The 127,674-nt window shown below is 42.9% G+C and overlaps 1 protein-coding gene across 2 annotated transcripts; it reads left to right on the top strand.

Annotated features, from left to right (window-relative positions):
• The first annotated feature begins 57,853 nt into the window (after positions 1 to 57,853).
• CD96 (CD96 molecule) lies at positions 57,854 to 107,710 on the top strand. 2 transcript variants are annotated; one of them, XM_090057904.1, is made up of 16 exons: positions 57,854 to 57,970; positions 64,071 to 64,496; positions 70,627 to 70,727; positions 72,234 to 72,456; positions 77,585 to 77,640; positions 80,785 to 80,875; positions 81,237 to 81,419; positions 84,981 to 85,031; positions 87,813 to 87,830; positions 91,145 to 91,219; positions 91,336 to 91,410; positions 96,899 to 96,973; positions 101,252 to 101,332; positions 101,952 to 102,041; positions 103,632 to 103,755; positions 104,966 to 107,710. In XM_090057904.1, the coding sequence occupies exons 1-16, from the start codon at positions 57,883 to 57,885 to the stop codon at positions 105,072 to 105,074; spliced, it is 1,866 nt and encodes a 621-aa protein (XP_089914030.1). In that variant the 5' UTR covers positions 57,854 to 57,882; the 3' UTR covers positions 105,075 to 107,710. The 2 variants fall into 2 exon arrangements, with proteins under 2 accessions (XP_089914030.1, XP_089914036.1); XM_090057910.1 differs by lacking the exon at positions 87,813 to 87,830.
• The last annotated feature ends 19,964 nt before the right edge of the window (positions 107,711 to 127,674 follow it).

The following is a 127,674-nucleotide window of genomic DNA, read 5'->3' as shown; positions in this document are numbered from 1 at the left end:
TTCAGGAGACCAGAAGCAGAGGGGACAGGAGAATAGTCCCTTATATTAAGGGAGAGAGTGGAGTGGAGCCACTGTTCCTCACTGCAGAGCCCCACTGACGGCTCCTACCTTGTGAAGGAAGGGGGAATAGAACTGCAGGTTGCATAGCTTCCTTTTTTCTGGTTGTAGTGCTCCAGCCAGGTGGTGCAACAGGGGGTCTGTATGTCTGTCTGTAGCTGAAACAGTCTTTTTGAAACATTTCCATTATACTTTGAAATGTTTCAAATGTTATGTTTGTTAGAACCGTGCATTAACTCAGTCTTTGCTTTAGTTTTACAGTCCCAGTGATTTGAGGTCATGGTCTTGGGACCAAATACTTAAGTCTAGTTTCAGCAGTCTCTCCCATTATACCAGGCTGAAGACATCAGTGGTATGCCTGTGCTTATGGGAGAAATTAGGTGTTTCCTCTGTTGGGAACACAATGACTTTTTGGTTAATCTAAAAGTCCCCTTCATGATCCCTCTTGTGCATCCCTGTAAGTAAAGGGAAACTAGTTGAGTATGAGATGTGGAATATGGACCATAACTAGTGCTGATCTGAAAAGGGGAGGTTTGTTTAAATATGGTCTGTCTATGCATTGCTCATTTCACATTCATATGTCTAATTGTGGTGTATTCCTCCTAAGTGATATGCTTGTATAGTACTATACACTTTCTATATTACTGTATATAGTTATGAGAAGAGCTAATTAGAATTAAGAGGTATTTGTGGCCATTTGTACCCACTGCTTTCTAAACCATGTTAACTGATTTGCATCACAGAGTTTGAATCAAATTTCAATTAGAATTTAAGGGTTCATAGATGATCATTGACCATCAGGGAGGTTATTGTGCATTTCTGTTCTTCTGCAGTAGAGACAGCAGGGGGTGCTAGACACTGCCCACCACTCACAATCAGGGCCACAAAACTGTGTTTACTTGCTACACTTGGTGGTGGGCACAAGCAACAGCAAGCCCTAGATATCTGCCATATATACATGATGGTTAATACAATTTAAATTGCCTAGCACAGACTGCACTAGTTTGCATTAACTTTAATCCTCATTCAATGAGGATTAATTAATTTGGACTGGAGCCAATTTTAATTCAGACTACAGATGCCCACGTGACAGCTGTAGTCCAGATTAAACCTAGAAAAACATAACATCTAGTGCCATAGCAATGAAGTTATACATGACTTGAGAACAATTATGGCAATATAGAAATTTTAAGGCTGTAAAATGGGGGCAAAATAGATAGTTATTTAATGTGCAAAATTGGTAGTGACCAATAATATTTCCCTCTATAAGCTTCTGGGTAGTCTTAACCATATTAATGCAGGAGCTAATGAATATGCTTTTAATTTTCATTTTTATTGGCTTTCTTTGGATTGCTCCATAGAACAGAATATAAAGAATATATCAAGTAGATCAATAAACTAATTTGCAAAATTAAGATAAATGCATATATGCATCCCACATATTGAACTTCATTTTAAGATAAAATTACTGGGTTTAAAATTTAATGAACTACTTGGAAATGACTGCCAAACAACTGTGTGCATTTGTTATTGAAAATTAATCTAGCTTACTTCAACAAATTGTTTCTTAGATCCAGCTGACACTCACCTTTATGCCACATTTACAATGGGAAAATAATTTTTATGGGGAATGTAGTTTTCTCTGGATTCCAAAAGGAAGTTCTACTTCACTGTGGTCATTAAATGCCTATTTGTTAGACAGATAGGAACTGGTGAATTAACTGCAGAGGAAGTGATTTCAGGAGTTAAAATATTTGGTATCTAAAATTATAGCTGCCAGGTTGATATTGTAATGGATGGATCTCCAGATGAGGAAATGTTATTTCCATGAAAAAATACTTTCAAAGTATTCTAAGAGTACAACACTTAAGAAAAAAATCAGTCTATGATTTTATTTATATTCTGTACTTGGTAACTTGGTTTTCTTCAGTACCAGTGACGGCTGAGTATATCTGAGTTTTCTGATATTCTACAGATGTGAAAGGGAGTCAAGAAGAGAAGAAAAGGGGTGAAGTGTGCTCCTTGACTAGCTTGTGCTTCCCTCCTTAGACTTGCTTGTATAGCAATTCCCAGTCTCCTTTTGGTATGCCCCAACACAGCATTATTGGACTCAGGATTAATCTGACCTTTCCAAACATGGTAAAAATTACTTGTTTTGCCTTACTACAATGTATTTTTCTTTTGTAGCATGTACACATGTGTATAAGACTGGGGTGGTGCAATTTATTGTTTTCATCCACAGAAGTGGGAAGCCCAAAACAGATAAATACAACACAACCTAAACAAATGCCAGTGATACATAACTTCAGGCTATCCTCCCATCACATTCAACATACACTTGGTTATAATTTGTAACCAGTATTTCCACTGAAGCTTTTACCCATAAGTGGTGACTGGCTGACTGCCTCTAAACCCTGCACAGCATATGTCCAATCACTTAAGACTCCAAATAAAACAAATCTGCCAATTAACCATTTTGAAGCCTCCCTTGAAAAACCTTAATTCATTTACCAGTGGGTTCTTAGGTTTAACTGCCATCCTGAGGTCCCTAAGCAGAACGCTCCAGCATGCCTCTCAGCCGCATCCATTAAGCACATTTCAAAGAAGCCACAGGGGTGCTTTAACTAAAGTATGTTGAATAAGCTTTAGTTAAATCTCCCCCACAGCCATTTTGAAATGCAGAATGCTTTAATACATGTGATGAGGTGTTTTAATTAGAGCAGCTCTCTGAGAATTGCTCTGATTAATTTCCTCCTCCCCTCATCCCCAAACACATATATAGGCACCCCCTCTTCTCAACTCTTTGGGAAAATGAGACTGAAGCCCTGAAGGGCTTTGGAGGCCCTGGTCATAGTGTTGCCTGGGGATCTTTCTACATTTAGTAAGGTGATAGTTTTTGCAGCGAGCAGGCTGGAGTATGCATGTGAACACATTCAGCATTTTGCGTAACTGTTTGAATTTGGTATGTTTATGTGCTCATGCTTTGACTGCGCTTTTTCCAGGCAACCAGTAATTTATTACCAAAATTCCTACAGTCCTATCTTTCTGTGATTGCAGGATGGCGCAATGCTACTCAAATACAGAATCTATCCAAGCTAGATGTAAAGAGCACTTTGAGGCACTCCAGATCTCTGAGTTAACTGTGATGGATACTATCATCTAGTTTATTCCCCAATACCCTGAAAGGGGATCCCTCACCAACCCTTCTATCCTAGAAGAAGTCTGGCATGCCATCAAAGAAACCAAGAACAAAAAGGCTATTGGACCAGATGTCACACCTGCTGACTGCTGGAGGTGAAGAACTGGTACTGAGACTCCACAGATTTGTTCCTTGAATTTGGAACAACAAAGAGATCCCTGGAGATCTGAGGAATGCCAACATCATGACTATCTTCAAGAAAGGAGATAAATCTGAGTGGGGGAACTATCAAGGTATCACCCTCCTTTCCACAACAGGAAAAATCTTCTCCCGCATCCTCCTGAACTGTCTTCTGCCTCTTGCTGAAGAAGCCCTGCTGGAATTTCATTGTGGTTTCAGACCATCCTATGGAGCAATTGATATGATCTTTGTTGCCCACGAGGTCCAAGGAGAGTGTCAGGAACAACATCAAGACTTATATATGGCCTTCACTGACCTCATTAAGCCTTCTATTACATCAGTTGGCAAGACTTGGGGAAAGTACTAGCCAGCTTTGGATGTCCCAGAAAGTACATTGAGGTCCTGAGGTTTCTCTGTGACCAGATGATTGTGACTGTGAAGATCCATTTGTCATCCAGATGGAGATCAAATAGGGTGCATAATCACCCTAACTCAGTTCTCCATTTTTTTTACAGTCACCTGGTTCACATTAAGGACTGCCTTCCTTTTGGAATTGATGTTGAATGCCAAATGGATGGATTCTCTTCCATCTAGGATGTTTTTCTTCAAAGATTGAAGTACTCACAACAACCGTCCTTGACCTTCAGTATGCTGACAACTGTGCCATTCTTGTGTACAACAAGGGAAAACCTCTAGACTACACAGGATCTCCTTGCAGAAGCCTACCAAACTTTGGGCCTCTCTCTCAACATTGAGAAGACTAAAGTGCTCTATAAGCTGCTCCAGGCCATGAATGTGACCCCTCTTCCAATATACCCATTGAGAAAAAAGACCCTGGAAGTAGTTGAGCACTTTCCCTACCTCGGTAGCCACCTCTCTCAGAGGGTGAATGTTAATGAAAGGTACAGCACAGGTTCTGGTGCGCAAGTGCCTCCCTTTGTAAATTGCTTCAGTGTATCTTTATTCATCATGATCTCTGGAAAGACACCAAGATCCAGGTCATCATCCCTGCTTCCTGTATAGATGTGAAATGTGCATGACCTATCACTGTAATTTCAAAAGTCTGAAGACATAGCACCAACTATGCCTCTGGAAAATCCTTTGCAGACGGGAAGATTGCCACACAAACACCAGCATCCTTGCTGAAGCAAATGTTACTAACATTGAGTCAGTGATCCTCAAGCACCAACTATGCTGGACTAGACATTGTGTGTTGATGCCCGACTCTGGACTCTCAAAACAAAGGCTCCACTCCTGGCTTAGTTGCCTCCTGAAATCTTATGCCACAAAGAAAATGCCACACGGATACAATAAAGGCATATCTCAAAAAAACAAAAACAGATGCTGACGTCAAGAGCTGGGAGGAGCTGCTGGCAATCAATTCCAATGGTGCTGGAACCTCAATCAAGCAGCAGTCTGTTTTGAGGTAAAGTATCTTGCCCTTGACGCACAGATGAGAGAGTGGAACAAGGAAACAGAGAGGAATCTCAGCCTACAGCCTACTCTCCCCTGCAGAAAGACCTGCAATTTTTGTGGATGAATCTGAGATTCAGGGATTGGTCTCTTAAGTCACCTAAAACCAGTCAATGATCATCCTCTAAGCAAGGGATTGCTACCAATGATGCTTTGATTCTCTTCCTTTTGAGACTCTGAACATTTACACCATATGTGAAGCATATTGCTCATGCCTTGTTTTGACCACTACTGGTAGGTTTTTAGGGTCCTTTCAAACATGGGAGCCCAGAGCCCTGGACCTCTGTGGGTCCATGCCTTCAAATGGATCTGTCCCTTGCTTCTCCTCATCCACCTAAAAAAAAAACAAAACAGCTACTCATCTCCTGCTTTTACCTCTCCCACTCTTCCTTGCTGGCAACAGACCCTTTCATGTTGCTTTCTTGAAATCCCAAACTAGCTGCTCCCCATTCCCCCCTGCCCTTGTCTCATTTGGACTTGGTGTTCCAGAGGTGTGAGAGTAGTTCAGACTCTAGGCAACTTGGGATTTTGAAAAGAAAAAGTTGTAGCAACTTGGGATTTTGAAAAGAAAAAGATGTAGCTCATAACCCCTGGAACCTGCTGGTCCTATCGGCTCTTCCCCCCTGGAATTAACACTGTAGAGTTGCACTGACAAAGGTGAAGCCCTGTCCCTCTCTTCACTCCTTGCAACTTATGAAGAGGAGGAGAAGACATTTGCCACCTGGAAGATTTCTTATTGATTTGGGTGGCTTTGTAAAGCCAGGATTCATTTAGTCCACTTACTTCTAACTAGAAAGAGGAGGAAAATAATAATGATAAAAAGAAAAAGGAATAGGTGGAGCTATAGCAGGTACTTCTGTGTTTATCAGTTTAACCTAGTGGTTTTCAAAACTGCTGAAGTCATGGAACCCTTTCATATCACTTCTGCTACGAAACCACTACTCCTATCCTGTGAGCTAACACGGAGCCAGGTAACCTGGTTCAGCAATGACCCACACACCACCTCCCAGCCCACTGTGACATTGTTAACCCCCAGTCTCTTTTAGCAGCCCCTGATAATGCATCCCAAAACTCCACAGTTGTGTGGAACAGAGTTGGAAAAACACTGGTCTAATCCATGCGTTACTTGATCATCTCTTTTGATCACTGAGATCTGAAGACACAACCCCCCAAGTGGGGACTGCAGTCAACCATGCACCTTGATGTAGCTTTCTTTTTGTAAAAGAGTCCCAGACTGGATCAGTAGCTTGTCAGCCAAATTAACAGGGAACTCAAGCCTTTAGTGTGTGCACTCATCCTTAGCTGCTTAGACACTGAGAAGGAAAATTGAAATTGAAATTATTGCTGAGTTTTTAGAAACTGCATACTAAATTTCATTAGGAATGAAATGCAACCACCATAATTTTCTAGGCCATTTACCTATTAAACTTTACCTTTTCATTTAGTGGTTGCTTGTAATCTTTACCACATGGTTCTGCATAATTTGTAATTATTTAGTTATTATAAAACCCAATAAGAATAAATGAATAAGGCATCCTCTGATGAAATATTAAAAGGTACCTCTCTTCAATTTAAAGCCTCCAAATGGAAGATATCATACAAATGAGGGGAAAGGCTGGGTTTTTTTAAACTCTTGCAACAAGAATATAAAGAAACATCCAGGCAAAGAGGCTTTCAGCAAACCAAACTGAATGTGTAGAAATCACACCTAATTAAAGCTGCCTTCTTTACTAGCAGTCAGCCCTGTTATCTTTATGAATTGGAAAATATGTATGGTATAAACAAATATAATGTTGTATAGTGTCTGATGTGGGTTGCATACCTGGAATTGATTGAAGTATTCACCGTGAATAATATTTCCTGCAAACTTATCCTGATTTGCTTTTCAATAATCAAAAGGTTTTTGTAACTCAGAAGTGGTGGCTTGAGGTAAATTCATTAAGCAGCAGAAGAGTTAAGGCTTTCTTGTACAGTAAGTCTAGGCAGCTTCTGGAGCTGTTCACCCCTGCACTGGATGCACATTAACACCTTTTAAGTGGCTTAAAAGTACTCATTATTGGGTTTAAAGTGACATGACTTCACCTAATTTTGCTCCTGTTCTATTACCATGTGGCCACTCTTAACACAACAGTTATTATGCACAAGTTGAAGCCCTCCAGTATCCCAAGAGAGACAGTGGGATTGGGCATGGTGCCTCACACCCTGGGGCAGCCCCGGTGTGACTGTCAGCCATGGTACCTCCCACCGCTGCTTGGACCAACTCTGTTCCCTCCAGCAGCTGTGTGGCGGCCAGGCTCTCGAGAAAAGAAGGATCAGGCCCCTAAGAGCTCAGGCAGCACGTGGCCAGCTGGGAGCCTGACCAGCAACCATTCAGGGGCTGAGCTACCAGGTGTGACTAGTTGCCACTTGAACTCTGAGGGGCCTGATCCTTTTAATCTTCTCTGGTGCCCTCGCCCAACACCCATGCCTCCAGCACTGGGCAAAGCAAGAACTTCCTGTCCCATCCTTTCCCCAAAAGTTCAGGAAGCCAGGGATACCCTGCCTGGCCACAGCACGGCCCCAGTGCAGCCTCAGTCTGCCACAAAGTAGCAACCACAAGAGGAGTCCTCCCTCCACCTCTGCTTGCTGCTGCCTAGGAGAGCTGGCCTGTCTGTGACAAGGCAGCATGTCCCTGGCTCTCTGCACATGTGGAGGGGAAGGATGGGGCCTTTTGCCTGGTGTCGGGGGGTGAGTGGGCTCTGGAGGAGAAAAGAAAGTCTTGGGCCCTTCAGAGCTCAAGTAATGCCTGGCTGGCTGGCAGCTTACCCTCTGTGCTGCTTCCAGCTGGGGTCTTGAGCTACAGACAGAAGTTACACATAAACTGTTTTAAGTTATCAGAAACTGGTTTAATTCTGTAACAGAACAGAAGTTCAGTGCACATTATCAACTTTCAAACTGGTTTAAGATAAACCTGGTTGAATGTAATATCAGCTGGTGGGAGCAGCGAGTGGGGCCTGCTCCTGCTCACTAAGCCTCTAGTGGAAAGTCACAGCTGTGAAGGTTTCATAGTTTCTAGGGTCGAAAGGGACCTGAGCAGATCATCTAGTCCGACCCCCTGCCATGGCAGGAAAGAGTACTGGAGTCAAACGACCCCAGCAAGGTGTTCATCTAACCTCCTCTTAAACACCCCCAGGGTTGGAGCCTGCACCACTTCTCTTGGAAGTTGGTTCCAGACCCTAGCCGCCCTGACCGTGAAGTAGCGCCTCCTGATATCTACCCTAAACCTACCCTCTGCCAGCTTGTGACCGTTATTCCTGGTCACTCCTGGCACTGCTCAGGGGAACAGTGACTTCCCCAGTGCCTGCTGGTCCCCTCTGACCAGTTTGTAACAGGCCACTAGATCCCCCCTCAGCCTTCTCTTGTGGAGGCTGAACAGGTTCAGGTCCCTTAGCCTCTCCTCGTAGGTCCTGCCCTGCTGCCCCCTGATCATGCGAGTGGCCCTCCTCTGGACCCTCTCCATGCTGTCCGCATCCCTCTTGAAGTGCGGCGCCCAGAACGGGACGCAGTACTCCAGCTGCGGCCTGACCAGTGCCGCGTAGAGGGGGAGGATCACCTCTTTGGACCTGCTCGAGGTGCATCTGTGGATGCATGACAAGGTACGGTTGGCCTTCCTGACTGCCTCCCCACACTGTCGGCCCATGTTCATCTTGGCATCAATGATGACTCCAAGATCCTTTTCTGCCTCTGTACTGACAAGAATGGAGTTCTCCAACCTGTAGGTATGGTGCCAGTTGTTCCTCCCCAGTGTCTTAAATGTATGCTGACAACACAGAAGAGCTGGAACTGACATGCATGTTTAACTCTGTGAATGGAAAGTTCCAAGGCTGACCCAGCACGTGCCCCCTGGGTTTTGACCTGAGGACCTGTCAGTCATTACTGACCTACTTTCCACACAGACGCATGCTCAGTTACAGCAGTGGCATGAGGTAATCTGACCAGAAATTTCTATTGAGAAAGCATTTTGATTGGCCACTAAATTGGTATAAAAGACTACTGAGCCCCTCCCTCAGGGGGAGACCCGACCCAGTGTGAGTGCAGAGACTGCTTTTAGCAGAGACTGTCTCATAACTAGGGAGACCCGTGCAACTGAGAACAGAGGCTGTTCATCAGGGACTGTTTCTCAGTTAGGCTCTGCGGCCTATCGGTCTCCTCCGGCGTAGGCTCTCGCTGCATTTCTGTGCTTGATCTCACTTCGTCTGTGTTATATAGACCTGTTTTGACATCTACTACCGACCACGATTCTGGATCATCCCTGCTGGCTTTGCTTCATCTCATTGCATCTCGGCTTCTGACCTCGGCTTCTATCTCCGACCATTCGTTTGTCCATCACTGGACTGGCGTCACGCGTTACAGTTCTTGTCTGTTTGTTGTCCCTTACATGAGCTGTTGACCAGCCGTGGGACTAGCTAGCAGGCAGCCACCCCTATCCCTCACGGGGTAGAAAGCAAGGGCTCGCTAGTGAACCCCGTGGGCCAACAGACCCCTTTGTTGTTGTTGACCATTCGTTCACTGTAACTGAAGAAGCAGCTGTGCCTACACCTCAACGCATAAGTTGAATAAATCCATCTTTAATTTGAAACCATACGCTTCCGGGCCACTCAGACTCCGCCACAAATCCCACCTGTTTGTGTTGCAATTGCCACCCCGGCCCACCGTGACCTTGGGGCCCGATTCATTTGGTTACCCCGACACCCAGGTGCATCATTTTGCACTTGTCGGTGTTGAATCCCATCCTATTCTCATCCGCCCACCACAGTAACCTGTCTAGGTCCCATTGCAGCCTATTCCTCCCTTCTAGCATGCCCACATCCCCCCACATCTTAGTGTCATCAGCAAATTTGAACAGGGTGCTTTATACCCCCTCATTCAAGTCACTGATGAAGATGTTGGACAGTGCAGGCCCAAGGACCGAGCCCTGGGGAACCCCACTGCCCACATCCCTCCAGGTCAAAAATGACCCATCCACCACCACTCTCTGGGTGCGGCCCTCCAGCCAGTTGGTGACCCAATTGACTGTGTGGATGTTGACACCACAGTCCCCCAGTTTCTTAATGAGAACAGGGTGAGAGATAGTGTCGAAGGCCTTCCGGAAGTTCAGGAAGACTATGTCCACTGCTACCCCTGTATCTAATGATTTGGTGATCTGATCATAGAAGGCCACCAGGTTGGTCTGACAGGACCTGCCACTAATGAACCCGTGTTGGTTGCCCCTAAGCATGATCTCCCCTGCTGGCCCCTCGTGGATATGCACCACAATAATTTTATCAAAAAGCTTGCCCAGGATTGAGGTAAGACTAACTGGCCTATAGTTTCCCGGGTCCTCCTTCTTCCCCTTTTGAAGATGGGAACCACGTTGGCCCTCTTCCAGTCCTCTGGCACCACACCAGAGCACCATGAGTGCTCATAAAGCTGTGCCGGGGTCCTGCAGTGACCTCAGCCAATTCCCTTAGTACTCTGGGGTGGAGATCGTCCGAACCAGCTGACCTGAATACATCCAGTTCCTCCAGAAGTTCCCTGACTAGTTCCTCACTACCCCTTGGCCTAGGTGTGCCTCCCCTGGGGCCTGAGGGGAGCCCAGCGGGGGGGGTGACTGTTCCAGTCCCTGCTTAGGAAAATGGAGGCAAAGAAATCGTTAAATATGTTGGCTTTGTCATCTGGTGTGACAACCAAATTTCCTAATGTGTCCTGCAGGGGCCCCACATTACCCGGAACCTTCTTTTTACCCGCTATGTATTTAAAGAAGGACTTCTTGTTGTCCTTAATCCAGGAAGCTAGTTCCAGTTCCATCTCTGCCTTGGCCTTCCTGACTGCCCCTCTACATCCCTGAGCAACTGCAGTATAGTCATCCCTGGTGATGGCCCCTCCTTTCCATTGGGTGTGCGCCTCCCTTTTAGCAAGGAGACATTCCCAGATGCTTTTGCTGAGCCATGGGGGCTTGTGTGCCCTCCTGCTCCCTTTGATCTGTGTTGAGATTACCTCCCTTTGGGCTTGGAGGATTATCTCCTTAAGGAGCGACCACTCTCTTGGACACCTGGCTCCCGTCCCCTCCCCTCCAGGACCTCAGTGCTTCCCCGACTATTCTCCTTAGCTCATTGAAGTCCACCCTCCTGAAATCTAGGGCTGCTGCCTTGCTGCAGGCCTTTGCCACCTTGCACTGGATGGTGAATTCCAGAAGGCAATGATCACTGTTGCCCAGGTGGTCGAGCACCTGCAGCCCCCTCACCAGGTCATCTCCCATGGCCAGCACCAGGTCCAACAAGGCGTCTCCCTTGGTGGGGCTGTGCACCTCCTGGGTTAGATGGAGGTCCTGCATTCTAGCTAAGAACCTGCATGAGCAGCCAGACCTGGCTGACTGCTCTTCCCAGCAGATGTCCGGGAAGTTCAGGTCCCCCATGACTACCACATCCTTTGACTTCACTACCTGTGTGAGCTGATCTAAGAATTCCTGGTCGAGCTCTTCCCCTTGGTTGGGAGGTCTGTAGTAGACCCCCACTGTTAAGTCTCTTTCCCCTCGACTGCCTTGTATTCTAACCCAAAGCACTTCAGAGTGTCCCTCCTCTGATTCTTTGTTAATTGACAGGGATGGGTATTCCTCCTTAATGTAGAGTGCCATGCCCCCACCTTTCCTTCCTATCCTGTCCCTCCTGTACAGCCTATAGCCCTTGACATTCTCCGCCCAGTCATGCGTTGAGTCACACCACGTTTCAGTGATTCCCCACTATGTCCAGGTTGGTGTCAGCTAACAGGAGGGTGAGTGGGCTGGATCACGGTTTGGATCATCCCCTTCACATCCTGAATCTTTGCTCCAGGTAGGCACTAGACCTCGCATGCCGAGGGGTCCTGGCGACAGATGGGGCCCTCTGTACCTCTTAGGATGGAGTTGCCTATGATGATCACACGATGCTTTCTCTTCCTGGCCTGCTTATCTCCTTTGGCCTGCTCGGGATGTGGAGAGCATGGAGTTTCCTCCTCCTTCCTTCTCCTCCAGAGTTGCCAGGGCCTTGTACCTGTTCTCCAGCCAGACTGGAGGAACTGGTACTGCTATGTTACGAGCAGCCCTGGTTTTGGAGGTGACCGTCTGCCACTCAGCAGTGGAGGGCACTTCCTGAGGTGCTTCTTCCTTGGGTGCATAACCCTGCAGGGAAAGAAAATAACTGTCAATTTCTTCCTCTGCCTCTCTGATTCCCCTCAGCCTGCTAACCTCCTCCTGGAGCTCCCTCATCTGTGCCTCCAGGGCCCTAAGGCGGGCACCTGCAGGACAGGTGTGGGGGTCCCCAATCCCTGCCCCCCCAGGCCTTGCTGGGCAACTCCCGCAGGCCAGGGGATAGGGGGATGCCAGCCCCTCTGTGGGTTCTGTCTGGGTGGAGGCCTCAGACAAGCCCCAGGAAGGCTGTGCCCCCTGGGCAGGGGCCCTGGCAGCACTCCATGTCAACACCATCTTAGGAGTTACTGCCTGTTTCTGGCTGAGTGTGGTGCCTTCGCCTGCGCTAGCAGGAGTCTGCCTCCTGGCCCTTCCTGCTTGCCCACTGGCGCGAACCCCGAGGCAAACGCCGGCACGCTCTTACAGAACACGCCTGTTGGCGCAGCTCGGGAGCATGGCTCCCTACTGGCTCAGTTAAGAAGGATCCGGGGGGGCTTCCCCTCCGGATCCAGCTCAGCTGCATCGGTCCCTCTGCCCCACTTACCTTAGGGGGTTCAGCTGCTGCTGCCCCCGCTGCTGCTGCGTTCTCCTCTGCTGCTGCTGCTGCTGCTGCGTTAGCCTCTGCTCCGGGTCCGGTAAGGGGGCACACGTGCATGCAGGACACACGTGTGCCTGGATCCCTCCTCTCCCCGCTGCTCCTGGCTCCCGTGAAGGTGAAGGACAGTCAGAGCAGGTTTTTTATCTAACTGTGTAGCTGTTTCACTAAAATGAACAACACTAAGCTGATTAACATTTGTTCAGTTTTTAGCATTTTCCATGAGGGCATATAGTGCACTGGATGAGATATTGCATTTCTAGAGGAGCAGGTGTAAGTTCCAGGAATGGTGATGGTTCTGTTGTGAGATGTACTTATTGTTGGGGTGGTGGAGAGGTACTGGCCCCTCCCCACTCTGCTTTACCTTTTGTCTTTCTAATTTCTACCTATTTACATTCTCACTGATGTCCTGTCACACTTTTAGCTTCTCTCATTTCTTGGACTCTCAGACCAGCAAAGACTCCCTATGCCTGAAGAGAGGTGACTGCACCCAAAAGCTTGCCAAGAACTTTCTTCCAACTACTCAATTGGTCTAATAAAAAAAAAGGTATATCACATCTATCCAAAGAACCTTGCCTGCCTATGTCCTTAAACTAACTTGGCTACAACCAAAATCCTTCCAATTATAATGGTCATTTAAAAGCATAGATATGATACTAATAATCTAATAACAATAGGATAGTCAACCTTTTGAGTCTATGCGTTAATTATACTGCTACTTCAGTATGACATTTATCTCATGGTGCTGAACTGGTAACTGATTTTAAAAGGTCGGATTAGCCATCTGATCAATGTGCAGGGAAAAATAATCAGAGAAAATGTGAGCTAATTAGCTATTGGCTCATAACTAATAATACAGTTGCAATATTAAATTTACTCTATTGCATTTCTCAAACACTTTTCTTCAAAACAGCAGTAACAGGGCTCATGAATGGCCATGAATTTCAGTTTTGGCTTTAATTTTCACACCATTCCCAAACAGCATTTATTTTACCAGCTACATTTTAACTGATTCAGAACTTCCTTTTTAATGTGGAAGAAAAGTAATTTCAGCTAGTGAAGTTAATGTTAATTGTCAAAGGTTTGCCTCCTTCCTTGCTTATGGTTATAAGTATATTTTGATTTGTTTTATATAGGACAGTAAATTGTTTTACAGGGGCCCACGCATGGGAGACAACTAAGGAGAAAACTATTTGTGGAAACCTCCCATAAAAATAGTAGCAGTGCCTCCCTGATTGCTATGTCCAACTGCACACCAGCTAACCAAACTACCAGTTACACTCTCTGAAGTAATGACTCATCTGAAGTCAAGCTTCTCTAAATGTTTTAACTGCGCTTAATAAAAATTTAAGCTAAATACAGACATTCAAAAAGCCCGAGGAGAAATCAATGTAACTTATGCAGTTGCCTGTAAATGGCCTAGGTTTGACTGATAGTGAACACTATGGCTGTGTGAAACTTCAAGTGCTGATTCGATTTGGAGGAGATTTGGCCTGATTCGGTGGCTGAATCTCCAAACCCGAACTTGAATCAAATCAGGGGATGAATAAAAAGGTCCAAATCAATTCCAAGCTCTCTGAATTTATTCAGAAAAGATTTGGAGAGCTTCAATGATTTGGCAGTCCCCAGTGGCTGCAGCAGGGAGCTGGAGGCAGATGAAGTTGGTAAGTAGGGGTGGGGGAGTGGGGCTGGAGGAACAGGGAGGGAACCATGATGGGACCCTTGCCAGACCCCATCCACTGCCTGCTCTCCCAGGTCCCCATAGCACCTACCCAACCCCTGCCCGCTCCCCCAGTCTCCCCTCCCATGGCTGCCCGCCTGCCCCAGTTCTCGGTGTTTTAAAAAAAAGCCCCCCCTTGCCAGGTGCTGCCAGGCAAGGGGGGCAATCCCTGCTGCTCCCCACTGCCCCATGCTGCATGGGGGGCTCTGTACAAGCCCCTGACCCCTTCCCCAGCTGCCCTGCCCACCCCAGCTGCAGCCCTTTAAGGAAAAAAATGAAAAACCCCTGAACTCACCAGCTTCTGCAGGGGCTTTGCAGGGCTCGTGGAAGAGCTCCCCACATGGCACAGGTCGGCGGGGATTGCCTCCAGGCAGGCAGGAACCAGTGAGCCCAGGGTTTGGGGTTTTTTTTTCCCTTAGAGGGCCAAAACTGGGGCAGGTGGGGCAGCCATGGGCAGCACCCAGTGAGTCAGGGCTTCTTTTTCAAAGAGCTGGGGTGGGCAGGCAGCCATTGCCAGTCTGGGGGAGAGGACAGGGGATGGGCCTGGCTGACTTGGAGCTTCAGAGATTCAGCAGAAGCCAAATCTCTAAATCAGATTTGGCCAAATCAATTTGGGACAGTGATTTGAAGCGCCAAATTGAATTACTGTCCCCCAAATCAGCCGAATCCAAATCCAAAGTGAATACTAGCTGCTTCACACAGGCCTAGCAAACACTATACATATTCATACTTGCCAGGGAGGGAGGGCAGACAGGTTGCCTGCACTGGCTGAGGTCAGCAGTTTGGAGGTACTCCTTCATACCTTCCAGTATGGCCCACAGTTTCCTGGGTTGCCAGAGGCTGCCAAGCACAGGTAAGTGCCTGGGCTACACCTGATTGGCTGCTGGCCACAGGCAAACATGCTCCCACCCCTGTGCCATGTCACTGCAGACACTCCCTCACACCCAGCCATAGGTTTCCAGAAAAGCCATGGAGTGAGCACCCTCCACTGTGAGTTCCATGTGCCTCCACACCCCAGCCTGCCTGCACCCTGCCATGCATCCTGCTATCCTGCTGTCTCCCAAGCAGGGAGACCCAAAAGCTGTGGTGTGTCCTGCTTGTCACCCTGCAAGACTTTCACCGCAGGCTGTAGGACATTGCCAGGGACCCTGGTTTTCTCTGTTTAGAAATGGGAAATTCTCTGATAAAAATGACTAATTCTCTGATTAGTAAACCCAAAATCAGTGATTAAAATGAAATGCCTAGATAGATAAATAGATAGATATAGCTATCAGTTGAACACAATGTTTTATTGATACAGGCAACCCCCGCTTAATGCTATTCCACTTAGCGCTACTTTGCTATAACGCTCATTTGAAATTGATACCTGATTTCACTTCATGCTCAGTAAGTTTCATTATAACAATCACTGTCTCCATTTTGGGTCATTAAAAACAATTGTGGTTGCCATCTTGGGCCATCAAATACTTTCAGTTTTGCTTAACAGTCATTTCGCTTAATGTTCATTTTTTTTCAGGAACTAATTAGGAGCACTGTGTGGGGCTTGCCTGTATATTTACAATTTAAAGCAATTTGGAAGCCTGCCAGTGCCTCAATCATTATAATAAAATAAATTTCAAGTACCTATACATTTTGGTATTTGATTTTGTGCTTTTTATCATGGTAAATGAGCTTCCCCTTCCCGCTTTGCTTACCAGGACACAGGTCCAGGCCCCTTACTCCCAAGCTATGCCCCCCCGACACTGCTGGTGTTCCTCACTCTGAACCACAGCTCCTCACCCCACCAACCCTGCTGCAGGGTGTCCCCAATTGCCAGGGCTATGGGACCAGGGACCTGGGTCTGCAGTCCCCTTCCCCCCACAGTCCCTGAGCCCCAGTTGCCACCTGCAGGAGGCATTGGCTGCTGCAGTGGAGCAGAGCAGAGCGTGGAGTCCAGCTTCTACTTCCACATGGGCAGCATGGCTGGAGCAGAGCCTGTGGGAGGGTGGGGGTGGATGCTGACTGCCTGCTGCAGGCTTGGGCTCCCCACCGTGCTGCCCTTCCCCTGGGGCCTTCGCAGTCCAGTGGATAGGACTTGGTGTGGCAGGACAGAGAGGGGCCAGGCAGGGAATCTTGGTGCTGTTACTGGGAGCTCTGCATTGCCACAGCAAAGTCCCCCCCACTGCCTACCCAGCAGCAGCAACAAGGGGCACAACTCTGCGCTGCCAGTCCCCCTGCTGCCAGGTGAGCATGGGGTGCTTTGCCAGGGCACTGCAGCTGCAAGATGCTTCCCAACCCAGCCCTGTGCTGCCCTGCTGCACCAGGGTAGGGCAGCAAGATGGGAAGCCCAAGCCCACAGCAGGCAACCTTCACCTGCCCCACGCACAGATCTGGGGGCCACATACCTCGCATGCCTACCTGGGAGTGTGCACAGTGGCTAGGAATCAGCCCCCTCCACCCCCTAGACAAGCTGCCTGTGACTCTATCCTGCTCCCCACCAGGGCTCTGCTGCTCTACATTCCAGCCCTGGGCCCCAAGCTCCATGCACCACCCAGACTGGGCAGTGGCAGCAGCCCCAGCCCTGCCCAACTCCCTCCCTCCCTCCATCCCTATGGAGGCCTGAATCTTCCCTCTCCCAGACCCACTTGTGGGAGCTGCTCTCCAGACTGACTAGCAGCCATGCACATGTGTGAGCATGCACATGGTCATGGTGCCCCTTGCCTGACCAACCTCTTCTGGCTCCCCCCAGCCCCTTAGAGGCTGAAACTGCCAGTTTGCAGACAGCTCTTTGCACAAGTGGAAAATCAGTGTGTTTTTCTGTTAAAATGAAAAATCTGTGTTTTTATCAGCTAAAAGGGAAAAGCTGCATTTTTTTCCTTTTTTTCCATGAGAAACAAAAACCTGGATCCCTGGACATCACATAAACCCACCTGGACATGATACACCAGCTGGCCACCCTATCACATGGCTTTGTGCCCCAGAGCCAGTAACCAGATGCACCACCACACCCAAGCATTCTGGCCTGGGCCACCAACTTTCATGGGGTTGATGAGGACAAGGCCACCCAGCAGTCCATGGATACTGTGGTGTTCTGGCTCCACCTCCAGACCACTGAGTGCAAGTTCTGGCACCACCAGCACTGATTGGTGAGAGTAGGTCATCCTGGGCACCTGGGATGACAAACAGTGGATCCAGATTTTTCACATGCATCGGACCACCTTTATGGATACCGTTGCCCAGCGGGTTCCCCACAGTGCATGCCAAGATGTTGGCATATGGCCACGTCTCACTTTGGAGTAGCAGGTGGCCATTGCTGTCATGAAGCTGGCCACCCCCAGCAGTTTACCACTACATCACCAACTAGTTCAGCATGGGCAAGAACACAACTGGAGAGGCCATCCAAGAGGTGAGCCTTCATCTGCAGGAGGTGGTCATCAGCTTCCATTGCATGGGCTTTCCCAACTGCATGGGGGCTGTGGATGGCACCCACAACCCCATCCCTAGGCATTCATCAACTTCAAGGGCTTCTCAGTCATCCTGCAGTCTGTTGTCAGCCACCAGGGCTGCTTCACCCACACCTTCACTGGCTGGGCAGGCAGTACCCACAGTGCTCCCATTTTCTGTAACTCCCCACTCCCTGGGCTGATAGAGAGTGAGTACTATGTTCCTGGGGACCCCAATTTCATCATAGGTGACATCAGTGTTCCTCCCCTCATCATTGGAGACTTCGCTTACCCCATCCTGTTCTGCCTGATAGAGCACTGGAAGGAGCACTTTCTACTACTGTCTGAACAGTTGTGGCATGGCAGTGGAGTGTGGTTATGGCTGCCCCAGGCACACTTGTGGGCTCTCAGCATGTGCTTTGAGGTGAATGAGGAGAACCTGCCTCAAATCTTCATTGCTACATTTGTACTTCACAACACCTGTGAGACCAGAGGGGAGGTCTTCCATGAAGCCTGGGCAGAGGAGGCATGGTGTGCAATCCAGGCACAGCAGGCCATGCATGTATAGTGCAGGAATGAGAACTCTGCTGATGTTGGGGGCACTGGCATCATGCCATCCAGATCTGCAAAGCCCTGGCGACTACCTCCTCAGCCTTGAGGACTGTGAGCCCTCCCTGGATGAGTAAGTCTAGAGAGCTTTTGAGTGCCTGCCCCATGGATCTTCCACCCCAGGCTTCTCTGACCCTGCATCCCAGGCAACACTGCCCACAATCTAGGCTGCCTGGATGCTGTACCCCTTCTCCTTCTCCCCCACTCCCAACTTACTCCCCTGGGGCATACACCAGGACATGGGGAAATGCGGTGCAAGGAGAAGACATGTTTCAGTTTAAATGTTGCAGCTGCCAAGCTTTTCTTGTTTTTAATAAAGAAAACCTGTTGAATCTTGCCCATGTCTCAGCTTGGTTCCTTGGACAGAAACCAGCAAACCTCTGGAGGCAGAGGAAGATTTGTGAAAGGAGTCAAATAACATGGAAGCAGCGGTTAGGATGGGGAAGCGGAGGAGGTTGAGGTCATGGGGAATGCTTCAGGGCCTGCACTCAACACAGAACCTTGGAAGGGAGGTACAGGGTGGGGGTTTTTGACATGGCAGACTAACTCCAGGACTTGGAAGTGAAGACTAGAGACATCTCCATGTAAGAGTTGGACAGGTGGGTGATCCCAGACCCAATGGCCACCTGGCAGAGCTGCAGGATGGGAATGGACAGTGGCTGTGGGGATGTGCTGGAGTGTGGAGGGATTGGGGTCCCTGACTGAGTGTATGGGAGTCAGGGTCAGGGTCAGTGGGGCCATACCCTAGCACAAGGGCATGGGGGTCCCTGGCTTGGTGTGCAGGAGTCAGGGTCAGGCTCTGTGGGGCTGTCTGAGCACGGGGGTTCTCCTGGGTTGTACATCATGGGGTGTTTCATGACAGACTGCGGGGCCATGGCCTGGGGACTTTGGTGCCTAGGTTCTTGGGCTGGTGCACAGATGCCTCCCTTCCCTACCTCCTGCTGCCTGCCAGTGGCTGACAGATGGTCAGAGGCAGGAGGTGGGCTGGGGAGAGAGGCTCTGCTGGCTCTGCTCTGGGAGAGCTCACAGACAGGATCTATTAGGTACTCAGCAGGATCAACTGAGCTCAGGCTCAGTGATAGGGGTAGGAGAGGGCTGCAAAGGAGGCTGGGATGCCAGAAGATAGCAATCTAACTTGAATCAATAGGGGAACTAGTACAGAAATTTGATTCACTGGTCTAACTTAGACCAATCTGATTTGAGTTCACAACTATCTTGGACCTGGCTCCACCATTTTTAAACCAGTCCATGTGCACTGAACTTCTGCATGGTTATGGGTTTAGATGGATTTCCAATCACTTAGACCAATGTAAATATAATGTCTGTACCTGGCCTTAGAATAAAAAGTGGGCTGTACTTTTTTTTGTGTATAAACAACCTACTGTCAATCAATCGTTGTTGGGGAATAAGTCAAACTCTTTCTGGACACGATCTCAGGGCAAAATCAAAATAGAACATTAATTTACCTCATTTGGGGCTTAAACGTAAGGTTTATTCCTATCTTGTCTTAACCTGCTGCGACTCTTAAATAGCCCTACTGTAGTCAGTAAGTTTACTCCTGACTCTTCTGACTGTAACAATGAGAAGAGTCTAGCCCATAAACTTTAGTGATTCTTATGCATGGCTATTTTTGTAAAGATCATAACTGAGGCTGTGAACTCCTGCTCCTTATTATTTAAAATCTTATTTTATTTGTCTTTTGACTGTCTTAGGAAAGATGTTTCTTGGGTTGTGTTCTCTTCATGCAAAAATATCTTGAGAATCCTGGAATAAAGCATCTAAAAAGGATTTGATCTGTGGAGTGGGCTGTCAGTTGTCATCTCTTAACGTGAGGACATCAGATTTCCTAAGGGAAATACTTTTTATTCTTCTGACTACTTGGGTGAATTGAATTGGAAAAGGTCAGACAATGATATTGACTGTTTGGGGTTTTTTATTTTAATCTATTTAGGAAAATTTATCTAGATTTTAATCACTTAAAGATTGGTTTTGCTTATATAACAAAATCTTTTGAGTAAGGAGGAAGACACACACACAAAAACATTCCTTTGTCTCAAGTATCTCTCTTTAGGACTTGACTATTATATTCCTACCAGGTTCTGTATTTCCTGCTGCTTCCATATATTTTTCTTTGCTTGACATTATGGTTTCATAAATATATTATGAGGCACTATTTTTCCTTAAGTCACAAGCTAAAAATTGTGTAGTTGTTCACCATATCCACTAGTAATGAAACTGATACATAAAGGGTGTCAGAATTTGGAAAAAAAAGATACAGGATTTAATAAAATAGATAAGAAAAGGTAAAGCAGAAAAGTACGTTTTGTATGCTATAGATTTTTTTTTTTTACCAATAGTGGGAGAAAATTGGATGAGTATCTTATTCATTGAATGACACAGTTTTAGAATAACTGCAGTTACTTTGCAAATTAGACCATATTGAGTTTATATATTTGTTTGAAAAAATGAGGCGAAAATGGGGGGGAATGAAATGCTGGATGTGAACATTTTTTATTTCATATTTCAAAATTATCTTGGTTTACCATAATTTTGGAAAGGTAATAACAATCAGAAAATGCAATAAAATATATATTTTTGGATGTGGTATGTGTATATTTATATATAAGATGCCACCCTGCCCTGCCTTCTGCCTAACTTCAGACTAACACAGCTAACTCTCTCTATATCATTTCTTCAGTTTTCTGTTTCAGTGTTTTTCAGAAAAAAGCATTTGTTTGGGGTTTATCTTTCAAACCAAGTTTTAAATCTAGTTTGTTTACCTAATCAAATGTATGCATGAACTTTATCCAGAAACATTGGTATAAGAAACATGATTTGGGAGTTCCTGTGGTGACTTACTAGTTAGTGTCCTCTCATAAGCATAAGCACCAAAGGAAATAACACCTGCTTATAGCATCGTAGGGTTTTAGCTGTTGTCAAAGACATTGAGTGACAACTTTGGACACTGTTCTCCTTTATTCACAGAAAAGTATGAATAGTATCTTCTTTGGACTTGCCTGCCAGTTTGCCAGTAATATCCCAGGAGGACTGTTCAGGTATGAGGGCAGTTCATTTTTTCACAGTAAGCTTCCCTTCTCTAAGGGCATACAATTTGGTGTCGACAATTGCAAATTCTGTAATGCACATAGACCTGAGGCCTGGACTGAGATCAACAACTATTAATGCATTATTCTTCTTTCATGTTGAGCTATGGAGTTTGCTCCTTAGACATTTTTACAGGTGAACATGAAGTTAAACATGAAAGGGAATGTAAAACACTGAAATGAAATCGCTGGCATTTGCTCCAAGTAGTGGAAACTAAAATATGGAAATTTTGGACATGATAAAATCTAGGAATGGATTGTAACTTGTCACATTCTAAAAACATATTTCAGAAGTATTCTTATAGTTTGAGTTCAGAAGTAAATGGAGGGATGATAACCTTTTGACACAAATTTGGCCAGTCTGAAATGGATCTTTTGGATCTAGCTTAGCCCCATTTAGGAGGTAATGATGCTGTAGAAAGGCCTGTACCCTTGGGATTAAATGAACCTTTGTTAGCAATTTTGGTAAGATGTCATAAACTTGCTGGGCCACGGACACTGAATTATTCTGACTGGTCTGCAGAAATAGTTCATTCCAGGTCAGAGAGAATGCAGTGATTGTATTTGCATTGCTTGCACTGCACTGCTTTTGAGAGTCCCTGAAATCAGGGTTATCAATCTAATAGCTCTCACCAAAATTACTATATTCTTTTCATGGGGTGGTGGGAGGATATTCAATGGTACAAAAGAAAAAAAGGGGGAAAAGATATACATTTCATATATATGAAGTGAAATATATTTAAATGACTTAGTGGACAGGAATAGTAAGTAAGTTCCTATAGACAAGAACAGAAATTGCTTGACATGCTTTTAACATGGGATTAGGGACAGACATCTACTGCAGCCTGGCAGGGCAGGAAGACTGGCTCTTTGTTGATGGAGTATAATGAGGGTGATGAACTTTTTTTTTTTAAATGATTCTAAAGATTTTTAATAGGCATTATAAAGGCTCCTTTGTGACTGAAATAAAATAGAGCTCCGTTCAAGTAACAATTGGATTGGTCTCCACCTCCCCTGGCAATCAGATATTAAGCATGTTCAGAACTGCGACTTCCATTTTTTCACAATATAGAATTAAAATCATCTGGGATTTGCCATCTACTTAACTATGCAATTAACTTCCACCTGAGATTTTCACCACCTAAGTGGATTCCATTTCAAGTACTTCAGCTTAGAATTGTAAGCACTTGCCACTTTTAGTCCATCTTTATTTTAATCATTTATGCCCTCAAGTGAATCTAGGAGTAAGCTCTTAAGTCTCTGAAATAGAAATAGGCCACACAGTCATGTTATAACCCTACTAACAACATTTCTACTTTTGAGGAACCACCGTACAAAGGAAATGCTCTTCTCGTTATTGTACTCGTGCAAGTAAAATAATTGTTTACTGAAAAATATATCATATACCTTAAGACTGCCTCATAAATTGTAGGAATGGAATGATTTTCAATTATGCAGGCCAATGATATCGTACCATCCATTAAATAAATCAGAGCTAGGCCTAGGACTCTAAGCTTCAGCTGCTTCACTGATTTTTATTGCTTGCTAAATGACAACATTAAACCTTATAGAACAAGGCAAATCAAGAATCTATTGGGAAAAAGATGCAATTGGAAAGGTGCATTCTCCTTGAAGCTATATTCACAAGGCAAATACCTTGCAAGATTTTATCTTCCGTGCAGACTGTGATGATATTGCTGTGAACAAATTGGTTAAATTAATTTTCCCTTATCGGCACACAAGGTAGCTGGCCAAAATAGATTAGCATTTCATAAAACACAGGGTCCTGTTTTACTTAGGTTGAAAGAAGAAAAATATTCCATTTTCTCCTGGAATCATATAGAGCTAAAGGTCAAATGTTTTGGTTCAGGTAAGGGGTATTTGATTTTTAGGTTGAGAAAAGATTAAAATAGTCTCCGATTCTAAGGCAAGAAGAAAATGATTTCAATGCGTGTTAGCCCAGATAAATCCAAAAAAAAAAGATTTCTATATGTCATGTAGAAATCTATGATGCTGCTTCTTCAATCATTACTTCTCCATTGGAAATGTTCCCTTTGAGAACTTGTAGAACAAGCTGCTGAGCCTTTTGGACCTAATGTGAGTTGAAACAATCTGTGTCATAGGAGTGTGAAATCTTCTATGAAGCAGTTTCAAACACGTCCCAACTGTCTATCTGCCCATCTGAATCTAAGGAAAGACGTCCCCGCAAATTAATGTACAGCAATGCAAGAGCCACATGTTCCTACTTTCAGCTTTGTCAATTCTCATGATTTTCTTGTGAAACACAGAGCATTTACAGCTTTTCATAAGAACCTAAGTAACTTTGTTGGAACCTAAGTTGGACTCTGAGTTGTCATGATAAGGAGAGTGTCTAGTAGTCATGGTGGCAGAGACAAGCTTGAAAATAGGATTAAAGTGTATCCTACTGGTCCAGAAATTAGAAGGCAGAATAAAAGAACCTATGGTCTTGGTAAAAATTAGTTAAATTACCTCTCTCAACTACAATGCCCAGAGCAGACAATGCTGTTCCTAGCAGGCTGCTTCCCCAATCAGTGCAGCTTTGGGTATGTATGTGAAGTGCCAGGAGTTGCCCAAGTAGTTCGGGATGGAGTTAAATGTCCTTATCAGTCAGCAATGCTAATTACTCACCTGAAGCAAAGCTGACAGGAGGCAGAAAGATAGGATTTCAGGGCTGCCCGTGGCCTCCTCTCAACCCATACTGCTTAAGGAGTCTAAGAGAAGGCCCCCAACAAGCTGGCTCTGGGGCTAGGTGCTGTGCCTCGGTGATGAAAGGGTAAGAAGTCAGGGCAGCCCAAAACTTCCCCCTCTCTTGGCAAAAGCCTCTGGTCTTGGGCTGCTGAGGGCTTTATTTTCTCCCTCCTTCCTGGGACCTCCATGGAAGTATAGCTCCGATGGGCACCTGAGCTTACCTAACCAGGGCCAGGGCTCTGGGGTTTATAGTTGCAGGACTCAGCATGGCACACTGAACCCCCTTTTGGAGGTTTCCAGCCTGAGGTTTGTTTTGAGCACTGGCTGTGTCAGTGAGGATGGGTCCAGCCAAACTGTGGCTGGAGCCCCAAGCAGCACCTGAGGTCTGGTCCATTTTTCTGCATGGCTGCCAGCCCACCAAGGTGGGAAAGCATGAGGTAGACAGTAGGCCTATGCGAAGCAGCTAATATTTGCTTCAGATTTGAATTCAGCCGAACCTGATTTGGAGATTGGGCTGCTGCTGAATCTCCAAATCTCCAAATCACCCATACCCATCCCCCACCCATTCTCCCAGGCCGGCAATAGCTGCCCCAAGCCCAGCTCCTGGCACTTTGAAAAAAAAAGCCCCGACTCACTGGGTGCTGCTGGGCAGGGGCAATCCCTGCTACCCCCTACTGTCCCATGCTGCATGGGGGGGCTGGGGGAGCAGGCAGAGGTTGGGGGGTTCATACAGAGCACCCCATGCAGTGTGGGGCAGTGGGAGGCAGCAGGGGTTGCCCCCCTGCCGGGAAGCACCCAATGAGTTTGGGCTTTTTTTTAAAGCACCAGGAGCTGGGGCAGGCGAAGCAGCCATAGGGAAGCAGGGCTGGGAAAGCAGGCAGGGGTGGGGGAGGCTGGGGGAGCAGGCAGGGGCTGGGGGCTGCCAGGGGTCCCCCCATGGTCCCCTCCTCCAGCCCTCTTCCCCCACCCCTACTTATCAGCTCCAAATCCAGCTCCAGCTCCCTGCTGCAGCGGGCAGGGACTGCCTGAATCATCAAAGCTTTCTGAATTTTTTCTGAAGATTCAGAGAGCTTTGAATTGATTTGGAACTTTTTATTGGTTCCCTGATTCAATTTGGTTTTGGAGATTTGGCCACCAAATCGGGCCAAATGTTCTCCAGATCGAATCGGCACCCAAAGCTTTGCACAGCCCTAGTAGACAGCCAAACGACTTGCCAAGTAAAACAGGACCCTGTGTTTTATGAAATGCTAATCTATTTTGGCCAGCTACCTTGTGTGCCGATAAGGGAAAATTAATTTAACCACATTTGTTCACAGCAATATCATCACAGTCTGCATGGAAGATAAAATCTTGCAAGGTATTTATCTTGTGAATATAGCTTCAATATAGCTTTCCAGTTGCATCTTTTTCCCAATAGAGTCTTGATTTTCCTGGTGGATGGCCAGCTGGGTTCCTAAATGCAACGTCCTGGGTTCAAGATGCTTAGGTGTCTTGATTTGAAAACACTTACATTGTGTCCAGTTCTCTCCCTTTGGTGCTGGTCCTAGAGGTGGAAGGCTGTTTTAGTTCAGGGCTTCCCACAGTCCCCTGTGTCTGGGCAGAGGTTCCTGCTCTTGGGCTGCTGAGGGTTTTGTTCTCCTCCCTCTCCAGTGCAAGCATATCTCAGAGGGATTCTTAGACCACCTAACCAGAGCCAGGGCTCCTGAGTGCAAAGTTGCAGGGCTTAGCATGACACTATAAAAAACCTCCTTCCCCCTTTCAGGTTTGGCATGCCATGCCAGGCCTGTAATTCTGGCTCATGCTTCGTTCTGAGCACTGGAAAGGTAGATGAGTAGAGACCTACTTAATCTGTAGTTTCACAGACCTTGCGGAAACTGCAAAATCCAGGGTTGTGTGTGAAATCCACGAAATCCACAAAAAAGAAAAAAAGTAATAAAAATAAAATGCTGCTTTCCTAGTGGAAATGAGAATTCCTTGCTGCCAGGAGGGGAAGGTGCCATCTGGCAGGATGGCATGAAAGGCAGCAGACAAGATGGTGGCAGCCCTCTCATCCTTTCTTCCCTTGCTGGGACCTCTCTGCCAATCAGTGCTGAGGGGTGGGGCAGCATGAAGGGCAGTCAGCAATCAAGATGGTGGCCACCACCTAGTCTCTCCCTCACCTGGGCCTCTCTGACAATCTGTACCAAGGGGCAGGACCCCCACAAAATGCCCACAGAATTGGCTGTGTGTGCCATGAGTGGGCTGCAAAAGACCCTTTGTTAGAGACCCTTTGTTAGAGACCCTTTGTCTCCAAGTAGGTCCCTATGGATGAGCATGGGACCTACTTTATTTCATTTATTTGACTTATGCCTGTTTTGGAGTGACTAATTGACTGAGTTTTTGCTGCCTATTAAAAGGCTGCCTCTTAGCCTTTGACCAGAGGAAGCAGTGAACAGAGAGGGAGCTTACTACAGGAGTAAGGGAACAGGAGGCCCTGCATGGTGTGCATACATTCTGGTGTGCAGTTTTCTCATTTTCTTCCTTTTAATTTGTCCTTGTTTTGTTTTTTGTAGACTAGGGGTCCTCCAGGGAGAGTAGGATCCATAAATGCGGACTGGACCAGGGGTTTTGACTAGTGTAGGGTATGCCATGTTTGTGTTCCTCCCAGAGGGTTAAGCCTGTTTCATCTGCACCATCTTGGAGGCCAATCTTAAAGGTTTGGAAGCACAAGTTGTCATGCCTCATGCTAGCAGAAGTGATGACTTCTTGGATAGGAACCATGAGAAACTGTCACTGGGGAGCCTACGGACAGAAGTTACATATAAACCGGTATAAAGTGAATAAAAGGGAAAAGGAGAGGGGCTAGGGACAGAAGTTACGTACAGAGTGGTATAAATGAATAGAAACAGGTTCAAATCTGTAACACAACAGAAGTTCAATGCACATAAACCACTTTCAAAACAGCTAGTTTAAGATAAACCTGGATGGATGTAGTATCAAACTTAACTGATTTGGGTCAAACTGATTTATTGAATTTCTGTCCCAGCCCCTTCCAGATTCAATGTAACAACATAACTCAGTCCCCTGGCACGTGGCTGAGGTGTTCCCCGGGGACAGCTAGCAGCAGTACAATATGATGGCTACCTGTAAAAGGGCTTCGCCCCAGGGCTAGCAATGAAGTCCTTGGAGCTCCTTCAGCCTTCATCCCTCTCCCAGTCACCCCTTTTCTCACCTACCATACCTTGATGTATTTGGCTTATAGATAAAGAGAGGTTTGCCCCTAGGTTTCCCAGGTGTCATATGGACAGGTGCCCATGCTCGTTGCCTTAATGGTCAATTACATGGTTCCAACAAAACCCCTTTACACTATGCCCATGCCTGACAGATGTTATTCATCACCAGCCCTCTCAGGCCATGGCCTCAACCCCTGACTGCATTGGCAATGTGTAGGGGGTGCAAGTGGACACCCTGAGTGTGGTAGTGCATCCCCTGGGAAAAGGCACCGCCAACACTGCCAGCGGTGCCAGCAGGCAGTTGCCACTCACTACCCCTTGCTCCCTCACCACCAACACCACTGGTGGCATCTGCAGGCAGTCCATGATCGCTGCTGGCCACCACCAGTGCTGATGGCAGGTTCTGTGGATGGTCACCAACTGCTGGTCAGTGCTCGCCACCCCACGCTGCCAACAGCACTGTGGCTGCCTGTAGGAGCTCCCCACTTGTGCTGCCACACTCCCACCACCAACAGCGCCATCGCTGTCCGTGGGAGCTCACCATGCTCCTCCCCACCCCCAAGAGCCTCTGCGGGCACACAGCATTCATGCCTGACTGGGCCCATCTACCTGTGCACCATGTCCTGCCTCTAAGACTCTCTGTTCCCTTGCTGGGCTTTGAGAACCATGGCCCTCCACAGGATGTTACATAGAGTACTCTGGAGTACGGGCTCACCTGCCCCTGTTCCCAGGCCTATTCACTGTAAGGCTTTTGCTGTTCCCAGGCCCTGGCCTTACTCCCAAGGCTCTAGCCCTCTCTGGCCTATTCCTTAGGTCAGTGCTGCTTACCCTCAGCTATTAGCCCAGGAGCTCCTCTTCCTGTGGCATTCAGGACTGGACTGACTGACCAGCTCAGGCCCTGGGCTTATAAGGCTCAAGCCCCGCCTGCTTCTGGCCAAGTGTCTCTTTGATTGGCCCTTGCCACCTGCAGGCTGCTTCTTCCTCAGCCTTCTTCATAAGGTGACAGGCATGCTGAGTGCTCTGTAACACTGCCATTCTTGCATCTTCCTCTGAATGGCATCTGAAGCTAGCGCCCTCCTCCCCCAAACTTAGTTGTGTTACTGTTTGTAGCAACAGAGAAAGTCAGTGAGATTGCCAGAAGCAGAATATATAATCCAGATATGAAAGTCAGCTGTCAATATTTATTTTTCCTGAAAATTAACTGGGTGACTTTGGGGAAAAGATATCATGATCCCCAAATATTTATATGTTAAGGACCCCCAATATTTAAAATGAATGTAACTGAATGGTAGGAGGAGGTATGAATAGGAACAATTGAAATTAGTATTTGAAAGGTAAATTTGCACTCAAGAATAGTACTCAAATGGTGGAGCATCAATTCTTTGAAAACATTGCCTTCCATCCAATGATTTTTGTATGCTTTGGTAATATTTATAAATTTTGTTATTATCATGTGAGCAGCTGTGTACACTTTTACTATGTGATAGGCTGAACATTTTAATGTGATGGAGTTAAAAATGTTTGGACTAGCCCTTGAAGAATAACACCAAAGTCTAGAGTAGGATGATGCAAAGTAATTTACGTTAATTGTCTGAGAACTGATTTCTAGGCCTGTGACTTTTATCTCTCATTGCAAGGTTTTAAAGTAATGCTTACATCATAGGGATTACTTTTTGATTTCAGTTATTTCTGATGAAGACTTAAACCAGATATGTAACAATACACAGATTGGGTTTAATCAAAATAAAACAGGATTCATCAATATTTACAATTAAACTAAATTTAATCTCAATGTTCATTTCTTTACTTTATTGGTAGGTCATATGGACATTTCATTCTCACTCTCTTCTATGTGGAAATGTAATTGAGTTGCACTGGTAAAGAATTAAAATGAAATTTTCGACAGGATTTTCTTTTGTTTCAAACATTCTTTTCTATTGCTTCATTACACTTCACTCTTTACTTATCTTACTTATTCATGTCTGCCTAGATCTGGAACACAACACTGAGGTGTAACAGTCTCTTGGTGGTATCTCTTGGCTCCTTTGTATTTTCCATAAATATTTGCCTGCCCCCTCCTCCACTGTCCGGTTTATTCCTTTTGGTTGAAGACTTCCCATTTCAGTTTCAGCTGAATGGTTGTCTCACCACTGGTCTCATGTTCCCAAGTTTCTTAATGACCTATGGGGAAGTTCTGAGCACGCCTGAATTCTGGAAATAATTTAAATTATTATTCTTTTTATATACAACAGTTTGATCTGGGGTTTTTATAACATCTTATATTTTCAGTCATTTTACCACTTACTTCGATTTCTGAGTTACTGTGAGAATGGTTCAAATACCCCTATTGTATTGTAGGCCATGGAGCACTGTGGGACTGGAGGGCCTACTTAAGAAATATATGTGGTATGCCACGTAAGTTGAAAGAAAGATACAGTTTTTGGCAATACTGAAATATATTTAATTGAAAACAAATAGTTATTAAGCTAATATCAAGTGCTTATTCAGAGCTCTGGCTGTTAACCCAGACCCAGCAATACGAGAGTCACAAAAAGATGGTGTTAGGCCAAAAAAAAAAAGGTCTGTTAAATAACTGTGTAAGCAGTGAGACTTGGGGAAGGCTTTCTGTTTGTGTTGTATTTTTTAGAAGCTTGGCTTATAAGTGTTTAACCGTTTTATCCTTTCTTGGGTGCTGTCCTGCAAGCCACACTTCAGCAAACAAATGAAATTATTAAAATTAAAAAGAATTACACAGGTAGCAGGCAATTTTTGTTGCAGTAGAAAGATACTCTGGAAAGATATGTTCTACCGAAACTTCAAGTGACAGTCTTCAATGTCACCTCCCTATTTTGGATTCTTCATAGGCCTGGCTTTAATTCAGATGTGTTTAGGAGGACTGAGGGGGAGGCAAAGGCCTCATATTAAGATTCTTCTTTTTATAAAAGGGTAATGCTTACATTTTAGGTTTTGTACAGCATGCAAAGAATTGGAAGAAATAAGAAAGAGCACTCTAAAAGACACAGAATATTTAGTAAGTGAATTATGAGTTCATCTCTCAAATTTATTCATGGAAGAAAAATCTGTTACATGTTATTTCCCCTATGGTGGAAATGGAACTGACACCTGTTGCTGTAAAATGTTCACTTGGATAGAAATGTGACCAGCTATCTTTGAGGAAATGAAAGCCATTAAAAAGGATAATAGAATAAGATGTGCAGTGAGATGTACAGGGAACCCATCAATAAAGGAATCAGAAGCAATTGCTAAAGACAGCCTACACTAAATGTAGCTCTATTGCCAGAGGACAGAAACATTGAAAGAGCATTTGCAAACAATTGAATTTATGTAATAGAATGTAAGCATATCACACCACCAGGACAAAGTGCTGAACAAATACGAGCGGCGAAGAGTACACCAGTGCTTCTTAGAAACCCAGGTTTTTTTTCTTATTAACTTGTGGTATTGGAAATTGTGACTGCCTGATGCTAAGGTCTAATGCATCGCAAAATAAATTAGCACTGAATGCCGGGAGCAATGGGCCGGATTGCTGCCATAAGGTTAAAGAGGAGATGAAAGTTTTACTCAAGAGGTGAATAATCAAAACTATGCATTACCATCTGCAAACAGGGATCATACTTTTTATGCTTTTTTTTGGAATCAGTATTGTTTGCAAACTCTGATATAGATTTAGAAACTGGTTTCCTTTGCTGATTACTGGGTTAATTCCCTCAGTCTGTGCCATATGCAATTAAGTTAGCACCTGGTGCTTATTGCTCCTAGTATGTAGATGTGCTTAAACAGAGGTAAAAATATGGTCACAGGATGTTACAGTCTCTTTGCTATAGTCCAAAGCTTATACAGAAGTGCAGCTATTATCTGAATGGCGAATTATACTGTTTTGATCATACACTGGTTGGTATTTTTCATGTATGTTGAATGCATTTTTTTAAGATGGTGCATCCAAATAAATACTGCTGATTTCCACCCGTCCTCCCGCCCCCATATGTAACTCTGAAAGAAATCTTTGTTAAAGCTAGAATTAAGGACCAGAAGGATGCTGTGAGTCTTCTTGGGCACCAGTTACATAGAATTGAAATAAATATTTGACTTCTGTTTATGAGAGAAAGCAATGTGCTACCATTTTGAAAAAAAAAAATTTCCTGGAAAACCAGAACTCCAGCTCTAGCACTTCCTACAGGATTAACTCCAGAAAGCTAGTAACTTTGTTCAGAATTTTAAATTGTAGTGGAGTTCTTCTCCATTTTTGGCAAGATTAGAAACAGGAATCAAAGAACAAATGAGTTTTTCTCAGATTTCCTGAGGTAATAATGCTAATGTCTGAGTCTGAATTCTCACTGAATTATAAGATTGGGATGTGCTGTCCTTAGAAAGATGCAGTGATCTTGCTTGGATTGCAGCTGGGTACTTCTTTCAAGAAGTGATTAAAATCATGACCTCTCAACTAAGGTAGAAAATAGTTTGTTCTTTTATGAAACTCTTAACCTAACAGAGGTTACCAGTGGGAAGAAGATAATTGATTGATACTGAGAAAAAGTAATTTCAATTTAAGACTATCAGACACATGAAGACAAGAAACAGCTAAAGAATTTCATTTTCCTTTGCAGACTATCATCATAGCAAAATAATTGTGTTTCAAGAATCTCTTCTGAACTTAACTAAAATTCAAGGCTGGCTCTGCTAGTAATGTCTACTAGCAAAGAACAGAGAACCAGGAAATGGTAAATCCAAGTACTCAGCAAGGGGGTGTAGCACAGAGTCATAAACCAGGTAAGGTATGGTCAACTGTTCTGAGACCTGAAGTTGTATTTAAGACAAAAAGATCAAATATTTGAAGTTGTCTCGTATATAAAGCATTTTCTTGCCTACAAAAATGTGGGAATGTTTCATTGTTTTTTGACCAAGATGATGGTAGTAATTATTCCCAATAGGTTTTAATACAACTAAGCAGTATCATGATTTGGACATGCTGGTTTTGTGGGAATCTAGCAGGACAGCTAGGGGTTCTTAGTTGCTTTTGGCTGTTTTCTCTCACAGTTCATATAAACTATGGGATTGCTCCATGACTAGAAAAGCTCTAACAAACATGATTTAATTTCTTACCTTACTCCTCAATACTCTCTGTGTGAGAGCATAAGATGCCTTGGGCTGCACTGTTGACAGGATGCAGATTACACTCTGCTTTCAAGTGATGCTCTTTCCCTCTCTCTCTCTTTCATATGGCATTTTAGAATTACAACATTCATACAACATTCATAGATTACTATCTAAATTTGATAGCCATTTGACTGCTTCAGGGGTAGCTGCATGGATTGATTTTAGATCGCCATTAAGTTATCTAATTGGGCAATCATTTACAATGTGTTGCACCATCTGAAAAATCACACCACAATCACAACCCAGACTTTTTTCAGGGCTCTTTCCCTTCCAGCTTAAAACCTGGCCAAGCTGAGTATGGCCATGATCTGTAGATAAGGTTTGTAGGGGTAGACAGCTTACACTAACAAATGCTAAAGGCAGTGCCAGATTATGACATACTGAGACCCTAAACCATGGGCGACTGGACCACCTTAGTTAGAGGGGGTATGTGCTCCCTCAAGAACCAGTCAGTGACCAGGGGGTGGTCCCCCATGGCCAATCACACCCACCAGGAAGTGGTCACAGTGATCCTGGAAGTGGCCACAGCATTTCATCTGGTACTCCCACTCCCTGGCTGGCGCTCGCAGGAGGCCACTGGTGCTCCCACCTGCCCCTCCTACCCATTGCCTATGCAGGGAGCACAGCCTGTCAAGGGGTGCACCAGCACTCTCAGGAAGTGCACGTGCACCCCCATGCACCCCCTATGTATTGCCACTGCCCTAAACCATGTCCATCTTAAAAGGCCCATATGATAAAAATAATTGATGAAATCCACAAAAATGGATTTTCATGACATTTTAAAATGATTTATTATTATTTCTTCACAAATTTATGAGTTCATTTTGAATAATAACTGTGGAGCTATATATATGTATATTTTTGGCATGTTAGAATGCAAATGTCCATTTTTTTTTCTTATTTAGAAGCCCCGCATATTGTGAGGCCCTAAACTGCACCTTAAGTAGCTTAAGCCTCAATCCAGCACTGACTAACGGAGGTGTTAATAGAAGACAAAATGGATGTAATGATGAAGCTTAACCTGGATTAATCTCTTCTAGATTTCAATTTGAGAAAGCTGGCTGAGAACAAGTAGGATCACAGACATTGAATCATCTAGTTCTATGAATGTTGTTTGCAATAAGGACACAGGAGTTTGTTCCATAGTTCCTGAGTAGAGGAAGCATGTGGGGGACAAAAAAAGGCAGATTTGGTTATGTTATGTTGTTCTGTTTTAGGGTGAATGTATGAGAAAGTGATTCTCAAAGACTGCAAGTGTAAATAAACTTCCTATTCTAAAAAGCCTTAGCTTTGAGCTACAGAGGCAAAGCACCTTTGCAGGAAAGAAATTAGGCTACAATAATGAAATCAAAAGTTGAGGATGGAGCAGGGTAAATTTTGAAGGAGGAGAAAGAGGATGATCTGACTGGTTCTCTAGGAAGAAATATGTACCAGCAATATCTTAACCCCTCCTGTCTCCAAAGAACCGTGGGTCATAGGGGGTAATGCCTAAAGATATACCTGAAAAGAAAATCACCAAGATAACTTTTTCCCCCTTAGTCCTGGGCAGTAACATGGAGAACTTTAAGCCTGCACCTATTCAACACAAAATATAACCATGGCAGTCAACTGTTATCATTCTGAATAGGGAAGAGAGGACATCTTCTCCCTCGCTGCTCTTCTCAAGATTCACTAATGGGCACAGTACAGTCTGAAACACATCTGTATTAGGGGAGAAGTTAAACCATTAAGTAATATGTTGGGCTATGAGCTCAACCTTGTGTCCCGTCCTCACTAAACAGTGCTTTAAAAAAAAAGGGGAAAAAAAGATGAATTAGCAATTAACACTACACTGCTACTGTGGGTCCTATCTGTTCCAAGGATGTGGCATTGTGACCTTGAGGGATTTCCATGTATTAGTTTCCCTCCAATTCATAAATCTTTCAAAATCCTGAAAATGACATAGGCCCAGTATATTAAGAGATGAAAGTTCTATCGAAAGCAACAAGACTGTTACAGTGGGTGGTTTAATAGTCCTGGCAGCATGCAGGCTATAAGTACCTTGGAGACACTTGACTTTAATTGTGAAGGCATGTCTTTGCCAATTGCAAAATGTTTAACATTAAAAAATGCTTGTCTTACCTGTTAACATTTTGTGGAAGTGGTATTTCCAAACATTTCTGGAGTGTTGTTTCAACAGCATCACTAACTTTCTTTGGATTGGCAACCAGAGAGTCATTGGCACAGGTGTGACTGGCCTGTGAAGCTTCTGTGGTTTCTCAATTGCTGGTTGCATCAAACTTCTACAGTTTCCTCTTATGATGACTTGAATTAACAATCAGCACTTATGCATCCTGGCTGGTAACTTAACATGTGGAGCTGAATTCAAACATTTTGAACAGAGTACATGCATTTATAGAAAGATGGCCTATCCTCCAGTAAATGGCAATGAGGAATGAATACAGAGACTCTCCTACTTTATCCCCAGCTGTCAGCTTGTTAAATAGTATAGAGAGGATATAACATGGCACTGGACACACTCAGAAGCAACTGCTGAGAAGCTGGCCATAGGTAAAGTATAGATGTGTGTAGTAGAGGTTATCCAGCACTCCGTTTCGGTTGCATCACCAGAGTCCTTGGGGACCAGTGATAAGTCAGGTCTGTTCAATATAAACTGTGGGCAGATCGCAATACTTTGACTTTACAGAGTCATTCCTTCTGCATTTTACTACTTTAAGAATGAGACTGCAGATGGTTTGCTTCTTGGTTTTGTGTATTTTTTTAGAAACAACCAAAGTGGAAAGTAGCTTGAATAATTCTTTCTGGTTTTGTTCAATCTCTAATTGACGGTATTTCAATTCAACTCTTGCTATCAATCTGAAAGGTTTTTGAGGGCTTTGAAAGGATAATATATGAAAAAAAACAAAATGTTTCAAGCGCTATCATTCAGAAATATTATCAGTAGGAAGGTTTTACAAACTTTGACATAAGCAATGTGTGGTGCTGTATCAGGGATGTTAAATAAACGGAGGTACAGTTGCTGAAAAACCAAGAGACCTACAAAGGTGCTGCACCTGGACAGGAGAATGGTCAACAAGGGTTTTCTCTCATCAGATGATCCTCCAATTACAATTTTTTTTTAAGTCAATACAAGTCATTATAGAAAGATTATATTGTAAGGTGTATATGGAGTAACTTGGAATAGTGGTTTCTAATAGTTACATTGAATGGTTTGGAGATCCAGAATGTTTGCCAGTTTAGATGGAAAGCAAGAAATACTGAATTGGTTAAAGGGGCTGGAATAAATTTCAGGTCCCTTCACACTAGTTGCCTGCTTAACTAAATGGTCAAAAGAGTGATGTGCTTTTTGCATGGGCACCTGAAATCAATGAAGCTTTCACTGAAGCCTTCTTTTGGACTCTGGGTGCAGACCTGAACACGTTGTTACATATTATAGACACAAATTAGATAGTGGAAGGTATAAATAAGGTATAAATATTCTGAATGATGCCTGCAAGTCATTTGGGGAAAGGGGGATTGAATAGGAAGAAAATAAAAGGTGCATTTATTACCTGAAAAAGGGAAACAGACATCAATATCTTATTTCCCATGAAAGTTTTAAGAAAAGCTAAATTAATTATTTATGGAATATAGATTTCTGTGAGACTAAGGCGTTAGGTTAATGATGTGATAGGGTAGGCCTGGCATTATAAAAGCAAGAGTATTATAGCTTTTTAAGGCACTGACAAGTTTAGAATGGATTTGGGAAGCTAAATTGTCTTAGAAATATTGTTAGCTGCAGGTGTAAATGTTCTTCTTTTCTCTTCTGTATTAACACATTTATCGTATATTGCTGCATCCTGTCATTATCTAATTCTACTTTCTCAGTCCTAGAACTACTTGATTAAGGCAATGTTTTACATTCTTTTTTAACCTTCTTTTCAAATTTTGCTATAATCCAGTATAAATTTCAGTTTACCTTAAAAATTACCAAATTCTAGCTTATCTTGAAAGTTACCTAATAAATATTTTGTGAGTGTATCAGCTCTGCTGTTCTTAAGTTTGTTGGGGTCCAAAAATAAAAGGTTTTTTGTGTGTGTGCACCAATTCCAGTTTAACCCAGTAAGAGAAAAATAGTTTAAATACCTAATTAAAACTAAAAGAGTTGAAATAAACGAGAGCTTGGGTCATGCTTAGATGATTGCTTATGTGTTACAAATTAAAAATATTATAATAATGTGTTTTCACTGTTGAATACAGATAACTGTGACTAGTATTTATCTAGATGAGGAATTGGTTGAGGAATTGGTTTTGGCCTTAAACTGTCATTACCCAGGCTCAGGTGCATATCTTATTATAGTTTTTCCTGACATGCCATTTTCTTTTGCTGGTGCAGCATAGCTATGTTAGCTGATGGTCTGCTATTCCCTCTTCCATTTGTGTTTCTTTTAGCTGTTCATCAGGCTGTGTCAAGTATGTGTTTCACTGAAATACAAGAGACAAATCCAGTCCATCAGTTAGCCTTTGTCAAGAGGCTAATTTGGAACTTTTTTCTGAGGTCACCAAGACTCAACAATATTTTGTATCTGACATGACAGATGAGAGCTAATACACAGGCCTAACAAAAAGTGAAATAAAATGCTGACCTAACACCAGTTCATTTCCTAGATGTGTTAGTATAAGGAGCTGACTGCTGTTTTTACCAGTCTTCTTTTGGGCATGCCTTAAATGTTCACTGAGGAGGCACTTTCTATCATATTCCTACTCTGGCCTTCACAGAGCATTATGAATGTAACTCTGTGTCATAGAATATTACATTTTAAAATTCATTCCAGTCTTTTAGGGTTAAAGTTCAGCTTGTTTGCTCTGAAATCCTGAAGGGGAATTCAATCTATGTTCAGTGTTAAGGGTCTTTTTGTTTTTTGGTTGTGTGTTTTGTTTTGTTTTTGGCAAGGCCTTACCTGGTTTAATTTATCAAATGGAGACTGATCCATAAGTCACATGAAGACACTGCCTCGGAGGCATGACACACGCAGCATTGAAAATTGGCCTTATGTGTAGAGGCCTCAGAGCCAAACGTGTGACTTGAATATTTCATTTCCAGCATTCCTGCAAGTAATCTATCATCACTTAGTTAAAAAAATGTATTTCACAGGATATCACAATTTATTTGAAGATGCAATATTGTAAAAAGATTCTAGAAGCTTGAGTTTCTGAAATAATTTAAGAGCAATGTATTTAAGGAAATCTTGTAAAAGTGATCATCACAGGGATAAAATTTCTATTTGAGCTAAATTAACGTTAATGAGCAGCCTGGTTTTCCACCCCTGACTTGTACTTGAAATATTGCATGTGTACACCCGTAGTGCTGCAAATAAAAGCTGTGTATACAGTTAAAAAGATGACAAAAGTAACATTCTTCATCATTGAAATTTGTGGCTGTAACACCATTTTCTATCTGCCTAAAATGCATACGCAGGAGCTGGTAATGTTGCTCTGCCAGAAAACCATGAGACAATACAACCCTAAGAGGATGAAGCCAGAGCTGTTTTCTGTATCGGTTCCTCTTACAACCAATAGGAGGAGTAGGTTTTTGGGTGGCTGAGAAGTATCCCTTTAAGAACAAGTATAAGTTGAAGGTAAGCCTCCCTGATGAACCTCTCTAAAATGCCACTTTAGAAAAGCCTGACTAGGATGGGCGTCCCCTAAGTGTGGGAAATATCCAAGTACCAGGGCAAGAAATTGGAAGTGACTTATTCAAAGGGTGGTTATCCAGTGGCAAATTAAGATTTCCTGGGGCCCTGTGCAAACAGAAAATTATAAGTCCCCCACCAGGTGGGGCAGGTTCCCTCTACGCCTGCCAGGGGGCTGTGGCTGGGCCCATCTGGCCTTCTCAGAACATCTGGGGTGAGTCAGGGGGTGTGAGCACTGCTGAGGTGAAGGTGGCCCTGGCCCCGGCCCCAGCCTGGCCCCTCTGTCCAGAAGGTGTCACGCAGCTGGGGCTGCAGTCTCCCAGCACTGTGGGACAGGCCTGGGCCAGGGCCTGGGCTGTGGCTGGGGCTGAGGCCGACCTGGGATGTGGTGGAGCATAGGGTTTGAACCACCCTTGGCTACCTGCCTGCCCCTCTGCCGGCCCTGGTGAGGTGGGTCTGTCCTGTCCCATCCTGTCCCACTGGCACTGGTGCCAGCAGCCACCTGCAGACAGAGGAGAGTGGGAGTGGGAGTAGGGCTACCCACAGGGCCTCCTGGCCCTGGGAAGCCACTGCCACCCATACAGAGCCCTGCACCCACCCTCTGGCCCTGGCCCAGCCAGAGGAGGCGAGGCGCACCCTGCCTGTTCCAGATGCCTGTGGCCAGGATGTTTGCCTGGGCTGTGCTGCTCCTGCAGTCCCAGGGAACCCCTGATTGGCAGGGGCCTCTGGGCCCAGGCCCATGCATTAATCTACCCCTGTGGTTATCCCTCCCATAGAAATAGAACCAGACTTGACCCACTTAAAAGAATGGACCTCCCGTTGGCCACAGAAACTACAACCAGTAGTGTGGAGCCACAAAGCCTACACATCGCTCTCACCCCCACTTCTGTATGGCAGCAGGTTTGTTTTAAGAAGCATCAAAACCTGACAGCTCAAGGATAAGAGAATTCTGGCAAGGTTAGTCTGTGCAATTCATGAATCGTTGCAAAAGGGAAGCCTTGCTATGAAGAGCAATTCTACCTCTATACATGTCTGTCGGCAGAAAAATCATGTGCCAAAGCTAGCAATCATGCCTCTTTTGAAACCCTTACACCTGCATGTAACAAACTCTCCATATATGTAAATGAAGAGGACATTTGGCACCTCCCTTTGGTTGGAGAGGCTGATCCATTTGTATGTTCCTAGCTTACCACTTGCTTAACTGCCTTGCTCCTAAAAGTAAAAAGCTTTGTTCTACATAGACCATCTGTGTTATTAATTGACTTAATGAGGATCTAACAGCCTTTATCTGATCCTGAAGAAGTTAATTGAGGGGATTGTGTTCATAATCTGCCTTGAGAGTCCTAATCTTATGTCCCAGCACTGCCAAGCAAGGATTGATTGATTGATTTGTGGTCTTAGAGTGAAATAACAACCCCCTGAGACAGACCTTGGCCGCTTCCCAAAGACAGTGTAGATGGCATTGGAAGCCAGAAAAAAACTCTTTCCTTGCGTCTGAATCAATGAGGCTAAGTCTTACTTCCTGGAAGATTCAAACTAATAAACAGCTGGCCTTGAGGCTCCATCCATACTCTGGTTGAATCATACCAGGTAACCATATTATTATTAAGGCATTAGAGTGGTTTCCTCCCAGTGCAAACAACAAAACCTTTTTTTCTGAGAACAGTGATCAATAATGATCCAAGGCTCTTTGTAGTCTGCAAGTAAAAATAAGTCTACACTGAATTATTTTCCTTTTCTGTGCGTTCAGGGCTTGGAAGGGGAGTTCCTTGTGGAATTAACCCTTCAAGAGGGGGAGGAGAGAGGACCCGGGCAACTATAAGCCAATTAGTCCAATTTCTTTCCCGGGGAAAATCCTGGAAAAAATCCTTAAGGAGTCTATGTGTAATAGGCTTGCAGAAGGTAGGATTCTGAGCAAGTAGGATTCTGAATGACAGCCAGCATGGCTTTGTCACAGGCAGGTCTTGTCTTACCAACCTCATCTCCTTCTATGATCAGGTAACCTGCCACCTGGATAAGAAAGAGGAGATCAACACTGTGTACCTTGACTTCCAAAAGGTCTTTGATCTGGTATCCCATGATGTTCTCACAGGAAAATTGAAGGGTTGAGTCAGGCTTAACTGCTCAACAGTCATGTGAGTAGGAAGCTGGCTGCATGGTAGGACCCAGAGAGTTCTAATGAATGGATCTGTGTTGTCCTCGCGAGAAGTGGCCAGTGGTGTCCCTCAGGGGTTGGTGCTTGGTCCAGTGCTTTTCAACATCTTTATCAATGATTTGGATGTGGGAGTGAAGAGCTCACTGGCCAAGTTCATGGGTGACACCAAGTTATGGGGGAGCATGGTCACACTTGACAATAGGCTGCAGATACAGGCAGACCTAGACAGGCTGGCAAGCTGGGCAGATAGAAACCAGCTGAAGTTCAATACTGAGAAGTGTAAAGTGCTCCATCTGGGAATGAACAATCCCCAACATACTTACAGGCTCGATGGCACCAAACTGACTAGCACAACGACTGAAAGGGACCTGGGGTAATAATAGACCATAGTATGAATATGAGCCATCAGTGAGATACTGTAGCCAGCAGAGCCAATAATACTCTGGCATGCATCAAGCAAAACCAAGGAAGTGATTTTTCTGCTTTACTTAGCATTGGTGAAACTGCAGCTGGAGTACTAAATCCAGTTCTGGGTGCTGCACTTCAACAAAGACGTGAAAAAGCTTGAGCGAATTCAGAGAAGAGCCACCCATATGATTAGAGACTTGGAAGGCAAGCCATACGAGGAAAGGCTGAGGGACCTGGGACTCTTCAGCCTAAAAAAGAGAAGGCTGAGGGGGGACTTTGTAGCAGCTTACCACTACATCAGGGGAAAACATCAAGGGCTCAGTGAACAACTGTTCACCGGGGCACCTTTGGGGAAAACGAGGAGTAATGGCCACAAACTCCCGGAAGACCATTTCATACTTAACACTAGGAGAAACTTCTTCACAGTTAGTGTCCAGACTGTGAAATAAGCTCCCTCCAGAGATGGTGCAATCACTTACACTGAAAATCTTCAAGAGGAGACTGGATGGTGACCCCAGTTGTCTTTCCTGCCTAGTGCAGGAGGCTGGACCCGATGATCTTGTGAGGTTCCTTCCAGCCCTTACAATCTATGAATCTACTGCTTCTGCTGATGTATATATTTCCTTTAACATCCTGGGCTGGCTAAAGACCATACATCTGTAGACAGAGAACCAAGAAACTATTGTTATAACAAAGTATAGTTTTCAGATCATGGTATGCACAGGACAGTTGGCAAATCTGGTCTTTGTTGTTCCCCGGCCTCTATTTTTGAGATGTCGGGTTTCTTCTGCACAATAATGCCATTATTCCTTCTTGCTGGTGGCTGGCATAAAATGGAGATTTTGTTCAAGTTCCATAATTTAAACCTGAATGCTGCATTTTGTTTGGATTACACCTTTTGTTGCAGGTGAAAAATGAGGCATATTCACTCTATCAGCAGTAACTGATTAACCTAATTATTGTTTCAGATTAAACTGGCATTTTAGGGATGCATTATTTCAATTTTCCTTTGGTGTTTCCATTCAGGTGATATGGGAAATTGGAGAGCTGTTAGGATTTTTTTTTTATAGAGAAAGAGAAAGTGTCAGTATGTCATACAGACTCACTCTCCGCCTTGTTTGCTCTGGCTAAAATATTCACAGGCCTAATGACAGTAAGTGAAAAATTCATTTAGCATCTTTAGAAAACCCCATTTACCTTTACTGTGCCTCCAGATTGTTGTTGCACTCCTAGGAATGTTTACCAGAAAACAGCCTAAACTTGCACAATAATTTATTTTTTGTTAATTATATTATAGGACTTGAAGATCTTTTTACTCTAGTCTAATGTAAAATTTTATAGTCCCTTACTAATTAAGAAAGATGGAATTGCAAATGGTGCTTTTTAAAATGCATAGTATAAAAAAAACATGGGCAAGTTGGAATATTAGCGCCTGCCTCGCCAGGCCATCAGCGACAGATAAGCTACAGAAGACTATATAATCACAGGCATTTGATGGAGATGTGATAATCCAGTACAGAGAACACAGAAGAATTCTGTTGACAGAAGTATAAGGAAGTATAAGGAAAGCTTGGCATTGACATGTATTTGACCTAGACATTTCTCTTAGACAGCTCTAGCTACCAACTGATGCCTACCAACAGCTCCTGTCAATTCCTGGACCTAGTCTTTTCCATGTAGGCAATATCTACTTTAGCATAGCTAAGTAATTTCCTTCTGATTTTTTTTTTATCACCAAGAAGTCATTCAAAATATTGCTTTATCTTGTCTGTTTCTTGTGCAGATTGTGCGTGGTATTTTTGATTGTTCAAACTGAAACTGCTATATGTAGGCCTGCTATGGATTCACACTTGAGTCTAACAAAATTGTACCATTGCTTAGTCAACAGTATTGTAGTAGTGTTGTTTCCTACATTCTGCTAGGATTTTGAGAAGCTTCATCAGACCAATACAGGAAGCCTACTAAGGAAATCTGGTATCTGCAGGTGATTCAAGACCAAAGCCAAACTATTAAGGACACTTTAGTTTTACTTCCCTTTTAGCCAGAAGCTTTGCTGTAGAGGAAGAAATTAATTCATATTTGGAACATGATACCTGTGTCCCAAGCCGCTGGTTAGTTTTATTGATCCTGATCTCAAATACTACTTTTAGAATCTTAAACAGGCACAATCTAGTCTTTCTAAACTAGACAGACTAAATATGACAGGCCAAATGCAGCTCTGGTATGTGAATATAAATTAGTGAAGTTAGCCTAAAATGATGCTGATCCTGCTGTCGTGCACACAAATCTATTTTGGGCAGGGGAGTTAAACTAGTTACTCTTGTAAATCTTCAGTGCTTTTTCTCCCTAAAAAGCTTTCTTCTATGCTGGACCATCTCTTATAGGTATACACCGTGTGTGACTGTCCCATTTTTTAGAGGGAAATAATGATTTATGTTTGCTGCTGTCTTACCTTGCATGAGTCTTACCACTTCTGTTGCATGTGGTAACATGCATGACCATCACCCTTAAGAAAGGGAAGAGGGATGACCCCACAAACTACAGATCAGTCAGTCTGAACTCAGTCCTGGGTAAAATCTTTGAAAAGTTGGTTAAAGAGGCCATCAATTACAAGCTGGTAATGGAAGGGGTGCCAAAAAGCAATCAGCCTGACTTTGAGGGGAGGTCATACATGACAAACCTTGTGTCCTTCTATGACTAGATCACTAACCATTTGGATGAGGGACACGAGGTTGACATCATCTACTTAGACTTCAGTAAAGACTTTGACTCTGTCTCCCATGTGATTCTCTCTAACAAACTGGAGAGTACAGGGCTGGACCAGTCTACAGCAAGGTGGGTAAACAACTGGTGTCCCCCAGGGATCGGTGCTTGGACCCATGCTATTCATTAATAACTTGGATGAGGGGGTGGAAAGCTCAAAGATTAAATTTGTGGACGAATACCAAGCTGTGGGGAAATGCAGACACACCACAGGATAGGGAAAAGACCCAGGATGACCTTGACAAACTGGATTTATGAGTGGAATGAAATCAGATACGGTTTAACAGGGAAAAGTGCAAGGTCCTTCACCTGGGTAGGAATAATCCTCACCACAGTTATACAATGAAAAGAGAAGGCTGAGAGGTGACTTGATAGCTGCCTACAAGTACATCAGGGGGGTGTATCAAGAACTAGGAGAGCAACTCTTCAGGAGGGCATCTCAAGAGAAGACAAGGACCAACGGGCATAAACTAATAGAGGGTAAATTCAGGCTGGACATAAGGAAAACCTTTTTGTCTGTAAGGGTCCACCAGAATTTGGAACACACTCCCAGCAGAGGTGGTGCAGTCGCCCTCCTTGGCGGTCTTCGAGATGAAGCTGGACAGGCATTTTGTTGTGCTCATCTGAGCCCAATAACTTCCTGCCCATGGCAGGGAACCAGACTTAATGATCTTACAGGTCCCTTCCGATTCTATGCTCTTATGATTTTATGGTGATGGTGATGGGGAAGGAAGATTTCTGCTAGACCAGAGGTAACAGATATGGCCCATGGACCAGCAGTCCTATCATTTGGCCTGCAGTGCTGTCTGTGGTCTTGGACTGGTGAGCTGCATGCAACAAAGCCTGGCCCTGGCCCTGCATGCCATATGTGGTGCATGGAGCCTGTTTTGTGTAGGCTGCATGTTGTGGGGCCTGGTGCCAGTTCATACTGTATGCAGTCCAGCAGTACGCTGGATCTGGGGCCAGTCTTGATTGGGACCAGTTCATAAACTAGAGCCATGTTCTTCATCCAGCCAAATGCATGATACTCCAGTGAAGAGAATCTTATTTACAGCACCTCATCTTATTACAGGTCAGCAACAAGAGATTTTTCCTTGCTGGCAGTTAAAATACAAACTGCCATTGAAGATAGTTTTATTTGTTGTTCCATTCCCAACTTGCTGGTTTTAAGGAAGGCCTGAGAAGATGCCACTTTATAACACAATAACAGTAAAGGGATTGAAATTAATTTCCTCAATCACTGATTTCTCAAAGGGCAGACTGTCTCTAGCATTCAGAGAATAACAAACCTCGCTTGTCTAAACAAGCAGGATATCAGTTTGGGAGCAGAAATCTGGCAATGCCCAGACCCTCACTGAACAAATTGTGACATTGGATGAGTTCCTATCATCCTCTGAGCCTGTTTATCTTCCTCTCTAGTGATTTATCATCCTCTACAAATGATTACAAACATTAACTTTTAACATCTCAAAATACCTTGTGAATATAATGATATGGTCAAGCTAATGTAAGGAATTCAGTCAAAACTCCCTATCTGCAGAGGGTAAAATGGAGGCACTAGGGTCAGTAGGTCCCTAGAGCAGTGGTTCCCAATCTGTGGTATGTGTACCACCAGTGATATGCAGAAAACTAGTCAGTGGTATGCAGCAGCAACCAGTTGGGGTACTCAGAGCACTTGTGCCCAGCCCAGGCTCCCAGCGGGGCACAGCTCCAGCCTGAGCTGCATATCACAGCAAGGGGAACAGCCTCTGCCAGGCTGTCTGTATTGCCACCTCTCCCCACACATATGTGCAGCTTTCTCACTTGCCGGGTACAGGAGGGAAGCCCTGTATGCTGGAGTTGGCTGCCTTCCCACCTCCCAGGAGAAGGTGTCTGAGGCTTCCCTCTGGTGCCATGCATCCCTGGTGGGGAAGGCTTCTGGCTCCCTAGCATGCGGGGCTTCCCTCCCATGTGATACAGGCTGCCCAACAAAGGATATGCCCCTCACTGCAATTTGCAGCACTGGCTGGAGCCACACCCTGCTGGGAGCCCTGAGTACCATGGGGGAATGCAGGGGACCCCCACAACACTCCCACCCTCCCTCACACCCCACAAACCCCAAACATCCATGCCCTGGCCCTCAACCCCCCACATATAGACAACCTGCCAACATACCCTATGCTCCCCCACACACACAGCTACCCCCCCTTACGATCCCCTCACACACTCTACCATACATACACACCCACATCCTCCTACACCCCGCCTAGTGGTACTTAAGGTTGTATCATTTTAAATTGGTGGTGTGTAATTTGTCAGAGTTTGGGAATCGCTGTCCTACAGAATGCCCACCCCCAAGCAAATGATAAATTATGGCATAGATGGGAACAGAATCTAGGACACAGGGTTAAACTAAAAGAAAAAAATGATTCTTCCCCAAGCATTGCTCATAAGCAAATCTCCCAGCCAGATGCCATTCATTCAGGAGATTCTCATTGTATGGTAACCTCTCATTTCTGTGTGCTTTGAACAGCAGGATAGTGATCAATTATGATCATTTAACAAGCCAGCATTGGTGTACAGTGTTTCCTTACTGAAAAGAAGAAAACCAATACATGACTTCCTCTGTGTTTTTTTCATCCTTTTTTTAGCCTCCCTAGACATAGCCAGAGAATCATTTCATTTTGTGAATAATTTGAAGTCATTCTTTAGAACTATCAAAGCTAAAATTTAATATTTAGTTTAAGTTAATTTAATTTTGGATTCTTGGCTGCTAGATGACAACCCTGAAGAAAAATCATGAGTTTTCTCATCCACCACAAGCTGGCTTAGTTCTCAGTCCTCCATTTACTTGGTTACTCTGCCTTTCTGAAGGAATGTTGTGTGTAATATATACCTTTTTAACATAACATTTAAACTGGCTACTGGGCTACTTATGCTGGGCTTAACTGTGTAGGAAAGTTAACATTTGCACACTTCATTATACAGCAGCATGACAGATCATCAGAATCCATATACTCTAGAAGTAAATGTTAAAGTCTGTTTGTGATCTGAAAACATCAGTGTAAAAATCTCTGAAATGTTCCTTGTTCATTCATTTGATTGTCTATTAACTTAGTTCTGATTGAAGTTAAAATGTTCTCCCCTAGCCTCAGACTGATTTCCAGACCAAGATTTGGAAAACAGTTTATGATCTGCCTTTCGGCTTTAAACTTCCCCACTACCAATGTCTTAACAATAGTGGAATCAGAATATAGTGAGCAATTTAGTTAATGATGGCTGAGACAGAAAAGAAGACATCTCATTTTTTTTCTGTGATTGCTTCTGCAGTACCAACAGTGCAGAAAATGATATATTTATATGGAAAGTAAGAGTTATGCACACCTGAAACCTATGCAGAAAATTCTCAAACAATTGTAACCCATACTAAAAGAAGATCCAATTTTTAGAGAGATCTTCCCAGAACCACCATTCTAGCCTTTAAATAAGCACTGAACCTTGCCAACCTCCTCACCAGGAGGAAAACTTCCTGTGGCCCAGAACACACTGAATGGATCCAGACCATGCCAAGACAAGAAATGTAGAACTTGCCAACATACGTACACCACCCCCACAATTACTACACCCCACAACAAAACGATCAACATTCCTGGATTTTATATCTGCACCTCCAGAAATGTAATGTCACATCCAGTGCACTAAGTGCCCTTATGGAAAATATGTAAGACAAACTGAACAACTGAGTACAAGAATGAACGCACACTGAAAATCCATTAAAGACAAAAATATCCAACTACCTGTGGGTGCACGTTTCTCACAAAGCAACCACTCTCTCTCCAATCACTCAGTTCTAATCCTCAAAGGGAATTTACAAAAGACTTTTCACAGATGAGCCTATGAACTTCACTTCATCAATCTACTGGGTACAAAAAAATCATGAACTAAATACAGACATTGGATTTACGGCACATTATAAACTGCCTAACTTCTGATAACCCAGGTAACATCTTTAATAATTACCAGCTACTTCTTATCACCAGGTCTACATTCCTGCCACTCCCCACCCCCACCTGTTTCTTACCCACTGACTGCCTCAATTTGCATTTTCACTGACTGGCATTCTTGTATACTGGCCTCTGGCTTCTATTCTATCCCATCCAGGAGGAGCTCAAAACAACTGCAGGCACTTACTTACCCTGAAGAAGGGTGTTTTTACTGGCAAGCTTGCAAAGAAGAATTTTTCCACCTATTTTAGTTGATCTAATAAAAGGGTATTGGATTTACCCAAAGAACCTTGTCTGCCTTATGCATTAATGGTAAATGTTGCAAATGCACCCTATTCAAGGAATACCAAGGTGTGATTCCCAGAATACTGTTACCTGGTTTTAAATTATTGTTGCACAGCACCTAGAGGCCTCAGTAGGGTATCAGGGCTGCACTGTGCCAATGATCGCTTATATGTAAAACAAAAATATGGTCTGCCTCAAAATTAGCCAGGCTGGAATTAATTGTACTACATTTTGATCCTTTATACTTTAGTGTATTCTGAATGTGCTCTGTTTAGTTTCTGCTAAGGGCTTGTGTATATGTGAAGACATTCAAGTATGGCAAGAAGGAAGAATTAACTTTGTCTGACAAGGACACTTATTATGAGGAGGAAAAATGGTGTGCAGCTTGGGATAGAAACCTGATTTATTATTTCAGAACCATCTCTGTCCTGTCTCAAGTTATTCTCTTTTCTAGGCTTAGCTGAAGGAAAAGCCCCATGTGCTGCATGTGTCCTTCAAACTGAGTCAAAGCAGGTAGTCTCACTTAGTTCCATTTCTGTCTCCGGGCTACTCTTCATGGGAGCTGCATCTCTCAACTGCCACCTGACACAGAAACCTGACTTAAATCTCCAAGGTTTCAGCCAAGGGTGCTGCATAATTTTGCAAAGCAAAACATGACAGAAAATATCCAATATTACCTTTTATAGGTGGTATGCTCTAACATGGCTATATTCACTGACACTGCAAGTGGCTAGCACTTTTCAGCTGCTACAGATAACAGGATGTAGCATGTAAGGCACTACCGGCTGTGTCTGGGAGTGCTATCCATGCTGCATTTGTTTGGAGTGGCAGGCACCATGGTGGATGTAATGATCAGGCTAGAATTGAGGTTAGGGTTCAGCCACTAGAGTCTGAGGGTAAAATTTAAGATGGGGTTACTAGGCTATCTTAGCCCTGAGAATTGTGGTAGGCAGGGCTCTTCGTGCTGTGCTGCTGGTTGAGGGTAATAGACCCGTCCCAACTAGGGTTAGGGTTAGGACTGGAGTTAACTTGTCCACTGCTAGCAGTCAGCAACCATAACAGAGCTATCGTTAAGGGTTGAACTGATAGGATAGTCTGGGTTTGGATTAGGTGCAACTCTCTCTGACCAGGTTCTCCTTGGGGCCCCTGGCAAGGATTACTGCTCTGGCTAGGGTTCAGGTAGAGTTAGGGCTTCAGTCTGAGGGTTCACAGAGCTGTGGTTGGTAGGATTATGTATTCTGGATTTTGAGCTAGGGGGGATAGGCTCTAGCTAAGGTAATGATAATGGTTAGGATTAGCATTTCATCAGCCAAGGTAGCCAAGCTAGACTTAAGCTTAAGATTTGTAGGGGACCCCAGGCTAAGATTAGGGCTGTGGTTGTTTGGAGTCTCAAGGGTCTGTTTGTTTGGGGTGATGGGAAGGGTCAGATTGGGGCAAGTGCTAGGTTTCAGTTGCTTTGGGTCACAGCATGAGGGAAATGGAAAGACTAACCATGTCCTGATTTTCTTTAGCTGATGGCCCCACACCTTGGCTAGGGCTTATGTTAGGGCTAAAGTTAGGGTTTCAGCTGCTAGGGGTTAGAGAGCTGATTAGGGTTTGTTCTGGAGGGGTCACCAGTGTAGTTTGTCAGGTAAAGAAATCTGGTGGTACACAGTGGGGAAGAAATATAATTCCTCTCCTGAAACTGAAATGGAAACAGAAAACAGGCAGTTTTCTTAAATGAAAATAATGGCTCTTTGCAGTCTCTAATTTCTTAGAAATGTCATGGAACAGTCTTCTTTGTTGGTACATGGTTGGTTTCTTTTTCAGAATTTATTTTTCCAGAATATTTTGCTTTGTCATACAGGGTTCAGAGGCTTGTGATAGCTCAGGCAGGGAAGACAGAGATGTTCTAAGTGTGACTATGGGAGAAGGAAGCCTGTTCTCATGTATTGTCTCTGGCCATTGCGGAATTTATTTTAAAGTTAAAATACCTGGAATTTCCCTAATAGATTTTATATTATGAATTTCAGACATGACATGAAATAGAAGCCCAAGACTTCAACATGAACAAGTTCATCACAGGAAGCTTTTTTTTTGTGTGGCTATTTTCTAATCTGGAGTACTGGTAGAACATAAATGGTGACTGAGGATGTTTCCCTTGGGGCACAGGATCGGGAGTCAGGATTCCCAAATTATTCTTGGTTTGTGATCTCAGGCGGACAAAGATATGCCTGTGCCAATTTACCAACTTAGAGAATGGGGAGAGGAGGAGACACAACATAATTTACTGGTTGCATAAAGATGGGGACAAGGTTAATTAAAGGGACTATGCCAGGTTAAATTTGGCCCCCAAACCTGGAAGCCAAACAAAATGTTTATGAAGGAGTTTTCTTTCATTTTAGTAGAAAAGTGGTTTTCTGTCAGTCTGTCTTCATGATCCATGCTGAGAGGTGAAAAAAATGCTGAGGTAATAGTTTTTTTCCAAGCATCATTCAGTTAAAGAAATTTTTGATGAAAGAGATTTTTTACTTTATTTGCATTCAGGCAATGCTTAACAAACTGGAACACACATATGCCTCCCGGTGTGTGCACACAACATGAGAGAGAGGTGAACTGCCTTGAGAAATAATGTTCTGTCAATGGGCAAGATGTGCTAGAGTCAGGAAAGGAAGTCAAGGTGAAGGCACTTGTCAGGGTGAAGTTTGGAAGATGAGACAGCTGCAGAGATGGAGATTGAATCCAGGTCTCCGGACATCCGTGCCAGTATCCTATTCCCTAGAAATGTCAACCCTCCAACCTGAAGAAAACTTTAATCAGTAACCCAGCACCTTCTTCTGTGGGAAAGTTCCCTGATAACAGCACTTACCAGTATTATTTTTAAAGAAGCTCAAAAACAAGACCTGATGAAAAAATAGGAACATTTGTGCAAAGCATCAAACAAAGCTAAGAGGTTAGTTTGCTTTTTAATGAAATTCCAGCTTCAAAGCCTGAGCTCCTTTTTCACTGGGGAGCAGAGCTTTCTTTAAGCAATGTTTAGAGGACACTAGTCTGCAAGGGTAATCATTCCTTACCTCCAGTAGGAATAGCTCACACACCAGTATTTCTGAAAAGGTTCTCTTTGTGAATAATTGAATTTGTCTCCAGAGTTCAAGATTTCTTTTTCTGTGGGACTGACTGCAGCTCTGCTTTCTCCTCAGATTCAGCTTACTGTAATTGAGGTAGAAGAATGGTATTGCAATTGAGGTTTTTGTGACCAGGCAGCATAATAGAAAAGACTGGCATGGCTTCTATGGAAAAAGTCATTTTTGTCATTCAGAATGCTTGCTCTCGTGGTGAATGGACCTTAAGAAAATAATTAGAGATCCCCTACAGCCACCCCCCAAAAAGTGGGTAAATTTAATGTTATAAAGTGGATGACATGAATTTCAAGTGTTGGACCAGGAATGTGCTGGGTTGTCAGCGCCATCTACTGGCTGTCAATTATAGTGGATCTGCTAAAGTCAGGAAAGAGCTGATAAATCCAGACACCTCATGCGAGAATTTTGTGCAAGTACCTAACGGTTTGTCTGTAGAATATGCTCGTCACATAAAGGGCCCCAGTGCTTTACAGCCACAGCAAAGTGAAATGCAAGCAACACAGCCCAGCCCCTATTGAAATAAGCAATATGGCTATTCTGGTGGCAAATAAGATAGCTGCACAGAAACACTGTAGCGCTATACAACAGAACCACAAACTGAAGTTGTTCTTGTGAAACTGGAAGAGGAAGTCAGAGAGACAAAGCCACAACCTGAGCTAGAAATTAGGCCTGGAACAAAGGGTAAAGTCTGTGCTTCCTACAAGCAGTGAAGTAAGATCTTGAGTGATGAGCAGCTGGTAAAATGTTCACTTGGTAGTTTATCCAAAGGAAAGCTCAATACCATTTCTTATACCCTTATGGGATCTAGGTGCAAACAACTAACTCTTCACTTGTTTATACAGGGATTTTTACCTTGAGCTCTTTCTTTACATCTATTTGACATGTGGCTGGCACTAATATTTGATGACTTGAGGATGTTTCTCTGTTAGGTTATCCAGAGCTGTTCTAAGGAGCTGTCAGCAACATGTTGATAAAAACATTCAGGCTTTTGTACCAGTGGAGCTAGGTAGTTTATAAGTGCCACCACCAATGTGCCACCTACTGAGACATCACCTCTGCAGCCACATCCTATTTAATTTGCTATCACAGCCTTCCTTATCTTGTGACAACTGACAGGATTACAGGATATCCTGAGGCTTTTTTTTTTTAATGTTACTACAAAGAAGCACTTGGGGTATAAGTGTTATATATCTCAGGGTCCTTGATTTCATATAGTGGCAGGTTTTCTTTTATTATTATTATTATTATTATTGATGGTCCTTGTGGAGTTGTTTTTGTGTTTTAAAGCAGTATTCTTTCAAAACTTAGACGCAAACTCCAGTGGAGGGAAAGATTTTAGGACAGTCATTAAACCATATGAACAAATTTGAATCTCTCTCTAAGAATACAGTGACCAACTAGTGAAGCCTGATATGGGCATTTCATCCTGAGGAAACCAGGAGAGTGGTTAGACATTAAGGATGCCTGTAGACATGTGGGGATACTGCTGTGATGCATTGTAATTACAATACATCAAAGCAGACTCGATTGAGTCTGCTTGAGCGTACCAGTTAGCACACTCCAGCAACCTCCATGTCTTGTGTATCAATGTCCCTGCACTTCAAAATGGTGGTGGGGGTGCTTTAACTCAAGCTCATTCAAGGACTCTAAAGTGCCTCTGTGGTAGGACCGGCTCTAGGGATGCCGTGACCTCCCCCGGGGCCCTACCTACCCGTGCCAACTCGGGTCTCACCCGCCACGTCTTTGCCACAGTGGGCAGGAAGGCAGTCTCCCATTAATAACTTAAGATCGCAGTGCCCGCCTTACTGTGCCGGAACTCTGCCCTATATGCGCCCTCTCCCGGGACTACTCTATATGCATGCCCCCTCCCGGGCCCTCCTTCCTAAGCTCGCCCTCTCCTGGAGACTTGCTCACTATCCACGCCCCCTCCCGGGGTCTGCTCAACATCCGCACCCTCTCCCGGGCCTCTCACCCACAGACAATGCCCTACTGGGGCCTGCTCAATGTCCAATATACGCGCCCTCTCCCGGGGCCTGCTCCAATATGCTCACGCCTCTCACGCTCCCCGCCCGCACTGGGGCCCTTGCTCGCACCTCTCGCACGCCCACCGCACTGGGGCCTTCTGTACCCGACTTGGGCTTCCCAAGATTGGGGCTCAGGCAGCCTCAGCCTTACCTGGCCCCCAGACCCCTTTCCCGGGTCTCACACCCCACTGGGGCTTCTGCCTACATCGAGCTCTTCCCGAAGCTGCCCACACTGGGCCGGGGTCGGGACACCCCAAAACGCAGCACCTCCTACGGCACTAGGAACACCCCCACCTTACTGGGGAGCTCCTAATGAGGCCTCCTCCACCCCTACAGCCTCTCCCGGTCCTCCAGTGTTACACAAACAACAACAGAAACTCTAAACCATAAGCCTACCAGCTGAAACACAAAATAAGCCCCCTGGCTATAACCTCCATTAAGCGCCACCCTGACTACTCTCTGTCTCCCTGTCAGGGTTCTCTCCACCGCGTATCATAATGCCAATGGTCGGACTGCTCTGCTCTGCTCTGCTCTGCTCTGCAGCAGAGCTTCCTGCTGTTCAGGCTGCCAGAGGGAAACTAGCTCTGGCCTCAGCCTTCTCTGTTTATAAAGGCCAGGCCCTGCCCCCTGGCAGTCAGCTGACCCAATCAGTTGCCATAGCAACTGGCACCTGCTGCCCTGAGGAATGGCAGCTAAACCCATTTACTACAAGCTAGTGCCCTGCTACAGCCTCCCACCCCTGGAGCATGGGTAAAAAACACTATAACCTTCCCACATGTTAAATGTTCCTATGATGGGAGTGTCCATGTATTAAGGCAAGAAAAGATGAGCTAAGTGGGTTCTGAGTTTCTCAGACTTACCCCCCTGTGGGCAAGGATTATCTTCAGCTGATGTTAGGCAGCTCATGTTGCAATATCAGTTTGTTCCACAGGGCCAAAATGAGCAATTTGCAATCCTCTAGCATCCCAGGATGGACCATCCCAGGCCCCACTTCCCCATCCAACATGTGGATAATCTATCCTCCCAGAGTCTACTGCCCCAGATTACTGGGGAGCCAAGCAGCCAGACTGATGGTTTCCCCAGTAGCAGCTGCTGGGGAAGCGGAGCAACTAAAAGGCAAAGTTGGCAGTTCCTGGGTACACCCAGGCTCACCAGCCTTATGGCTCCAAGCCAGACCTGTTCACATTAGACAGTATTAGCCCTTCATATGCAACTGCTCACAGAACATTCTAATTTTAAAACCACATCACATTCAATAGAGTTCGTGCATGCGAATTGTAATGTCTGACAACATCCCAGGTCTAAAGTAGAACCTAAGGGTGTGTGTAGACAAAACAGGGGCCCTAAATTGAAGCGGTGGGTTTTAAAAAACACTGCTTCAATTTAGGGCTGATTAAACCCCTGTGTTGTGCATGCACCCTGCTGAGTTACCTGGCTCTTCGGCAGGGAGGGGAAGGGAGGGCAAGCTGCTGGCAGGCGAAGCAGTCTCTGGACTGTGGGGGAGGGCTGGTGCTTCCCTCCGCAGCAGCAGCAGCCGCCGCTGCCGCCGCCACACCCCAGGTGGCACTTGCACGAAGGCACCCAGCTCAGGCTGTCAGTCATAGTCCTTAGGGTTGGAAGGGACCTAAACAGATTATTAGGTCTGACCTCCTGCCCTGGGCAGGAACGCGTGCCAGGATCGTATCACCTCAGCCAAACATCTATCCAGCCTTCTCTTGAAGCTCCCCATGGTAGCACCACCTTACTAGGAAACCCATTCCAGAGCCTGACAGCCCTATGAAGTAAAGAGAGAGAGAGAAAAGCACCAGATCCCCACACATCTCAGGCAGACTCCGGGGTGGGGGTGGTGGGGGAGTGGAGATCAGGCTTGCCCCTTTTCTTAGGCAGAGCCTGCTTCCCTGGGCTGCTGTCAAACTGCCTGCAGAGCTTCGTGCAGAGCTGTGGAGCTGCATGGAGCCCAGTACTTTGCTCTGAGGCTGTAGGGGCAAGAAACTAAAATTCCTCAAAGGAGTTTTAGTTTGCTGCACCCCAAGTCATTTAAGGCTCTTTATGCCACCAACTTTCCTACAGCGGCTGGAATTAGTGTGCAATACACCGCCAAGGTGTGCAAACACTGACACCATTAAAGCAGTGCAAAAGCATTTAGCCTGCTTTAAAGTGTCATGCACACATACCTCTCATTTTGTCTGCATATGGCCTTCAGGTCTAGCAATACTTAATAGCTGTTGGCAGACTCCTCTGTTGATGCTGCACTTATGCAACACTTCCAGACAGCAGGGAGCTCAAGCTGGGGAAGAAGCAGTCTCCCCTTGGGCCTTTAATTGCTAAAGAATCACTTGCAGCTGGGCTCCTACGCCAGAGCTGTCTGCCCCACTTAAAAGGGCCAGACCACTCTGTTGCATACCTCTTCTTCCCACCTTCAAGAGTAGAATCCAAGACCCAGTCTTCTGTATTCAGTCAAGCCAACCCCCATCTGCCCCCAAGCAGTCTGCATTGGCACATGCCACTATAGGGTAATAGCAGATGTCAGATGAATAAGCTGCAATGCCAGGTACCACATGAGCCAGGGGGTTAGCTTCCATCATCACCAATGTAGATGTACAGAACAAATTTCCAACCTAGTCTAACTGGTCATGCACAAATGTTGTAAGAGTGCAAGTACCTCTTTACTAGTAACTTGTGCCATGTTGAGGAGGTAGACTAATATTGGAAGCTTTTGTTGGGCAGATAAGGTGGTGTTCTCAACTAAAAATAAGTAACAAAATAATTCAGTGAGCAGATCTGAAAGTTTGAATTGGGGAGGGAAACAGTAAGACACAGGGATGTTGAGGAAGCTTTCAGAAATTAGAAAGAATATGTAAGCCATCTATAACAAGGTCCAGCCCCAAGGATAGCCACAACATCCCTGGAGCCCCCTCCAGCTTTGTCCTCTTCACTTTCTTTGGGCAATCTCTGCTTCAACTTGCAACTTTCCTTCCATGGATTGATGGAATTCATTTCAGAAAGGAGGCTGTCCCAGGACTCCAAGTGAGATGTCATATTCATCAACACAAGCATTACTACTCATCACCTTAAGGGCCAGTTACATGGCCTCTTTATCTCCCCTTCTAGAGATACCCAAACCTTGCAGAGGTTTCTAATTATTGGGTATTGAGGCATGTTGTCCAATCCAGTAACTCTCTCATCTGTGGGCCTTCAGCCCCAGTGTCAACTGCAATCAATGCAGGCCCCTAAACTTGGAACAGTCTCTGCCACTATTGAGAGCTCCAGCCCTAGTGGCCTTAAACATCTGAGCCCCTCCTGGACCTGGACCTCGCCAGCCTCTACCCCTCTTGGGCTTAGGCCTGCATTCTCTGCCATTTCTGGGCTCCGGCCCCTGTCCTTTCCAACAGACTCTACCCTTCTCATGTTATGGGCCCTCTGGCCCTGCTTCTTCTTACCCCTTACAGGCTACAGATCCCCATCGCTAGCTCTTACCCCTTGCAGGCTATAGGTCCCTGACCCTGCTGGCTCTTCTTACTGTCTGGCTCCTAAGCCAGCTGAGACCTCAACCACCCCTGTTCTCAAGTCTCTAAACCACCAGTCCTGCCTACCTCAACTCAAGTGTTAATTAGGACCCTTGCTAGAACCCTTCTGCTCAAGAGCTCTTCTTTTCTCAACTTTCACATCAGACTGCCTACTCAGCTAAGGCTCTGGGTTTATATCCTGCAAGCCCAACCCCTTTTGGGCTCCCTTGATTGACCTCTGCCTCACCTGCAGCCTCCCTTCCCTTAAAGTAGCAGCAGCACTCACCTTCTTGGTAGACCATCTCACCTGGTTTGTTGATTTACAAGCACTGCAGGAAAAACTTGGGGGAAATAACTAACTCCTTTGACATGGAATAAATCGTGTCACAGAATTTATAGCAAATGTTTACCCCAGCTTCACAGGACTATAAACACTAAACCCAGCCTGTGTTTGCCATTCAAAATAAAAATTTTGTGCCACGACACAAAATGTTAAACATACCCCATGTTACTAGTTTTATCAAGATTGATAGCACATTCATGTGTCAAACTATTCTGCAGACACATACGAAGGGGAAAAAATGAAAAATTGCTAGATAACTCAGTTCATGAGTAATGACACTGAAGTATTAATTTTATGTAGCGTCATAGATAAATGTGTTGCTTTTTAAAGCAAATACAGTGAGTCCTTGCCCCAGAGTGTTTCCTACAGGTCTTATCCTGTAAGCACTAATTAATTAATACCTTTTACTAAGTGGGGTAGTCTTACTGATTTCAGTTACATTTAGTAGATTAGTCTTATGACTACCAGTGTTGCTTGGCATTATAGACATTATTTCTACATAAAATTTTGAACATGGTTTGTTATGGTCTACATTGAATATGAATTAGGTTAGTATCTTGTTGTTAACAGTACAATTGTTCACAAGTGGTCATCAGCTGTGAAATGGCAGCTCTGAGCAGCAGTCAATCTCCTTGTTAACTAGTTTTTCAAAAAATTTAGGAATACAGTGCACAGATAACAAAGGCGTCCTTATTACATGGCATGCATCATCCACTCGTACAAACCTGTTACACATTTTAGGTGATATTCAGGATTTACTGTTTCTGAGTTTTGTATGCACTGAACAGGGAAGTTGACTTTAATTTTCAGCTGCTTTTTTCAATGTATAGTTGTTTAGACTGTTTTTAAAGAGACTATTAGCTAAGACACTTCAGGTGCTTAAGACAATATAAGATATACTAGTTTTACCAGTCTTACCATGAAACCTCAGTTTCCTGTCAAGAGCTACGCCTTTTGAAGTCACTATAAACTGATGTTATGCTTTTTTGCAGAGCAGGCTTTTTTTGGCTTCCTTGTATAGAGAACTTGTACAAACTGCTAAGACAGACATGGAAATAAAACAAAACAGAATGATGATGGGGAAGAGATGGTCTTTCTTGGCATTCTTCTTGTTTGTCCATGCACATGAGACAGTTGGTAAGTGTTCTAAATTAACTTTGTTTAAACTATAGACCAAAAACTGTTCTCGTAGAATGGTTTTCTTTAGCTCATTTGTGTAAATGGTGTAAACTTGTTGTTTAATGCAAGGATTGTACTATTAAAGTTATGTTTGTGCATGTGAGGTAGAGGGGGCAGCTTTCACATATTTGCAGCTTGAGTTTTTAGAAATTGTCTTCACTAACAGCTAAGGGGTTTTTTTTTAAGTTAGCTCTTTTAGTGGTTTCTTGTTGCAACAACCTCTGGCTCACTTTTGGTGGAAAATGTATTTGAAGAATGAGTACTTCACTCTGAATTAAGAGTGCTACCCCACTTTTCACATACTCAGACATGCAAGACTTATCAGACCACAAACTGCAGAGTCATGGTATTTGCTGATGGAAACTCCTGAAAATATTAGGTCCCCCAATCATTGCATATATTGTATTAAAAGGTTGCTGTCCTAGTAAAAGGACAAGGTTGTTACTAGGTAAAGCATTTTCAGTGTCAGAATAAGATGTGAAAAAAGGGGAAAAGAAGAGTCATGTGTGTATCATGGAGCTTCATCAGACAATTACATTTACTGCAAATAAAGCTGGATCTGAAGTTTTTAGAACCCAATTTGAGAGCATTTCAATTTGGCTGTATGCTATCTGCTGCAGATCTGAATGTTGAGGATTCCATCTATTTTCAGTACGAAATTAAATACAGTCCTGTGAACATAAATGGATGCTGTGAGATGTAGCTGAATTTTATCAAAGATTGCATTTTGGGGAAGGCAAATTGATCACGATCAAATTTGGGAAAGATCTTCATTTTATCCTAAATGTTAAAAGAGCCAGATAAGATGACTAATGAAGAGGCTTTGTGTACACCAGAGCTCAACAAACACAAATTAGAACAAAATTGTGCTATTCTTTCTGCAGGCAGCTTCCTCGTTTCAGTTCAGTAGGGCTGCTAGTGTTCAGCTCCTTTGAAAATCAGAGTGCTTTAAGTAAAGTGTCTGAGTTGTCTGTTCTACTAGGTGCTTTTTATGGATAAAAACTCAGGCAGGAACAAAGACTAAAGATGGGTTTGGGGGCCTAACCTAAGGTACATGAATTTAAAAAAGAAAAATAAAACTCAAATCAACATGAAACTGAAAGAGAAATAATTTGCAAGATATTGATGACAATTTACAACAGAGCTGTAGCTCACATTGGATAAAAGGGGCACAGTGCTCTGGTATTAATTAAGCATGGGAAAGCTAACCTGAAGATTTCAAATTCCTACTTGACTTTACATGTGCTATTAAAAATAGTTCTTGTCAGATTTTTTTTATCCGGGTCCAAGTTGAGTGCAACAGCTGCATGAATACTACACATGCCTTACTAAGTAGAGGTCTTGGACCTGCCTGCTGGACAGACCCTGAGGTCCTAGATCACTTTCTACTTTGTATTCAGTGAGAAACTTTCAGTGAAAGCAAGGAAAACATTGCTAGAGTAGGATCCTAGGTTCATTAAAAATCATTTAAAAAATAATTCTTTTCTCACACCTCATAAGCAAGCCTGCAGATCATAGTTTCTCCACCTCCCTTTTTATTTTCTGCACAAGATGTATGTGATAAAATAATGAAATCCTGGTGATCAATGCTTCTATTACTTGCTTATTTATATGTGCGTGTTACCTGTCAAGACCTTCATTCTGCAAATTATTTTCTATGGTTCTTTGGGGCCTTGGCTTGTAAGGTCTTCAGGGCCTGCATTTTGTAATCAGAAGGGTTTCTACAGGATGTCAGCAACAAGAGGAGGGCCAGGGAAAGTGTGGGTCCTTTACTAAATGGGGGAAGCTGCTTAGTGACAGAGGATACAGAAAAGGCTGAAATACTCAACAGCAGCAAAAGAACAAATTAGGGACTATTTAGAAAACTAGATGTGTACAGGCTCATGGGGCCAGATGGGATGCACCCAAGGGCACTGAGGGAGTTGACTGATGTGATTACAGGGCCTCTGGCAATCATCTTTGAAAAATCATGGTGATTAGAAGAGGTGCTGGACAATTGGAAAAGGACAAATATAGTGCCAATCTTTAAGCAATAGAAGAAGGAGGATCCAAGAAATTGCAGAGCAGTCAGCCTCACCTTAGTGACACAGGAGGTCCATTAGTTCCCTGCAGACCCAAAGGGGCTTTTATGCCTCTTTGCTGCCTTGCCTCCGAAATGGGATAGACATTGCTTGTGCTTCCAGGATCACTCCCTTGAGGAGCAACCACTCATCCTGAACTCCCCTCCCCTCCCCTTTGGATCGTGGTCCCTTAGGGCCTCACCAACAAGCCTCCTGAGCTTGTCAAAATCAGCTTTCCTGAAGTCGAGGACTTCTGCATTGCTGACTGACTTGCCAGTTTTATGGTGATGAAGGTGATCAACTCACCGTTGATATCTCCCAGCTTCCCTTCGATTGTTAGGCCACTGATTAAATCAACCCCCATTGCCAGTAGCAGGTGAAGCAGCGCTTTGCCTCTCGTCAGTCCATAGACTTCTCGAGTCAGATAGAGCTCATCCTTGCACATGAGTAAGCTTTGAGACCGTTTGGATTTGGCTGAGTTTGCAGATGACACCAAGCTGGTGGGAGTAGTAGATACAGCGGAGGGTAGGGCTAAGATTCAGAGAGACCTCAACAAATAGGAGGATTGGACTAAACCTTGTGTGGTTCAATGAGGACAAGTCAAAGTCCTGCACTTTAGATGGAACCATCCCATGCACCGCTACAGGCTGGGCACTGACTGGCTGGGCAACAGCTCTGCATAAAAGGACCTGAGGATTACAGTGGACAGTAAGCTGAATATGAGCCAACAATGTGCCCTTCCTGCAAAGGAGGCTAACAGCTGGCATTAGTAGAAGCATTGCCAGCAGGTTGAGGGAAGTGATTCTTCTCTATTCAGCACTGGTGAGGCCACATGGGTGTTCAGTTTTGGGCCACCCAATATAGAAAAAATGTGGACAAATTGGAGAGAGTCCATCAGAGGGCAATGATAATGGTTAGGGGACTCGGACACATGACTTGAGGAGAGAAACAGAGTTTATTTAGTCTGGAGAAAGAAGTCTAAGGGAGGATTTGATAGCAGCCTTCAACTACCTGAAGGAAGGTTCGAAAAAGGATGGAGCTAGACTGTTCTCAGTGGTGGCAGATGATAGAACCAGGAACAATGGTCTCAAGTTGCAGCAAGGGAAGTTTGGGCTTGATGTTAGGGAAAGGTTTCTCACTAGGAGGGCAGTAAAACATTGGAACAAGTTACCCAGAGAGGTTGTGGACTCTCCATCCATGCAGATTTTTAAAACCTGGGTAGATGAAGCTTTGGCTGGGACTATTTGATTGGGGATGGTCCTGCTTTGAGCAGAGGGTTGAACTTGATGACCTCCTGAGTTCTTTTCCAGCCCTAATTTTCTATGATTCATATCTGTTCATACAGTTCCTACTCCACTCTTAATTCTGCACGAATAACTTAAGGTACCTGTTAAATCACACATTGGGTTTTTGTGACTCAGGCTTTTGGAGCACATTGCTGTATGGTTCTAGCTAACTTAATAACAAAGTGCAATATCTCTTAGAAAACTCAAAATAAATAATCTAATTGGGGTAGACAGGAGAGAATGGGAGGCAAAAGTAATTGTAACATTATAGGGAGCTGAGGAAGGTTTAAGAACTGAAGGTGGTGACTAGAGGCAGGAAGAAGTTAAAATATTGAATGAGTCTTATATTCCATTATTCAAGAGCCCTGTATGCCAGTACACATTTTTTTCCTGATGGACAAAAGGATAATGCAATGTACAGTATTCAGTGTTAAGACTAGTTGTTTGGTTAAGTGAATTTTACCTGGGGATGAAGACTATACACAGTAAAGACAGGCTTATTTTACACCTACCTGTGAGCTTGGAATTCAATGGAGGCAATGGACCCTAAAAATGAAGCTTCTAATTGAGGAAACGTTTTCATTCATACAATTAACTCTGTGTTTTTATATGACCTGCCAAAAATCTCAAGTCACCTTAAAAACTGAATGATAAGCCATGCATGTGGGGGCTGCTTGCTCTAAAAATGAAGTAAAGTTCAAGTAATCAAGCATTGAAGCTATTCACTAATGGAAAGATTATTTTCCACCCCTCCCCTCCCCACTAAAACTGCGGAGGTAACTGAAATAAGCAAAATTGGATTTTTGATAGATGGGAGTCGTACCTTCTGTTCTTGCCAAGACACAGAATAATTGTTATGGATATAAATATTTTAGTTACTTGCATATACCTGTCATGAACCTAAGGGGCTCTTTGCATGTCCTACATGAATTCTTCCATTTGTCTTACTGATATGTCATGTGTATTCTCTACATTAAAGATATCATCAAGCTGTGTTTAAACTTGTCATATGCACTGTAGTATTTGAAGTAAGATGTATTTCTTATAAGCTTACAACAGGGTCAGGATTGCACAATATGGTAATGATTTTCAAGCCTAAATTGCTGGAGAGCAGTAATGGTTTGGAATTAACATTTGACTTGAATGGTTTGACTTGAGTTGTTTGCCACCACCCGCAACACAGACATATTTTGAAACACAGGAGCACCTGGTTAGTCAAACTACTGGGGGAAACAAATGAAGTACAGTATGATTAGGATATTGGATTAGTATGCCTGAAAGGCTGCAGCTGTTCTCTTGGTCTTAATTAGATCAGAAAAGATATTTCTGAAGCAGTGGTAAACACGCATCTCTGGGAGGCAGGAAGTTATGTGCATTGTGTAGGCTGCCCAAGAATGTGAGAGCTGATGTATGTGAATAGCCATAGAAACGCCTGTATTTAAGTCTGCCTCTGGAGCATGGTGAGATCGTTTTAGTCTAGTATTAATTTCAGTGGGTCTGGAAATCATGGGAATTACTGTTTCCATTCCTTCCCCCCACCACACTGGCCTTATTCCCAGGCCCAGTGGTAGCCCCCTCCCATCCGCATACTGGACTGGGCTGGTGTGAGGTTGGTCCACAGCTGGATCCAGTGCACCAAATCCAGCCTAGCACACAGCTTTGGACCTGATGCACAGAATCTGACCCTGCATGCTGGCTTTAGAGCCATGTGCTGGGTTGGATCTGGTGTATTGAGTCCAGAACCATGTGCTAGTTCCCCATGCTGGGTCAGCCCCAGCAAGTGGCTCCAGAGCCAGCAGCCGGTCCTGGACTTGGTGCACAGTCTTGGAGCCAAAACATGAGGTCAGACCTAGGAAAGAATCTGGAGCTGTGCACTGAGTTGCACATGGTATGTAGCCCTAGACTCATTATTTTAGGTTGGGACTGGTATGTGGCCCCAGACCTGGCATGGTGCATGTCTCCAGACTTGGTGTGCCTGATCAGGCAGGTGGACAGAGATCCCTATGCTGGGAGATGGGGAAGTTCTCAGGGTTGGTGTTTGGATCTGAGCTGCAGCTGCTGTTGCTTGCCTCCCCCAGATCTCTTTGACAAGGCAGTAAGCAGAGCAGCCTGCAGCCCTACACTCTGAGTGAGTTTCTCTGCCTTGGATTGCCATGTGGCTGTAGGCTGAGTCTGTTTCCCTGTTCATGGAGGCAAGGGAAGACGAGCAGGCTGGCTTCAGGAACCACTGTGCCTTCCAACAGTGCCATTGTGCAAAGCCAGGCACTGTCAGGAAAGTTTCAGAGGAATCCCCCTTCTCCTTTTTCCCTAGCTGCTGCTACTAAGTTACCTGCCTTAGAGAGGACTTTTTTTTCATAATGCCTTTCAAAAACAGGGTATTATATTTGAGGGTGTGTTATGTGAGAAAATAGTGTCCTTTGAAAGATTTGCATTTATGCAGGGATCCCTCAAATCCCTGCCTTTTGCTAAGAGGTGAACTTGTGATCCTGTTTGAAGTGTACTTGCTTCTCTGGTTCCTCTCCTGGTATTTGTACCAGTGACCTGTTTCTGCTAGCTGCTAAGCCTTCTCAGTTTACTATCCACTAATGTGGTTTTAGGCCTCAGTCTATCATATGTCTGGAATTTGTTGGTGGTGACACCAAATAGTTTCAAAGACTATCTAGAAGAGTTTTGTCCATGACCCTTGACAATCACTGTTTGTTTGTTATTAAGGCCTATTTGAAAGCACCATTATCAAGAAGGAAGCAATTCATGCTGTCCCTGGTAGCAACGTGACCCTTATGTGCACCATCCTGAAAGAATCTGGGATCCACATAACACAGACACAATGGTCAAAGATTGAAGATGGACAACACAGAACAATAGCTGTTCATCACCCTGTGTATGGAATTCAATACTTACCATTACCTTTGGCTACTTACAGTTACACAGCAGTTTTCAATAAGAATCCTTACTGTTGGGAAAATGATAAGACTTCCAGTTCCCACAGACCTCCAACAAATTCCTTGGAATGCAACCAGTGGATTCTGCATTTTCACAATGTTAGTCTGTCACTCAGTGGGCTATATGAGTGCAGCTTTACTACCTTTCCAGCTGGGCTGAAGACTGCAGAAATTAGCCTCACAGTAAAAGCAGAAGGTAAGCAATATTAAAATTGTATTTTAGTTTTAATTAACATGGTAGGGGAGGGATACCCTGACAAGAATAGGATGTGGAGGTTTCTTGTTAGTCAGTCATTTGTTTTGAGACTTAAGATGTGCATTTGTAAGGAGCTGACCTAGACAACTTGTTTCAGCTGTTGTCCTCTGCCCTAATGTCATTTACATTTACTTAAGGCACTGTATTTTTATTGGGTTTTTTATGATCAAAATGGTGTACTTTCGTGTATCAGGTTGATGGTTAGTAAAAATGGGGAGGAGCTAAAAATTAAATGAGTGACAGTGAGGATAGATAAGGTGTGCCTGATAAGAGGAAAATAGATAGGGCAGAGAAAGGTAACTGTGGAGTGGCCAGACCATGCGGCTTCCTGGAGAACTGAAGGGATCCATCTCTCAAATATCGCGCTGTGTGTGTTGAAATTACTGGTACTAGGACTGAGTATCAGAAGGGCTAGCCTCTTGAACCGGTCTGAGTTGATGTAAGCTTGACTTACAAAGAGGCTAACTGTGGTCTGATGAAGTCTCACACTTCTGATGAACTGAAAAATAAATGTGGCTAGGCTTGGCAAGTTTCAGTTCAGAGTTGTTGAAGATCGGAGTTCTACCTGGTGTCTGTCCAGACTCACTTCAGTGGTGTTTAAGCAACCTGGTTCAACTCTTCTGCAAGATTTAAGGAACATGGCTCAAGTTCAGGAAAGAAGAATGGGAGAAACTTGGCATTCAGGGTAAAATTCTGATTCCAAACTCAGATTACCAATTGATTTCAGCGGCTTTAGGATATGGTCTGTTTCTAGACAGAAGAATTTATCTTGCTATCCAGAATCAAATATATCAGCATGAACAAGCCAAAACTCACAGAGTTCTTAAGATTTCATATGTGTAATGTGACTTTTTTTGTTTTAATTATCCTGGACTATTATTTGACTTGTACCTGTTACACCTGTTAAAACAAGAACCCACTCCTTTATTGGAAGTATGATAGATGGTAGATTTTTAGTGAGGAAAGAGGTTCCAATTTAACTTCTTTCCCAAAGGAATTACTTACAGGGTCCAAATAATTTCCTCTATGGGGAACTCTCTTGCTGTTCGGTTAATAGCAAAAGTAAATTAAATGAAAAAGTGAAGAGAAATTTGTGGCAAAAGTGGTGTTGGTGAATGACTGAAATTTACCTGCATTCAAGGACAGCAGAAACAAACCTACCAGACACTGGGGGGGGGGGAAGCAGCCACAGGATTTTGGCCAAGCTTTCCATGCTTACATCTTCATAAAATCACACTGTACTTCCCTGCCGTAGTTATTGCAGTTTTATGTTCTGAAGAACACTAGCTACGGGTAGGGAAGGCAGTGTGTCAGATAAGAATCAGACCATTCTCTTTGCATGGATTGTTTTTCCTCTGTTCTTAGAATAATAAAGCTTTTTTTTTCCTCCTGGTATTTTGGCATCTGATGCTGGCCCAACATTACTCTTGCATAAACAGAGAGAACTTACTAACCATGTTCATCTGAAATCAGGCAGAAGGCAGGATAGAGATGCACTTTATAAACTAACTGAATCAAAGATTTATAAGCATTCATGAGCAAGAGTTCACTCCATCAGATGCTATATGACATGTATTTCCTTTATTCAGCACACCTCACCTCTATTCTGTCACTATGAATAGCTATATAGCATCTGATGAAGTGAACTCTTGCTCATGAAAGATGATGCAATGCTGATTCAGCTAGTCTATAAGACCCATCTCTATCCTGCTTATTGCCTAAATAGCTTCAGTCTGGTTCTTTGCAGCAATTGCACAAAGGGCGTGTCTACATGTCGCCATATGGTGACATTACTATGGCACTGTATTTTAGTACTTCCTTTTGGAAGTACTAAAACACAGGGCAGTATGAGCTGTTCCTGCACTGTGCATGCTGTCCATGGATAAAGTTCCCAGTTATGTCTCTGTAGTGGCATGCTATAGCCAGGGAGCATGCCACTATGGCGATGTAGCTGCTGATCACATGTAGACACACGTGATCACTATGTCATCATAGGGCAAAGTGTAGATGCACCCAAGCTGGAGGACTATGATGGGGCAGATTCAGAGAGGATGCAATGTTGTGGCTGCCCCACCCCCTTCCCTTCCTGACCACATGGTAGGAGCAGCAGCTGGGGGTCCCCAAAAAGATATGAATTTCATGCCCCCTTCCTTCCCTTCCCTTCTGGGGCATTATCTCCTTTCTTCCCACTCTCTCTTTCAACACCTGCTGCTGCCAGCATCCCCACCCTTCTGGAGGCAAGGGAAAGCTCCTGCCCACTCCAGCTGGGCTGTGTGGGGACTTGCTCAGCCCAGGACAATAGGGGGAGGGGTGTGTGCGGGTGAGTTTTCCCTCTCTGCTCCTACTCCCAGACTGGTGCCGAACACCTAGGGGGAGCAGGCTGGGGAATACTGGCAGCATCAGTAGGTGGGGAAGGAGGGGTAGGAGGGGAAGGGATGGAAAGAGAAGGGGAGAGGATGTGCCTCTGAGCAGGAAGAGGAAAGGAGAAAGAGAATTTCTTGCCTCCTTTGGGATTTACTGGTCCTCTGTGCAGTCCACCCATCGGAGGGGTAGGGGGAGCTGGTATGAAGAGGCTGGAAGTGGAGGGGTGCAGCTACACTTGTAACATTGGTCACTGCTCCTGCACCCCACTTCGTAAAATCTTGGATCCACCCCTGACTACGATATACTGATAGCAACTATAAGAAAGAACTGGGACATGCTTCTTGCAGACCTCTATGCTACAGTAGCCAGATCTTATGGAATAAAACATTTGAAATCAAAAGAAAGCAAAGTACATTGACACAACTCCAGAAGTGAGAAGGAGGAAGGCATTAGTAATTAATAAATAGCTCATTCAGCTGCATCGAAGTAAAATGAATCCAGATTAAATGAACTAGTGGATTTTGCAACTCCCCTGTAAATCCATTAGGGAGACAGCATGGGAAGATCAAACATCAAGGACTATAGCCATAACAGTTATTGGGGAAATGAGTCAATGGATAGAAAAGATAGAGGGACTGACATAATGGCATGAATGCAGAGAGGGAGTTTGCAGAATAAACTCCTGCATTGACTTTGTTTTAACCACTTTTTCCTGTTTTGCCTTCTGAGCATGTTTAAAACTTCCTGCCTTTTGCCTGCAGCAGGATGAATGATATATTGTTCAGTTCATCCCAAGTGGTTCTACTTAGCTAACAAGCAGTGGTTCTGACTACTCCCTAGTTGCGGAGTTAGAGGGTTAGAGGTTCTGGTTCCAATTGCTGTTCCATTATTCCTTCTGCATTAATAGATAAGGGTCCTTCTGTAATACTGTGTTTACCTAGTTCCCTGCCTCTCCCTCATACAATAGCTTTCTCTGGAGCTTCCTGAGGACCACATTATTCTGAGGATTTGATTTTTTTTTTTTTTTGGAGTGTTTATGAAAAGACTGCTTCCCGACAAAGTCCCACTTCATCTTGGTGATAACGGTTGGTGTTTCTATCCAGAGGACTAAAAGGCATTCCACAAAGGCCACATATCCAATGAGCTGTGACAGATAAGCACATGACTAAGGGCCTTTAGTTTTCCACTATGACTTGTGAGCTAGATATGGGTTCTGAGAGATGGACTGAAGGAGGCAAGTTCAAGGGGTCCAATCGGGAAAGGCAGGAGGCTGCATTTGGTGCCAACTAAAATTTCTCAAGTGGCTTTCAAGGGTACTCAAAGTAGATTACACAGCATTAGTCAGCTGGAGATGACAAGGGCATGAGGAAATGGGTGCACTCTTGAAAACAGTGACTTTCCTTATTATGGCAAACTAAGAACAAACACCACCTTTAGTCATAATATTTATGGAATATTTAAGGCCATGCAAGAGAGCAGCAACAGAACCAATAAGCTCCTGAGATGAGACATCCCCTAGGTAAGAAGCAGAGTTATCCTTGGGAATCTGACAAGCTCCCCCTTGTCAGATAGCACTGCATTTGTATTGCTTCAGTAGACCACTATCAGGCTTTTGAAAGACATGAAGGTGACAGAACTGAGATGTCAGTGCCCTGATACTTCCTATAGAAGATTAGTCTCCTCTAGTGACTTCTTGAGGACATGGAACAGGAAGGGCAGCTGGAGTAACTAGGGGTGCACCAATAGAGATTTTTGAAGCTGAAACCAATAGCTGACTTTTAAGGAGACATACCAGCCAATACTGATCTGATTTCTGATAGGCAGCCCTGCTGCTTGAAAAGCAGTATCCAGCTGGTAAATCTGTTGTGGTGGAAGGGGAGGGAAGGGGTGTCAGGGGCAGATCAAGGCTCCTGCGGTGAGGGAGGAATGGGGCTGAAGTGGGGGCAGGTGCTGCCCAGCCAGGGTGGGGTGGGGTTCTGGATGGAGCCATGGCTTGTCTGGGGGACACAGGGAGGGGGGCATTGCCCACTGCAGTGTGCACCCCAGGAGAGCATGGGGGGGCATGTGCCCCCAGATTTGCGCAAGGCAGGGCAGGCTGCAGCTGCAAGCTGGGGCCAGGGCTGCACTGGGCTCCTCCAAGTAGGAGGGGCTGGGCCAGGCTGCATTCGAGGTAGGCAGCAGTGGTGATGGGGGGGGCAAAACCACCCCAAAATTCCCCATAGCCCCCCCAGCACCAATGCCACCACCAGCCCTGAGTTCAGCCCCAGCCCATCCCCACTCCCACCGCCCATGCTGGGAAGAGCCTAGAGCAGCAGCCCACCCCATCCACACATCATGCAGATATGGGGGCACATGCCCTCCCACGCGCTTCTGGGGTGCACACAGCAGCAAGAGCTGACCCTGCCTCCTCATGCACCTCAGATGAGCTGTGGCTCCATCCACCCTGCCCTGGCTGGGCAGTGCCTGCCCCAGCCCCACTTCTCCCTCACCACAGGCCTTGATCTATGCCCCCCATGCCCATTCCCTCCCCCCACCCTCCACCACAATAGACTTACCAGTTGCACACAGCTCTCCAAGCTGCTAAGCTGTAATCCTCACTGCCTACATGCTACACTGTGGTTATGAGCATGCACAGGCATTTATCAGCCAAATTATCAGCCACATCAGGCCAATTTCTGGTACAGTCAATTTTCTTTATATGGGTGCTATTCCGATATCAGACCGATGTATCAGTGTACCTCTAGGGGTAACTCAGGAAATTAGAGCAATAAATGACTGTGGCCTGCTGAACCTCCTTCTATGGAGCAAATAGAGGTAATCTAAATTAACCCCATTCTCCTGTTATGCATCATCTCTTGGGACTTGGGTCCAAGCACAATGAAAGAATGAATAAAACCAGCCTGGGTAACCAATCACTGTATGGGTAACCCACACGGAAAAACATCATTGCAGAAGCTTGTTTTTGCTGTTATGCTTTGGTCTATGCTTAGCTGAATGTAGAATCCCTCTGCCTTGTTAAGGATAGCATTTGAATCTTGTTATTAAGCCAGGTACAGTGACTAATACTGAAGAAGTTGCTGAATGAATAGGCCTTTAATTATTAATTCAGTAAAATGTAATGCTATTGTTGGGTATGGGAGAGAAGAGTTGGATAGTTGCACCAACTAGTGTAAGTTTTGTTGAGGCATTTAATTAAATTGAATTGGCTCCTGCATGAAAGAAGGAGAGTCGAGGCTGAAACCAGAAACTGATCTATTCTTAGTTGTTCTACCAACTCATTTTGTGGCCTTCATAAAGTCACTAAATTCATCTCTATGTTCATGTCTATAAGTCCAAGTTTAAGCTTAACTTCCATAAGGAACAAAAAGGCTTGTGTGATGTTTATAAAGCCCCTTTCAGTCCTCAGATTAAAATTACTAAAGGTAGACAAATTGGCAGTAACTTCACTTTTCCCCCTTTTTCTCTTTATTCTCCTCTTGGAGTATGTCTTCATCAGAAGATGTCTGCAAGTTCTCCATGCAGACAGTTACCAGTAACAGATGTGCTCCAGATTTGGAATTGGGCCAGTAGTTTTCAGTTAGCAAGTACATGTGTATAGGATTAGGAACATTAAGCAACGAATATTAGATATGTATTTTTAAAGTACAGTTAATTTTTTTCTTAATTTCCTAATTGTCTTTCTTGTATGTTGTTACAATGGTACAAGAGGAGCAACATTATGTGAAGAAAACCCTGCTAAAACAGATTTTGACAATCCCATGTCATGAGAATGTGATCTCTGGTAACTGGCCCTTTGAATGGGTAGTGGTAAGTATAACTCTCTTTTTATGTTTAAGATATTAGGAAGAAACTATGCTCCAAATAAAATAAATATTTCTTTGCAGGACACAAATGGGTAAAATGGAATTGCTAGGCAAAAACTATAGATGGCATCAGTGTGAGTGTTTCTGAACCAAGAAACAGGGAAGACATGGTAGAAATCCGTGGACTATTTTTGGTTTCCTGCTAACTTTGAAGTTAAAATTAGATTGTCGGGGGATAAAAAACAAACATGCACACATCGTTGACTACCGTTGTGAAATGACTTTGAAAACTACTGTACATGATCCTAGCCATGAATTAAACCAAGTCAGTCACATTTTTCCCCTTGCGTTATTCAGGGGAGTGTGCATGTATACGTGCATGAGCATGCAGCTCTGTCCGTCGGTTTAACAGTACCTTGATTACTTTCCACAATCCTGTGACCAAGGGATTATTATCTGTATTTTTGTTCCTCCTTTTTTGAGGTTTATATCTCCTCTTACTTTTCAAGAACTCTAACTGCTGTTTTCTTTTTAAACCAAGCTTCAAATGTAAACACACATTTTCTTTTCTTGAAAGCCTCTGTCCCCAGTGGCTATTTATTTGGATCTTGTCTTTGCATTATATTGCTACTAAACTTAAAACTTTTTAGGCAAGGTCTGTTAGACTTAAGAAAGATGGATTCAAATTATCAGTAGAACACAGCAAGGGTTAGTCACTTAGACATATTGAAATTTTACTTATCAGAGAGGTGATGATGCATCATACTACATGCACGTATGAACTTTACAAATGAACACAAAGTGTTATACAACCTAATTTAAAAGACAAGACATTAAACTCTTCATTACATGGGATTAATTAAAAATGAAGAAGACAGTAGGGTTTTTTCCTATTTTTTTGATGCAACTAAAAATATAAATGTTAATTGAAGACAAAGAACGTTAAGTTTTCTTCAGTCTTTTTAATATTAAAAAATTATCTGACATTTACCTAAGACAGCGGTTTTCAAACTTCCTAAAGTCATGGAACCCTTTCATATCACTTCTGCCATAGCTTCACAGGCTGTGTGAACTAACATGGAGCAAGGCAATCCAGAACGGTAATGGTGGCACACTGCCTTCTAGCCCACTCTGCCATTACCCCCAGTTTCCACTCTGCCATTATCCCCAGTTTCTTTGTAGAAACCTTGATGACCTATCGTGAAACCCCAGAGTTTCACAGAACACAGTTTCCTGACCTGAACTTCAGATAAGGAAGAAGTATCGTGGTACTAATTTTTATTTATTATTTAATTTTTTGTATGCAGTTTGGGAGACTTTCCTAACTTTAATTTGGTAATCACTACTAAGTGTTCCAAGACCCATGGTTATAAAAAGGATAATTGCTGGAATTAAAGATAGCTAATGTAAAGGTTACAGAATTCTACCTATTATGGGAAATAAAGGAGAATAAGTATGGTGGTAGGAACAAGAGTTTGACTGGAAAACGTTCTGCTTGTGTTTTAAACAGAGAGATAATGGAAGTCAAATAAAACTGATAACCAAAAATTCATACCAGCATGAAGCAAATAAGACCAATCATTTGTTGTACAAAGACAGAATTCAGCTGGGTCCAGAAAATGCACTGCAGATTTCTCCGCTCAAAACTATTGATGATGGCAAGGCCTTCTCGTGCCTCGTGACATACCATCCGGAGAGAATTGTGAAGAGAACCACCACGGTGAAAGTGTTTGGTAAGAGGCTCACACTAACTCCTGTCTTATGTCTTTCTCTACTCCTCCTTTCTACAGTGTACAGTCATGTTCTGGCCTGGTATTATGCAGGCACCCTGACTAAAATGCTTTTTGGTCTTTTTCCACCAGTTACAAAGAGGAGGGGTTGTTGCAGATTGTTTCATAAAATAAACCCACCATTCTCGACAAACACTTAGTGCCAAAATTGTTGTTGCTGGTACTGGAGGCCGGTCTGAAGCATCAAATACATGTGTTTGGAAAGTAACATGCCATTTTAAGTTAAACAAAGCAAGCTTTTGAAAGTGACCCAGGATGCCATACTTCTGGGTGCCAGTTATTGCCAAATTGCTCAAATCCTCACTGTGCCCAAGCAAACAGATGAGTCAACTGCTCATCTGTTGGCATGTAGAAAGTCTATTTCCACAGGCATGTTACTTTCCAAACATAAGTATTTGATGCTTCAGTCCCTATTTCTATCTTCAGGTAGTATTCCAGGTCTTAAAGGAAGCAATTCCAATGCTACTAAAATATATAGGTATCTAGCATAGGGTCTGTCAATTGACAATATGTACCCTGCTTTAAGGAGTTTGTAGCACAGCTTTTACTAGCCTGACACTTGTAATATAAAGATGCAGTAAGTTCTGAGAGAGGACTCTGGGCTATCACTCACTGATGCAAATGAAACAGAAGTAGAAATTGATGGTCTGAGATGTTTCTCTTGTACTTGCGTGACTCAGAAATGGCTTTTAAACTTAAGAAGTGACTTTTAACGGATTAGATTTTCAACCTGGATAACCCTGTTACTTTTTTAAATAAACACATAATTGAAGTTCTACCAGAGTGAAAATATCCCCTTGTTCTCAGTGTAATTAAACAGGCATATTAACTGATGTTGTTTGATATGCATTTCAAATCGTGCCAGGGCACTGTGCAAAGATACCCGTGCTACGACACGTTAGGATGTGAGTGGGCAGAAGCTGAGCCAGCTCTCACCACAGATGAGATAAACGATGACCTTTGTGTTCCATTAAGCTTTGTGCAGTAGTCTCACCAGATTTGTGTTGCTTTCACCCTGGTTCCCAGCAGCGAGCCTGGAAGTGAAGGATGCCAAGACTAACAAGGCTTTTATCTCTGGCACTTTTCCTTTTTTCCTCCAACCACACAGCAGAAGGGTTGGGGGGAGGGAGTGTTAAAGTAGAAACTAAACCTTAATTTTTTATTATTTACAAAAATATCCAGATTCCATTTAGTTTTTTCTTCCTTTCCACTCCTCTTCCCCTTTAAAAAACACAGTTAAGTATGTATCCTGTTCCTGGAAACACAAACTCTTCTCCAACTTACTTTCCCATTTCTTTTAGGTATTCCACCTTTCACATCTTTACTAATGCAATTCCCCTTTCTTTCCTTAGGTTCTATCCACAAACATCAGGGCCCATTTCAATTCCTCCCAGACTTTGTCTGTTGCTTCTTCCTCTCACTCTTCCCGGACCCTCTGTAGGTAGATTTTCATCTCACGTAGGCCTAGCTTTAAGCACTGTTTGTCACATTGCTCTATCTTTTTGAAGACCAGAAAGTTTCTTGCAGTCCACAACACAATTTTGAAACTGATTACCATCTTCTGTCATCTGTACGCTCAATTTTGTTCCACTTTTGGTGTCTCTCCCCACTGCACCACTTCAGCTGTCAGCTTGGTACCTGTTATTAAGTGGTATAAACACTCTGCCCTTCTTTACACCCTTTATGCAAAAGCACAGTCCTGCACAAGTGCTCATGTGTTTCTTCTCTGGGACACACATCACTTGAGCACTTCATGGTCCAGCAGAGCCACTAGCAATGTTGCAAATCACAAAGTAAAAGTATTCTTCTGTGTATCAGCTTAGCTCTTGGTGCTCTTTTAGAAAGTATTTTTCACACACCTCCTTCCAGGTGCTTTCTCTGCAGAGTCTCCCAATCAGAGCTGTTTTCTCACACACATTTTTTGTTGGATCTTGTGATACCTTATAGTGCTCTAGGCCAGTAGAGCACACGTGATGGGGAAACGCAACTTCTGTCTCTTTTTTCCCTTTACCACTTTGCCATTTTATCAGGTAAAATGGCTAGCAATCTCTCTCTAATCTCTTACTGTGACATACCTATATGTTCACTGTTGGCAATGGTGGCTGGCTGTGGTTCTCAGTACAGCATACTTTGTCCAGATGTGCTCTATTTATGCCTCTGAGGTAGGAAGACGCAGCAGAGGCTGAACACAAAGCTTGTGGGAAAAGCCCCAGTATAGGTTGATGTTGATGTTGGAGTCCCCGACAGACACAGACGTAGCACAACCTATTCTTAGATATCCTTTGTCCCCAGAGGAGGAATTCTGAAAGAGTAAGCAGGGTGACTTGCCAGGGCACAATATAGTCTGGCACTTCTCAGTCAGCCTGTGGTTGTTCAGGTTTGATAATTAACCAGCTTAGGTTATAGCAGTCCCTGAATATTTTATACTGTCTGGAGATGGAGAATGAATGAGGGGACATCAGCCCATTTCCCCTGTCCCAGGGAGTGGGCCTCAGCTGGGCACACCAGAGATGACAGCTGGTGTGCAGTGCCTCTGGCAAGTCCTAAGCATGACTATCCCACAAATGCTTGCCAGGAAGCAGAAACTAAGCAGCACAGCCCATCTAGCATGGCCCCAACCATGTGGCAGGAAGCATGATTGAGACAGGGCATAAAGGAGGTTCTAGCCATGTGCTCAAGGGCATGTTGAACCAGCTACACTGCTGACAAGTAGGCAAATCATGAATCTTGGCAGCACCCCCAGGCTTTCCAGGGATGAAGCATAGATATACATATGACCCTCTGTATGCAGGTGATCAATAACCATCTGTAGTAGCATTTAGTTTGTTAGACTTGAAACAGTATACAATTTAAAAAACAAACAAAACCCTAAGACAAACTTAAGTGTCAAGCAGGATTATCTAGCCCTAGAAAGCGTAGACATGTAATTATGAGGTTTTCTTTAAAGACTTACAGAAAAAAGTATGTAAAGAATGTGTCTTTCCTCAAAGTGCTGTCAGACATCTTAACAAGAAGCTGGGTGCTTTTCCTTCAAGTCCCACCTTACCCAACACTGCCTTTTTTTCTTTGCTTTTCATAGGGTGAAAACCCAAGCCAGAAACAATCCTACTATGTATTGAATTCCTGCTAGTCTCAAAATATCTGTAAATGTCATACAAGGCAGCTAATAGAACTTAGACATTAAGTGGAAAGGACATACAGAATTAAGATATTCAGCTGTTTTCCCTGAAGATGCTGGGAAACGTTTGTTTCTTTGTTTGTTTTTTTTAAAGGGAGAGAACAGCATAGCTGGAATCCAATACAGATTTAGGAAACTAACCTTAATCAAGAAACAGAAGTAGAAGAGATCAACAATGGCTGGGAGAAAGTGAAGGTGTGGTCTAGTCTTCGATTATATGTTAAAGGCTGGATAACCAAATAATTTTTCCTGAAGTTTGAAAACTGTGGCTATTATATTATATTATATTATATTATATTATATTATATTATATTATATTATATTATATTATATTATATTATATTATAAAACTGCCCCATTATATTTCTCTCTACTTTCCAATCTGGCTTAGGCTAAGATAGAAAACAAAATTAATATTTTAAAGCCTTCTTCTCCCTCTACAGTATTTTGGAGATGCCATAAAAAACAAAGCAAAACAACACCACCCATTCCTCCAAAATAAAACCTGAAGCATAAAATAAAAGCTGGGCCAAGTCTGATACAATGAAGACTCTTTTTTTTCATATAGATAAGTAGATGAAGTGAGTTGATAAAGAAAATATTGCTTTAGTCTTGAAGAACGACTGAAACACTTGGACAGACTGCTCAGTGAGGTAGCATCAGAGGTTTATTTGCTAAACGGTGAAGGCCTTACAGTGCTTAAGATAGTGAACAAAGGTAATGGAGCTGCACTTATCTTGTAGAGGCAGGCTTATAGTAGGAAGAACCAGAAATCTCAAAAAGGAGCTTTAGTCAGCTAAGATGTCTAATCCAGGTTTGCAGTCTACCAGAGGACATAGATAGGGAACACAGAACCTTTTCAGATTCACCAATCAATAGTCAACCACATGGTTGAAGGGTTTTTAGCTTACAAATCATTTGAGATTATTAGTGTACCTTCAGTGGTGCTAGAGTGGTGATTTTGTTTATGATACAGTAAAAGCCGCGTTATCTGGCATGCCAGTTATTAAGGTGCCAGTTGATGTGACAAAAGTGAAACACCATGGCACTTGCAGTTTCACTGAGCCACCACAGTCTGGGGCAAAGCAGCTTGTGCTGCTGAGCCCCCATGACCCGGGGCATAGCAGCATTTTCCCAGTGTGTCATATAGATGCATTTAAAATGTATAATAGCTCAGGACAGTAGAGTCACCTGCACACAAGACGAGCAGTGATGGCAAGAAACCACATATTGTCTTCCAGTCCAGGTAGATTTGGTCATCACAGGCCCATTATTTTGATGTGAACTTAATTCTGTAAGTCAGAAATGAGTTGTCAGGGCAAGTCAAGGATTCATCATTGCAAGATGTTATGAGGATTTTTCTCAGTCTGCAGAGCACAGATAGCTCTGCTCAGTGAACTCCTTTGGGAATTATGGAGAGAGAGAGGAGGAGTGACAGTAAGTTTCAAGGTGAGTGTTGAGCAGGAGTAAAATCTTACTTTTTGCAGCTACCACAACTTTTGTTGTTTGATCAAGATGTGGACAGAAGTCAGGAGGGCAAGGTTCATCTTCAGCAGCATTATAAAATAAGGTTTTTAGGGTAACAGAATAATGCATACGGATTGATTGGAACTGACTTCTTGGACACACAAGTCTAAGATATTAGGATCATTAAGGAAGAGCATTATGTATCTTGTAACATGTTTCTGATAGCCTAAATGTAAGCCTTTTCTCTGCTGCTTCTCTACCCTTCCCCAAATGGCACTTAACTTGTTCTTATCATGCATGTTATGTCATTGTTATAGTATCCATAGGTTTATATTTGTTTTATGAAATAGGATACAAAGTCACTTGAGAGAGAAGCTACATTTTAATACTATCAGTTATATTAAGATGCCTTTATTTGCTTTCCAGCCATACCCGAAATATCTATTACCTCCCAAAGTAACTCCATTGGCACCTTGCAGGAGGTGAGTGATTTTAGAACTTCCAATAAATAAAAATGACAAGTCACAGAGTTGTGTTGTGGGCCATGCGGGATCTGGTAAACCAAGCAAAGTCAGACAGAGAATACATTGAAATGCCAACCAGATCTTACAGTAAGTCATGACAGCAATTTTAAGGTCAATAGTTCGCATTCTTCCCTATGAGCTATTATTGAACCAGCCTATTGCTATGGAATAGTATACTCTAACAGAATTTAAAATAGAAGTGTCGTCTGTTATTTGTTAAGGGTCCTGGAGTCTTTCATGCAAAAGTATCTCAACCACTGACTATACTTTCATGAATATCAAGCAAGGAATTCTTGAGAAGGCCCCAAGAGGACATACTTAGCAGCATTCATAACAAAAGAAAAGTGAAGTTTGAGGCTGTACTGTATATCAAAGCCCTGTCATAGATTAAGGAACAGTTTCATCTAGGAAGTGATGAAGATCATAAGGTTATTGTTATACTGTTTTTAAAGTTTGTTACAACCTGTTGATTAAAAGTAAATGTGACTGTTGACAAGGAAACGGAACTACACAAATTACAAAAGTACAGAGTAAGGAAATATAAATGTGAGAAACTGGAGATGACAGGACTTGTAAGATCTTGAAATAAGCAAAATGCAAACACAAATCCATTCCTTGTGGTCCTCTTCAAACATTTTGGGTAGAGGAGCAGTTTATGCAGCCTGCCTGATGAAGTTGTCACTAAAGTGATCCAGATAATGCTACTGTCTATCCACAGCAATGTTAGCTTCCATCCTAAGCCACTGAAGTTTGTAAGAAATTGCTGTTAAACTCAGTTGTTCTTCCAGATCCCAAACCTAGGCCATTACAGTGGCTCTGTTCCAAGGAAATAAAGTTTGTGGCCATTCCTTTGTGGTTGCTGATGATGAAAGGAGATGCACAAAATATAGCCTTTAGCACATGTAGAAGCCCCTGGACAGCCACAGGAGATTTAATAGATTGAGTATCATTCCTTCTATGCCCCTAAGCATAGGACTACATGATAATGGCTTTTGCATCATCAGGCAATAAAAAGGGTGGGACTGAAAAGCTGGCTGGGATTTTACATCTTGCACTGGCATGGTTCCCAGCTCTGAAACCAGTTCTTTTGCATCTATTCCCAAATAGTTAGGTTTAACTGCTGATTTAACTTGTGCTGAGACCCAAACCAGCCCTGGAATCACATACTAAATTGAGTGTATCTCAGTATTGAAGTGACACAAAGCCAATGCTGTCACCTGTGTTGTGTCCTGCTCTGAGTACATCTGGACCCAAGGATAATCATCCAAATGAAGTATTGACATACACTGCTGGGATTGTTGGGATCAGGACTGAAGTATAAACTCCAATATTGTGTGTCCATGTTCTGACCTGAGCATCTGAATATGGAATGTGTGCCTTCTATTATGCTACTTACATTTGAAAATTGTGTCCTATGTTTTAAATTGCAATATGCATAGTTTAAGGGAAGTGTTTTGCTAACCCAGACTATAGTTAGTATGAAATGTATACCAAATAACCAAGTGGCTAGCAGTGCTATTAGTGGAATTTTTATTTCATTACTGGTACCCAACTAGACCAGAGTTTTAGTGTTGGGGTTTTTTTTCCATGTAAACCATAGAAATAAGCATTTCTGTGACCTGAAGAGTCAATTCTTCTATTACAGCTTGACAGCAGAAAGAACAGTGTAAAACCACATCCCTCCTGCTCTCAAACGAGACATGTCAGACTAGGCTACCACATCTTCGTCATTTCCCTGCCTTCCTCAGTGACCTATACAAGTTTTTAAATCCTCAGTATGGCATCCTATTTAACAAGAACTCTCTTCACTGGTTTTAGTGTGTAGGAAAAATTTTTCCAGAATGTTCAGAAAGACTAACAACTCTCTTTGCTGATCCAAATATTACACATCTTTATTCTTTGTTAACATTCCTCCTCCCCTGCTTCCCTATGCCCCCCATCCCCACCCCCTGCTTCCCAAGAAAGGAGATAAGATCCATTCTGGACATCAGATTGGTACTTGCCTTTGGGAAGCATTTATAAAAAGAGATTATAGTCAAACAAGTAACTGAAAAATGCCACACCTGTAAAAGGAACAGAATGAAAAGAAAAAAAAATCAATTACAGGATGACTTCAGAGGTGACTTACAGTGGCAATAAAAGGTTTCAATCTTGTAGTTTCAATCTCCAATCTTTAATATGTAGCTTGTAACCCCTGTGGCACAACAAGTCTCATTTCAAATAAAGTTATACGTATTGCTTTCTTCAAGATGGTCTGCTAGGGGGCTTTCAAGTCTAATGTGCTAATGCTCCTGTACTAAAATTAACTTCTTAATTAAAATGGGGAAGGCAGGGTTTTATTCAAGCCTTCAAAACAACAAATGAAAAATACTGAAAATGCAAGAAACCAGACACTGCCCATCAAATACATCTAACCTCTGATTAGCCCTGAGAGAGATGTCCTCCCAGTGTAGTTTTTAATGTTTTATTCACTGTTCGCCTTTTGGCCCATCAGGAGTAAATGTTAGGCTATACATTTAGAAGTAAATACAGCCTGTCCTTTCCTATTTAGAATGCAACAGATATTCAGATCTCCATGACCTTTGTGACACGCACATGATTGCTAATAACTGGGTCAGTGTACTTGGTGCATCGTTGTGTCAGGCAGTCTCTCAGAAAATCTATCAGGCTGTAATCAAGGAAAAAATTCTGTAGTAAGCAGGTCATGCGTTAATCTCCCCCAGAAACTGGACTGTTACAAAGTATAGGGTTCTTTTAATATCGCTGTGTCTCTGCTAGATTCTAGGCTGAAAACACCATCTCATCCCTCACAGGCTACCAAATAGACTTGGATAAGGATAAATTCTGGTTGCTAGCATCCCAGTTAGTATTGTAGACAAAATGCTCTTCTATCCCATTTAACAGTCCCTTGATGGGTCTTACCATTTAATGTAGGGATACCATACAATGTACAAGAAATACAATCGCTATAAGAAAGATCTTTACCAAAGTGGAATGGATAATATGTTCGTATTTTTGTTATTGGCAATAAAAAATTGCAGGCTTTGATTATTTGAATCAGGTCAGAAATATTTGACTAAATCTTGCTTTTATTGCTCATAGACTAACCTTACCTGCATTGTAAAGAAGGCTTTTCCCAAGCCAAATCTTGTGTGGTATGTGGATGGAGACATTGTTAAAGACCAATATGGAGGTAATAAATATTACTAGAAAGTAATGCTGTTAAAAACAAAAGTAAGAACAAGCCAGGAGAAAACAGATTACTGCTATGCTATTCCTGCTATGGCGTGAGTTTTGGTTACTTGCTTCAGTATGGAAGGAATGTGACTGCTATTAGTGGACAACAGCTGAGAAATGGGCAAGTTACCATGTGTTGATGTCATTCATTGAAAAGACAGCCTGGCAAAGTCAAGTTTATATAGCTGTGCCATTTGACTGACATCTGAATTAAGCAGTATGAGTTTGATATTATTATTTTTTAAGAACCAGAAATTTGCACAGCTCTGGGACAGGGTATAAAGGGAGGATTGATGGCTTTTCTATTGTTCTCTCAGGCATATCTATTGAAGCTGAAGAACCAAAGGAGAGTGAAGGTTTCTATGAACTCACGTCATTGCTGATGATACAAAATACCAATCAGTCAGAGACTAAACAGACTGCCTGGTGTACCTGTGAGTTTCCCTTCCCTTGGAATGAAGCACGGGATATTTCATCTGAAGAAATTGTTGTTTATTTTGGTATGTCAACATATATATTATACAGACTGTCTCTCAAGTAAAAAACACAGAATATTTGTACTCTCCAACTTATATTATTGAGAAAATAGCAGGCATATGGAAAAATAATTCTTGTATATACAGTACAAGAATATGTTAGGCAAGTTATGCATATATAATGTCAAGTTAAGACCTTAATTGTGCTAATAAATCTGTCAAAGATGACATTTTGAACAGTGCTTTTGGTGGAGTGAGGAAGACCGGTTTCTGCACATAGTGAAGGAATTAGATTTCACTTTAGCTGATACCAGTGTGAGAGTAAAGTCCTCATTCTAAGTATATACTAACCTACCTGCGAAATGCCAGTGAACTATATATAACATGCATTTTGCAATACGCACTTCTGGGCCATTCATGTATGCACTGCAGCTATCTGGAAATTCAAGCTACCAAACTAAGGGCCAGATTGTACTATCAGACTGTTGGCCTGACCCCTCAGGGCAATGCTCAGGATCTCAATATTGCACTGTTAGAGAGGAAGGTGTAGTGTACAGTTGCACATGCACACATAAAAATCAATTAAGCACACACTCACTAGGTGCATACACCCTTATTAGGCATACACACTCACATTACCAGCTCAGACACATACACTACCCACCCCAAAAGTTAGACACAGATCACTAATTCATATATCATGCACAGCACACAATGCCATATATAGACACATACACTAGCAACTCAGATACACACGTGTTCAAAATAACTAGTCTGGGCTCACACACACTACACTCACCACATTTAGACAGAATCAGTTACCAGTTACCAACACCTGCACATTTCAATACACATATATGGATTACTAATTCATATACCACACACACGATATCTATATCTATATGTGTATTGACTAATTTACACACATACCACCCACCTACACATACACACAAGTGAGTTCCTAAGTTGGATATTGTGATGTGTATGTATGTGCTTGGTGTACTTGGGATACCTGGGGAAAGGTTAAGGTAAGAAAGTAGAAGTGTAGGGAGTTAAAGTCCCTGGGACCGGGATTAGAACTGGTAGACTACAGGGGCCTGGGCTGAAGAACTGAGGCTTGGGAGTAACTTTAGGTTAATTGATCTTAATTGATTAAAAGACAATGCCCAAAGTCTGCAGAACAGGGGAATGATGCTGGTACAGAGGTTGGGACCAGAGCCAGAGCTACAGAGGAGCTGAAAAGGTAGGTGGGGAGAGGGAAAATGGGACTAAGGGAAAGTGTGGATGTTAAAGAGGGGCTCTGGGTGTGGGAAGCCAGAGGATGGCTCCGGGGCATCTAGAGAAGCTGCAGGGAGTGCAGTAGGTGCTGGGAGCTGGAAAAAGGCTCCAGCTGCTGGAGAAAACTGCAGGACAGCCACGAGGAGCTGGGAAGCTGAAGGTGGGGATGACTGAAGATGATGTGGGGGAAGCCTGAAAACAGAGAGCAGCAGAAAATTGCAGGGACAGCAGGAAAGCAAGGAGAAGCTAAGAGGTGGCAGAAAAGGGGAGATGGAATTGGGAAGAGATGGGGAAACTAGCAGAGAGTGTGGGAACTGGAGCTGAGAGAGAGAGAATGAGGCTAGAATTTAAGATAGAGAAGGGACTGGGATTCAATAAAACATGACCCAACTCGGGGTTGCAAATGACAGTGGTTTTATTGAACAGGGGAGATGGTGACACAATGCCAAATTGGTTCCCGCGCACACATACACACACACGCAGCAGGGTTTAAAGAGGCTTGGTGCAAGGGCTGCAGTCCAGGAGGAGAGAGAGAGTCCAAATTGTAGGAGGAGGTATGCAGATAATATCTACCTATCCAGGCTGGAAAGGGGTCCTTGTCCAGTAGATGTTGTCCAGAGGGGGTTGCCGGGAGGGCCTCTGGGGTGAATAGGTAAAGTGAAGCTGGTCTGGTCCAGATGGAAATGGCATTCCCACTGGGTCTGTCTTCACTGCCCCTTTTTATAGGGGCAGACCATTTGTGATGCCCAGGCAAGGGTCAGCCCCTGGCATACTGAGCATGTGTGCTGTATGCAGGGATGTGTAGTTTCGGTTGTCTGTAATGGTAGGGTACAGTGACAGAGTTGCTGGTACTACAGGGTCTTTTGTTTTTCAAATGTTGGTCTTGTCTCTCTTTTCCTGGGTGAGGTCCGTGGTTCCTGGATGAATCAATGCGAGGTGATGGCCCAGTCATTACAGGCCATTCAGTAGAGGCCTGCTACCATTGTATTTCAATCATGCCCAATCATTCTCATTCATCCGGGAACCAATTTACATGGGAGGGGTGCATGACTCATATTGTTGCAACATGGGATGCCCAGGAAGAGGACAGAAGATGGAGGCTTGGTATATAAAATGGAAACTTGACATGACTTTGGTTCACTTACAAACACGGGCCTAAACCATACAATATCCATATGCAACAGTAAAAGTCAATACAAACCTAATAATAATACAATATAAAACAGGGGATATCCAAAACCAAAAACTTGCTACCAAAATAAAAATGTTTAAAGCTTATCCTAAGTTTGAGCTCACTTATACTTATCTATAGGGAATAGAGAGGGAGAGAAAAAGTCAGAAATGGTTGGGAAAGGGCAGCGAATGCAATAAAAACAAAAACAAAACTGGGGTTTTGCTATAGAAGTAAAGATGTAATAAAGCCCTGACAACTATAAAACCAAATGGCTGGCTGAGAGGAGCCATCTCTGCACTATATACTGCAATAGTTCTTTGCTTTCTAACATTGGGGTAGGTAGACCCCAATCAAGGAACTTTTCAGCAAGTAGCATTGTGAAAATGGGAAACATGACTGTTAACAGGATCCAAGTATTTTGTAGTAGGTATGGGGCATCTCTTTTTTGCCCGCTCTGTGATCAGTGGGACCCTCACAGTCAACTCACCTTCAGATGCATTTGTGTTGTTTGTATTTGTATTTGTATTGTATTTGCATCTCTGTCACTTGCCTTCAGAAGTATGTCAGATTGTGTGTTTGTTTGTCTTCATGTTGGTTGATGGCTTTCCCCTTAATGACCTGGAGATCTTTAGTATGTGGCTTTTAAGATGTTAATAACCTTAATTCACAGCCAGTATTGATCACATTTGGTCACAGCTGTGCTTCTAACTGAAAAGATTTACATGCAGAGGTTCAAAGCACAGCAGGTTTTTTCAATTTTTTCATGGGGGGGTGGAATCTCATATAGATATAGCTAAAAAATGACTGAAAAGTTTTTAAGTAGTTTTTCTCATTTGAGCAAAATCCAGTGAGCATTTCAACCCCAAAATCAATTCTTATAGAAAATTATTCAAGTAAATTCTGAACTATGTTTGCTTAAATTAACTATAGCATTTACAAGCACCAAGGTAATGTCACTTTACAAAAATGTTAAAGATTTTTTTTTTAAAGGGAAAAATTAAACTGGACCTCTGCTGTGGGCTATGAAGGTACTTTTGTTGTGTGATACAACTCCTGTGAGTTATATTAAAGATCCTATTACAAATGTAACATTTAATTGCTTTTAAGAATTGATTATTTTTGTCTGTTCACAGACAGTAGAGGCAATGGACCATCTAAAGCTCTTACTCCTGTGGCTACAGAAGGTAAGTTAAATCATTCCTTCTCAGTGCATTCCATGCCATGCTGTTTATTTTTTACCCCCACTGGCACACCGGCAAAAATGAGTTTGTTAAATTGTCTTCCTGTTGAAACCAAATAGATGTATATATTTACTACAACATTTCTGGACAAATTTAGTTTTTGTGACTTCCTATTTTTATAAATTTATTGGAAATTTAGAAAAGAGAAAGAATTGCATAGCTATGGTCTTACTATCACTTTGAGCTGTAATCTGTCACTGTTAGTTCTTATACACGGAATATACTCCTTGAATTGGAAGAGCTGATGTCATATTTCATACAGTCTGCTTGTTAATTCTGGTGCTCTTTAGATCAACATTTTGCTTCTGTCATTGCATGTTTCAGTTCCCATTGCAGTTTTAGCTGGACAAGTTACACTTGATATCCTGCATCCTCAAGCCTGTTGGATAGAATTGTTTGTACGGACCATATATTGGGCTCCATTACAATCAGCCTTGGTTCCAACGATGGTTAAAGTGACTGGGGGGGTGGGGCACATATGTATAAAATCCTCACTACATAAAAACTTTGGCATGTCTGTCATTACAGTCTGAGCTGCCTCCCTCCTTGGGAATTTTCTCTCAAAGCAGAGGCTGGGGGTTAGGGGAGCACTTAAACTCAATCATTTTCAAGTTAAAAGAAGCAGCTGTTGGTTAGAGACTTGCCTGTCAGATTCTCAGCTCCTGAGCAATCCCACTCCCCCTGATATCACTGTTCCAAACTTTAGAGTATGTTGCAAGTTGCATCTTTGTTTCCAGGTTACTGAGGAGGTAGAGTCTGGGAGTTGGATCAGCAGAAGTAAAAGCAATTCTGTTGGTCTGTTTTAGTAGTTTTGTGTTTTTCTAACAGAATTTAGAGCCCTGGATCGATACTTCCATACAAATTGGAAGGAAAAAATATTTAAAATGCCTAGCTGATGGAGTGGTATCAATGAGACTGTCCTCCAGTTTCAGATAATGGAAGCGTCTTCTATTCAATTCATAGCTAGGAATTATTTCCCTATATTAAATTAAATGTTTGTACTAATAACTGGAGTGAACAATATTAAGACTTGAGTTATCAAACTGGACACTCTTCAAAGCCCATCAACACCTCTCTTCCTTTACTTTCTCTAATTTTTCTCAGGTCTGCGATCATTGCCTATGCAACACCAAATCCTCTACAGACCAAAGTTGTGTGAAGTGTTTAACACTTGGTCACGTAGAGCAGTGGTTCTCAACCTTTTTTGTACCAGGACCCACTTGTAAACATTGATGATTAGTGCCTCTCACTCCCCACCCAGTGCCTCCAGGCTGTAGCCCCCAGCGTGGGGTGTAGGGGGTGGGTGTGTGGGGCAGGATGGGGGGGCAGGGAGGCCCCAAGCAGCCCCTTGCAGGTGGGAACTCTGCCAGCCTGCAAGGGAAAACCACCATTTCTCACATTTTTCTCCTTTAAAGGAGAATCTGCTATTAAAGTTTGTTGACCCATTTTTAAAGCTTGTTCATGACCCTTTCATATATTTGTGGGACCCACTTTTTGTTTACGACCCATGATGTGAGAAATACTTACATGAAGTACTGTTACTGAGTCACTGGGGTAGCCTAGGTATAGACTGCATTTATATTAAATCATGTTAGATAAAATTACTAGAAGCTTAACTTCAATCAATACAAGAAGCCTGCTATCTATTGTTAATGAATACGCTGGTTTCCTCATTAACAGTACAGTGAATTCTGGCATAAAACAGCATTTCTGTTTCATCCCTTTACTCTCAGTTACGTACTTCTGTAGCAAGCTAAATGATTACTCTCTTTCCTTCGTGTTTACTGGACTTACACTTTTTATTTGGTATGCCAACAGTAACTTGCATATGAATCTGAAACCAGCAGGATTGTGCTGGCAGGAAAAAACAGTACTGGCTTGAAGATTAGTATTAGGAATGTCTCATTCCTGGCAAAGTATTAGTATTTTACATACATTAAGGGAATCTAAGTATTCTGCTCCTATCACACTAAGCTCCTCCTTGAGTCATCCATGCCCTAGACCTTAGAGGAGCACAGAAAACCACGAAGAGCGAGCAGCTGGCTGGAATCCACAGAGTATGAACAGAGCAGAAGGGACAGCTATAAAACCCTGTCAGCAGCAGCAATCTAACGATGGGACATGCACTCAGAAGTGGCCTGCAGGTGGTTACAGAGTAGATGCATGGTTTCATGGTTTATGAGTTTCTGTGACTAAGCCTGCACAGGAAATGAATGTGCTTGGGGGCAGCGCTTTCAGGCATGCTACGCTGCTTCCGGCAGGCTGCTTTTTAAACCGCATGAAGTGTAGCTGCAACCATGTAGCTAGGCTATGAAGCTTGTAGATGGAGCTACCTGGTACTGTTATTCAGTAGAGCTAATTACTCCATCCCAAGCACCCTGTGGGAGGTGCTACACTGACTGACCAGTGCAGTATGCGAAGATGGGGTTGGTAGCCTTTTAAAACAGTGGGTCACCTACCCAATCTCAACCACCCCAACCCTCCCTGCTGTGTCCCAAGGGCTGGTTTACCATGCCCTCCTAATGCAGTCTCTCTTTACTGCGCACCACTGAAAAAGTGGCCAAAAATAATGGACAACAGTTGATTCGGTGTCACTTGGGCACCCTTAGTGACCCTAGTTTCTCAAACTTCACACGAGACTTAGCTGTACCAAAAAGGTTATTTTAATGAGGTCTTATTTGTTTTGATTGCTCTTAAACCCTGGTGTATCAACACGTTCATCAGCCATGAGGACCACCACAGGTAAAGTGTTTCATTCCATTCTTCAGTTAATATGACTTACTTATTTTTCCTGTGTCCTTAAGCAGAATGTACACAATGAGGCAGGGTGAATAATCACAGCTCAGTATATTTTCATGCCACAGTAGGATGTGGTAGCACCATAAGATGAAAATCTAGCCTAAATACAGACATTCAAAAAGCCCCGGCAGAAGCGCTCTATTGTGCTTTACTTAAAATGCTATAAGTTAGAGTATGAGCAAAGCAAACAGATGTTTGGTATTTGGGGGAGCTTGGAGCCTGCCCACACTGGCCACTGGGGGCACTCCCACACACCTCCCAGGAGGCTGCTAGAGTGGTCCCTCTCCTCAGCCCTGCCCCGCTCCCAGGTGATAACTTTCACCAGCAGCTGGGGGATACCAACCTAAGAGCCTTTCCCTATAATCCCCACCAGCTAGGCAGTGATGTTTTGTGGGGCTGGGGATGCAATGGGGAGAAAGACCTTGGATCTTTTCTGCCATGGCCCCTCCTGGCCATGGGAGAGGTGGGGAATAGGAATCTTAGCTCTGTGTCCCTACAGCACTCCTGGCTAGACAGTAGTGTGCCATGGGACCAGGGCTGTTGTGGGGATAAAGAGCCCAGAACCTCTCCCCCCACAGGCCCCGTCTCCCCCCAACCAGGCAATGGTGCACTGCAGGGCCAAGGCTGCTCCTCCTATGACCTCCCCAGCCGGGCTGTAGCATGCCACATGAGGCTGGAGTGGTTGTGGAGAGAGAGTTCCCCCTCCCTTCCTCTGGCTGGTTGCGTGTCACAGCTGACTGGAGGGAGGAGGCGGGGCTGGGATCAGAAGCTGTTACTGACTTGGGTCAGTGACAGCTGAGGGGGCAGGGCCAGTGCAATGTCACCTGGAATAGCAACAGTCATGCTTTAAGTTAACCTTTGATGGAATCTGTAACAGATGTTCATTAAAGTGCTTTAACAAAAAGCGCTTTAGTTTAATACCTCATCCATTGAGGGTCAACTTAGAGTGCAATTCATCATTTTTAAAGCACTCTAAGAGCTGTGAACATTTAGTTATGGCTTTAGAGCTCTTCCTGTGCACTTAGAGCCCAATAGGTGTAATGCCTGTACCTAACCCATTAGGCTATGGTCTGTAATTAAGCTAGAAAAGACATAACACATCCTGGGAGAGCTGCATGATGTTTGTTTTTACTTGAGATGTCAAAATGATAAAATGCTGAATTGAAAACTTAGTATGACTGTGGCACATTACATTGCCCCCAACATAAGTGTTGGCATTTATACAAGCACTCAGGGAGGTGGCAGGGTGGGGGGAGCCACTTTAATTAGAGCAATTCATCAAACAGTCTTTAATTAAAGAACCCTCAACACCATTTTTCAGCACGGGGACACTGATACACCTGACACTGGAGCTTGGAGCACAGTAATTACTACGCTCCAGCAGACTTGATTAATCGAGTCTGCTTTGATGCACTGTAATTACAGCACGTTGGAGCAGCCTTGATGAATGTGTATAGGTGCCTTGTATGTTTTTGCCCTTAATGATATGAATGATCTTGTATTCATATTCAACAAATTAATTTGTGCTCTAGAAATGGTGCCATACACTTGAACTTCCTATCCTCACTGTCATGTTACTTTCCCTTTGGCTGGTCTGGCAAACTGATGTCTTTATAACATGACTGGTTGGGCACAAATGAAATTAACTTGGTGTCTTCCACTTAACTTACAGCAATCTATCAACATCTCTTTAGATGTTGCAATTTGATAATGGATCTCAGTGATGTAGCTTCATGGATAAGTAGTGCACACATATAAGCATTGGATATATATAACTGATAGTGTTAAAGAAAGAAATGCATTCGTGCACGGAGGTGTTTTAGCATGACAGCCTTATAGACCCATTAAAAAATAATGCTATTATTCATTTACCAGAATAAATTTGGAGATAGCTAATGTTATCTTGATTATATCCTACTTCTCCTTCTATAGTGGTGTAGGTAAACACCTTCCAGGGTTTGATATTCCTCAAGCCCTTTCAGTGGTCTGTGATGTCCAGGCAATACCTGGAAAGGCAGTTTCTAGCCCAATAATAGGAATATAAAGTATATAAAATTCACTGCACAAGAACATATTAAGCAGAACAGAGTACATTCTAGTATTAACCCCGTCAGCTAGTATTAACCCCATCCTATTCTGACAGCCTAGTCAGTTTTATACCTGCTTCATATAAAACACAAAGGCCTTTACTGACAAAAGCTTAGAAGTAAGCTCCTTGGAATAACTTTTAATTATATATTGGCTCATTGCCTGGACCTTGGAGCTGTTGGGTCCTCTTGTAATATGGATAATAATAAACACCCAACCTACCATATGCCATATGATGTCACTTGTATTTTTGTAGGGATTCAAAGTACACCTTCAGCCTCCCTAAGTTTCCTAAAATAAGTAACCTCAGTATCTGTTTCCACAATGCAAAGTAAATATGATTCCAGTTGTCTTGATCTTCAATTCTGTAGGTCAGCGGTTCTCAAATTTTTTAGACTCTAGGCACCACTCCAAAACTTTTCATGTTACCCCATTTGAAATAAACTAATATACTTGTATTAATATTTAATATAACATAAACATTATAACTGTATTGCTAATTAGTAATTATTTATTCACTGATCAGATCCTTATAATTACATTATGCTCACTCCACTGACACCACTGCCATGACAAGGTAGATCCGCCCTGTACACCTCCTGTAGAGCCAGATTGGAAAGTGGTTGTGGCAGGAGCATGCACTCTTGCTGCAGCCCTTTCCAGTCTGACCCTGTTAAGTCTCACAGAAACAGGTGCTCAGGACAGATGAAACAGTTCTGCACACACCTGTTTTCAAGAAGCAGGACAACTGAACTGAGAAATGGCTACAGCAGAAAGGTGCGTTGCCTGCATTGCATTATGGAGGCATACAAGTTCTATCTGGTGCCAGTGGCATTTATCTCCTCCAAGTTTCTGCTGCTGCAGGATGAAACTGTCTTGTGTACCTGTTTTCAAGATGCACATCAGAGATGAACTGGGAAGAGCTGCAGCAGAAACAGCATGCCGGCTTGCATAATATCATGCAGGCAACACAACTTTCTGTTGTCATTGTTTCTCAGTTCAGAGAATTTTACTCTCTGGCAGTGGTAGCAATGCCAGCATCATGGTAGGTTCTCATGGCATCCAGGTTGCTGCATACCCCAGTTGGGAACCATTGCTATAGGTCCTCTTGTAATGCGACTAATAGAGCCCTGCTAATTAAATACTGTACAATGTCCTTTTTTCTGTAGGTCTTAGAACAAAAACTTCAGCCTCCCTAGATTTCACAAGTCAAGTAACTTCAGCACCTATTTTCACACTGCAAGGTAAATATGCTTGAGGCTCTCTGTAGACCATCGATCCTTCAGGTCCTCTTGAATAATAAGCACCTTGCTAAATAGATACCATACAACGGCCTTTTTTTTTTTTTTTCCCCCTGTAGGTCTTAAACCTACACCTTCAACTTCCCTATATTTTACGAGTGATGGGACCTCAGCAACTGGATCCACCATACAAGGTAGGAAGAATGCAGACTTATTCTATAGTCTGAAGTGTAACAAAAGTTACGTATGTAGACATTCAATACTTGATATCAGGGGTCACCAGTATAGTCATGGCAGACTGTCAGTCTTGTCATCTGACTCCATCAGTGTTGCTATGGGTTTAGGTGTTGCCAGTCGCATCAAGCTCCCTTCCTTGGGATGGCCTGTGAGTGAGCTATCAGGATACCATTTGTGATGCTGTGCCCTTGTGTTTATAGGGAAAAGGCTGTGGCTCAGTGATAGAGCTTGGCCAGGGATATTGTCTACAAACAAGCCTAAACACTAATATCCACAACCAGCTAGTCTGTGGTGCTAGCCAGGTCATTTGCAGGCATGGTACAGGCATGGACATAACCCCTAGGACCAGTACAAAGTACTAAGGGTTCCCAGTTCCCTTTTTATTCATTAATCAAAGCAGATGCTAATGCTTACCAATTATTAAAACATTTAGGTGGCATCATCCACATCCTACTTCTCACCAATTAGTGTAAACTTCCCATCAGATAGGGATACTTTGGTCTTTGTTTTGGTGTTCTGTATTTGTTTTATTAATTCACTTTCTATCTATCAGCCTTAGAGGTTCCTTTAAAACTAATGAACTACTTTCCCAACATTTGTTCAAGCCATATACGGCACGCCTAGTTTTTGTATTTGTTTTGGGCCTACTTGGGTTCATGCTGTTAGCCTCCTGTGTGATTTCTGTATGCAATGACCAGTGGTTATATTAATTCATATTCCAGTGAGGCACACAAGGACTTGTTTTGGGTGTGGGAGGAAAGGGGTTTGTGAAAAAGCACTCATTCTAAATTAAAACAATAGCTATGTTTCCATTTTCCACTGTTATACATGAGAGTTTAAGACTAAAATGATGTGAAAAATGCTGCTCTGCTCTTATAATATATTTTTATGTTTCAGGATATATGTGAGGGTGTGCAAACCAGGCCACATTTGATTCAGATCCTGAATTGGGGACAGTGATTCGGATCACTGTCCCAATTTGATTCGGCCGAATCCAAATCTGAAGATTTGACGCTGATTCAGAGAATCAGAGGTTCAGCCATAGACACAGCTTTAAATTTTTTTTCTACATACCTCAAGGTACCAGGCAACTGGCCACAGGGGGATCCCTGGTGCCCCCCCAGGCCCAAGAGGCACCAGTCACTGAGCTGGGGAGGTGGGGGGGGACCCCTGCGCACTCCTCAGTGGACCCAGAAGTGGACCAGAAGTACTTCAAGTCTGCTGCTGTGTATGCTGGGGAGTCCCGCACACTGCCATGTATGCTGGGGAGTCTTCCAACTGCCCCAGCATCTTGGCATTTATGAGCTTCCTGCTACCTTGAGGTATGTAGAAAAAACACTTAAAGCAGTGTCTGTCCAAATTGTCAAATCTCTCCAAATAGATTCAGAGGGTTCTGGTTCAATTCGGAGAAATTAAAGGGTCTCCTGATTTGAGTCAGAGATTTGGCCACCGAATCGGGTCGAATCTCTGCCAAATCAAAACAGTGACCGAAGCTTCGCACAGCCCTAATATGCATTTGTTTTTGAAAGTGGATTTACTTAACTATCCCCCTGCCCGACATATACATACACATATGATGGTATGTGAAAATGGAATCACATTACAGCTAGAAAAAAATGAAACTAAGTATCAGAGCAACAGAGCATATGCACAGTACAGTCGTACAGTACAGTAGTAAATAACAAATTTACAGTGTATGACTCTGTGCTTTTTTTTCTCTTTTTTCTCTGTGGCAGACTCCATGGGGATTTGCTGACAGTGGAGTTTGCACAGTGAAGTGTGACTTACTTGGAAGTATAAAGTTTTAATCCCATTCTCCTGGAGGGATTAACTTGCAACAAATATCTGTTGTACACCTGACAACACTACAACAGATAAATCTAAAGTAGACTAAGTTCTAAGCCTCTCACCTTGCAAGTGCAGACAGAAGTGACAATGTCTGCCTGATCTGGTCCCTGAAAGTGCTCTACAGCCAGACTAAAATGCACAACTGCAGAGCATTTTAAAAGGGCCTGATCCTGTGAAAATCTGAACTATCGTTGCATGTAGGTGCAGGTGAAGATGCTCCAAAAGTTACTTCAGTAATTTGTGTCTGCATGCAAAGCTGACTGCAGCTCAGCCCTACTTTGGTGCTATCTTCAGAATGGGAGTGGGGAAAGGGAGTGGAGAGAGTTTGATCTGGGGTTTTTCAACTAGAACTGGAGGGTGGGGAAGATAGATTGGAGCCCTCTGAGGAGGGGGTGCTCTAATCCACCCATCCCACCCTCCAGCCCCAAAATGAGCTTCATCTGCTTCCTTTCCCCCCTCCCATTCTGAAAACAGCATCAGGGCTGGGAGTGGGAAGGAGCATTGCTAGGGGAAACCAGCTGCAGGCTGACAGCCAGCATCTGGATTCCTCAACCCCCGGGACACGGGGACACGACAGCAACTTCTGTTGGGTTTGGGGGATCGTTGTAACTCATGGTGCTTTCTGCAAAGCGCCACGAGATAAAAAAGGGAGCTGCTCTTCTGTCTGTGCCTTGAATGTGTTTTGGTGGGATCTCAAAATAGAGAGGTTGTTTCAGCTAGTAATTGTGGGGAGGAGGAGGTGGGGATGCTTTTTCTAGTCTCCCTGGAAAAAGCATCCCCCTACCCCTTTCAAACACTGCCTTTTTAGAGAATATTCCCATTTTGAGGCCTAGTTTTTTGCCCTTTCCTAAAGGGCTTATAAATTCCAAGATCAGGCAATTTTTTTCCCCCCTTCCCTATCTACTCAGTCTCATAGTCCAATGTTGTACAAACAGCTCCAGTATTTTAAAGACGAACTACATGCAGTAAATCAGAACTGCCTAACTGGTGGCCCATGGGCTACATGTGGCTACTGCAACCAGGGTCTCTAGGTGTACTCCGTCCCTCCCCACCCCTTCCCACCCGCACATGCACCTTCCTAAGCTTTTGCTTCCTGCTGCCAGTCCAGGGGCAGGGGTTCCACCCACAGCAGTGGGGGATCCTGTGGCATGGTGCAGTGGGAGAGCTGAGTGGTCACACATGTGCAGGTTGAAGCAGTGTGCATGTGCATGTTGGAGGCTGCCTGTGCATGGGGCAGCATCTGACCCCCAGCCACTTAGAAGTTGGACATCCCTATAGTAAAAAATGTCATTCCTAAGAGTATGGAGAAGACTTAATGCTGCACAGTACTCCTAATCCCCATCTTCCTGACAATACCACCATAGGCATGGCTCGCAGATGACAATGCATTTATATATTCTAATATTGACTTGCAAGCAGTATCTGTATGTTTAGCATTTGCCTTCAGTCAGCTTAAACTTCTAAGAAGGGGATTATGTGCAAATGCCAAGCATTGCTTGCTTCTGGTTTTTAAGTTTACTCTCTTGGGTAAATTTACTCTATTCTGGTGTCATGTGTTACTCTAATCTACTGTTGCCATAATTCCACAGTTCATTTCTTTTAATTACAGCTGTCACAACCAAATACAATGCAGGTTGTCAGAAGGCAGAGATTTATGAAGGCTGTTAATTGATTATCATGGCATACACCATACTTAGTTCTATATTTCCTTGTAATACCAAGCTCATTGTCTTCCTTGAAGAGAAATGTCTTACTTGGAATAAACAGCCTTTTTGGGCTGTGTAACTTCTGTTTCAAGTTAGCAGGAATTCTCTTTACTGCAAAGGTGATTAGGGCCCTAAATCTATGAATGCCCCTCTAGCAGCTTTACACTCACAAACTTAAATCTGATAGGAACAGACCACTCCACTTGATTCTGGTATGTATCACATAGGATACATAAGGTCTACAGTTAAGGTTCCATAAAATACAGCCCAACAGATATCTACAAAGACACTGGCAATGTGAATAGTGAGGAAGAAAAGAATTGTAAACTACATACTGGAGGGAAGAAAATAGTTCAAAACTCTGTTGGCAATATACACATAATAAGATAGTTCAGTCATCTGGGTTACACAGGAACAGGCAGAGAGCTGCTGAATAAAATGAGTCTTCTGTCTTGCCCTATATTACACAAGTATAAGGGAGCTGAGTAGTTAATGCTAATACTATACTACCAACATAATTGAGTTGCCAGCTTAGCAGGAACATGTGTTGTAAAGAGTTCAGAAAACATGGGTGAAAAAGTTGTGGTGTAATCAGAACCTCCACACAGCTGGTCCCCTGGGACCAGATCAGGAAATAGCTGTGTGGTAACTAAATCAAAGGAATCAGTTACAGTTGCATTGTAGAGCAGGGCCTTAGGGGCCTTTGAATTGTGAAGTGTTCGGCATTAACACCACTTCATCCTCTCTAACTCCCTCATCTCTTTCCACATCCATGTCACCCTTTCCTCTGGGAAGCAGCTGAGTTAGGAAGTGTAGAGGATTTGCCCTCTAAATCTTCATAAGTACAAAAGTTGTTTGATTTAGCTTCTCGTATTTCATGTATTCTTAATGGAAATCCACAAGACAGCTGGGATGAAGGAAGTGTTACAAGTGAACACAAATAGATTGGGAAAGGCAGAACAAGACCTCTTGAAAGTGCAGCCTGTTCTTCGCTTAGCTGCTTTATTAATCCCTCAAGTGTAACACCAGAGATGCCTAGATTTTGAGTGTTAGGTAATAGCTTTGTCTCACCTTCTTATGCTTGCACCAGTTCTTAGATGGCACACTGCAGACAGGTGTCAGGAAGGTTTGACTTTCTTTAACAAGTCTGAAAGAAGCCTGGGTAAATAGAGGTTTTGGGAAGACTATTTGCTTTGTGTCAGAGTTTGAATGTCTGATTAAGTAGCTGCTTCAGGATATGCTTAGGAATACTAAGCATTTTGCTTGATTCTTTCTGAACTCTTAAATGAGTAGAGAGGTAGTATTGGATTTCAGAAAGGATTCCTGAACTCTCACACCCTTTAAAATATCTGCTCACTGGAGCTGGAAAAATAAAGGCTTCATATTATTTTCAAAACCGAGCTAGACAAAGCTTTCGCTGGCATGATCTAGTTGGGACTTTCAGCAGGGGGTTGCACTAGGTGACCTCCTGAGGTCCCTTCCTATTCTGACTTTCTGTGATAGAAGTTCATGTACCCTTTTCCACAATTTTATCTGTGTTTGCCCTCATCTTCTACTGGCTTCATCTTTAAACAAGACCCAACATTCAATCCAAAGCATCCAGACTTCAGATGAAATGTTCAGGTGTAGTTTGTGTCAAATTGAGACTAGCTTCCCTAGAAACTTTCACAAACCTAGTCAATTACAGTCCTCCTGTGTTCCTAGTTCACAGCAAAGTTTTGTGCTGAAATACCCATTTGTTCCTTAAATGTGTTTGTCTGTGAATTAACCACAACTACTGCTACTAAATAGGGAAATCATGACTGTTTGTCTGTCATGGAACAATGCCATGGGAAAGTGAAATGGCAATATTTCTGTAGCACAACTTTTGCAAGTGTTCCTCTTCCAACAGGCCAGCTTAATCCTACAACAGACACAGGTGGTCATGGCACTTCTACATCTTCAAGTGAGACAACAATACCCTCGAGTAAGTAAATGACACAGATATTTTTAGATTTATTATTGTTTGATAAGATCATAGCCTATATGTTACCCAGAACTTTTCATGAGCGTTATATAGCGTGCTAGACTCTACGTGCATACACAAGCAATACAGATGGACCTCACACAGTGTTGTAACTAAGGCAGGGCAACCCACGCAGCAACCCCAGGTACTGACTTGGGGAGGGAACAGAAAAAGAACATCTGCCCCAGCAGCTGCACATCTATGCCAGCAATTTCAGGAGCCAGAAGTCCCCCCCGAATCCCAGCCACCCTTCCAGTGCCAGGCTGCTCTATTACACCTCTGACCTTGCGTTATGCTTCAGATCCAGAGGGGACTAGGTATTCTCTCTAATGGCAGATGGTAACTGAGTCTTCATTGTCCCTTCATTTAGTCTTTTTTTTTTCCTGTAGAGTGTCATGAGTGCGGTAGGAGGCTTAAGGATATGGAAAATGGTTTGATACCTTAATGTAGCTGTCACTGGCCAGCAGCTGATAATGATTTTCAGTCATTACTCTGAGGCTACAAACAAACAGATATCATCATTTGTCATGGGAGGAATCATTAGCAGTTTCATTCAGATGTCCATGTCTATTGTCCCAGGATAAACCCTAAAAAGGTTTACATGATATCAAGGGTTACCTCTTGTTTGCAATGTCCCTGTCCTGGGACATCACAAGTTTGTCTGAGTGGTTGTCCCAGGATTGTGTCACTGAAGCCAGTCATTCAGCCACTCTCACTAAACCTGGATTGGAAGGGCAATGTGTATACACGCCCATCCCAGGACTCTTCCACTCTAGGGTAAACACAGGCACAACTTGTCTCAAGAAAAATGCAACATCTTATCCTACCTGGGAAAGACTTCATAGTGCACAAACATTTACTGAAGCCAACCAGTCTTCAAGTACTTTTTTTTTTCATGATTGCTAGCTCTTTAAAGTTGGCATGAAAGCCTGCCTTATAGCTGTAAGAAAACAATTCTCTGTGGGAATCATTCTCTGTGTAATGGCCCACAAAAAATGTATTAACATATGATCAAACAAATGTCAATAGCTCAGTCCATCCTTCCTTCTGAAACGCATCTTCAATGATTACATTATATTATAATGCAAAGTCTCATATGGAGTAATACAGTGTGCCATATTCTTGATAGAAATTGCTAATATGAGCACCCCTGTTGCCCACAGGTTTATTTCATCACACTTGGACATATGTAACAAGCTAAAAAATGGCTTCTAAAAATAAATAAATTTAATCTCCACCAGAGATGAACAGATGGCAAATAAATCCAAATCAGCCCTAATCTACTGTTTTTGGAGTTTTGGAATAAAATATCAATATCTGCAAGCTTTAGTTGGAGCTAAATTGATATCTCTTGTGCAATATTAGACATACTCTATGTTGTGAAGCAAATAGCATTATATTTTGCGACTGGTCATCCCACTACAGAACACAATCATTGGTCCCCAGGGAATATTAGAGACTGGGTTTAGTGTGGCTAATCTCCACTGATAATCAAATCTCAAGTTGATTTTGCCATTCCTATACAGAAAAATGTTGGACTTAAACATTGTGAAAGAAAGTCAGATATGGTAGCGTTTCCTCTTAAAGGGTAATTCAGATTCCGTAACTGTTTAACCTTTAGGCTAGGGACAGAATTTGCACATAAGCCAGTTTAAGTGATCAGAGACTGGTTTAAACCTGTAACAGAACAGAAGCTCAGTGCATCTAAACCAGTTTCAAAATGGCTGAAACTAGTTTAAGATAAACCTTGTTCAATGTAGTATCAGACTTAACTGATCTGGGTCAAACTAGTTTATGAAACTTCTGTTCTAGACCTCTTCCTGGTTCAAGTTAAATCGAAGCAGTCACCTAGCATCCCAAAATATTTTGCAGCCCTGGGTTGGGCTATGCTGTCTTCTCCAGAAAGCAAGGCTGGCACCACCCCTCTGCTCCCTAGCTGGGGCAGTGAGGGCTGGCTGACAAGGGGGTGGGAGGGCAAGCCCAGCTGGGGATGCAGCCCAGTCTGCAAGGCAGGGGAGGACTACCCCAACAAGCAAACCCTGACTGAGGTCTGGGGCCAGGGAGGGGGGTTAAACACCCCTTCCCCTGCTTAAACTTACAAATCCCAGAGGCACCTAGAAGCAGGAAGAGGAAGTGGTGAGCAACTCTGCAGAGTCTTACTGCTGTGAATTTGGGCAAGAAGCAGCAAATCCCAGAAACCTTTGGGGACAGCAGGAAGAGAAAGCAAACACAGCCCATTCTGGAGGTGCCAGAGAGCCATTTTTAAAGCACTCCTCGGCTTCTGCAGGCAGAAGCTACTGCAGGCATGTGGCTGCATTTCCTGAATGTCTATTCACTTCTGTTTCAGTTTAATCTCGGCAGTTTAGACTAATCTGCAAAGACTGAATCAATTCAGCCTTGGGCTTTTTGACTGTTTGTACTTAGCCTTGAAGGCAATAAGTGTGTTCACATTAGGTTTGTGACTCCCTGGCTAGGCACTCGAAGGAAGTTATCCCTCCTTGAGGGTGTGTGTCAATAGATACAAGGTGGACTTCAATCTGCAGATGTGTTATGGAAGGACTTGTGAGTGGCAAAACTGAAAAATGTTTAGTAGCATAGTGATAACATTAAACTAGATCATAGGTAGAACCATTATATAAAATTTCTTAGAGAAAGCAAAGAGAAGCTATGAATTCATGAAACCTATATGCTAAAAAGCCTGGTAGCAGTGCGTTGAGCTATGGCATAAATATAGAATATGAAACTAAAATGTTGTGAGAGAGCTGTACTGAGTATTTTTGTTCTTAAAGTCGCTCTGTCTTGGTAACAGAATGATCTCTAATATTTCCTGTCTTTGTCATGATTTATGTGCATTTATGTTTCAAGTTCTTTAAGGCAAATGGTGAATCATTGTGCTAGACACTGTACTAATGCAATTGGGATTAATCTCATTTGGGATTGATATATGCTGAATTAATGCAAACAATAAATCCAAAAATAAGTAGGTAGGGCTTTTTGGTATTCTCCCCTGAAAAGCTAAACATTTTCACTAGGCAGAGGTGTTATAAAAATCTGCAATAAATACTCATCCTTTCTGGAACTGAGCATTTAACGTGTTTGAGTAAAAGAAGGACCATGACCTTCTCTCCAAAGCTGGAGCTGATGTTTTTCTTTTAAGACTGCCACAACGTTTGACTCATTAAAAGTCAAACAAGTTACTTCATTTTGTAGAAATCCATTGAGAAAGCTTGTATCAAATATTGTACCTTATTTTCTCATGTGCTTTACACCACCCAGATGAAACGCACCTTCTTTGTTGGAAGGCAGAATGTAGAAAAAAGGTTTTTCCAGAGTTATAGTCAACTGGACATAAGGAAAAACTTCTTTACTCTCTGAGCCCCCAATGCCTTCAATAGACTCCCTCCAGAGGTGGTGCAAGCACCTACTCTGGACTCCTTTAGGAAGCTTTTGGATACTTATCTTGCTGGGATCATTTGACCCTAACTGACTTCCTGCCCCTGGGGTAGGGGGCTGGACTCAGTGATCTTCTGAGCTCCCTTCCAACCCTAATGTCTATGAAACTATGTAACATAAAGTGTTCAGGAAGTATGGTATCCCAGGAGCCTGGGTGAGGCAGGAGGGACTTTCTGGTATGACAGAATGGCCACAACACTAGGTCCCAGGGCAGTAGCAGCAAGATGGTCACTTCTTTACTATAAATAATTCTTTATACAAGATGCCGTGAATAATAAGGTGTTGTTTCCACATCACAAGCCTCACCAAGATACTACGGAGTGCATTGAGCAGCAAATTTACCCAGCTCACTTGCTTTTCAACCAGAAGCCACCAGTGGCTGAAAGAGTTAACACTGGACTCTTCCCCTACAGTTTGCAGCCCCAGGGAAAAGTGGCAGCTATGACTCGCAGCTCTATTCCACCCTGCTTCTATTCCAGCAAGGAAAATTTAGCTTCCCTGCTTAAGAGGCACACCCCAGTTTTGGAGGGTTGATTTGATGGGGGAGGGAAGGGTGCATGTGGTATGTGAATAAATACAGCATTTTCTGCTTGTTTAAGCAATGGCATTTACATTTGGGTATATTAGATTAAGTACCCACCACGGTACCAGTGTTTTTTCTGTTATGTCTGTTATTTCATTTGCTACTAGTAACAGAGGAGAGGAAGTACCATAAAGTACCAATGCTAATGCTGAGGTAGCAATAACAGCTGTAAAATGTTATTTGGAAATTATTGTTTTATACAGGAAAGAATGCCTCTACTACTGCAACCCAACAAAGCTTCATGAGTACGACTCATCGTAGTCAAAATATAACCCCACCTCATAGTAAGTGCTGCCAGTTCTCATACAAACATAGTCATCTGGTTAAGTATTGTAGGTGTTAATTTGGAAAATGTCATGAACTAGAGGGACTGGTACAGAAAAAAACTAAAAATGTCCTAAGGCAGTACCAGTCATGAGAACACATACTATTTAGCTATTTTAGCAAGAGTAGGAATGGAAAGGAACTCTTTACAAGCAAACAAAGGATGGTATTTGTGGTGTAGACACAGTACTTGGAGTTAGGAGACTGGGGTTATATTAGTGGATTTGCTGTCAGACTCCATTTGACTCTACGAAGTAACCTAATTTCTCTTGGTTTCCATTACTCCATCTATATTGAGCAGGTGGAATGCTTTCTCTTTCAAAGAAGTGCTGTGCCATTGTTTTTGCACCAATGTTGTTCTACTTGATTTTTTTATAAAGGCTTGCTTTTATCCAGTGTATAATGGATCAAAATTTTGTTCAAATATTGATGTGTGTCTGCATATAAGATTTAGATTCTGGCATCTGATTTTTAGTCTTGGTCATTAGGTTCTTAAATTAGATAGAAGACTGATTTCTAAATACTTTCAGTAATAAAAGCAAGCAGGCTGTTAATAGATTGGTGTTAATATCTTTCTAGGTAATTTATCCTCTACCACAGTAGCCAACCTAACTTCATTTACTAGATGGGAAAACCAATCTACAACAAAGAACTTGGACAATAATATGGGTAAGTCCAACTTCTATGCTTTGTGTATTTTTCCACTGGCAGATTATATAAATTCAAATTATGTTCATGTTATCATAGTTGCCCTTACATTGGGCAGTTGTGTTTTTCAATCTGAAGTTTGAGATTGAGGTATCTCTGATCAGATTATTGAGATACTATACCACCGTAGCAATCATCCAAACTACTGGTCCAAACATATGGAAATGAAAAATGTATTTTTGTGTTCTTTCACTCACGCCAAAGATGCAAGGTATTTTTTTCAGCTCAGCAGGGGAAAAGTAGTATTAAGTTAAAAATAGAGCTTCTGTACCTGATTGTGAGCTTTTGACTCGGATTGTCTGAGCAGTTATAGATGTTGTTCAGTTAATTCCAATGGACTAGAGAAATGCTCAGTAACAAGGGGGTACATCCAGATAAGTGTGCATATTTAAAATAGCAATGGCACAAATTTGCTTTTTCGTGTTGTTCATGCCCCTGTGCTTGTTTTGGTGGAGGTCAAAATATCTCCCTTCAAAGAACAGATGTTCCCCCACTCCTTTCGAGCCCTGCCATGCTGGAGGAGCTAGGGGAGAATTAAAGGAGGGAAGACACTTGGGCAGCAGCCAAAGTGTCTCTCTGGAGAACCCAGCCTCCATGTCGGCTGGCACATGCTTCTGGAGCTTGCGCTGTGCCAGGTTTTTTTTGTGGCGGATGTTTGTGATACTGGGCGTTCCTGGTATAAAATTTTGATGCCACTCTGCAGATTTCCAGGTGATTTATGGCACCTCAGACAGTTTTGAGGTGCCACAAACCACATGTGCATGCTCATCTGGAGGTGCCCAAGGGCTATGAAAACCAAAGCTAAGCAATTTAACACTGTGCTTAAAAATTGCTACATTTCTTTACCACTGAGTCCAAAATTTTACTAAATAGTGCCAGCGCTCTGCATTCTAGTGTGGCTTCAAGTTGTTTTAGCCTTCAGTCTGTACTGCAGGGGCAGGGGGCTTACCATTAAACTGAGGAGCAAGTATCTTTGATAAATATATTTCCATCTATGAATAGTCTTGTAAAACTAGCTAACGCATCCAAATATCCTTTTGTAGGAAACCAGAATATTGAGTGAGTTCTTAGAGGACTATCCCTAGTTCAGAAAACTGAACAAATTCTTCCAGAGCATGATGTCTGTTTAGAAAATGTCAAAATGGATTGGTATGGGTCTGATGCAAAAATTGATACAGATGTCAGCTTTGGGAACACATTTCTCTTGGTTTCTCAATCTCATAGCATCTCCAAAGCTTGGTGGGGGTGGGGGGGAAGGTGTATGTAAGTCAGTTATTTCAACCTAAAAAAATATCTTGGTAAGTACCTTTAGAAGTAGGGAATGCTTCAAATGGAATTGTAATCTTAGCACCAATTAAAATGAAACCACTTCAGTATCTAAATCCTAATTTAGACACCTAAATGTAATGGTGCTGGAAATTCCACATACATTTGAGGCTACTGTGCATATGTGTATGGAACGTTGTCTGATTAATTAAATCAAGTAGAAATTATTTTCCTTTTTCTCTTACTAACTGGAATTTGAATTACTTTTCCCTATGTCGTCTTCAGGTACTGTGAAGAATAAAAGCAATAATGAGTTCCCTTGGCCAGCGGTTATGACAATTCTCCTTCTGTTTTGTACTTTTATAATAATTTTAGGGGTCAGAAAATGGTGTCAGTACCAAAGAGAAATGTAAGTATTAATGGGAGAAAAGGAAAGAGGGTAATACAGAAGAATGTGAGTGCAGATCCATATTTTTAAGTTCAAGATAAGACTTTTATTTTAATATGTAAACACTCGCATTCACTTATTTATATATGCATACATGCATTCTATTCTATATAGAATATGTATGTATCTTCACATATCCACATGTGATATTTCATCAGTGTTCCCTTTAAGCTGTGTGGTGTGCACGGCCGTGTAGGCAAGCTCATACCATGCTGCCAGGTGCGTCTGCACAGCTGTGGATGCCTCACAGCTTAGAGGGAACGCTGCTCTCTGTATATCCATACATGTATATGCATATCCATATATGCATGGATGGGAAACAACACGGGGCCTTTTTCAAGTACCTCGATATATCAAGTTGCTTTTTCATAAACAGATGTGAAATATTTCATTGACATTTTCTTTCATTCAATACAAATCTGTTCCCACTAACCCTTTGTATATGAGCCCCTAGTTTTGTGGTAGGAGGTTTAAGGACATAGAAAACTAACTCAGTTCCTCTAGACTAGGGACAGAAATTACATATAAACAGTCATAAGGGATCAGAAACTGGTTCAAATCTGTAACACAAGTTCAGTGCATATAAACTGCTTTCAAAATGGTATAAACTGATTAAAATAAACCTGGATGGATGTAGTATCAGATTTAACTGATTTAAGCTAAATCAGTTTTTTGAACTTTTATCCCAGATCTCCTTCAAAGTTGAGTTAAATCACAGTTCCCCATCATCCCAGGATGCCTTGCACCTCTTCTGTAAACAGCCCTTCCCAGGGTGGATAGGCTAGACTTAGCCCAAGCTGTCTGTTTCAAGTGAGCAGGGAGGCATGTTCTATTATCCTCCAACGTCCAGCCTGAGCCACTGCAGACATGTGGCTGCATTTCTGATATCAAAAGAGAATGTCTGTTTAGTTGTTTATTGGTTCAATCTATGCAGCTTAGACTAACCTGCAAAGACTGAATCAATACCAAAAATATATAAAGAAATATAGGTATGGAAAACCCTTTAAAATGTACCCTAGTTTTGAGGAATTTGCAGCTGTTTGAGAATTTAGAACCTGGGGTTTCGCTTTATTCTAGCTGTACATAGATGTGCTTGGATACATGCCTGCCTAAATATACTTTTTGTGCATCATGAGTTCTTATATTTTCAAACACTATCTTTTTATTTTAGTATGAACAGACCTCCATCTTTCAAGCCACCACCACCTCCAATAAAGTATGTGTCCATTCAAGACTCAGATGGAAGTACACCAACCTGCCATGAACTGGAAACCCTGTAGCAGTCTTTGTATAGTGTCACAGTACAATACTGAATCTATCTTAAGCTTCAGAAAATTCCTTGCAGGAATTGTGTCCGTGACCCATTTTCAACTGATGGGAGAATCGGAAGCAAAGCACTCCTGAGTATACTTATCTCATCCCTTTTAGGTGTGCAATATAAGTTGACAGACTGAAGTCTAATTGTAGCATGTTGGATATTATAGCTGCTCAACTGGAAATGGATGATCAACTGGGAATTTACTTTCTTAATTAGGGGAGTAGATCAGTTTGTGTCACTTTATTAGTCTGTATAGAAAAAAATGTTCAAAACCTTTTTGTTTCAATATCCCTATAACTTGATACCTTTTAAGCATATCTCAGCTGCAATTACTCTAACAGCCTTAGCAAAAGTTCACAGGTACAACGCCTTTATAATTTTTACAGTATAAAAATTGATAGAGGATTATGCACCTGGGTCAGAGTAGTCAAATCTGAAATACATTATTAGCATGCATGTGGGAAAGTATTGTACATCTTTCATCACTGACATCTGACATGGACTCAGATGAAAAAAAAAAAGGCTGAAGGCTGCTCTTCAGTCCTGATTATATCTGCTGAGGCCCAGAGGCATTGTGTGAGAATGCCAGGAGGAGGTGATGTCAGGGTGTTTAGGAACTCAGCAGAAGGGAGACCTGATGACTCAAATGTATACTAATCCAAAGGGATGATGATAAAAATAACAACTGCTTCTAAGGATATTAGCAGTTTGGGGGAGGGGAAAAACTGTTCATAGAAAAAGTTGCATCAATTTTCTTGAATTCATTTCCATCATAATAGGAGTTGAGGTGAGAGGGCTGGGTTGGCTGCTAAACGTTAGCCAGCTCCCTTTGTGTTTTTGAGTTCTATTTATTTTAAACATTGAAAGATAGTTTACACATTGGAAAATATGTTTGATTGGAAATGTTCCAGTAGTGTTATAGAAATGCCATTGAGATTAATAATACTTCATGGGGATCCAAATCCACAAAATATTTGATTGTGTGAAATTTGGCAATGAAGTTCTGGTCTAATGAAGGGATATCACCAAAACTTCCTTGTGTGTATGTGTATATATCACATCTATAGTCAGATTGGAAGAGGAGTAGCAAGATACTGTAATGGGTTACAGATAATACTGTGTTCCTTGTGGCATTTAGTGACAAAAGTGTTAAGGAGGAAACAAAATGTAATATGACATCTTGAAAAGTCTGTTGGGTATAACCATATGTTTTTAATGATCTATTATCATATGAACTTTAAATCCATTATTTATTTAACAGAATCAGAGGTGTTTATAGCAAACATTTTCTTCACAAAGTACTGTAAAAATATTACACCCAGGAAGAGCATCACTTTTTCACTAATATTAATCTACCTGTAGTGTAGTACATGATGGAGCTGAGCTGTTAACTCCTCATTTACATGATAATTCAAGGTAAAAAGATTGAGGATGCTACAGAAAGGAAAATAAGAACTGAAATCGGAGTTGAGCTAGGATGCTGTTGTAAACTTTGAAAAGTCTCAGTCAGAGGAAGATTTTTGTCTGGATTCAGAGGAAAGTCAGTGACATTATTAATTGACCTGAACATTTATTTTACCACTGGTATTCTTGGAAGTTTGAGCCCAAACCTACGTATTTTAGGGTTTCTTTTCCTTTTCTTTTTATCACCCATCACTGATGTACAGAGAAGCAACCCTGGGAAACACAACCACATAGCGGTATACTTGGATGACCTTATGGAATCCTATTCTCGTCTTTCTCTCCTTGGTCGAGGGAGAATTTGTTTCGGGAGTTAGTTCTGTTTAAATCATCCTTATAGAAATACTTTCCTCAAGAGCAGGGGCTTGCAACTGCATCTCAAAGTGATCAGATTCTAATCTTTCATACAGCTGTTTGCATTATCAGCTTCCTTAAACCTGGGATGTTCTGCCCTCATCTCCTGTGAATGTTGTCTTGGGCCCTGTGAGCTGTGCTGTCCCAAAACATGCAGCAGTTTAGGCAAGCTATGCATGGAAAAAATGGTCACTGCTGTGAATAGGTGAGTTCAGACAGTTGCCTCTAGAGGTCATGGATGTACTTGACAGTCTAGGTCTTCATCAAATAATCTTGACTTGTAAAATGTAGCCAAATCACACTATGAAGCACTGAATGGAATTATCCCAGACTGACAGTGTGGTAACCAAAATAGAATTTACCCATGCTACTTTAGTTTTAACTCCAATAGCTTGATGTTTTTCTTCTCACCTTTTTCATTATCTATTTTATTTTCGAGACTTATTCTGTCTTGCACAAAAGAAATTGACATATCTACTAAATGTATATGCATTTGGTTTAGGTTACAGTGATTTTTCTCTTTCCCATGAAGTTATTGCCCTCATTATTTGAGCTAGTCTCTCTCACAAATTCTCTTTTTTCATTTTCTTTGAAATTTGAAAAACAAATGTGTTGGAGATGTAGTGTTTTCTTACTGCCAGAAGGTGGCTCCAAAGCTTTACATTTAAATCTTTAGTGTGTATTTTAACAAAATTATTAATATTGCATATATTTTTCTTAATACACAGATGAAATAACATGTAAAAATCTATTTAAAAGTTTTGTTTGTACCTATAAAATGTAACTTCAAAAAGTAATAAAATATAGATTCTCTATTAGATATTAAGAAAGAGGTTCTTAAAACATTCTTTCTAGATTTTTTTTTATTCTTAGCATTATATTATCTTGCGTTTAGGCTAGCAAAAGTAAAGATAACCGTAAGTGTCAGGTATTCTTTATATAATTCAGGTCCTGGCTTCCAGATAAGATCAGGTCAGTCAATGTATAAACATACATGAATATATTATTCTATGAGGGCATTGCATCTAGAGGTAGAATTTGGGTTGAATGGTTCAAAGAATTAATTCTAGGATTTATTAGTTTCATTTTGGGACTTCAGCTTTAGGTGTCAGTGAGTGTGTGATTTTTTTGGGGGGGAGGGCACAGGTCTAATGAGACAACTTCCATATTACCAAAACCACCCTCAAAACAACATGCTTTAGGCTAGCCTCAGAGAAGCTATGAGCTAAAATGTGAATTCACCTCCTAGACTGGGTGTTTCCTTCCATCAGGAGTGGAACATCTTGGTGGCAGGCAGCATAGAGAGATGTGGTTCACCATTGATGTTACTCTCCTTAGGGACTGATCCAAAGCTCATGGAAGTTGATGAAAAATTTTACATACATTTAATACATATTGAATTAGGCCCTTTACTTCACCTAATGTGCAGAGTACTGAACAATTGACTCTTATTTTTTTATTTTCTAGAGTAAATTTATCCTAATATACTTATAACTAGTAAAAGACATTTCTCTCTGTCCTGTCAGTTCAATAACTCATCTTGTTTGCAAATCTATACATGACGAGGAAAACCTTTATGACATGCCTTTTCTTAGCCCTTTCCTCATCTGCAAGATGGAAAGCAAGGACTGATGGCTTCTAATCTATAATGAGCTCTTTCTAGGGTAGTTGGGGTGGAAGAGAGAAGCTAAAGATAACCACACAGGTTTATAATGGAACAAAGTGGAAATATCTCCAAGCCAGTTTAAACCTATCATCTAAATTGTATATACTCATATAAAGTTATTCAGAATAATTATTCCTTAATAACTATGTGCACAGATGCTTTATCTTCTGCAATAAAAGTGCCTTATTTCTGTGAAGCTTACTGTTTCTCCAGAATAAGAATATCCACATAGGGAGTTACTCAGGAACAGTTACTGTATTTACAATTAGCTCCTTAATTTAATCCAATTAATTTGCAAGGATAGAGGTGCCCTCATATCTGTAATAGCATTTACCACTTACTATACACAATGGAGCTTGATTGTACAAATTGAGATGTGAGTTTTATGGAACTACTTGGGCAGGGCTGACCAGCATGCAGCACATATGCCAGAAGTGGCATGGGTAGCCTCTGTGTGTGGCACACAGACTAGGAACAGGGGAGGCACCACAGTGGCCGTTAGTGCAGAAAGGAGAGTAGCTGATCAGTCAGGGACCACAGGGCAGGAGGAAGGGAATACAGGAGCAAATCAGGCAGGGAGCATGGGACAGGGAGCAAAAAGCACACCAACATATCACATGGGGCATAAGGCAGGGGAAAGGGATGGAAGTGGCACTCAGAGGATTTGATGCTTAATTTGTGGTATGCATGCCAAAAAAAGGTTGGTATCCACTAACTTAGGTATGAAAAAACACAGCAGTTACTAGGAGTAAAGTGATCAGGGTCTCAGTGCATATCAGCTGCTTCTTGGCAACTGCCTTTGTGTGCACTTTTCATCTGGGCAAGTAAAAACTAAATCATGAGAACTTTAATCCTCTTTCACTGAGGGGTAAACTACTGTGGTTTAGCTTTCTCTTACCACATTTCTATTTCTAGGATTATTTTTTAATGCAATACAAAAGTAAGAAATATGTATCAACTCTATATGAAGTATAAACAATGTACTTATGTGTCACAAATAATAAAAGATGAAGGGGAAAAAAAGAAAAAAAATGGAAGAAGGAAGAGGGAGGAACAGAAGAATAAAAAGGTGAGCAAGGGCTAATATTTTAATTACCAAAATATTCTAAGAACTCCTCCCAAACTCCACTAAGTATTTCAAAATGGTTAAGCCTGCCAACCATGACTGTCTCCATAGATGACAGTTATAGCATCTCATCATACCAGATATTGACCTTTGTAGATGTCTTACTTTTCCAATGCAGTAATATCCTACATGTCAATAATAAGACCCTCTGTAAAAATGTAATCTGGGAAAGATTTAATTTGGATTCCTTGGGAATATACCCAAGAATGCACATATATGCCAAAGGTATAAATGTTGTCCCAGGGGGCTGAAAGAAGAGGGGCAGAAACCCTTCTTCCATGGTTGGAGTCAGGGCAGGGACAGCCCGCCAGAACTTCAGGGAAACAACCCCTTGAACAGGGTAAACTTACCTTTTCAGATGTGGCAAGGCAGGGCTCACTGCAGGGGAACAAACCTCCTGCGTGGTTCATCTGTTGCTTTTCTATACAACTGGGCAGCGTGGGAGGATGATATCATGAGAAGATGCTGCCTGGATGTAATAAAAGCTGGAGGTGGGGAAGAGGCAGGGGAACATAGCAGGGAGGAGGCTACAAGTTCCTCTCCCAGGCTGGCCATGAATCTGCCTGATCCCACAGGGAAAGGCCGGGGGAGGACCCAGTAGGGGGTCCACTCACTGACGGAGGAGCACCCAGCACCTGACCCAGGGAGTGAGGTGGGTCCTGGGATCACACCATGGAACGATTGGTGCCTTCACACATAGGACACATGAGTTGGGAGGGGGCCTCTGGGCCCTACCTGGAGTTTGTTACTTGAATTGCTTTTGCCTTCATTTCAAGGTCTTACTGATGACTAAGGTTGGGGGCTGAGCACCCTGGGGCCACTCATGGACTCCCGACTTCACTAGGCTGACCCACCATTACAGTCAACCCTGTACCCACAAAGCCCTGTTGGAGCAGGATTATTGAACTGTCACTGGGTTTATGACCAGTGAGCCATGGACCATGGCCAATAGGAAAGAGGCAGCCAACCAAAACAAGATGGTGCCTGACCTCTGAGTATGAGATCAAGGACACAGGAGGCTATGTAGGGGAGATGGAGCCCCTGAAGCATCCACCAGTGATGACTTCCTGCATGTCCTTCCACAATGAAAGGGAACCCCACTCCTGAACTTAACATTTAAGACATGGCAGGAAAGTGTCTGGGCTTTTCCTGGGGAGGAGATAAGTGAACAGCAGGGCAGCTGAGTGACTCCCCAGCAGGCTCAGAGCTCCCACTCAAGGGCCACCCAGGTGAGGCTCCACAAAGCAAAGCAGATGCAGTTGTGTTCAAAATCATTGTAACTCCAGTTATAATTTCTTTGGAATAAGAACTGATAGTAGGACATGGCCAAAATATGTGACCAAGTAGTTCTTGCAATCATTGGTGATGTGTTGGAGGGATACTGGGGTTGGGAGGAAAGGGTATGTGCTCCCCCAGATGTCTGCACAGATAGCGGGGCACAGGCATGGGGTTGCACCTTGTCTGAAGCCAGCACCAAGCAAAAACAGCAGTGGCAGCAATGTGGAGTTGTGCCCCCCCACTGCAGTAGTGGTGTGGAGTTGTGCTCCTGCCCCCACATTGGCAGCACTTATGCATCACCTATGCTTGTTTCATAGTTGGTAGGACTGGAAGGGACCTGAGCAGGTCATCAAGTCTGATCCCCTGCCATAAGCAGGAAAAAATTCTGGGGTCAAACAACCCTGACAAGGTGTCTATCCAGCCTCCTTTTGAAGATCCCCAGGGTAGGGGTGAGCACCACTTCCCTTCGAAGTTGATTCCAGATCCTAGCCACCCTGACTGTGAAGTAGTGCTTCCTGATGTCTAGCCTGAACCTACTCTCGGTCAACTTATGGCCATTATTCCTAGTTACTCCTGGTAGTGCTCAGGGGAACAGGGTCACTCCCGTTCCCTACTGGTCCGCCTTGGTAAGTTTATAGACGGCCATCAGATCCCTTCTCAGCCTTCTCATGTGGTGGCTGAACAGGTTCAAGTCCCATAGCCTCTCCTCAAAGGGCCTGACCTGCTGTCCCCTTATCATGCCAGTGGCCCTCCTTTGGATCCTCTCCATGCTGGCCACATACCTCCTGAAGTGCAGTGCCCAGAACTGGATGCAGTACTCCAGCTGCGACCTGACCAATGTTGCATAGAGGGAAAGGATCACCTCCTTGGATCTGCATCTGTGTATGCATTAGCCTTACTGACTGCCTCCTCGCAATGGCGGCCCACGTTTATCTTGGAATCAATAGTGACTCCAAGATCCTTTTCTGCCTCTGTGCTGATGAGAAGGGAGTTCCCCAGCCTGTAGGTATGCTGCTGGTTCTTCCTCCCTAGATGCAGTACCTTGTACTTGTCAGTATTGAAACCCATCCTATTCTCATCCACACACCCCTGTAACCTGTCCAAATTAATTGTAGCCTGTCCCTCCATTCTAGTGTGCCCACTTCTCCTTACATCTTAGTGTCATCTGCAAATTTAAACAAGGTCTTTTCACTCCCTCACCCAAGTCACTGATGAAGATGTTGGACAGTGCAGGCTGAGGACCCAGCCCTGGGGAACCCCACTACCCACATCCTCCAAGTCGAAAATGACCCATCCACCACCACTCTCTGGGTGCGGCCCTCCAGCCAATTTGTGACCCATCTGACTGTGTAGGCATCGACACTACAGTTGCCTAATTTTTTTAATGAGAATGGGGTGACAGACAGTGTTGAAGGCCTTCCTAAAGTCCAGAAAGACTATGTCCACTGTGACATCTTCATCCAAAGATTTTTGTGATCTGTTCATAGAAGGCAACCAGGTTGGTCTGACAGGACCTGCCTCTAATGAACCCATGTTGGTTGCCCCTAAGTATAATCTCCCCTGCTGGTCCCTCGCAGGTGTGCTTCTGGATAATTTTCTCAAAGACGGAGGTAAGACCAGGACCTAGGTAAGATTAATGGGCCTATAGTTTGCTGGGTCCTCCTTCCTCCCTTTTTTGAAAATGGGGACCACGTTGGCCCTTTTCCATGAGTGCTTGTAAAGCTGTGCCATGGATCTGGCAATGACCTCTGCCAATTCCCTCATCATCCTGGGGTGGAAATCATCTGGACCTGCTGGTCTGAACACGTCCAATCCCACCAGAAGGTCCCTGACTAGGTCCTCACCGACCCTGGCCTGGATGTGCCTCTCTTGGGTCCATCCAGAATCCCGGTTCGGGGGGATGTCCTGGTCCCTGCTAAGAAAAATGGGCAAAGAATTTGTTAAAGAGGTCAGCTTTATCATCTGGTGTGACCACCAGATCTCCAAGTGTGTCCTGCAGAGGCCCCTCGTTACCCGGTGCCTTCTTTTTACTCCCTATGTATTTAAAAAGGGACTTCTTGTTATCTTTGATCTGAGTCGCTAGTCCCAGTTCTATCTCTGCCTCAGCCTTCCTAACAGCCCCCCTACAGTCTCAAGCAATGGAGGTATAATCCTCCTTGGTGATGGCTTCTCACTTCCTTCCCTTCTATGCCTCCTTTTTAGCTTTCAGATGTTCCTGAATGCCTTTGGTGAGCCATGGGGACTTTTGAGCACTCTTGCCCCCTTTGATTTGCATTCTTTGACTCCCAACTCCCCTCTTCTTTGACTCCCAACTCCCCTCCACACCAGGACCTCAGCGCCTCACTGACTAATCTTCTTAACTCATTGAAATTGGCCCTCCTGAAATCCAGGGCTGCTGCCTTGTTGCAGGCCTTTGACACTCTGCGCTGGATGGTGTATTCCAGTAGGCGATGATCGCTATCGCCTAGGTGGTCGAGAACCCACAGTCCTCTTACCAGGTCATCGCTTGTGGCTAGGACCAGGTCCAGCAAGGCATTCCCCCTGGTGGGACTGTGCACCTCCTGGGTTAAGTGGAGGTCCTGTATCTTGGCTAGGAACCTATGTGAGCAGTCAGACCTGGCCCAGATGGCCGGGTAGTTTAGGTCACCCATGATGACCACATCCCTTGACTTAAGTGCCTCCGTGAGCTGACCTGAGAATACCTGGGCCAGCTCTTCCCCCTGGTTGGGTGATCTGTAGTAGACACTCACCTTTAAGTCCCTTTCCCTCCGACCCCCTTGTATTCTAACCCAGAGCACTTCAGTCTGCCCCCCCTCTGATCCAGTGCTGTTTGTTGAGGATGTATATTACTCTTTGATGTAGAGTGCCACACCCCTAGTTTCCTCTCCATTCTATCCTGCTTGTACAGTCTGTAGCCCTTGATGTTTACCACCCAATTATGCGTGGAATCCCACCAAGTTTCAGTGAGCCCAACTATGTCTGGGTTTATGTTAGCTAGCAGGAGGGCAAGTTCCTCCTGCTTGTTCCCCATACTGTGAGCATTAGTGTAGAGCCATTTAAGGCCTCCTGAGGGTGTATGCACCATCCCTCTAATCCCAGGATTATCTGGACCCCTGTCTCTTACCTGGGTACTTCTCATGCTCATTGCTTGTCTTGGCTGGGAAGTGTCATTGTGGCCCCATGCCCCAATAAAGCTAGTTTAAAGCACACCGTAGGAGATCAGCCTACCTGGAAGAAAAGACACACTTGCCTTTAGGGAAGACGTGAAGCCCATCCCACCCAAGCATGCCCCCTGCACAAAAATGTGGGCTGTTGTCAAGGAACCCGAGGCCTGCCTGGTAGCATCAACTCTGAAGCTGCTGGTTTACCACACCAATGCAGGCCTCATGGCACTGCCCACATCTGCTTAGTGGGAGAATAGAATACCACCTGTGCCCCCGTCTCCTTGAGCTTGTCTCCCAGGGCCTTGTAGTCTTTCATGATACGGTCTGGGTTGCTCCTGGCTGCGTTATTTGTTCCTATGTGGATTAGAACCAATGTATAGTCTCCTTGCAATGTATAGTGTCCAACATGTATGTACTGATAGTGTGTGTGTGTGTGCGTAAATTAGAAGGAGCCCAATGCAGATAAAAAATTATATTTTGCTATATAAAGTAGTCTAATATCAACTGATGTTCAAATATTGCTGATCTCCACTGGGATTCTCGCAACTGGATACCTAGGTCTTCATCCTACTTTAGTCATAAATAAATCTGTATCAGGTCTATTATATGACATTTATATATCTATATAGTGATGGCACAGAATAGGAAACAGAAGCAGATTTTAAGGCCAAAAAACCCCCAAAATAAGATATCTGGAGTATTTGCTACACTTAAAGCCCCAGATCCAGACTGATTTTCTAATACTTGTTGCAATCACATATATTGCCATTCAACTATTTTTGGAAGGTCATATTACTTATATAACTCAGAAAAGGATTTAATACAATTTCCTATTAAATGCCATTCTACATGCATAATACCCTTATCCATACACTTTCTCCAGTTTGTGGGACACATACTTCAAAAAGGGATTGCCCCAAATAGAGGCCTTACTATGTAAGAAAGGATGAAACTTCAGTAAATTTGCCAAATTGTTCCAAGCTTGTCAGATTTTACAAATTGTAGAGCATTAGAAAGATGGTGTTACGTGGAACGTATGACAGTTGATAATGGAAGGGGGAATTTAAGTGCCTATTCAATTTTCATCAGTGCAGGACAGTATTCAGTTATCAGTCATCCAGTACATAGTCTGACTTACTAAGAAGGCATATTGTCAAAAGTTTGGGAGACAAAAGCCACCCATTTTCAATTGGCCATTCAGTTGATTTTAACAAAATAGGACCGGAGGATTGCAATTAGTAGGTTATGCAATAGGTAAATTAGTCAGGTAAGACAGTTGCTTCTAAAATATTAACACGCCCACACAAGGCTATTGTCAAACTGTTCCTTTTGTTCAGACCCTGTAACATTGAAAATCATCTGAAAGTTTTGGCAAACAGTAACATTTATATTCTTGGATATTTGAATACCCAAATAAGTTATGTGCTCTGATTTACCATTGAAACTGTCATTTGCTATGCATATGAATAATACACTTACTTAGACCAAGGACTCAGATTTAGTCCCATTAATGTTATACCTAGGTAAGCTGCTAAAATTGTTGATTAATGGTAAGAGGGTAGGAACTGGTTTCCCAGGCTGCGACAGAAGTATTAGTACGTTATCTGTATATAATAGGCTCTTGAGTTCACTTGCTCCTTTCTTAGTGCCTTTTTATACCACCCATATTCCTTATAGCTTGTAGTCAATGTTTCCAGTGCTAAATCAAATAGAAGTAGGGATAACGGAAAACTTTGTTGAGTCCTCCTTTGCAAAGGAAATGGTTCAAAAAACATATTATTGCTTATACATTTTGAAGTGGGGTTTGTATTAGGCAGCTATATCCACCTATAAATTCTTTACCAAATCCCATCTTTTGTAAAACACAAAAACGGTAATCAAAGGCCTTCAAGAAATGTAATCAAATGCCTTCCTGCATCAGGTCCTAAAAGAGACTTTAGAATGTTGTGCTGCTGCTGCTGATAATCTCAACCATGCCTTTTTTGATAAATCCTTTATAATTTTTGTAAATTAACTGCAGGAAGTCCTGCTCCAATCTGTGTCATAAAGTTTTGGCTAGGATTTTGGTATCTGCATTGGGTAAAGAAATTGGCCTGTAGTTAGAACAATTTATAGAAGCCTTGCTTAGTTTAGGAATTACAGAAATAATACCTTCACATAAAGTAGTTGATAATGTATCTTGGTTTTTACTATCATTATATACATTCAATAACTGAAGTAACAATATATCTTTATTTTTGTTTTATAAAACTGCACAGGAAATGCATCATAGCATGGAAATTTATTATGGTTCCTGTTCTTTAACTCCTAGGACTAATTTTAAGTGACCAAATGTTTGCAAATTGCTATGATAATCTACCAAATCTTGGATGTCGTGGGATAAAAATCTAAAGAAATTTAGAAACAGGTGTTTTGTGTTTAAACACACAGGTTATGAATTCTACAAAGCAGAGCTAGTCATACTTTTAGGTTACATACAAACACAAGTCTGGTTCTGTACAGTTAATATGTAACTAGATTACGCTCAGCCTACAGCCTGTCATAAAGCATATACCATAAACATTAAAGATTTTTTACTTAAAAGCCAATTAGGCATGCATTTAGTGTTTTAATGTATTATTAACCTCATTCCAAAATAATAAAAATATGAAGCATTAGAATAAAAAGAAATAATTTCTGTTATTTGGGCTTTGTCCAATTTGTACTGATGTTAAAGGGAGTCTTCCCACACTTCATTTTCATAAAAGAACCATTCTCTTTATAATTAATTGATCCTTATTCTACTGTATCAACTATACTTTTATTTCTCACCTAATCTCATTATGCTACCAAAGGTTTAGAAGTGGTGGAAATCTCCTAGTTCTGCACAGTGTACAAATAAACCCATCCTTAACTTTTCACATTCCACCTCTCTGATGGCAGCACTTGGACAAGACAACTGTGCATTTAGAAGACATTCTGGGTAGCAGCATGCATGACATTGATCACATCCAAGTGTTAATCCTCTTTAATACCTTTTGCATTACCTTCAATCACCTCTCTCTCAAATACCATTCAGTGAGCCTTTTAAAGTTCCTTTTTGTGCTATAACGCTAATTAATTAGTCTTGGAATGTTTTTTTTAAGAGTGCATCTTATGTTCTCTGTCTTGTTGAGTCATTTATATGTACATTCTATTTACATTCTTAACTCATCTGCAAGCAGGTTGTGGGTGAGTGCAATCAGGCTGAGAATCCTAGAGTTGGATTCATTAGTGTAACAGTTGCTGCTAATTAGTATTATCTCCTGGGGGAACAGCCCATCTGAGTACACATCTAGAAATAGTTTTCTGTTGCTTGTTCCAGCAATATCTTTAAGCCTTGGGAAATCAACTAGTCACATTCTAAGACATACATTTATTTATTTTTTTAAACTATGTTTAGAAATTGTGTGCTAGACAAATTCTAAATTGTATGCTGTATTGGGTATCTTTTGAGGCCTTTGCCAGAGTTCAAGCCTGTATTTATCAGAACAAACAGCCAAACACTGGGAAGATCCTTATGCACAAATCTTCAGAAGGAAGCAAACACTACTTCTTATTTTTCTTCAACCCTAATGAACAAGAACTGATTTATACATCGAACTGTGTGATTCCCAAGAGTTTTATAGGTAATCATCTAAGAACAGATTATTTTTAAAAAGTTCTGCAATTAAATGATATTTGCTTAATCCTGTTGAAATATGTTTAAATCTAGTTTTTTTCATGTAAAAATGAATCCCTTTGAGACCAACTGAAAACTCATGGAATCCAATGACAATTTAACATACATTTACTGACTGTTGGTTTTGGCCTGTAATTACCACACCATTTGGTGTGTAGTATATCAAACACTTTTTTTATTTTTGACTCTCTAGTTATACTAATGAGGTTTGAAGTAAGGATTCTCAAAGTTATATTAATGAGGTTTTAACTGGTGAAAGAATTTTCTCTCCACTCTGCCAGTTTGCTACTTCAACTAAGAGTTTTTCCTTAGGTAAAGGTTGAAGCAGCAAATGTTATATGAATCATTAATGTGAAGTGTCTGTAAAGGATCAACCTCATCAAGTATATGACTCCCAGACTGAATAAAATACATGTGGAGAGCATGAATTGCCATTATAGATGATTAAATAAGTGATTAGCATTAAAATATTCACAATAGCCTCTGCAAGTAATATTCATAATATTTCTTTGACTTATGTAATGGGCATTGATACAGGAACTTGATCTAATGTACCTAGTGAAGCAGTATTTCAAATTCATTGGCATCTGATGTGCATTCTATGTAAGTGTGTGAGACATTCTTAAATGCTAAGTAATCCCATAGTACTTGAGGGGTAAAAATGATAAGGAACAATTTAGAAGAGTTCAAAGATTTTTAAACAAAATGTTGTATAATTGGTTTCTCCTTGTAATGATGAATCCTGAGTTTTCTCACCCTAGTAACTGTTTGACCTTTAAAGTAACAGAATGACACACAAGTCATTTGAATAACCATTTTTTATCTATTGCCTGCTGATGAATTGAGGTAAGGATTTGAAAGTAATGTGGTACAAGGGATTTAGGATGCAAATATAAGAGCATGCAAACATTAACTGAACCCTCTACTAGTAGCAATTCATCTTGGTAAGTAATGGGATATGTGTTCATGGGGTAGAAAATAATGTAGTTAAGGTTACAGCAGTACTTCCATTATGAATGTTCACTTTCAGTTTCCTGCAGCACTGATGTTTTCCCCCTTGGCTTTTTTTGGTGTCAGTGTCAGGTGAGGGGTAAACTATTTACTTTGTAGAAAACATGATTTAAAACTATTCCCCCTTGTTGAGGTAATGGTAAAAACTATGAATCTACCTTACCCCTAAATAGCTTGAATCTCATGACAGTTGGTGTTTACTGCAAAGATAATGCTTTTTACCAGTCATTTGAAAATGGAGGAGAAATTGTCAGATGGAGGGGAATGAGGAATTGAACTGGCACATTGCTCAGATTGTCACTGAACTGGAGGGGTCATCTGTGGTTCAGTGGTAGAGTCCATGTGCTATACAACTACAGCCATAGAGGCACCAAATATCTGGACTCAGTCTGCTCTTTGGATTCTGTCTCAGTGGCCTAAATGGAGGATGGAAGATCTGGGCAGCCTCCACTTCTCCAAAAATTCCTGCTCAGACTTGTGAATCGAAGGTCTGGGTGGCTGTCATACATACACCATGATCCAGGAGGACTGACGGTTGCCAGTCTCACTGAATTGGACTGTTGCATTTGGAGGGTCTTCAATTATTGTCCAGATTACCCCAAAACATGAGCACAGATGTACTGTTTGGTTTTGTTATAAATGTCAGTAAGGTCCTACATCAGCGGTTCTCAATGAGATTGCTGGGGGACCTTGTTAAGGATGCCATGGGGTGCCACGCAGTAGTACTGCAAGGTGTGCAAACACCTACACATGATCCACAAGATAAAACCACAGAATCCAGGGTGTTAAAAACATTCTAACTTGTTGTGGTCTTTCTGAGTTCTTTGCAACAAAACAATTGCTTTATTATTTTTACCTAGTCAAGAAAAAATTAATGAAAGTTACAGCTGGCATTTTCCACAGGCTACCTGACAGGGGGTGGCTTGAATCTAAAAAGGTTGAGAATTATGTCTGTATATAAACTGACACAAAATGGATATAAATACTGTGGTTAGGTCACCCTACCTTTTGCTGCATGTAACACAGCTGATTGGAAATCATGAAAGCTACAGGAAAAATAAATATAAGTACCTATATGCTGATCTTAATTGTAAAAATGAATGATGCTATTCAGTATAGCATCATTTGCAGGATGTAAGGCATCAATCCAAAAAACACTTCAACCTGTGCTTAACTGTAAGCATTTGAATCATTAGCATCAAATTAATTGCATACAAATGTCTTTGGAGAACTGGTAATATTAATTTCTAACTCTCTCCTCCCAAACTGAGTTAGTTTCTCATCTGTATCTGTAAGTGGACAGAAAGCTGCAGGGTTGGATCTCAGGGGGAGGGGTGCACTGGTGCACTTACACATCTCTCCCTTTGAGTCCTGCTCTATCCAAAGTTTAAAACCAGCTACCTGGCCGTGGAAGCAGTATTTCTAGCCAGGTAGTGCTGAGGGAGTCACTTGACTTCATGGCTCATTATGATGTACCAGATCCTTCCTGAACTTTTCATAAAACTCTTCTTTTTAATGATCAGGATGTTTTACACATCCAGTATTCTTGTCTTTGACAGATGCACACCAGAAATCTATCAAAGACAAAAATACCCTATTACTTGTGGGAGCACATTTCTCACAAGACAACCACCCTCTCTCCAATCTCTCAGTCCTGATCCTCAAAGGAAACTTACAAAACACTTCTCAAAGATGAGCCTATGAACTCCATTTCATCAACCTCCTGGATACTAAAAATTATGGACTAAATAAAGACATTGGATTTATGATGCATCATAACCTGCCTGACATCTGACTCCCTAGGTACCTCTCCACTATTCACCCTCCTTCTCTTCCCCCCATCCAGCCAGTCTCTCACCCACTGACTCCTCGTTCTACATTTTCACTGACTTGCTATCTTGTATGCATACCAGCCCAGCCTCTGGCTTCTTTACTTTTCATTCCATCCAGGAAGAGCACACACCAACTGCTGAAACTTCCTGAGCCTGACAAAGGGTTTTTAAACCTGAAAGCTTGCCTAAAATTTTCTTTTTCTTAACTATTTAAGTTGGTCTAATAAAAGGTATCAGATTCACCTAAAGAACCTTGTCTGCCTATTAGAAAGAACTGCATTTATGTATCTATGGTAGTTAACGTATATTTTGCTCAAAGTGCTTGTTCATCCACTTAAAATGAAGCAGGCAAATACTAAGGAGAAGGTGGAAAAGCAAACTACCCAAGTGAATGAATTTAGACTAGTTATCTTTCATGCCGCAGAAAAGAATACAGTGTTGTGAAGCATGCTGCAAATAAGCTGGTATATGCAAAGTGAAGGGGGCAACTCTTATTCTTTACATCCCTGTATTCATTATTTTTTCTTTATGCTTTACTTTCCTTTGGTCTGTAAATTGCACCTGCCTACAGCCCATTGTACCAACTAGCTTTTAAGCAACACTGAGGGGAGTCCATTACCTCCTAGATTTTTTCCCTATATTTTAATGTACACAAAGGGCAGAATGATGCTTACAACTGTTGCTATGTCATGGCTTCACAGTTTTTCTAAGAACTTTTAAATTGGCTCCTTTCCCCTTAGTATGCAGGGTGACTCTAATAAAGTTAAAGCAATTGGGACAAGTACAGAATCAGGCTCTTGGGTGTTATTGTCTGGCTGTATAAATATAAATATTTGTTCTATGTATATCTATATTTAAGTCTGTATTTGTATACTTGCAGGCACACTTACAGGTGTACTATATGAACAAGCTCACAAGAGACAATAATGTAGCAATAGAAGACTTGAGTGCATGGAAAATGTTACAGCTGGTACCATCAGCAAAAAGAAAAAAAAGAAAAAAAGGGTGGAGGCGGGGAGAGAGCGAGTGAGAGAGACAGACCCAGATGGTTCAGGGGATTATACATTTCATTCAATTACAACTGCAGATTTTTCCCTCTCTTCCCTGGCAGTAGATGATAGCTGACATCCTTCACTTGACATTCTCCCTAATCCCCAACTCACCACTCCTTTCTTTTGCCTGGGTGCTGGTGGGCTTCTGCTAGAGTTCTGTTGTCCCTGTGTAATAAGGAACAAAAGAGCTATTTGTTCTTATGGCTGTGTTTCTCTATAGGGATTATTCCAGCGCTCTTTAGGCAGTGCTAGAAGGACACAACCACATGCTTTCACATGTCCGCCTGCTGGCTGACAGTTCAGTGAGTGCAGATTCACATTGTGGCAATAGGACAGACAGAAATATGTTTATGGATGATAATCTGCTGTACACAAAATTACTTCTACAACTCTATTCTTAACCACCAGCTGGATGGTAGGAGAGGTCAAAACAGCAAGGTTCTGTTGCGTATCAATCATTTCTTAGTAACAAACCAAAATAAATAGTAACTTTTATGGCTACAAGAACAATTCAACCCTTGTACTAAGGATTATGGTGAACTTTAGTTTTAAAAAATTGTGTAGAATACAGCTTTATAATTGGCATAGTAAAGGTTCTGTTGTGCTATCCCACCCTGTTTTTCCCATGTTCCTTACTGCCCTAAGTAAGTCCACTTATGCAAACGAGTTTTACTGCAGAGGAATCAAGAATTCTAATCCTGTGGACTTCACTTCTGTGTTGCTGCAATGCCCTTAGGAAACAGAAATCTTCTAAAACAGCAGTTCTCAATCTGTGATATGGGTACCACCCATGATACACGGACAACCTGTCAGGGGTACTCATTAACAGATTTATTATAATTACTTCATAGAACAAAATTTGCTGGTGGTATTTAAGATTGTATCATTTTAAATTGGTGGTGCACAACCTGTCAGAATTTGGAAACCAATGTTTTAAAAGACTTTCTCCAGTCTGGGGCCACTGCACATGGAGCAAAAACCTTGTGCTAAAACTGTGGACTATGTATCTCCTTACCAGGAAAAGAAATGGTAGAGATGAAGGATAATGTAGGTACCCTATTAAATGCAGACACCTTGGCTGACCTCCAAAATAGCATGACTGCAGTACCAAGATACCATAAAAAGGAAAAATGCGATGCTCGGTGATCAGGTTTCTGAGCTTAGACTAAGCACATTTTTCCAGGATACTCTCAGATAAGATGTGAATGTGGTGAAGAAATGATGACGAATCTTCAATAGTTTAAAACAAAAGGAGGTTGTCTGGATATGCATAAAAAAGTTTCATATTATCTGAGCAGTTCTATGAAGCTAATCTTTGGCGTTCTTCTATATCAGATCCTAGATAAACACAATGTCAGTTACATGAATACAAAAGCCACACAACAGATGGAGTGGGCATTGGGATACAGAAATTGGTGAATTCCAGGGTTTGCCCTTTTCTCCTAAATTATACTACCTACTATTCCCTATTGGAGCCAGTTTTTGAAGCCAGAGCAGGAATTCATTTCCTACTGCTTCTTGTCTGGGTAATTGTTGGTTTTATCACAGGCCTAAGAAGGTCTTGGGAGATTACTTTAAAGCACAGAAGTAAAAGGATATAGTTTGAAAATTCTGTTGGCTGTGAAACTCAACATTGCCATGTTGGGTGTGTCATAAAAAGTATTTTTGTGTTTGGTCTATACCACAGCACTGCTCTCTAGGGTTGACTCATTTTGACAGCTGCCCCAGAACTCATAAGAATTTTAATTTAGCTTGTGACCTGATGTATCGTGCTAGGATCGGTGTTAATCTGGAGTACAAGGGCACGAAGATTATCATGCTCAGAGGAACAGAGGATATGATCAACTCTGAGATGACTTAGGCCAGATTTTCCCTACAAAATTCCTCTGGACAAGCTGTCAGTCTTGTGTAAAATGAGGAACAGCCTTTGACCAATACAGGTTTCCCACACTCTATGTGGGTTCTGTATGTGCAAATTCGCTCTTACGTGATGACCCTTTTTATACCAAAATTCATTATATGCAAGGTAAATTCACTCTTATGCGATCTGTGTGGTGGAAGCCCACATTCAACTGCTTTGTGTGATGCATTGTGGGAGTGATGCGCACCAAACTATAATCTCTTGTGTGGATCTGCTCCTTGCTCATTGTCTGCATCATGTATTTCTGTACTTGCCATCCCCATTATGATAGTGCCCTGTGCTTGTGCGTAGCTAAATTGTCTTGTAAAAGTGGTAGAAATAGGCCTAGGAGTCAGTACAGTCAAGGTCTTGGCATGTATCCCTATTTGTTACATTGTAAAGTGGGTTCCCTTTGTGCGAATTTGAGTTGTGCACCATTTTCCAGGAATGTATGTACAGAATAAAGCAAGGGAAACCTGCATAGGTTTGCTGATACAGACACAGTTGCTTTAGTAAAACTGCACCTATACTAGTATAGATAGTTTAGCCATGTGGGGGAGATTTTATTATGCTGTCCAAAGGGATATTGTATGCCACTATAGTACAGTGGTGTTCCTATTCCAGTAAAGCACTTAGACTGTAAACAGCCTTAAAGAGGCTTAGACATGTCTGGAGGTTCAGAAAGTCTTAAGCCTTATTTTTCATTATAAAAATGTATGCTGTTTGAAAACATATGTGAAAAGATGAGTTAGTCAACACTGTTTTCACCATGACCATGCAGTTCCTTTAGACAATTGTCAGGTTTTTGTGCACAATACTAAACATGGGTTACCTTTGTACTGATCACAAAGTTGCAGTAATTATCCTGCAAAGTAATTTGACACTTTTCTGCTGTCCTAGAAATTTAAAATTGTCTATTCACCACAATGCATAGAGACTTTATCAAATGATTTGCTACATGCTTTTGTAATGGATTTTCCGTCCCTGGGTATGGTTTGTGAAAGGCTCAGGAAATGGAAAATGATATTGTATTGTAAGATGTTGCTGGCGTGCTGCCTGGAGCCAAGTTGTCTATCTGCTGTAATAATAGTGATCTGTCCTTCAAAATTTCCTGCCACGCCTTGATGTTAGACACAGAGAGGTACCAAACACTTTTGGGAGACAAAAAGGATCAGTTAAAGGCTCAGGACATCAGCTTATCTTTGCAGGGCTCCACCATTCCCACACCCTGCCTTAACTACACCAGATGTTCTGGGCCTGTTGTTGCTTGCCTACTGGACTGAGGGTCCAGTCTTAGCCTTATGGACTCCTTTGTCAAGGGGTCTTCTTCTAAGTTGGCTGCTTGCACCATTCTTCCCTGCATGGGTCCCAAGACAGCTGCCTCTTAGTTCCAATCCTGCCCTTACCTTCAGGGTCAGGACAGACTTATCCCTTCTTGGGGTGTATTCTCGTCCGTGTCTCTTTTCTCTTCTAGAGTCCCAAAGTGGTTCTCTTCACCCCTCAGGACTGGACTCACCAGCAGGGCGGTCTCCCCTGTCACTTTGCTGGCTCTCTCCAGGTAAGCCCAGGGACCAGGGCTTTCCTCCAAGCCCCAGGGTCAGTTCTTTCTCTTGTCATCTCTTGTCTTCTCTATTTTGCCTTTCTTCCCTTTTCCCCAAACCCCGACACTCCCTTGGTGTTCCCTTAAATTCCCTTCCTCACCAGCTGTGTCCCCTGTGGTAGCATCTGATTTGCTGCCTTCTTGACACAAATGTTTTTCTTTTACTTTTTTGTCATGGTTTTTTCCTCCTTCTTTTGCTATGCCTTTCTCCCTGTCCTAGCTTGAACTCTGGCAGCTAGGCTTGCCGCAGCAGCCTTTGAACTGCCGTGGCCCCAGCTGGTTCCTTTAATTAGACAGGCCATGGCGTCTTTCCTGCCTAGGCTCAGAGCGTTTTTTTTGGCATCTCTAGGTAAGTTTCTTTTCTTTGTATTCTTCCTCACATTCCTGTGATGGGGTGCTTCAGCCACCCTCTCACGTATTCTCAAAGGTCTGTCCATACAGCTCTTTTGTCATAGATATGTATGCTTCATGCACTTGAGCTTCCAGACCTCTGCCTACTCATACACACACATCCTGTCCTTTCTCCTGCTTGCTCTACCCCTCCCCAGGCTCCTTTTTGGCCTACGTCCCATGGAACCAGTTCCAGATCCTACTGAACTTTTTTTACAAGGCCAGGTCCCAACTGACAATATCAGTGAGAAAGAATATAACTTTCCATCATATACCATATGGCCTCTTGCTACATGCCAGACTAATTCTCAGATTCATGCAGTTTGTTTATTCTGTCATGACACCCACTTGACAAGAAAGGGGGTGTCATGGCAGTGAGTGACTATCATGGCAGGTGCTTCCCTATTAAAGGGGGAATCAATGACCTTCAAGAGCAAGGTCTCTGGTTTCTCCAATGATACTAAGGTCTACACAGATGCCCTGCAGCCCCATGCAGAGAGCAAGGTGAGTTTTCCTATATAACATATGGAGTCATTCTAGCCAAATCATGATGGACAAGGAGGAACAAGATCTTCCTTCTGCATCCTAATGGATCTGGTGCATCCACCATCAGAGGTGCCTCTTGGTAGTGCATTGCCTGAGATATAGAATATTAGAGCCTTGGCAGGCATGTATCCTACACCTTGAGTAGAAAAGTGAAGGATTTGAGCCATCAAATCATCTTGGCAAAAGGGGCAGAGCTTGAGATAGGCACTTTCAATTTGGAAATCAACAAAGCATGCCAGTCTTCTTGCTGCAGAGGGGATGAGGTTGTTTTCCTGTTTGAAACATTTTATGATGGGGGCTGTAGTTAGCAAACTGAGTTATGCTGAGGCTTTTTAGCCATAGTCCAGGCCTTCCCAGACAGAACTAAGCAAAATTGAACAGAGGGCTTTCTGTGGCACTGGGAAATGTGAGTGCTGTGATTGGACACTAGATGAGCAAAGCACAACAGTTTCCCTATAAGGCATGTGGCTGATACAATGCCAGGGTATTGGTGCACCATATAAGGCATGCTTGGCACAGAGCCAGGGGACTGGACAATTTGGGACAAAAACAGTTATAAAAGTAGTGGACAAACAAAGGAACATGAGTGTTAGCATGCTATGACCCTGGGAAGACAGACACAGCTGCTGAGTCCCTGTTCAAACAGCAGGGAGCCAAGAAACTAAGAACCCATTTCCAACTAAGAACCTTCACTCAGTGGAGGACCCGAGACATGGTACCCCTGAAGGTCGCTGTTGTAACATCTGAGAACCCACTTGCCAGGTCATAGTATGGGAAAGAAACTTGTAATAAAGCCTAAGGATTACTATTAAAGTTCACTTGATACCACATTGGATGAGTTGCTGTGTCAAACCTGGGAGGGTTCTGGCAAAAAGAATCCTATTGGTAACAGGAGCGACTTCTCCTGGGTGTCCATTATACCTCTGTTCCTTTAGGTTCTCCACAAGGTGAAATCTGGGTTGCTAGTCTCAGCTGAGTCTGGTAAAACAACCTTTTTCACAGTGGAGAACTTCCAAGATTTTCTTTTTGTTGTTGCGTGGCTAGAATGGAGGTAAGATACTTCTTGTGGATTTATCTTCCCTATGCTTCAGAGTCTGAAGCATACCATATCTGAATATAAGCAAGCCCTCAATTGAGTAGGCATGCTTGTCTGAGCTAAGTGCCATTCAACCCAGCAAGAAGGACTTGATACAGGCTTCAGCTGCATCTGTTTTGTTCCCAGACCAGAGGAAGGGTACCTTTTGGCTGAAAGCTTGTCCAAAAGGCTAGGGGTAGAAATGACACACAAACCGATATATGTGATTTAAAACCAGTTCAAATCTGTAACACAACAGAAGTTCAGTGCGCAAAACCACTTTCAAAGCGGCCAAAACCAGTTTAAGATAAACCTGGATGGATGTAGTATCAGACTTAATTATTTTAATTTAAATCGGTTTATTGAACTTCTGTCCCGGATCCCTTCCAAGTTCAAGTTAACTCTCA

Source organism: Crocodylus siamensis, chromosome 1 (genome assembly GCF_052110815.1).
Source record: "Crocodylus siamensis isolate JL-2025a chromosome 1, ASM5211081v1, whole genome shotgun sequence".
NCBI lineage: Eukaryota > Metazoa > Chordata > Crocodylia > Crocodylidae > Crocodylus > Crocodylus siamensis.
This window is presented reverse-complemented; position numbering and strand designations above follow the sequence as displayed.

Excerpts from the sequence above, each read along its gene's own strand:
- CD96 (XM_090057904.1), top strand. The coding sequence starts at position 57,883 with ATGGAAATAAAACAAAACAGAATGATGATGGGGAAGAGATGGTCTTTC. Across the intron at positions 81,420-84,980 it reads AGAAATTGTTGTTTATTTTG|ACAGTAGAGGCAATGGACCA; the intron begins GTATGTCAACAT and ends GTCTGTTCACAG. Across the intron at positions 96,974-101,251 it reads TGAGACAACAATACCCTCGA|GAAAGAATGCCTCTACTACT; the intron begins GTAAGTAAATGA and ends TGTTTTATACAG.